We start from the raw sequence: 144,179 nt of genomic DNA on the forward strand, positions 1-144,179 counted from the left end.
GTGTAAATGCACCCAAAGATCATGTTAAAGGGATAGTTCACCCAAAAGTGAAAATTCTGTCAGTTAGTCCACAAAACACTGCTGGAGTCTCACAAGAAAACAGTGTTGCAGAATCTCCCAAACAATGGAAGTGAATGGTGACCCATTTTCACACAAAAAAAATCTCCTAAAGGTCCGACATGCTGCACAGCAAACACACACCAACACTCAGTGTACACGTGAACATGGCTCCAAGTGAACAATCTACAGAGAAGATTCAGGCTAAAAACGTAAATGTAAATCTTTCATGCCAGCTTGGCATGTTGGGGCTTTAGGAGACCTGGATTACACCAGATGAGCATTATGGAGGCATTTTATGTTTTTCAGTTTTTCATGTCTGAAAAATGGTCACTATTTACATCAGACCTGGGCAAAATATGGCCCGGGGACCAGATGCAGCCCACTGTAGGGTTCCATGTGGCCTGCAAGGCCATTATGGAAACACCAAAATTTAACACTCTAGCAAAGATCCTCAATAGCATTTTGCTTATGATTAAACCATTATCAGACCTTTATTTTGAAAGGGGATACTCAGTGCTGTAAATTCATGTTGTTTATGTTGTTCTTCTACTTTTGCTGCTACTATGATTGTAGCCTGTATGCAGCCTGCATGGTCCACTGTAAAACATCAAGTTTTGGACACTGCCAACAAAATATTAGCCCACAATTCATCACATGACAATTCAGAAAGGGTGACCAACAGTAGAAGTGCCCTATAAAGAACACTACTGACCATTCTATTACTAGGACCTTATATCATTTTTGTCTGGTCCATGGCAGCCTGATCAGTTTCTCATGTGGCCCCCCTGTGAAAAATAATTGCCCAACCTTGACTTCCATTGTTCCATTACATTGCTGAGATTCTGTAACTCTGTTTTCCTGTGAAACTCCAGCAGTGTTTTGTGGACTAAAAAACTAAACCTGACCTTCAACTGGCGTGAGGGTGAGTAGATAATGACTGAATTTTCATTTTTAGGGTGAACTATCCCTTTAACATGCTTCAGGTATCATGTTTACCATGTTAATCATCTAAATTTAGCATGGTAGGTGTTGGAAAAATGAAAGGTTACTGTTAGCTGTCTTGCTTTAACTTGCAAATAAATGCCTGTTTTTCACTCTCCTCCATGTTACCCTTCATTGCAACTTATAACAAATGCTAAATGTTATTTCTTCCCCACAAACAAACAGCAACAACTTATTTCTCTATCATTGCATAACAGAGTTAAGACTCACACTGACAGTATCCTAAATATTTAAACAGTTTGATTCAGATAATTCTATACACACCACTGCACTGATCTCTCTGTCCACACTCCACATCCTTCCACTACACTTGTACACAACTATTAAAGGTCAGTGTGCAGCCAGAGGACAACACCTGGGGACAGAGACCAGTTCAGAGGCCCGTTCTGCTGAAGGGCACAGGCAGGAGAGAACCCACGCAACCTGAAAAGCCTCTTTCCACTTGTTCATGTTGTTGACAGGATGATGCACTGCTGTTACGTAAACTAGATGAAGTATATCAAATCAGAGTGAAACCACCTTATCATGTCTCCGCTCTCATGGTTAGTGATGGAGCTTAGTGTAGCATGTCCTGTAAATCCCACCAGAAGGGAATTAACCTGTTTAAATTAATAACCGTCTCTTCCTGCCCGCCCACGTGCTTTTTGATTCATATTTCACACCCTCACAAGCCTTTGTTCCTCTAGCTGGAGAGACGTGCACAGGGGGAAACACTTTAGCCTCAAAATGTCAGTCGCTGCTCCTTTCCTCGCCAGCTGCTGCTTAGAAACACTGTTGTTACCAAGCTGCTGTATTTTTATCCTCCTCCCCTCCTTTTCTTTGTCTTCTCCTGTCTGCTCTTTTTGTTTTAAATGTTTTATTTTGGGCGAGGGAGATGGATTTTCTTTGTCTGTACACTGTGGCGTTGTTCGAGCTGAGACTGGCAGGGTATTTCTGTTCGTTCTCTCTCCGCAACTCACTGCGTCGCGTTGTCTGTTCCTGTTTCATTTCGTGGCACCGACTGTGTCAAGATTTGCCTCCTTTGACTCTTTGTTCCCTCCAACAATGTTTTGGAAAGCAGGGTGTGAAGAGGCATCCAGGTTGTTAGCATATCCGCCATGTTCCTCCTGGCCTGAATAATATCCTCCACCTTTGCAAAACAAATCCGTGTGCTGAAGCACTGGAGTGTTTGTCTTGAAGGTCTTTTCTTTCTTGAAATGCTGAGGGCTTCTGGGGTGAGCTCAAAGCTTAAAGGGACAGCTGGGATTATTTGAAGTGTGGTTGTATGAGATACTTACCCATAGTCAGTGTGTTACCTACAGTAAACATGGTGGACACGACCCTGGTTTGGAACAGCAGGAGTACCGCTGTAGGAGGCTAAACAATAGATGCGTTTGAGATGAGCCAGGCCTGCGCAGAATTGATCACCGGTGATCACCGCACAATGCATGTTGGTTAGATTTGTCCCCAACTTGCTCTGACGTTGTGCACATGTGGGCAACGATAACCTCACAAGATCAAGGTGGCTGCAGTTTTTAGAGCCAGGCACCACAGCTGCTCTCCACCGACTGCAAACGTCTGGCTGTCACCTGATCGATGAGCTGACAGACTCTGATTGGCTCTTAATTTTGACAACAAACATCACCTGTTGCATAAAATACAAATTTTATGTGTAATTGTAATATTTAACACCAGATATCAGTCTATATATTAGTCAAAATGTATTAGCATGTATTTTGTTGCTGATAATAATAATGCTAATAATAATGCTAATAATAATAATAATAATAATAATGTTATATACATGATCTATCAAACAAACAGTTACGAAGTGCTTTACAAGGCAGATAAAAGAGCAGAGGATCATATGACAGTAGGAGGATCTCTTCTACTTCAGCTTTAATCAGTGACCATAAATACACTTCATTTCTTCAGCTGAGAATGTGGTCTGCAGACTATAGGTAGCCTACAGGTGACAGGATATTATTGTCACTTTCTGTATTTTTTCTGGAGTCTGATTTGACTGCAGCTTTTTGTCTCCACCTCCTGTTGCAGCTGCCTGATCTCGTCTAGTTTCCAGGCGAGGTGCAGCTCATCTCAAACAAGCCTATTGTGCAGCTGTGGACAAAGTCTGCAGCAGAACACCTTAAAAAAATATCAGTATCAGTTTAAGTGTACACTATGTTTAGAATATTTTAACCTCTTTACCTTGCTGTCAGACTTTTCTGATGGGAAACTGCTAACATACAAGTCAAATATCACTCTGTCTCACTCAACCACACTCTGTTTGTGAAAACAGTCATTTGACCTCACAAAATATAGGAGCTGCTGAAAGAATGTTCAGTTTTCTGTACAGAGGAGCTGAGGCCTCTGCAGTCTGAGAGAGCTGCAATCCTACAAATCCTTTTTGCAGCAAATAAAGTTTATGAAGATTGGTGGGGTTTGTATTTGCCCAAGCAATACTACCATAAATTAAATAAGGATAAATCGGGGAATGATATCAAGTTAACAAGAAACATTTATGAAATACCACTTAGAATGAAATTGAATGCTATCTCCACACCCACAAAACGATTAATACAATAGAAAATCAGACACAGACATTGTGTACAGGAGGTGGCTGAAGAATGGTGGTTGGCAAAGAGGCAGATGAAGATGATCCTGGAGCACAAAGGATAAACCTAATGAACAACCAGGAACACAAAATAAAATAAAACACCTGAAAAACCTCTATCTAGAAACCTCAAGACTTGATTTCTTACTACTTGGTGGACTGAACAAACTGGCACCAGGAGGTTTAAATACTGCAGGGCTGACCAGTTCATCTGATGCAGGTGAACAGACTGAGAGTGCAGACGAGCTGGTTGTTGCCAGGTGTGTGAGCAGAGCTGGGAGGAGCCAGGAGACCAGCGAGGGAAGACCACACCCACGACACAAGCACACACACAAAGGGTGCTTTTCATTCGGTAAATAGGTCTCCTCGTCTCCTCCCCTCGCTGCCTTTCCTCACGTCTTAGCTCCACCCCAGCGAGGATGTGAGGAAAAGACGCAAGGACGTAGAAGACGAAACTCCGAAATGAAAAATCCTCGTTCTACAGCGTCAGTCTGAAGCGACATCAGTTACTGATGACATGTTGCACAGCTGTATTAACTGTCAAAGGGACTGCAGCTGGATGCCCATAGAAGACCTTACTTATGAACAATCTCTAAAAACTCAAAGTAGTCTTTAATTTTGTCATTTGTTTTAAATATGTGGATCATTCAAACTTTCTTTTAAATCATCTAATATATGCATGGATTTGTGTTGTTTGACAAACACTCCAAAAAAAAGTTAGTCACCTTTATATCCTAAAATGCCAGACACATCACACACAGACTGACGGTGCATGATATTGTGTTTCATCATGTAACTGTGAGAATAAACTGTGTAGGATTTCATTGTGTTCAGGATAACGTGGAGTGCGTCATTAATACGGCATGTCCCTTAATTGATAAAAGACTTCCGTGTAGGATACACTGGTGTATCTTCGCTCCTCTCCTCACTCCTCTTCTCCTCCAGGTGCATTTAAACAATTGGAAAATCCTTCATCATGTGGAGGGGAAACAACTTCCAGGTCGACGAAGGAGAAAAGAGACCAGGAGGTAAAAATCAACGTAATGAAAAGCACCAAAGGAGGGAGACCAAGGAAAACTCTTGGGAGATAACTGGAGGCATAGCCACTGCCATGACGTGATTATTATTATAGTGACATTTATGGTACCTGTGATGAACTCACTTGTAGTTTGGATTCTGCTGCCACTAAAAACAGCACTTTTAGATTCTTATTATCTAATGAAAACGGGAAGAAGTCGAGCGTCGATTCTGATGCCTCCGCCTACAACAGTTTCATACAGCTGTGGCTTTTTGTGTTCCCTACACCTGACTGAAACCATTGATTCATTATAAATCCTATTTGCAAGTGTCCCAGGAGTTTGAGAATTATGGCTCTATTGATACAGTATACAGTTAATGAGAAAAGATTGCAAGAGAAAGGGCTATTACCTTTATTACCTAATAGTATCCAATATAGTTATTCAAAAATATATCAAGTCAAAAAGTCAGCCGTCTTGAAAGCCGGCCATCTTAAAAGCGTTGGTCTCCTAAATTTAATCAGTTCATGTACCTGTTATAGAGTGTTAGCACACAAGATTTGGTGCAAATCCGTCCACCCGTTCAAAAGTTATCGCGCAAACAAAAATCTGTGACAGAAGGACGGACGCACGGACTCACGTACAGCGGGACAACCAGAGAACAGTATGCCTCTGGCCCGGCACCTTCGGCGGGCGGAGGCATAATTAATTTTTAAAAAACAGTTTCAAAAATAATACATTTAGGACAGGATTAACATTTTTCTATATAAGTAAATGTTGTTTCTAGAGCAGCAACAGTAAAGGGACTATATAAACTCAACAATAATATCTCACTGGACACAAATCCAGACTACAGCCTTCACTAGATTTATTTTTTTCAAAAGATGTTTTAGAGTTTTGAATCAAAGTTTTTAAAATAAACAAAAAGTTTTGCCAATCTATAATCTTTTGTTGAGATACTTTAATTAATTTACTTTCCTTCCTCAGATAATCTTGATCTTGGAGAAATCCCCCAAAAAACAAAATTAAATGAAAGCTCAAAGATTCAAGTTAACCTAAGGAAGAACAGAAAATGATCTCAACAAAATATTATAGTTGGTTAAACTTTTTCAAAACTTACATTTAAGTAAGTCGACTTGAAATTTAGAATTTTCTCATTTCTTTCCTTTTTTACAGGTTAGACCCAAAAAAATCATCAACTAAAGTACTCTACTTGAGCTGACAACAGTTTTAGTGTACTTTAGTTGATGAATTTTTTTGGTCCTCCTCTGACAGGAAATTTCAGTTATATTAGCCAAATATTGAAATTTCCTGTCAGAGGAGGCTGTCTGACGGTGCAGATTACATATAATTATATTGAAAAGTTATAAAGCTTTTACGTCAACCCTTGTTTCAGTAGCATTTCTGTGACCATACTGAAGTATGTTTCAGGTTCTACAAAATATCCTCAACAGACGTCTTGGAAAAAGCTGCATAAAATGTGGTTATAATGTAAAACACCATACCCACACTATTCATTGTATTCCTGCAGGTTTGATTTAAATGCCACTCAAGTGATTAAACCTTCTGCCCACATCTCAGAGTGAAGAAAAGTTAAATGGTTAGCATGGATTAAGTTGAGACACCAACCCAAAGCATATTTGACCACACTGGAATAAGATACATTAAATACATTTACACCCCTCATCCACTCAGCTGTAGGCCATTAAGTGGAGCCCCCACACAAACAATACAATATTCACTAATTTATGTTTACTAGTCTTGCATTGTGTCTTCTTTTCCCCCCTTATATCTAACTTCTGCTGCTGACCACTGCACAGTGTCTTGTAACTTTATTTTGAAAACACACACACACTTCGGGTTTAACATGTAACATTTCTGTATTAAAATGTCTAAAAACTATAAACATATGTCATATATTTTGTTGTGTACTTACATTATCCAAAATGTGTCCAACAATGGTCATACCATGAGAAATCAGTAATTTATTCAAGGTAGCAGTGTCTGTCCTACAAACCACTAGCTGCGTTAACTAATAGCAAAACATGGGATACATCGGATACAATATGAGTAGTGGTTCCCAAACTAGGGGGTGGGCCCCCATGAGGGGGCACAGAGCCAGTGCAGGGGGGACACAGATGACCAGGGTAAAATAAAGAATGAAACAAAGTTGAATGAATATGATTTATGATGGGAAAATACACAAACAAGTTTGCTGATTCTATCCTGCTAGCCTTTATTTCACTAAAATTCAACTTTTGATTTTTTTTTATAAATTCCATCCCCATTTATTGTTAACTTTTTTCAGTTTCTCAGAGGGTGGCAGAGGGGGGCATGCCAAAAAAGTTTGTGAACCACTGCATTAAAGAATGAGGAAGGAAGTCGATGAATGTGACTAAACATAACATGAACCAAACATAACCTCACCTCATCCATGAACATGATTTCTGCCTGAGATTCTCACCTGTGATGGTGGTTGTTTAACAATGAAGAGACCAGGTCCAGTGATCCCCACATGTCTTTGTTTTACTGTGAGAGACCCCTAGAGGCAGAATTTACATATTTATGTTTGCTTGCTAGTCATGCTTTCATTATAATTAAGCATTCACATATGAAATGTCACAACCAAAGGGCAACAATGGTAGACATGACCCTCCTACACCACTGCTCCCCAGCTGTTACAGATGAAACACGTTACCGTAGCATTGCTGTTTTGGAGAAGCAAATGCATTATGGATTTGACTGAAATGTCTGATCCCTTCAATTTCTATCTTGGGCTGAAATATGAGCAAACATCAGATCATTAAATAACTCGTTACAGCTTTAACCTGAATCTAAAAGCTTATTTTTGTCTGATTGGTGGTGGTGGTGGGAGGATTTTTTTTTTCTTCAGTTGATTTCAAAGTGTTTTCTGCGACATGCTTTGCACACTTGAGGGTTATATGTGTTGTTAATTTTCTCAGAAACCAGATGCAAAGTGGAGAGAGGTGGTGAGGGTCTTTGAAGACGGGTGGCAATTTCCTAATTGCCTATAGGTGCCATAGATGGAAAACACAAACATTCAGACACCTGTTCAGTCTGGAAGCATCTACCAAAACTACAAATCCAGATTTTTTGTTTTAGTCACAACAATAATTGGCACAAAATCAAGATTTATTTATGCCAACATTAACACGCAGGGAAGAGTGGAGGATAGATGTCTACTGAAGTGCCAGTACCAGAAACCAACGCCTCCTTCCCAGACTGACCCGGTGAAACCAAACCCAGCACACTGGACAAATATTTAATTACCAGCTGTCGAGGGCAAGGTGCAGTTGGTATTTTGGTCAGTCCAAGAAAACTCCCCTCTGTGGCAGCGAACAGGGCACCAAATGTTACAACCACCACCAACAGTCATTGAGACCAGATGAAGAACTTTATTATTTGTTTCCTGGCAGAAAAAGATGACTTTGATTTAGCTATGTACAACTTTAAGTCCCCAAATTGCTCCTTGATGTGTCTTCATTTCTGTCACGACCTGACTCAAAAGTAGGGCAAAATATGGAGACCACACGACTCTTTAAAGTAATTTATTAAAATTTATTTAAATAAACTGAATTAAGTATATATGTAAGTCAGTTCATCAGTAAGGTCTGTGGTGTATGAATGTGGTTGGTATTAGACAACAAAAACTTAATAACCTAAGACCAAACAGACCAAGTGACTCAAAGAGAGAGAAACTGAATGCTCAGGCACCCATAGGTGAGTATTCACACCAACTCGCCCCAGTGAGCCACTCCCAGAGCCAAGGCAACCAAACAGAAAGTAGGTCGGAGACCGAAGGGCCGTCACAAAATGAATCTGTTCCTTCAGGTTAAAATATTAGCTACTCATGGACACAGGTGATTTGAGAATTTCTCAAGGTTCTTTCAGAACATGTATTGGTTAAAATAAGTACATTTCTGGTGTGTGTTTAAAGAGTGGACGAGAAATGTTCAGAAATGTAAACATTTATTGAAACTTAATGTCATGTGATATCCACAGTATTTGGAGTCTAATTGGAATCTCACTTGAACGCTCATGAACAAATAACTCACAACCATAGCTGCCACTGCAATTACTGCACAAGTTTCAGACACTTTGTTTAAAAGTTTAGGACAAGTTTCTCAATTTGAAGTTCATCAGATCCCCTGTCCCTTGGCTTTTGTTTAGCCTTGGGCTGATGTGCTGTTTCAGAATAAATGGCTGTGACCCGTCCATGGTGAGATAATGGTTTCCTGTGTGATCGCTGGTTGTTGATTTTGATGCGGTTGCTGATCAGCAGCTAAGCTGGTGAAGCTCTATAGTATTGAGATTCAAGTCATCCAGCAGCAATAAAAACAAATCATTTGTAATATGAGGCAGGTAAAGGTATAATGGACATCAGCCTATAAAATGATTCACAAGTTGTAAGTGAACAGAATAGAACTGCTGCAGCCTACTTACTGAGACACCCAGAGGACAACAAGACGTTGATTCCTCATTGCCGCTCCCACTGGGTCTTGGACAGAACAGTGTCCCACATTGTGTTCTAAGGGAGGCAAGTTTGGTTTGTACCTCACTGACCAAAGTATTTTTTATTACAGATCATGTAATTACCTCCATGTGAGTGTGTGCATGATGACCGATCAGCCTAATTTTTGGTGCACATTCATGTCTGTATCCTGAAGGACCTCTGTGATTCAGGATTCTTAAAAAAAAGTAATTCTAGTAATTCTATTTTTTGGCTGCTCTGTTTTATACGACCATTGACAGGTGACCTCTCACTTCTCTAACCAACCACTAGGGCCCGCAAGTGAGCCAAAGAGGGTTTACAGAAGGTCCTCACAGAGCTCTGACCCCTGGTCAAATCTAGTCTATGATTGGCTTGTGGTTACTATGGTAGTTAGTTACAAGAGAAATGTTCTATTTGAACAAACTGATGGTTATGAATTCTGCACACACCGCAGTAACCATAAATGAACCTTTACCATTGTTTGTGTAACTTCAAATGTTGAACAGAGTTGGAAGTTGTTGCTTCTCTGTCTATAATCTCTAACTCACGTCTTATATACAGCAAAAATATTTTTTGTCGATATCCGCATAGTTTTTGTGCATAAACATATTGTCTTTGGTATCATTCCTTCAACTGGAGCTCATTTAAATGAATTTTTCTCTTGTTTTTGACTTGCTGAATTTTTATTCCAGCTGTTTGGTCACGACAATTACCTTAACGCTTTCCTGATTTCACCTCAACAACTGCTCACTCTCCTCTCCTGAAAACACACCCTCCGGCTGCCTAAGTGAGGATTCAGCCTGCCCTAGTCACTAAATCAAACACACCTACACCTTACTTTGTCCTTACGACTCACCATTTATGCTACTGCCCTGGTAGCATTTGTTCTCATGAAGCACACATCCACAGCTTGAAGTTCACTGCCACACAATGATACTAAAACACTATTTCTCAGGGTGTCTCAGTTTCACTCCTCTCTGTTACCGAACTGTCGCTCTCTCCTCATCTTTAATTTGCTGCGTGACACATCGTGCTCAGGATAGACGGCACGTCGTAGAACGTGTTCTGTCACACTCTCCTTCTTCCATTTACTGTGACAGTAACTTGTTTCAGATACTGAACCTTTTGTACAACCTGTCATCCTCCAACACTCCTGCTCCTCCTGCTTGGGTTGGATGGCTGCGCCTCTCATTGCCTGCTCCTCACCATTAACTGACCGCTCATCCTGACACTCGGCTATTACTCTGTAGTACAGACTTGCTGAACACGTTAGCGCTCCCTCCCTCACTCATTTTCTACTTCTCCCTTCTCCAGCTCCACTCCAACTCTGACAAGGGTGACGGTTCCGTGAGATACATCCTGTCTGGTGAGGGGGCCGGCTCTATCTTCATAATTGACGAGATGTCGGGCGACATCCACGCCACCAAGAGCCTGGACCGAGAGACCAAGTCCCAGTATGTCCTACACGCGAGGGCCATTGACCGGCGGACGAACCGCTCGCTGGAGGCAGAGTCAGAGTTCATCATCAAGGTCCAGGATGTCAACGACAATGCTCCAACATTCCCTGACGGGCCGTTCGCTGCATCGGTGCCTGAGATGTCTGATGTTGGTGAGCCGGCAGCCTCACAGTACACACCTTTTTCTATTAACACACACTGACTCAGTCAAAACACACAGGTGAAACTAATAACATTAACAATGACTCAGCTAAGGTTTTAGGTAAGCCACGGTAGTGAGTCAGCATGCACAATACCAGAGACCTGGAACTGACTCACCTTTACAGAATACAGTCCTTATTAATGTTATTCATTATATCAGAGCTTTTTATGCTGTGACATGTCAAAATTGCCTTGAAGAAAACAGGCCATGAGGTCTATTCAGCTGAAAAATGTTAGGACTGGTAATTCAGTCCTGCACAAACTCAAACACAGTTTTGCAGTATTAGTTGGAATACTACAATCATCTCTTTTCTGCCGTTGCACAGTATGTTTACAGCCTCAACAAAACTTTAATAAAACTATGCAATATGAGAACCTGGACCGATCCAGTCCAATATCAGTATCAGAACCGACATAGATGTAAAGCATTCATCAGTTATCTGACTCGTGACAGTGATCTATTTCCAGATCCAAATTCTACAACGCTACGTTTTCCACATATTACAAATATATATCATTTACCAATATTGTAACTATTATAACATGAGTCTTGTACATATCAAATTTGATTGCAGATTTATTATACCTTCAGTTTTTAAATGCTGGAGAATGATCTGTGTGGTTAAACTTACATTGTAGTAAGATTTTACACTGAGTACACTAAGAGATACCCATTCAGGATATAATATTGACAGTTGTTTGAGATTATATATCTGCCCATTTAAAAACATAATGCAATGCACTTATTCCAACCTAAACCGTGATCTTTTCCTAAAAACAGCAGAAGTGGAGAAATCCAAATCCAAGCTGAAATGGCCTGTAGTTCTTCCATAACATAAATTACATCACTGTGACATCACTGGATGCAGGAAGAACAACAGATTTTACAGCAGGAGAACTCAGTTTTCTTGGTCAGCATCATACACACAGGAATTCATTGCTTCACTTGACTACATTTCGATACAGAGGCTGTAGGGTACATACGCACATCCATTTTTTTTTTACAGGTGCTGGATGAAAAAAGCAAACTGAAGGCAATAATCAGACAAAAACATCCATCACTGTTCTGCAACATTTTGATTTCCCACATGTTGACCTGTTGGCTCAAGTGTCAGTGCAGTGTGTGGACCATCTGTCTGAGTCTTACCTTCAGTTGATGATACTGACCATCAATGCTGAATGGACATCCACATAAAAACCACTGACTAATTTCCCATTAAGGTCCAGTGCTGCGAATTGTTTTCACTCTCCGATGGTCTAATATACCTTTCTGGGAATTGTTGCCAATCAACCTTTTCTGTTGTTTAGGAGGACTTGTTGAGTGAAAACACAAACATATAAATAAGCTTCAGAAAAACAAAAGAAAACAACTGAACAAAAACATGAATAAACATATGGGAATATATGATGTATGCCAGTCATTCCCAACATCTGGGTCATGACCCACAGATGGGTCACAACTAACTAACTAACTAACTATGGAAGAAATTCTGCAAATTTAAGATTTACATTCGCATTTAACGTTTTGAAAAGCATTTGAAATGTGTATATTATTTGACTGATGAGAGGAAAGAGAGCCTGTCAGTTTCACCTAAATACACTTATTTCGTCTTCGTCTTTCGTTGATAGGCTAAAGATTTCTGAGTTTTGAGCCCAACTCTTAAGTTTTGAGAAAATCTTACCAACTAATAATATTTTGCTGAAAAATACTTTTCTTTTTCAGGTGAATGTGAATCTTTTAGTTTGAAAAACCCTCAAAAATGTATTTTAAAAATTACACAGTAAACTTGAAGTGACAGTGAATAATGCTTAATATTTAAGAATAATAATTAATAATATTAGTTATATTTTAATACTTAATATTTTCAATATAAAACTAAAATAATTAAAATAAAAATAAAAGATTTTTAAAATATAATGTTTTTGAAGAAGAAGGAAAAGTAAATTATCTCAACTAAAGACTACAGGTTAGAGAAACCTTTTTGTTGTTGTTGTTGTTGTTGTTGTTGTTGTTGTTCATATCAAAAAGTTTTTTAAAGTTTTCTAAACTTGAATATTTGAGGTTTAGAAACTCAAAAATATTGTATTTCAAAAACTGTTCACAGTGAGCTGTGAACCTGATTTGTCATTATTTGGGTGCTTGAAAATTAAATTGTTTTAACTGAAAATATTAAAATATTAACAATAATTCACTTTCACTTCAAGTTTATTTAGTCATTTTTGAAATACATTTTTAAGGTTTCCAAAACTCAAAGATTCAAGTTTGTCTGAAGAAGAAAAGCAAATTATTAGTTGGTAAAACTTTTTCAAAACTTTGAATTTTGAGTTTTCTCAGCTCTTTTTTTAAGGTTTCTTTTCTTGATGAGAAGACATAAAAACATTGAGATGGACTCAGACTAAACAAATGTATTTCTCATTTATAAAGTATTTAACATGTGTGTATGCATGCGTCAAGATAATATAAGGTGATGTAGAAATGGAAGTAAAAATGGTCAGGAGCTTTTATTTATGCACAAATTAACCTAAAGCCTGTACTGTAAAAAAAAAAAAAGAAAAAAAGGTTGACATTACTTAAAATTTCAAGGCGACACACAGCAATAGATTTTTGAGTTTTGAGCTTCAAACTCTTAAGTTTTGAAATAAACTTTAAAAAGATCATTTACTTTTCTTCTTTAGATAAACTTGAATCTTTGAGTTTTAGAAACTAAAACAAAAACAATTGCAAAAATTGATCACAGTGAGCTGTGAATCTGATTTATCTTTTTTGTTAATTAAATTAAATAGTTTTAAATGGAAATATTAGAATTTTAACATTTACTTTCACTTCAATGAATTTTCTCAGTATTTTTTAAACATATTATGTTTTGAGATTCTAAAGTTCAAAGCTTTAAGTTTATCTGAAGAAGAAAAGTAAATTTTCTCAACAAAAGATCAGGAGTTGGTAAAACATTTACAAAACTTAAGAATTTGAGTTGGGCTCTTAAAAATCTTGAAAGTTTGAGTTTTCTCAACTTTTTCACTTTTACAACATATTAAGAACTGGGTCGTGATGATATGTAACTTTTAAAAAGTTGGTCTCCAGTAGTTTGAGAACACTGGTGTACATGATATGTTTTCAGTCTTGACATAAAAATGTTTTAATGACTCTATATATCCACATATGGAATTAGATTATAAAAGAGAGGGCTTTTATTGTCCTTGTGGGACACCGTGCTGTGGTGCCAGTCAGCTGGGTTTGTATTTACAAATGATTCCCAGTGTTTTTCCCATCACAGAGATTAGCAGGCCACCCTCCCATTAATTCCCACCATCAGTCAAACACCATGACTTAGTAAAAAGCAGACAGCTAACAGAGCAGAAAGCAGAGCAGCTGGCAGCATTTCACTGTCTGTCTTCACTTCTAACTTCCTGTCTTTGTCTTCTCTCCATATTGATCATTATCTCTCTCGCTGTCTGCCCCTCTCAGTCTCTTTCATCTCTGTCGATGACTCTATTTCTCTGTCTGCTCTCCATCCTTCTCTCTCTGCTCTTCATCACCTGCACCACCCATCTCTCATTCATCTTTGGACCCCTCTGCTTTCTCAGCGGGACGTCTTCTGTCTCTTATTCATTCATTCATTGCTCTCCTGTCTGTCTCTTGTTTCTTTTCTAAACACTTTCACTCCCTTTGATTTGATCTCCTCAGGAACTCTGTTACTCTGACCTGCAGTATTTCATGTGTACATGGTTTTGTAGGTTAAAGCCAGCTGATGGCGGAGAAACACACGATCGGAGTAAACAGATCACTGAAGAGGAGCGATGTTTATCAGACATCATGCCTGTTAATTGACAGGCAGCTATTTCTCAGTCTAGACTGCTAAAATCAGAAGCTCTGCACCACACTGTGTGTCAGACCTAGAAGAATAACTGCCGATGGAAGCAGCAACACTGCATTGTAATAAATACAATACAAGAAACAGTCAGTGCCAGGTTGCATAAAAGCGCTTACTGCCCTTTTCCACACACAGACCTGGTTTGACACAGATGAAAGTGAATATGAAACTGTAAAATGAAGCAGATACCTGAAAGTTCAAACAGCGACACAGGAGAAAAACATTTCAAAAGATAAAGATTCAGTTAGAAGCTACAAAACTGCTGAGAGCTGAACATGAAGAGACTTTAACAAACATCTTTCTCTCTGCTCTCCTGCATGAGCCGAGTGTCACGATGCTCACGTGTTTGAATGGGAGAAAGGAGGGTTGTCCCTGGTTGGCCGCAATCAGCAAGACATCATCGCAGCCCGCTTGGAGGCGGGTCGGGGTCATTTTGGCCTGATTCCAGAGTGGGTCTATCTTGGGCGTGGCTCAAAGTGACAAAAGTAGTAATGGAAATGCAAATCAGTGCGGCACGGCACAAACCCTTTAATCTCTAAGTACTTGCTACACAAGTATTCCCTTATGTGTTGCTAGAAGGTTCTTAGTGACCATTTTCCTCATAAAAGTGAAATATTGAAATATATTGTGGAAAATCAGACAATTGCTGACTTAATGGTGATTGAAAAGGAAGAGGAGACACCAAGATGCATTTCTCTGGAAAAAGACAAACAGCATGTGATCAGTGGAATACATGTAACCATCACGGTGTGAAAAACAGTTTTACTGTTACTGTTACTTTTTTATGAGTAATAATACCAGAAATCTCAATGCAGACAGGTACTGCTGCTTTTTTTTACTCACTGAAGTCACTGAAGCTGTCATATCACCTTGAATGAAATATGATATATATATATGTATATATATATATATATATATATATATATATATATATATATATATATATATATATATATATTATAAATAGGGAATATTATATCTTTTTTTGCTCATCCAAAAAATAATCTGATCCATGACTCAAAACACTGATACAATCCAAACTGTGAATTTTGTGATCCATTGCACCCCTAATGACAAATATAAAGCTTAAAATGTATAGACATGACCCAAGAAATGTCCGTAAAGGTGATGTGCTATTTGTACACTGTCCCATGAGATCATGTTTAATTATAGCACTTGAGTAAATGTGCTTATTGTTAAATACCAATGTGGGTTCTCTGGAGCTACAGAAGATATCATACAACTGTTTTCACAAGCTGAGGAGTGTTCGCCATGTAAAAAGGGTTGTAAACTGATCCTTACGTAAAATCAGGGCTCATGAAATCCATCGAACTGTTCTCTCGTGGTGAATTTGTGTGTGCTCTGAATTCTGAGGACTGGTTGGTTGCTGATAGCCAGGGGCAACAAGAGTTGAGGATTTTCTTTAAAATGTCAACCCCCTTGTTAGCAAAATGACCAAAATGCATCCCCCTTGTTAACCTGCCATCTACCTCTCCATCCCTGTGTAGCAGAGAGAGTGCTGTGGAATATCAGCAGCTTATCTGTGCTGTGTATTGTGTGTATGGAGCTGTTTGTGATGCCGAAGTAGCAGATAGATTTGTAATGGTTTATTTTTCTCTCAGTCCCACCCACAGTCTGCTCATCTTGGATTTATAATATTCTCTAAACTATATACTATGAATACTCATTTCTATGCAAAATTATAGCCTATAGAGTACTGTCACCTTCATGATTAAAGTGACAAACAGCACTGTGTAGTCACAGAGAAGTGAGAAGATCATAGACACACTGCTGTCTGTACTATCAAACAGACAAATAGCCAACTGGCCAGCCGTCTGGTGCTAACGTTAGCTAATAAACTCAGCCAGTGAAGATCAATTCCCACCTCCAACAAACGCCAGTGTGCAACAGCTGCTTAAAAAATAAGCTACCTTCATAATCACATCAATGGGGATCATGTAATTGCTTTTCGGTGCGTATGATGTCTGGAACTACAGCTTGTCCGCAGCTTTTCTCGAATACTACTGGACCAATCAGTCTATCCTGAAGGACCTCTCTGACTTCTTGAAAACACTTCTGTTAATGACTTTTTGTTTTTATGGCAGGATCAATTCTGTTTTCAGATTATTCACTTCTTGTGAACGTGATATTTGAAAAATGCCTTCAGGGAATTTTTTCAAACTTGACACAAATGTTCAGTCAGACTTAAAGATGAGCTACTTGGAGTCTGGTTGTCAAATGCCAAAGGTCACAGTGACCTCATTAAACATGTTTTTGGCCATAACTCATGATTTCATTCACTACAATATGACAAAATTACACACAAATGTCTAATAGGATAAAATGATGAGGTGATGACATTTTATATCCAAAAGGTCAACTTCACTCTGACATCATAATGTTCAGCTCTGTATCAGTCCTCTGTCCTCCTCTGTGAAAATAGTCTCTAAGTGAAGACAGCTGGAAGTAATTAATTGGAATCACACATGTATAGTGAGAACTTCCATTTTGACAAAAAAAAAGAAAAAAAAGAAATTAATACCTTTTATTCAAAGTTACAAGTCAATATGGTGGTCAGTTCCACATTAAATTCCCTCAAAGTCTTCTCTACAGACATTATATGAGTGTGATCAGACATGGATGTAAAATGTAACTTGACTGGTTGGTGGAGACACAACTGCAAGGCAGTAATTCTAATTTTTGATTTTGAGGTCATGTAAATGTTGGCGGAACTTTGCAAATCTCTGCTGGTTGCATCTGGCAGTTGTGGTGGCATTGCAGTAGGTGCTTCACCACCTGTTGCCTGGTGGGGATCTACACTCTACTGAGTGGCCTCTTCTAGTTTCAATAAAGGATCCAAATACTTCTTCCATGGCATTTAGAATTCAAATTTATGTTGGTCAGCAAATAGAAATTAGTTCACCATGTGTAAATCTACAAATTCATGTACATAAATGCATCAACTGCCAACCAAACAAATAAAATACGCAAACTATAGAGGCAAGAACGGTGAAATGTTACATATAGGCATAATTGTGGGTACTTCTTACTTTTGAATACTGTATGACTACTGTAGATCTAGTGTTCACTCAGAAGATCATGTCTGAACCATATGCACTATCTATTAGTTTACTGTCTATGAATGCGTGGAATGAATATGTGAGACATTACAGTAGTAAAGTTAAGTGTTAGAACAGATAGGGGGTTTCTCACAGTTCAGAATTGTCTAATTATGTTCCACTTGGTCTACTAACAACTCTACAATAACAATGTTGTTGCTAATTTACAAAAACAAGCATGTATTCTGTAATTACGCGTGTATTTCAGAGACTTAGGGAACCTTAATTTAACCTGAACTAAACGTTTCACACCGTCTTTGCCAGAAGAACAAATGCACTGCAGGTCTACCGTTGATGAATGAGATGGATAAAAGCTTTGGCTTCCCCTGTCTGCTGCTACATGGTCAGGCTAATGGGCTGTGGCTCTTTACAAGAGCACTGCTGACAACACACACACTGTGTTTTACTGCAGCTCCTAGTATGCATTCAGCGTCACATTTACATAGAAACAAGATATTTTTGTACTGTTAAAAGAAACAGATTGTGGCTTAGTTTTCATTTTAGATTCTAATCACAGGCTGGTGCATCAGCAGTGACAGCAGCATTGTGTTTAGTGTTTGGGCCCGCTGTTGATTTAATGTGTTTGGGAGGACTGTTGCTAGAAATTAGATATTAATGCCAGAGCCATGTTAAAAAAAAACATGCTGGAACTTAATGGAAGCTATAATTTTATGTGAAGAAGTGAAAATACAGATTTATCTCAAGTACAAAGGGAAAAAATGTTTGAGATTCTTAACTCAAGGTCAACTTACAGAGTTTTCCTTTTAATCACATGATCATGATTTTGAGTTACCTCAGTTGTCATGGAGATTGCTCATCAAATTAAGTATGGAGTTTTGGTCATGTGATAAAAAGTGGTGATATGATATTCACTGATGAAGACCACAAGATACCAACACATTCTCACTCCCGTTGTGTCAGATTACAGCAGCTCGGTCAGAGACTGTGACAACCCAAAGGGGCTGACCAGAGAGCAGCTGTTTGGTCCAGACCAGACCAGTCCAGTCCAGTCCAGTCCAGTCCAGTGTTCACACCAACCCAAAACAAACCACAGACTGCCGTATCACCAGACTACAGAGCAGATTCTCCCCTCAGGCTTTGAGACTGCTTAATTCCTCCTCATTTTTATGACTCCTTAATTTTATGACTTTATCTACTGTATATGATTTTTGTATTTTGTATTTCTGTGAGTAGCAAAAAGGGAACTACAACTTAATCTTGGTATATAACCCTGTGTAAAATGATGACTAAATCTACCTTGTTCCTTGTGGAGGCTTGGACAGCATGCTTCAATATGTTGTTCTTCTGGAGTTGCTTTACCCCAATCTTGGCAACAACAATACTGAAGTCAAAGTTAACGTGATCAACAAGTGACCACAATAATGTAAATAAGATCCTTGTTGAAAAATAGTGGAATATCATCTATAAGATTTTTTTTAAAACACTACTAACCAAAAGTAATGTTTTAAATGTAAGTGGAGAAAACAAGAGAAACCAAGCTTTTGTTATCTTGAGATAATGAAATAATGGATCCCTTATCATGAGAAATTAGTTTTGTTATTTCGAGATAACAAAATAATTAACCTCATTATCATGAGATACCGAGTTTTGTTATCAATATAATGAAATAAGTAGACCCATTATCATGAGAAAACAACCCTTTCTTATCTTAAAATAATGAAATAAGTAATCCATTACTATGAGAAAATTAGCTGTATCATATCAAGATAACAAAATAGGTAACTTACTGTCACAAGAAAACAAGCTTTGTTAAGATACAAAAATAATTATCCCACTGTCACAAGAAAAGAAGCTTTGTTATTTTGAGGTAATGGAATAATTAACCAATTATCACAAGAAAACAATCTTTTGTTATCTTGAAATAATGAAATAAGTAACCCATTATTATGAGAAAATTAGTTTTGTTTCTCAAGATAAGAAAGTAAGTAAAACCATTATCACAAGAAATCAATTTTTGATCTTTAATGAAATAAGTGAAGCCACTGCCATGAGAAAATGATGCTTTGTTATCTTGAAATAATGAAATAAGTAACTCATTATTATGAGAAAATTTGTGTTTTTATCCCAAGATGACAAAATAAGTAACTCATTGTCATAATAAAACAAAAAACAAACAAACAAACAAATTAACCCACTGGCACAAGAAAAAGAAGTTTTGTTATCTTGAGATCATGAAAAACCTATTATCAAGAGAAAATGAGTTTTGTTATCTTGAAATAACAAAATAAGTTGCCCACAAGTTTTGTTACTTCATGATAATGATATAAGTAACCTTAACATTATCAAAGGGAAACAACCTTTGCTAAGATAACAAAATCATTATACCATTGTCACAAGAAAACTTGATTTGTTATCTTGTGATAATGAAATAATGAACCCATTAAAACAGGAAAACAAATTTTGTTATCTTGAGATAATGAAATAATTAACCTGTTATCACTAGCAAACAAACCTTGTGATCCCAAGATAATGACAAAATTAACTTGTGATCTTGAGATAACAGCATTAAAAAAAAATATTTCCAAGAACAGCTGTTCTCACTGTACATCTGTACATTTTTGCCCATGAATTTTGTTGATTAAAGAATTAAATATGTAACCACTCAAAACTGATCAGTATTCACGAACACCTCTACTCTTAATTTCTGTAAGGTGATCAATGCTTTTGGCTAATCAGCAACTCATCATTTATTGTTATTTGTTTGTTCCCTTTGCAGGAACGTCAGTTTTCCAGGTGACCGCCTCAGACACAGACGACCCGACCTACGGGAATAGTGCCAAGATTGTTTACAGCATCCTGGAGGGACAGCCCTACTTCTCTGTTGACCCCAAGACAGGTAAAGCTGCTTCTGTGTTCACTCTAAAGAGGTTTTAACTGCTGCCCAGGGAAAGTTCAAACAGAGAGGTAGCGAGGGATCACCTCGCACAAACAGTGCTGTAAACAAGCTAATGATGCCAGAAGCCAAAGGAAGCACTGGGCTTTTTACTTTGTTGTCTGAATCTATTAAATGTTCAGGAAAAGTACAATAAAGGAGCTTTCCAGATCGTGGTTAATGATGCAGGTGGTGTGTGCCTGAAGGGCTTTCAGCAGTGGAGCCAGATCTTTCAGGGAACGAGGGTCACAAATGGGGGAAGCCCTTCAAACGACAGCCTCCACCTGCTCCATTATTTTTGGTGAAAGAGAAGATGCACTGCAGGTTTGTGCAGTTCAGTTATTTTCAGGAACCCACTGCTAGTGTTTGTCTACTTATCACACTTTTCCCCAGGAGGACACACTCTATATATAGACTGGTTATAAGATTGTGTAAAGGAAACACGTTATTCATGTTCAAAAATAGTTGCTGAAAACGTGAGAACACTAAGAACTATGTAGTACTGAATTGTGGAGTTAGACCTGAACTGTTGTTCACCATTTCTGTGTTACAGATTTTTGAAAAATGGCTTGGTGACGTGCCACAACCATGGTTCCCCAACACTATATAATGCTATATACCCCTAACAGTCAGTTACAAACATACCATCAGTGACTCTCTAAGTCCAGAAGTTCACTTCAGCTCACTTCAGTTCCAACAACCCAACACAGAAGAAAAAAAAAAACATCCTGTCATCATCCTCTGGCTCTGGAGGCTCAAGCTGGACATGTCCCATAAAGCTGCTGGACAGAGGGTCCATGTTTCAGGTGCTTTTCAGGTCATAGTGGTGTTGCTGAGACAGTGGAGTGGACATGTCCCCAGTGTTTCAGAGTAGAGAAAACTGATAATTTTTTCATGATTTTGAGACCTACTTTGATATTCTTGGCCGTTTCTTTAATCATTTAAATTTGTCTGGATGGTTAATAACACATGTTTCTCTCCGAGCACAAGTTTCGTTGCTTTATAATATAATCTTTAAAGGCATAGTTCACCCGAAAATGGAAATTCAGTCATTATCTACCCACCTTCATGCCAACTGAAGGTCAGGTTTAGTTTTTTAGTCCAGAAAACACTGCTGGAGTTTCACAGGAAAAACAGTGTTGCAGAATCTCCCAAATAATGGAAGTGAATGGTGACAAAAAAACAACAGAAAAAAACATAGAATGCCTCCATACTACTTGTCTGGTGTAATCCAAGTTTCCTAAAGCCCCAATATGCCAAGTTTAATTGAAAGTTGTAATTTACACCATGTTTTTCGCCTGAATCTCCACTGTAGATCCTTAGTTTGGAGCACATGCACACTGTCTGAACTGGGTGTTCCTCATGTGATGGTGTGCAAATGTCATGTCTGGGCTTTAGGAGACTTGGATTATTCCAAAAAAAAGAAGTATAGAGGCATTTTATGTTTTTTTTTGTTTGTTTGTTTTCTTCTGTTGCTTTCTCCGTTTGAAAACTGGTCATCATTCACTTCCATTGTTTGGGAGATTCTGCAAAGCTGTTTTATGTGTGTGGACTAAAATACTAAATCCGACCTTTAATCAGCATGATGGTGAGTAGATAATGACTGAATTTTCATTTTTGGCTGAACTATTCCTTTAAGACAAAAGAAAAATGTTGAATAAGTTCTAAAATTAATGTATCTGGCAGAATATTCATATGTGCCAAATATTCTTGACTAATGTTTCTCAACTAGTTATTCCAACAACAAGCTGTATTTTCCAGGGTAACTTTGGTATTTCTCAACCTGGACACTATTTTTCCATGTTTTCGTGTCTCAGTGACTAATGGGGACAACAATTTCCGAAATTGGTCCAGTGCTGTGGGTGACCACTGCGGATGGCATAAGTGAAACTGAGATGAAAAGGCCACTAAAAGTGCTTGTTTCAGGCTTAGATTGTTATTCTAAGTGTCTGACAACATCATGAAAGGATCCAGAGACAGAGACAGACCCTTTACTTGTTTGTAACCCTTTAAAACACCAAATTTCACACAATAACAGAAAGACACAAAAACACTAAAGTCCAGCAATAACACACACACACAAAAAAACCCCAACAGATCGATGCAGCAGTAGACCAAGAGGTAAAACTACGCCTGAAAAAGAGCAATGGAACTGTTCTTTCTAGTTAAATAAAAGGGAACTTACTTTACAAAAAACTCTATCTCTGTAGGGATCCTTTTCATAATGTTGTCAGGTGCTTGGAATAACAACCATTTTAATAAAACAGGGTCTATGTTGAAAAGTATTGAATTTACCTTTTAAGGAAATTTCAAATTACTTTCAAACTACAATGGTAATAAAAATACCCATGTTAGCCCATGATTTGATAGTAAATCTATGGCTAAGAATCAGAGAATATAGTTGTGAATACAAGAAAATGGTGAAAAAAATTTACCAGTTTAGTAGTAGATGCTTTTAAATTTATGAATACAGATAGAAAACCACAGTATCGTCCCAGTTTTTCAGAGTGAGAGGTGAAAGAATCCATTGGACCTTATTCATGAAAGCTATATGCTCAGTTTTGATCTGAGTTGATCTTTCTAACTTGCCTGTATGAACAAATTAAGTTTTTTTTTTAGATTCGTGAGTAATCACTATATAAAATTATGTATAATAATATTCAATTTTCTTATTTTCAAAATGTATGATGGCGGTCTGGACCACAACAGTCATATTCCTACAGTTGTTAGGATTTTTTTTTGTGTGTGTGTGTTACATTTTTTGTGCATTTTTCATCACATTTCAAAGTGCATCATTCTTGCATAATACAATAACAGCTGAATAATTTACTCAATATTAGACTGCTGAGCATGGCATCAAATGAGTCACTTTTGGCACGCTTGAAAAACCTGCATCACAGCACAGATGTCATTTAAGTAACTAAATAGCTAACCTGTCTGACAGAATGTCTGATGCATGCAGTGGGATTTTCTCAGCACCAAAGGTGAATGAAACCTTTATTGCCCTGAGGGGAATTTGCTTTGCACAAAGAGCATAAAATAATATCAAAAGAATCAACAACCATATGTGAAAGCACATAATAAAACATACAACATAAAAACATCATAAAAAGTAGTATATTAGGAAACTGATGATCAAGAAAGGATATCAAAGGGTGAGTTCAAGTGCCAAAGTCAGACCATGTGATCAGAGTTTGCTGGACAGCTGAATCATAAAGAACTACATAGCGAATGCAGAGAAGGCATCATTGCAGTCCAATGACAGTTGCTCACCAGGCACATAAAAGAATTTTTCTTGCTTCCAAGTTTACTTCCTGGTTATACAGCTTACTGAACATGTTCAGTAGTGTTTCCCCCCGTGACTTTACATTGTGATGACATCATAGATGCAAGCTCAGCAGGTTCAGTCGGTAAAGCTTGAGACTCCTACTCTCAGGGTTGTGGGCTTGGGTCCCATGTTAGGTGCAAGCGTTTGGGGCGGCAGTGGCTCAGTCTGTATGGACTTGGTTTGAGGACCACAGGGTAGCCGGTTCAAATCTAGTTCAGGTTCACGTGGTGCATATGCCATCGCAACAAAGAAAATCCAGTGGGGACTAAATTATGGTATGTATGGTGATTTGTAAATGTCGATTTATTGGAAGGAAGGATGGATATGTGACGTGTTTTTTGTACTTGATCATATTCTAATAGAGCTGCAGTACCTGGATTCATATGTTGTATTTATCTCTCTGTTGTCTTCATATGTACTCCATAGATATGTGTATATTGCTCTTTACACTGGAGGATTTACTCTATGAATTACACAGCTTAATAGATTTGATTGAATCGATTTGGTCTTTACGTGATGAGGTATTGCAGCTCTATATAGATATTTTTCTATATATTCTACTATATGCTACTTATATTATTTTTTGTACATGACCGCATACCTCACCCTGATTGTAAGCACTTTATATCTACTTTTGAAGTGTTAATTGGCAGAAATTTAGTCCCTGCTGGACTTACTTTGTTTCTATTGAATATATACCATGTGGTGTAATATAATGCATTGTGGGTATTTAATATGGCGACTCTGTATAAATGAGTAGCAGTCTGAGGAGGAGCATCCAGCTTGAAACGTTACGCTAGTATATTTTCATACGGGAACTCTTTTGGTGTGTGGATCCTGCATTTTTTCTCTTTTTATGCATTTGATGTTTTGTGATCCAGCACCCAACCCATTGTACCTCTGGGATGTGCGTGTCCTTTTATAGTGTTTTTTCTGAATGCTGTATGGGACAAGGGATGTGATGCCTCCTTCAATCCACATCCTGTGCATGCTGCACCTTCACACTGATGATAATTCTGCATAATCAGGCCATAGGCAGTGCAATGGATCTGTTAGGACCTTGTGGGCTAAATTTGTGGTGTGCTGGTTATACTGCACATTGGTTCCCTGTTGTCTCACCATCCAGTTTTACAACCCTGTCCAGTTTGTTGTTGTTGCTTCCCTCACAACACTGAGAACAAAAGGTCATCATTCTCTGATGGACTCAGGGCAGTTACATTTGGGAGTACACAAGTCTGTGAATTACGTGTCCACTCTGACACCATGGTGACCTCAGGATCAAGGTCATTGACCTGCAGTGTCCCTGGTCCATGCCCAGTCGAGGACCTTTTTGAATGTCTTCCATTCCCTCTCTCCCCTCATTCTCTGTCATCTCTTGACTGCTATCAACCATATTGGCAATCACAAATAAGGGGAAAAAATACAGAAAGGAATTCTGTATACACCCAGTACACCCTGGAGAGGTGCAGCAGTGTCCACCCACCAGTCTGTGGATGCTCTTTCTTTAGGCCTGTCACCACACTGCTTAATTATCCATCCAAGTTGTTTTTGTGAGTGACAGTAACTGTGCATATTCATTAAGATAGTGAGAATACTGGTACCATATGAAACTAGAAGACATCAGGAATCCATCTCATGCCAGCTTGTTGGGAAGGGGTATGAGTAACACTCAAAGTTCATCTAATTTTGGCCATTTTCCCTTGACCTCTGACTTCAAAATATCTGAATGAAAGTGGGTTCATTTGGTACTCAAGTATCCAAAATTCTATTTGAATATTTCTGCAAAATGGGATCCTTAAACAGTGTTGGAACTGCATAAATTGGGTCTGACTGTAAAGCTGGAACTCTTGTGGATCCAGTGAGTCCAGCTGTATTGATATGTGATTATGTTAATCCCCATAGTAACCATTACATTGTAATGAGACCACTTTAAAACCTACATCACTGTATATAATGACCTATAATCACAGCTTCATGGAACTTCATACCCACAATCTAGATACTTGGAGGATTCAGAGAATGGATGGTTTTCCTACATTCACTGGCAATCACAGAGTCTCAGAGCAATTTCCAGAACAGAAGTGCTCGCCATGCAATTGCTTAAAAATGCATGTCTCACAGAACTTGTGAAAATGTGAAAAGCTTTTTGTCCCAAAGCACAGCATGAATATTTCAAAGTTGTGGTGCATGAATGTAGTATTTTTGAGGGATTTTGACCATCTTTGGTTGAAGCGGTCAAAACTGGTTAAATTTTGCACCAAATAGTTACGACCTAAAATTGCTGCAGCAACTTATGAGACGTGGTAGAGCATCATGGGAAAGACCATCATATACATACATAGAGTTTTGAAAGAAGCCTGGAAACCAAAAGCTAATGGAAGAGAAGCTAACCGACAAATGTGCAGCACTTCCACCCTTCCACAGCTGTGTGATTTGTTTGTCATTCATTGCTAGCTTTTTGTCAAATCAGACAGCTGTCTGTCCACGTACAGTCATATTGAGCTCCAGTATTTAGGTAATCAGCGCTGGTTGATTGGGACGGGAGCCCTGTAATTTGCATTCATTTTTATGGATGAATAAATTGAACCTTTGAAGTCATAGCATTGCCACTAATTCTTTGTGTAACTGTTCGCAGAGGCTTTGTCTATAACAACCCTGCTGCCAGGAAAGAATTTGATTCAAATTTAATACTGCAAACCCCAAATTATGTTAATTACAATGTTTTAAAAAATATTTCTGTCTGCACAATCTGTCCCTCAAAGTCAATACAAATCATGTTCAATTAAAGATGGCGCAGGACTAGTCAGTGCTGCTCAGCAAAAGGGTGTTCAGTGCTGCCAGTGGTGCCTGTCTCAAATAGTGGCTGGGGCCTCTATTTGCTTCAGTGTGTGGGTGATTCTGGACCTGTTTTTCTGGGGGGGGGGCAGTTGTTTCATCAGAGGAGCCATTAAACTTGAGTACACAAAGTTAAAAAAAAAAAAAAAAAAACTCACAATGTGAAAGACTGTGATTGGTATTTGTTTTAGTACATACCCCCTGATATCTCCAAAACTCTAGATGGAAGAACTACAGCCTGGGAGAAAAATATGTATTTTTGATTTTTGACTGTCCCTTTAATGTTGATCAGGAGTATGGCAGAGAAGACACTGAATATAAAGTATAAATTTGAAATGTATAAAAACATTAACAACAAGCAGCAGAGAGGAGAGTGTGAATTGACTCTTGTTGTATGTATGGATAGTGCTGTGGAAAGTACCATGTGAGCAGCTGTAATAAGCTGCACGTAACTCCAGGCTTTCAATGTTGTTTTTTTACCCAACCTTTATTAGCAACCAGCCCATGTGAGCTTGTACTTTTTAGCATGTTTCCCTTGCTTCTTCATGTGAGGATCTGTAACTCAAATGTCCAATTTTCTCACAATATTCTATAACTTGTAATCCTATGGTATATTTTAGAATTTGTATTTATTCCTCAAGAGACAGGATTTCCATGTGTCATACCTAATGCTCTGCTACTTTTACTCACCTCAGATTTAATTATATGCTGTCCAGTCTCACAGGGCATGCTGCAGCTTTTAATTTCAACTCACAATGGGACGTGTAGAGAGAAGAAAGCACTGCACATCTTTTAATTAAAGCCGAAATTTGTATCTTTCCCCACTCTTATCAATAATAGCCTTTAAATTTTTTTCTGTCAAAATGATTTGCAATCCAGCATCAGTGAACTAAGTGCATTGTAAATCAAATAGCTGCTGCTGTTGACATGTCAGCAGACAGAATACAGAAAAGAGGCTCGGTATGAAAAAAAAAAAAAAGCACTATTTTCCTCCTCTCTGGCACTGCTTTTTGTCCCCATATCTCTCTTTTCGCTTTTCTTCCTCCTTCTCGATGTCTCTCCCAAACAAAAGCTTTCCCAGACATGATACTGTGTCCATTAAAGACACGAGAGAAAAGGCCTTGTAGAGACAGTGTACAGAGAATATCAAAGTGTCTTCAGTGAGAGTGCTTTTCAAAGCGTATTCCACTCAATATGAATGGAATTAACAGGAGACAGAAAAGAGGTTTCAGTTGCACTATCTTGGTGCTGTGTGTGTGTGTGTGTCAGTGTTCATGTGTGTTTTCCTGTATACAAAGACAGCTTCACAATTAGACAGCCTTAAAGTGAATATAGTTATTTTCAATTTTGCATCATTTCATATAATGCAGCACGTCATGTGTGTCCCATTGGCGAAAGTACATGATAAGTCTGTTTACTGCTTCTGGTATAAAAGACTATGATAAATGTCATTTAAAGTGTACACACTGAACCCTACACCTTCATTTTCTTTGATTTGACTGTCATACAATATATTACTATACACATCAATAACACAAAGCCAGCATTATGCTCATTTGGCTGGAACTATGTCAGAAAAAGTGCAATATAAAATATTGCAGTATTCTTCCTATATATGTTTGTCAGTAAAAACACAAAGGTGAATGTGAATTTTCATCTTGTGTATTCAAACATATTCTTGCCAATATGACACCCCGATAGCACAAAGTGATTGTGATATATTTTGGCAACTATAGTTGCTGTCAGGCTTAAAAGTGACATCTACCTTTGCAACAATTTCCTGAGTATATCATTAAGGTGAAATCCAAAATATTTGGCGCATCAAGCACGCACCCCCTGTTGACTTTAAAGGCTCTGTAAAAGCTTGCTCCTTCATGGAAGGTGGCAGTTGTAGTCAGGTTAGTCACTGCAGTTTTCAAGGTTTCCAAAATTGGTCTATTTTTTTCTGGGAGAAAGAAGTATCAAAACATCCGGAGAAACTTCTCAAACCACTCCTGCTGGGTAATCCACTTCTCTGCTGTCAGTATTTTCAGAACACTCATATTTTCACAGCTTTCATTTCGATCCACCCACACAAACCTTGTGAGCAAGTGGGTTTCTTAGTTTGTACTTGATAGAAGGCTCTCTTGCTCAATCAGTCCATTTGTTGCTGACCAGGGTGTCGAAAATGAAGATACAGTGGGAACACAGGTTTACTGACCTTAGGTAAAGGTTATGTGACATATACAATTAAACTCAATACAACGTAGAGTTAGATTCAGTCTCTGCATTTAACCCATCTTAAGTCTTAAGACATCGTACAACTCTGTGTATTGTTGGGGGGCCAACTCCAGTTCTAAGCCAGCGCCTTGGTCTGGGACACTGACCCTTTGGTCAGCATACAAAGCAGAGCACCCAGAGGACACCCATGTGGGCACATGCAGCATGTGCAAACTCCACAGAGAAAGGCGCTGCCCCAGCTGGGAATCAAACTTAAGACCATCTTGCTGTAAGGCAACAGTGAGCCACCGTGCAGCTGCAGCATCAGCTTGGTGCACTGCAGGCTTTGAATGGTCCTTGTGTTGGTCTTTGCACTTTTGACCATGCACCCACAAGCTTTGAAGGTTCCATAATTGGATAATGAAAATGGGAAGGAGTCAAAAGTCATTGACCAGATGGCTGGAAAAAGATCAAGGGAACATTCACTTTTTTGAAAATTTACATGGCACCAGAGCATTATTCAGAGTGGTATGTCCAGCCATGGCATGCACACAGGTGTATATACCATGCTGAGACCTTTCCAATTGGCAACTAATCTGCACCAAACGTATGACAAATCAGTGTCTGAACCACATAGTGTGACAACAGGAGTTCCACAAGGCTTTGTTCTGGGCCCTGGACTACTGCAACTCCCTTCCTCCCCACCTGGTGTATAATCACCCAAAGTTCCCACACTCCTCTTGTCACCACACTGGCTCCCTGATCACATCCAGTTCAGCAAGTTGGTTCTGGTCTACAGGGCCATGTCAAACCCTACGCCTTAGCATTGAGAGAAGATGCTATTAATTTGCAGTCACTGTACCCTGACTGAGTGGCAAAAAGACAGCTGAGTGGCAGCGTCAACATTTAGCTTGAATGCCATAAAATCACAAAAAACCCATCTAATGCTAAAGTTAGTCTGTATAGCTAATGTTAGATCTCATTCTGTGTGGGTGACATTAGCTGTTGATCTGTAGGTAACTTAAGCAGTTGGACTGTGTAGCCAAAGTTAGTGTTTGGTCTGTGCAGCTAACATTAGCATCTGGTCTTTGTAGCTATAGTTAGCATTTGGTGTGTGCTGCTAATGTTAGCAGGTGTGTGTAGCTAAGATTAGTGGTTTGTCTTACCTGTAAATCTTCCTTTGAATTACATGATGAGACAATATAATGACAAAATCTCCACCTAGTTAAAGCATTTTTAAAGAGATTATAAGTTGGCAACTGTCAGATCAGCTGGTTTCACTGAGACCAGAGTGGTGTTGTGAGATTTGTGAATTATTGAAACATGTGCACACTGCAGTTGGTAGTATATAGGTATTTATTTAAAGTGTATTTTAGCATTGTAATCCTGTTAATAATCATAATTTTTACTAAATGTAACTAATCGGATTAGATCATATTTTTATGTAACTGGAATACAGTTAAGTTTTTTTTGTATCCTAATTAATTAATCCTGTTACTTGTAATGTGTTACTTTCCAAGCCTGTGGAGGAGTATCACTGTGATAAGCAATACTGGTTTAGCCTACAGAGCCTGTTAGAGGGCATAACCTGTGTTAACAAGAACTGCAAAGATTGAGGCTTTGTATTCTGGTTTGTTGATGTTTGAGCGACCTGAGACATGGTCTGAATTCATCACTGCAGCTGCGCTGGAATGTCTCATCTATATTTCATCAGTCATCCACAAAATACAACACCAGACAACACAATGCACCCAGAAATGCAAGGTTCGTGGAGTTTTTAACATTGTTAAACTATTTCAGGCTGGATATTTCCCCTGGTGGGAGGTTAGATAGAAACCTCAGACTGAATGGGCACAGCACCAGCTGTCCTCCCATCTCTCACCACAGACGTACCTTCATCTCTCTACCCTTATTTCTAATGCAGCATTTCTGTGCTCTGCCCCCACCCCCTTCCCATTATTCTCTTTGCTCTCCTGTCTCCTTGTCAGCAGAGGGATGCTTCCCACCTGGAGGGATTTTGTGATTTGCTCTCTTTTGAAGAACTAGTGCTATTTAGGAAAAAAATTCCGTTAGAGGGAGGATCTATTAGGAGTCCAGAGCAAAGTCAGACACAGTTAATGTCCTCATCTAGGTGGTCTACAGAGACTCCCACTAGGCAAGGTCAGCCGCCTGAGCACATGCCCATAAGCATTCAGGAAGCCAGATAACCTCCCCCACATACGCAGGTACACTAGTGAATCAGGGTTTCATCCACTGGCCTTACCGTGTATTGCCATGTGAGCTTTACTTCCAGTCATTTCTGTCTGTTTGAATACAAGAGTCCGACAGCAGATACTAGTTGCTGTTTCATAATTTGTACTTGTCTTTACACCTTTTCTAAACCATCTTTTCTTTTCTTCGCCATTCAGCCACAGTATGTGTGAGTATGTGTGTGTGTTCCAGCAGCTATAGCAGCTGAATGCTAACAGGCTGTTTAACATGGTGCAGAGCGCACAGACTGGCAGCAGATTAAAGCAGGTGGTTGGATGAATGAAATGTCAACACAGAACTTTAATGTTTGGACAGCTGAATTCAGACGGTTGCTGTATACAGGCAGCTAACACACAAATGGATTACAACCATCTACTGTATACATTACATATACAGCTGAGGTCAAACACCTTAAAGGCATTTTCACAGCACTGTACTGACACTGCCCTGTGCCTTTGCTATCCTGTTTAAAAATGATTTTTGTGCAAGTGTAGCTATTACCCAGTCTCAGTGGTGGGGCAAAAAAATCTAAAAAGGGCACCAGCTGTGTGCAGTAGGGCACCAGCATACCAAAAGTCATGATGGTGGAACAGCTCCTGGTTTAGATAAAAATTGTTTTACTATTTGCCTTAAAATACAACTACTACATATCTGAAATAAAAAAAAACACCCACAGGAAATGATTAAGAGAGGAACATGTAACATTTTCTAGCATTTAGGGCAGCCTTTGTGGCACTGCATTGTGTTTTCTCCACTAGACGGGCACCTTGGAGGGCACATTTTTTCCACTGGAACAGCACGCAAGAGGAAAGTTTGCCAGGTTTTCTCCATTGGAAGGGCACATCATCATGTTTTGTCCACCAAGGGCACTTTACTACGTTTTGTCCACGGGAATGGCACCTCACTTTATTATGTTTTTTGCAAAGGAATAGCAGCTTAACTTCCTTTAACCCTAAAGTGCCTTTCATCAAATACTGTCCACTGTAAGGGTACGTGAGAAGGAATTGCATAATGTGTTCTTAGAAGCCACTTAATCATGTTTTTTTTCCCACTGGAAGAGCACCCTAGAAGGAAGTTTGCCAAGTTTTCACCATTCCAAGGCCACTTCATCATATTCATCATGTCCACCCTAGAAGGCACTTAACAATTTTTGTCCACTGGAAGAACACATTAGAGGGCAGTTTACCAGGTTTTCTACATTTGAAGGGCACTTCATGTTTTCTCCACTGGGGCAGTACCCTAAGGTCACTTAATCATGTTTTTTCCACTAGAAGTTAACCCTAGAGGGAAGTCTGCCTGGTTGTCACTATTGGAAGGGGACTTCATCATGTTTTCTCCACTGGAGGGCCACCCTAGAGAGCACTTCACAATGTTTTGTGCACTGGAACAACACTTAAGAGGGCAGTTTACCAGGTTTTCTCCATGGGAAGGGCACATCATCAACAACCCGAGGGTATAGATGTTTTCTCCATGGGAACGGCTCCTCACTTATCATGTTTTTTTTTTTCCAATGGTACGACATCCTAGAGGGCATTTTACCATGATTTGTTTACTGGAAGGGCACCCAAGAGTGCCTTTCGTCAAATATTGTCCACTGGACAGATACCCTCTCAGGTATCTGGAAGACCTGGAAAACCTGGATGTATACCCTCTCAGGTATCCGTCCAGGTTTTCTTCATTGGAAGGGCACTTCATCATGTTTTCTCCACTGGAACAACACCCTAGAAGCCCCTTTATCACATTTTATCCACTTGAAGGGTACCTGAAAGGGCATTTGATCAGGTTTTCAAATTTCCCTATGGGGACAATAAAGTATATCGTATCGTATCGTATCGTATTGCATCATATCGTATCGTTTTGTCTACTGAAACAGCACCCTGGAGGGCACATTACCACATTTTGTTCACTAGAAGGGTGCCACTTTGTCATGTTTTTTGCCATAGAGGGCACTTCTTAACATTTTTCCACTGAAGACGCACCCTAGAGTGAACTGTGCCATGTTTGTCCACTAAAAGTGCACCTTAGAGGGCCTATCATCACATTGTCTTGGACATTGGGCCTCGCTAGAGGGCAGTTTATCATATTGTAAGGGCAACCGAGAGGACATATAATATTTGGGGGCTGCGAGTGTAACCAGCAGATATCCTAACAATGGAGTTATTAAGGATTTATTAATTATTTAATATTTTTTTGTATAGGGCCAAGTATGAAGCATAAACCTGTGCGACATACCAACACATTTATAGCCTACGCTAATTTGCCAAGTCCATCCCTGCACGAGCCTTTACAACACATAAAACTCAACAACAAATACACAGGAGACAACAACAAATATGTACATACAAACGGAAATTAGACACAGAACAAAACAAGACAAGACACAAATGATATAGTTTGTCTTTGTGACCATATGGACATTAGAGCATTTCATACAAACAGAGGAAATCTGTGGTGCTTCAGTGATTAAAGAAGGGACACTCCTCTCTGTTGCAGAAACATTTTGTGGGAGGACAGGTGGATTTTTTATTAAAATTTTGCCTGTGGCAGCTTTAAAATCCAACACTGGACTCCCACCTGTTCTTCATCTTGATCAATATGATTAGAAGGACAGTCTCCTCTTTGTACGACACAGAGAGAGACAGGAAATGAATTCTAGGCTCCGTCCAGGCACTCAGCATCCAGTGTGTCTCGGAGGCCAGCAGCTGAATGCTAAAGGCTTGTTTAACATGTTGCGGAGCATCTCAGTCGGCTGACAGATGAACTTAGTGGTGCAGGCAGGTGGGAGCCGAGCACAACATGTTTGCTGGAATTTACCTGACATCAGTGGGAGAGGAGGGGAGATGAGGGAGAAAGGAAAATAAGAAGAGAGGGAGAGGTGAAGAAAAAATGAAGTGAAAAATAGGGCAGGAACCTGTGGTAGGAGAAGAGAAAAGGGGAGGAGACTTTTTTGTTTTTTTCTCATATATTTTAGGGACTATATGCAGACTAAACCTTATGTTTCACTTTTTAAGAAAAAAAGATCTTCCCTGAAGTTATTCATATTTTTTGGAACTTCACCTTAACATGAAAAATGCAACACAATCCAACCAATTTGTGAAAATATTATAACACTACTGAAAAGGTGCAATTCATTTCACCATTAATAACTAAGAGTGAATTAAGAATTTTAACTCCAACTCCACTATATTCCTCAGTATGTTAGTGGAGCAATAATGCACACATCCAACTGTAACACTTACAAATCTTACTGTTGAACTTACAAATCTAACTCTGTGTTCAGCGTGGCGGTAGATTGAAGTATGGATCTAAATGTCTGCCTGGGTCCCACAGTGGGCTGACAACAGACACAGAGGCATGACTGAGCAGTGAAAGCCAGGGACAGGGATAGAACTAATTGATAATACTCATTAGCAGCCTACTGTTCATCACAACAATGTTGTTTGTATGTGTGAATGAGAGAGGGGACCTGCACAGGCTTACAACCCTATTATTATAACAAGTTCTATCTTCCAACAGTAGTCTCAGTGTGTGAATTGAAAATGCGCTAACAAATGCAGCTGCAAGGCTAATGCAGCTGTCATGATGTTGTAAGTGTGAAGCAGGGTAGGAAAAAAAGGGGGATGGACCCAAAATGCAAACTCAGGCAGAACAGATGCAGTTTTTAAGTGATTTAAAGGGACAGATCACTCAAAAATTCAAATTTAGTCATTCAGGGCTGCAACTGATTGTTTTCGATTAATTGGTTGATTATTTTCTTGATTAACTGATGAATGGTTGTTTGTTTTAAGATGTCAGGAAATGGTGAAAATGTCAATCAGTGTTTCTCAAAGCTCAAGATGACGTCCTCAAATGTCTTGTTTTACTCACAACCCAAAGACATTCAGACAAATAACAACAAACAAAAAAACAAACAAACAAACCAAAAAAAAAAGAAAACAATACTGCTCGTCTGGTGTAATCTAAGATGCCATTCACATACGAGTGCACACACCATCACATCACACACACACAAAATGGTGTGCACACACATGTGAATGTGGCTCCAAGTGACAGTAAAGATTTAAGCAAAAAACATGGTATAAGTGACGTCTTTCAAGTCAACATGTTGGGGCTTTAGGAGACTTGGATTACAATCTGCAGATTCTGCAACACAATTTTCCTGTGAAACTCCAGCAGTGTGTTGCGGACTAAAAAACTAAACCCGGCCATCAGTCGGCATGAGGGTGAGTAGATAATGACTGAAGTTTACTCAAAATCAAAAAACTGAAAGACAAAACACAGAAGGCTTACAGAGGGTAGGCAGGTACAGGTCCTAACAGTCCAAATGCAAACAAAATCCAAAGGGGCAGACAAGAAATCCAAATTCCAAATAATCCAAGGCATTCTCATCCCAACTCACAACACATTTTGTCATGATCCTCAGTATCTGATACTAAAGCTGAAGGTACCCTTCAGCTGCTGTGTCAGATGTGGCCAAAAGCCTTTTAAAGCATGGTTAATGCTGTGAAATACTCACAGTTTGGGGAGGTTAAGGCACAAACACTTCTATGTTTAGGATAAGATCATGTTTGGGGAAGAAATAAGTACGTTATATCAGAGCAGCAGCAGGTTGATGATGATAATATGGTCGACATCTTACCATAAAAAGTTCAACTTTGACCGTATTTGTGCACCAAGCATCACTGATGTAATCACAGAGTCCTCCTCCCCTTGTCCTGCTGGAGTCTTGCCCTCTGTCAGCTCATAACACAGTCTGCCCTTCACTTTCCATACATTTAGTTTTCTTGTCATTATCCAGGAGCAGCCGTTTGTCCAAGCTGGGTTAGCGTGGCTCACATCCCCACTCTCCTCCTCTCCTGCTGGGTCAGTCACACAAGCACATAGTGGTCGGGTTGGCTGATCTGTCTGGGCGGTCTATCCAGCTGGAGCAATATATGCCTCATTTGATCCACCATGACCAAACTGGGTTCATGAAAACCAGACTAGCATCTGATAATCCGTTACATCCTTTATATTACAGATTCAGCTTCAAGGCCAGACAACCACGGTGCCATTCTTTCATAAGATGGTGAAAGTTCAGAATTTAGAAGCATTCAGTTCAGCCCTAGTTTGAGGGACATAATATTTTGTGATATACAATAATTTGTTCAACCAAAATATACCCTTTGTTTTCAGTAATAATAATAACAATGATAATTATTTTGTAATACCATGATATCATAATATTTTCTAAAATGTGATCACACTGCAAAAACAAAAAAAAAGGCACCCATGGCACAACAGGCATTTTTTATATAATTATGTAACGTTTTAATAAGATTCATCTTTTCCATTTAACAAGGAAAAATACATAACAAGAATAATAAGAATAGAACAAAGCTGTGGATGAGGATAAGTTAAAAGGCCTCACCCTCCCTCTCCTTCTGTCTTGTTTCGCTTAGTTTTCATCCCGTTTTATGTTGTTTTGTTGTCTCTCATTAGATTATTTAATAAGGCGTACAAAAAGACCAGCTTGCAGCAGGTGTTTGGCCTCAGTGTTTCTGTGTCTGTAGGAAACAAAAAAAAAAAAAAACACCCCCTGAATATTGTTGTCATGAGCTGCACCAAACAGCCATTCTTTCTTGCTCTTATCTGTGCCGCGCTGATATTATACAGTCATTTCCTCTCTGTGCAGCTCTCTGGTGGCCTTGGAGAGGAGGCGCCGGCTCTGTGCCTTCATGCTTGTATGAGCACATGAATTATCAGGAGAGAAAAGGATGGCTAACCTTGGACTTTCTGAAGTGGAGAGAATCACAGGATGAAAGCCAAACATTCAGACTGACAAAACGGCTCTGTTGATGTGTGTGTGTGTGTGTGTGTGTGTGTGTGTGTGTGTGTGTGTGTGTGTGTGTGTGTGTGTGCATGTGTAGTCTAAAATCCCTCTCTTTCTTTTCTCTTTCTGTCGCTCATTTTGTGCAGTATATCGGTTGGTCCTCCTGCTCCTCAGTAGTTGCACTGTAGTGTAAAGCTTTGGCTACGTTCACACTGCAGGCAAAAGTGGTCCAAATCTGTTTGTTTGCACATTTGCAATTCAGTGTTTCCTGAGTGTGAACAGCACAAATCTCATGGAATCTGATCTTCTGTGTTCCAATTTTGGACCACGTTCATACGTGCTCCTAAATCAGATGCAGGTAGGATATTTTGCAATGTATGTGTGACCTCAAACAGTCAAACATGGGCTTTCCACACTGCATTTAGCACCAGGTTAAAAGACTAGCTAGTCCCAAGCTAAGGGAGCTGTTAGCCTAGGCTAAAAGAGCTTTCACACTGGCACGATCCTGGAACATGGACTGACTTTAACCTAGGGCTAGTTGGCCCTGCTTCAGAGCGGGGTTATTCCCAAGTTAGTGGGGCTATCACCTGAAAATCAACTAAACTTGGAGCTGAAAGCTGGCAGTGTGAAACAGGGCTAAAAGATTAGAACAGGATAATCAACCAGGTTTAACGTGTACAGAGGCTTTAATGCAGAACTAGAAGAAGGGCAGTGTGAATTATATGTGACTATTACTTTTATTTATCAGCTGGACACAAAAACAACTTCTAACAATTTTTTCTGCGGCTCTGTTTCTGCTGCATGTATAAATTGTGAATTACTTACTAAGATATTAAAGATGTTCAATTAAACACTATTTTTATCATAGTGCAGTGTGTGAAAAAAGACATAAGCTGGTACAAATTAATGTTTGTGAACAGCAACTGTAAAAACTGACATATAGTTGACATAAGTTCAATCACTGTTGTATCAATCAGTGGTTTAGATAACTAAAGCGGATTATGTGAGAAAATTATAACAAATCTGATGACATGTGACTGTGATATAATCAGGACTTTATGAGACTTAATGTGTATTTCCAGCCTGATAGTGTGAATAAACCACATAAATGAAAGCTCATCTTTCCAGCTCAGCACTGAGCTCCTGTCCCCTGAGTGGCATATGGCTCTGTGAGCTCAGGTGCATCATGTACTGTACAGTATGATCAAAGTGTTCAGTCTAATGTAATTGACCACTGCTGTTTCTCTCTTACTCCTACACTTCAGACTGTGCGGGGAGGCTGCAGCCTGTGTGAACCATGGAGATATTAATGATCCCCTCCAGTGTGAGGTGATGGAAATACTGTTGGATGACATCTATTATTTATTATACTGTGTATTAGATCTGTATTATAATGTTAGTTTGAGGGAAACTCTTAACCTGAGCTGGTTCCAGACCTCTGAATCGCTGCCAGAACCTCCAACTTATTCCAATCAGATGGACCCAGTGTTCAATGATGAGCTTTGTAGGTCTGATTAGGAATGATGATGTCATCTTCCTGTAGCACAGCCTGAAAAGTAGGAACAGAAAAAATTGCCAAGACATGTTGATTAGATTATCACAAAGAGAATAAAGCAATATCAGACTAGAGGGAGTGCTATTGTACTGAATATCAGTATGGCTGTGATTCAGTAGTGGGATGAAGATAATCACAGCTGTGCTGATTATCCAGTACAACAGTACAACCTACAAGCGCCATGTATTTGTCAGCAATAAGTGACGACAGATTATGATTTCTTTGTTTATTTACTTGTTTGTTGGGCTTTGCCAACACAAATAGTTCCACTAACAGACTGGACCTTTCCATTTTCCTGCACATAATTTTAGCCTGCTAGCTACTTTGTGTATGTCTACATGTTCCAGTAGTAGAACTCTCCAGCCTAGTTGTCCCAAGAGATCTATAAAACTGCCTCCAGGGTGTTTTCAGCTCAGACATGCCCATGTTTAATTTTTGAGACTCAGCCTGGTGCAAACCAATGAATCTGGCCAATACCTACCACTTGAAAAGGTGGGTCTTGGTCTGCTTCAAATAATGACTATCTATATAACACCTTTAAAAACACAGTTTTCAAAGTGCTTTGACAGACAAAGCAAAAGAGAAGGATACACTCGAGGTTAAATAAACTAAAATTTAAGCTAGACACTAAGAGAGTGATTTTTGATTGATGCCAGAGAGGAGTGAATTATAATAGAGTCTGGAGAACATAAATGTGTGGATGACTGTTTCCAGGTCAGAGTTTGGGAGCAGTGGTTTGATTCTAGAAATGGTTCACAGACTGGACAACTTTTTGATGTGTGTTTGGAAGCTGAGATCTGTGTTGAACATTGCATCGCATCACAGTAAGCCTGATGCTGCTGGTTCTCTACACAAGACGTTTTGGGAGTTAAGTTAATCAAACAATTCTGGTGTTTAGCTCTGAGGATATGTTGCACAGTAATAATTCCTCAATCATTACTCGTTTTCGGTCCTGACCTGACCTGTCATTATAATGTTAATGTAACAGTAATTAGAACACCTGTACAGTGGTAGTCTATATCAGTGGTTCCCAATCTTTTTTTTCTTTTAACCCCCCCTACTTGTACCTAAGGGAAGCTGAACCCCCACAGCCCGTACACGTGCACACACACAGACCAAAAATACCTATTTCATTCCAAAGCTATACTGTCCAAAATAAACATCACTTTCATTGTTTCCATTCTTAGAAACTTTACTTTTGGTAAATGCCTCTTTTATAGTATAAGCTTAACATTTTTTCTTTTAACAATCTAATAGAGCAGTTTTCAGAGTTGTTAATGATTAAGCAGCCAACTATTTTCATTGAGCACATAGAAATGTATCTTTTTAAATAGTTTTGTATACAGACTTTTATATAAATTGCACGGTTCACACAAGTTTTTTTGAAAACACTTAATTTTTAAAATCTGCTTTTTTTAAATGTGGTGTTTTCAAGGTTTGCAAAGTGATTACATTTTGGATAAAGTACTTGAAACAGCTTGAAACTGTAATTACATTACTTTCATAACGAATTGCTGAATTAGTAAGTTAACTATTTAGATAAAGAAATAATTCAGATATTTACTGAGCCAGATTATGTCAGAATACTGGATGATTAATCATTTATATATCAATTGCCAAATTAGAATTTAACAGATTATACATATATTAATTGATAATTAATCAATAGTCTAGAAATAGCATTAATTGCGCCTCATTTGTCTGGTGAAGCCAGAAGGAAACTTAAATAAGAGTTTAGATAAGTTGTTACCATTTTCAGCTGTTAAGGAAAATGTACAAACAGTGCAGCCAAGTGTGCTCACACACATTTTGACATGAAACTATTGTGTTTTCCTTTAATTTGTCACCCATCTGTAGGATTCCATCACAAAACATAATTTTAGTTGATAATAGCACAGTAACTTCTGATTTCATGAAATGAGGAGGTGAAGTAATCACTTGCTGGAAAAGCCTGGAAAGTGCTTTAGTTTGACTCAGGGAGAGTTGTGCAAACCCTGAAATGTTTTTGATTTTAGTTGACCTGTGCAAATCAGATTTTGAGGACCTCAGGACAGACAAAGTCTTTGGGACCCCCTGTGATTTCTGGCCCAGGTTGGGAAGCAGTGGTCAATATCAGCACTCATGGTATACTTCTTGTCCAATCAAATCACTTGGTCAGGACCAACTGTTGTACTACAATAATATATAAATATTTTTTTTACCCTGCCCTCTGTGCTTTGAGTACTTTCTTAACCTGCACACGTGATATGTGAAAATGCATTTTATTTTTCTTACATTAGCTGCAGTAGCTGCAGTGGTAGTCTTTTTAAACAGCAAACAATTTAAATCAGTTAAATAATGCCTAAAGATTAATGTCATCTAGCTCAAATTAAATGCTGGTTATAACTAACCAGACTATTGCTGAGAGCTTGAATGCATAAAAACCTCTGTTGAGCCCTCATGTGTATGCTTAGCTCCCCTCCCCTCGCTTTCTGATCTCTGTCTGTCTCTCCGAGCTAAAGGAGAGAAAAATATCCTCTTCTTATCTGCCCTCTCTTCCTCACTCTCCTGTGTCTGTGTGTGAGGGATTACACTGAAAAATGAGACGAGGGCACGCCGAAGAAAGCTGCATTTATAATGTCAAGCACCCTTTACTGTGGAAAATTCACAATCAAATATATTTTCCCTGACTCCAATCCTCAGATTATTTGGGTCTGCTCTCATTTCAGAACGAAAATGTGCACAGCTCGAGGTCTTTCGCTTTTTCTGCTGGTGGAGGCCAGTTTTGTGTCATTCTGTCAAAAGGACTGAAGCTGGGATTATACTGCGGTCTGGGAGGACACGTCTCAATGTGTCCCTTCCAATCAAATTCAATAGTGGCACAGAAATATTGGCTTTGGCCTTCAAAATAAACCCAGTGAAAGTACTTCCAGTGGTCTGAAATTGTGTCGATTTTGTCCCCAGCTCAGGACAGTTAATCTCAGCCTCCGTCCCTCTGACACAGAATTCCTTCACTCCCTCCAGCTTTTTTTCCCCCCTCCTCTCTCACGCCAGTCCCCTCCACTCATTTTCAAACTCTCTCTGCTTCCTTTTGTCCTCTATCTTGGCCGCCCCTCCTCCCCCCTCTTTCTCTCTCTCTCTCTCTCTGTCAGTCTGTATGTGTCTCTCCTCCGGTCACTCTCTGTGATACAGGTGCATAATGTGTGCTGCCTGTCCTGTCCAGCCTGCGCCGTGTCTCTCTGCTCAGTCTAAAGGGGCTGATAAGGCCAGATGGCTCTCTGCTTTGTTAGCCTCTGAAGCGAGTAATGCAGTGGAGCAGAGCCTCCAGGCTAAACACTGTCTGCATCTCATGTGGGAGAGGTGTGTGTGTGTGTGTGTGTGTGTGTGTGTGTGTGTGTGTGTGTGTGTCTGTGTGTGTGTGTGTGTTGTGGTGATTCTGTCCTTGTTAGAACCAGTTTGGGTTCAGACCTTGTGTGTATGGACATTTTGCAAAGCGAGGTCATTTTTTGACCAGTCTTCTTCACTCCTTCAGGCTCTTTGGCCAAAACTGCACTTATCTGAAGTTTGTGTTTTCATGAGAATGGGGACAAACATTTATTTTGAGGAGGTTTTAATTTTTACTCTTCAATTATGCTTGAAAATATATTGTAAAAAAATCAATCTCTTGGCTATTAAACCTTGTCACGATCCAGCCTTCTAGTGATTTAATTTTTTATGTCAGAGTTGACAAAATGTTACATTTTTTCATTTCACAACATAGTCACAGTGAGCAGCCATTTTATTTTTAAAGTGTCTCAGAGTTCTCTTAATGTTAATCAAAATACACATTTTTAAACCATAATTCTTATTTAGCTTTGATTTAGAAGGCCTACAGAGTTGACATGTTATTGTTGACCTTTTTAATGTCTGATTAGTTTAGATTCTAAAAGCTTCTAACACATTTTTAAATTGTTTGAAGTTGTGAATTTTCATCTGGTACAAGGCTGATTTTTGGCACAGAGCAAGTTAAGGGAAAAGATATCTAACATATATTTTGTATATATAAATCTTTAAAGAACAAATTTGTGGGGGTTTTTTTCAGGTTTTTTTTTTGGGGGGGGGGGGGGGGGGGGGGGGGGGGTAGGACATGATTTGTCCTAATCCTCAAGAATGGGTCAGTAACTGCTGATTGTTCCACATAATAACAAAACCATTACATCACCCACTGCAAAAATTAAATCATCCCAGACATAAACAATACTCTTTGATATTATTGTGCGTATTTGTGTGACTTGTATTTCCAGTAAATTTACATCAGGAGACAAGTGGACTGCGAGTGTGTTATCAGAACACACTCTGGCACACTCCAGTAATGAGATCATCCACTGGCTCGCACAACACAGCGCACAGTCTCTCCAGCTCAGTTGGTCTTTTTATGTTATTTTCGAGTGACCTAAAGAGGAACACTCATAAAGCATTACAGTTACACTCAACTAACAGTAAAACATAACAGAAAATGCACATTTATGAGCTGTATGGTGTTGACAATAAATTTAGTTGTTACACCACTACTGTAGTGCAAGTAGAACTGTACATAAAATGAAATCCAGTGAGACAAAACAGTCTTTTTACTGGTCTCTAGATGATTACATCTTCCTCAAAATAAGGTATAAAAGTAGGTCTAAAAAAGCACATATGCCTGTGATAATGAATCCACAGCTATGCTAGCAGCTCTGTGAGGCTCTGCTTAGAGCTAAATGGTGCATTGAGCTAAATGCTAACATCAGTATGTTAGCATATTGATGTTTACCAGGTATGGTTTAGCATGTTAGCATGCTAATATTCACTCATTAGTACAAGAGACAGAGTACAACTGAGACTGATGGGAATGTCATTATGATGGTATTTGGTCATAAATTAAATTTAATTTAATTTTATTTATTTAATTTAGTAAACAAATTAAATTTGAGCTGATAATGACACATCATGAAAACTAAGAGAAAAGTAGCAGGAAAGTTATTACTGGTCATCCTGAGGGGGGCATGAATGTTTGTACCAGATTTCATTAGCCTGGCATGGAACCTCTCAGTTCATTTTTGATTTCTGAGGAACATTATGCCTCTGGATGCAATTAGATAGACCTACAACATCAGAGTAATGAAATGTGTGATGTAGGGGTGTTCTTTGGTCTTTCTCAGTTGGCACCTAAATGATGCACTAAGATATGATTCTGAAAATGAGAAATAGGCCGTGTAGAATCTTGAATCTTGATCTATATTTGATCAGCATTGTCTAGTTTGACACTTTCATCTGATTTCCCTAAGCCTGAAGTGTTGCACTGAAAGGACATACCGAATAGACCTACAATCAATCACAGCAAGAAAACGTGACATGACTTTTTAAATCTGGACCAGTGATGCTTCTCTGTCAGTCATCGAATAGAACCCACCCGTTATTAAATAAAGCGTTGTGATTGTCCAACTGGTTCCAAGACTGGTGGAATTCTGTAAGAATAAAAGGGAGCAGACATATCTGCCAGAGCAAATGAAAACATGAGCTCAGCAGATTCTGGTTTTCAGACTAAAATTTCATGACAATCGATCCAGTAACTGTTGAGGCATTTCCCTCAAAACCAGAAATATCACCTCATGGTGGCACTAAAAGGCAAAGTAAGCAGATCACCAAACTTGGTAGGCTTTGTTCTCTGGGGATCACTAATGTCTGTACAAAATGTATGGCAGTCAATGTGATAGTTGTTGAGATATTTAAGCCAAAAGTGGTGGAAAGTGACTCTTTGCTGAAATGCCTTATCAACCTATGCATCTGTTTAACGGATAAGGACCTGTATTTGCCTTGAGAATTAAAACTGTTGTCTGTGAGGAACAAAGGCTTATAGAGTGTGATATTATAGTGCCAAAAAAGTCCTATGGCTGTTCATAGTTCATGTTCTTTCCAGCTGTCAGTGTTGGCTTTGTTTGACCATGACCACAACGTTTACCTACCCGTAACAAGTGCTTAAAGTTGTCTAAAGTTAAGACTTAACCTTAGAAGCAGCTCATTCAGTATGCTGTTGTCTTGGAAGGCAATGACAAAGGATGTGTTTTGTTGTTTAGTTTGGAAGATTTGCATCCTGTAAGCCCTGGTCATCCAACAGCATGGTAGCAGGACAGAGATATGATCCTTTCTCACTGTTCTCAGTGTAAAGGCTCAGTGGATAATCAGATTTGAGCCCAGATTCATGACTCAGAGACAAGCAGGTTAGGTAAAAGTTCTCATTCAGTCATGGTCAAAAACAGGAAATTCAAAACCTGGTTGGTAGATGAAAACAGGCAATCTTATCTGAAAAGGTCTGTGAAGATTCTCAGTCATCCAGGTCATGGTATTTGCTAAGGGTTATGATAGGCAACTGGACTTTCTTAGGTTCTTGACACTCAGTGAGTCTAATAACACAGATTCTTGAAGATGTTTCACCTCTCATCTCACCACTCAAGAGGCCTCTGATGCCTCTTGGATAGGAGACACTTGCCTGAACCCAAGCAAGTCCAGGTGCCAACGATAACGCTTTACAAATTATCTGAAAAGGGCTCAGACAGAGAGGCAGTCAGGCAGTAAAAAAAAACAAAAGGTACGAATGCTCTGGCATGAGCACATTCGACAACATGGCAGGGAATGAGTGGGAGCAGGTGAACAGGTGGGTTGGGAGAAGCAGGTGATGGGTAAGGCTGGAAATGGGTTCCTGCAAGGAAGGAAGAGGTCACTGGATCTAAAATGACATGAGAGTTATAGTAGGTGGAAAGAGAAAATGCTGCAGACAAAAGAATGAATGATTAGGAGTTGCCTGGGGTTGTGAGTGAGTCTCAGCCTTCTAAACCAATCAGACAAGCCCAAAATCACTGCTGGATCTCCAAGATGCCAGTCAGGTTCATGGACAGCAGAAACATGTGAATGTAACTTTTTGAAAATGTGTTTTCTCAAAGCTAACAGTGGGCTTGTACCCTTATGTTTTCCCATTAACACTTCATGTGGACTTAGCCCTGTCATTCTGTTTGGTGTACTTCTAATTGTGTCATTCTGGGGATGATGGTGATTATCCAACTCCTGATCTATCTGCACAGTTGCTGGATGATTTTAGAAGTGAAAGGGTCCCCCTATCGCTATTGATTCTCTGTGGAATTATCTCTTTCATCAGACATTCCACCATCATTGCAACGTCTTCTTCTCTAATGGGAAGTTGTAAAGACCTACATTGCAGTAGGTAGTAGAAATGTATCAAAGATGGGTGTTGATATGTTGTTTTACCTTGAAATATGGCCTGATGTCTCTCCGGAATTTCACCCACCATTGTCTCTTCAGTTGCTGATCGATCAGGAGGTGATGGAATAATAACAATTTGTCAGGTTACCTATGTTTATGACTTACAACCTGGCAAACAGCAGTGCGATAACAGAATAACAGATAACAGAATTTGAGCTTCGAAGCAGTAGGTGTTAGTAGAGTTTGTACTGGTACTGGATCACATTGTTCTATGTTAATGCCTGCTTTAGACTCCCAAACAGCCTGAAAAAGATTGATAAATGTTTCAGACACTTTTGGTCTTTGGAGACCCGCTGCAGCAGCACTAAAATTCTCACAGAGTAACATTCAAGTAGCTGAGGCTTGTTTTTCAATCTGGCCTGGGTGATTTGTCTTTATCAACTGTTTTGGAACTTTTGGTCAAGAGGGTACTGACAAGCAACGGAAGGGCTGAAGTACTTATATTTGCACTTATTTTTTCAATTTGTGAGAGTAAGGCTTCGTTTAAGCTTCTTCTTTCATCCTTAATCATGGCCGAGACATCAGGGAGAGCAGAATGAGGCTCACATTTAGATTTTGATGGACAGAGCTCTTTTGTAGTTCCTTCCTATTTTGCAGCACAGTCACAAACACAGGGTTCTCTTTCGCTGGTCTCACATTATTTTTATATTTTTTCAAAACAAACAAACCCCCAACTGTCCATTCCCCATCAGGCCACACATTCATACCAAAGGTGAAAGCAGGTGAAAGTCTCTCTATGTGTTTTTCTTGACCTTCAAATTCTTCTTTTGAGTCTTTGAACTGTTGGACTCCATCATTGAGGCTGTTACTGACTTGCAGATCAACAGTGAAAGATGACAATAAAAACCTGAAACATATGAATACATGCAACTTGAGACTTTTTATGCTTTTAGATTTAAATTGTGAATGCACTGATTGTGGCTAATTTCCCCTTCCTAAGTCCCACCCCTTTCTGCAGAACCTTGGTCAACTTTCTCCCCTCCTGCATCTTTTGCTTATGTGCTAGTCTTGTCAATGTTGAAGATAAAACCAATTTTTTTACCACACAAAGTTTGAAGTTTTGAACTTTGAATTGCAAGCTAACTAGGTAGCTAATCTACAACAGCTGTTAGCTAAGCATTATTTTTGTCTCCAAGGCTGTTCCGCCTAATTTCACCCAACTGTAATGTGATTGGCAACTATTACTGAGCTGTGATTGGCTAGTTCTTGTTCCCTCAATTATGTGTTTGAGTGACTGCCAGAAAACCTTTCTAATGTTGTGAAAGGAGCTATTTGAATAGTAAACTGTAACTTTTTTGTGAACTTACCCAAGAAGTTTTCTTGCCTAAACCTACCTACAGGCCTTGCGCTGAAACCTAACCAAACTGAAAACTACATCTAAAAAACTTTAAAAGTGACATTTAGCGTCACACAAGACACAAAGACCAGTCTCCTGCATGAGTATCCTGTTTTTGGTTTATTCAGCTTCCACAGCCACCTTCCTTAACTTCTCTCAAGTGCCAGTATACACTCGTTCTCACAGCCAAATCAGAGCACAGTAGTAGTAGCCAATCACAGCACAGGGTATCACACATAATCTAACTAGTTAACTTATCTTCAAAATTTCACAATCTCGTCAAGCGTCATGCAGGATAAGACAAAAGTTTTTTGTACTTAACCCTGTGTCTGGTTCTGTTGCGATTCTACACTAACTTGATGAAGAAAAACTTTTGGCCAGTCTTCACTTTGATGAACTATGGAAAATTATTAAATCAGCCTCAGATGTCCTTACTGTAATATCAGTTTATTTTAACAACACAAATCTAATATCAGAAAAGATTTTAGCAGATGTAGTCTGTAGGAATCTTAAATTGTTCTTACACTCAGCTCAGCTTTATATGACACCTAAGCCTTGAAGAAATCACAGCAGACAGGAGGGGTAGCCACAGTGTCCATGACTACCGGCCAGCACTAGATCTCATCCATGCTTATTAAAAAGATGGATCATGCCCATGGTCTTCAGCTGATCTACCAGACAGACTGAGCCTGCTCACACAAAATGTATGTGTGAGTAGGTTCAGGTGAATGTGTGAAGTAGTGCTGGAATCATGTCTGAAAAGTTGAACCCATTGAGACCTGATGCCAAGAAGATTCTGTCCGAAACCGACACGAACCGAACCTCATTAGCACATTTAGCCCGAACCCGATTATAGCCCAGCATTTTTCTTAACAACTTTCCCTCTATGTAAAAAACAGTAGGAATTTTCAGTGACAGGGACAATATGTGCAGGGAATTGGAATTGGCAATGACTAAATTTGGATCCAATTGGGTTCGGGAAAAGACTTTAAGCTGTAGTGTGACAGTCCCTCACATTCCTTTCTAATTTTTTTACCACAAGGTCCATCTTATAATAAAGCAGTTTGATCCTTTAAGCACTTAACCTTGTAAGGAAGAAGAGTAACATCAGCCACAAGACTCTGGTGGATGTCAACAAGGGCATCAGTGACAAATGGTGCATCTGCTTCAGAGCTCACCAGCTGCACACCAGACTCTGAGGATCAGGCCGGGGTCCACAGGACAACACCTGAGGCTGCACACACAGGTGACTGGAACACATTCTGTGCAGGCCTCTGACTGGAGAGAATACAAGAGAAGGAGCGAGAAGCCTGAAATAGTTTTAGTTTTCTCACCCAACTGCTTTACAATATCCAAAGTAGATAAACTAGCTCCACCTCCACCAGCTCCACTGACAGTAAAATGCTGCTTCTTACACATCAGTGTGTCAGTATACTCTAATAATGTCATCTAATAATATGTCAATGACATGGACATTCTACTGCACAACTACAACTTTTACTGCTGAAACTTATAAGCTGATGCAACCCAGCTGCAATGGACCCAGAGTCCACCATGACAGTGTCACATTTTGCCTCGCCAGGGCATGAAAAGTACATGCATTCTCATTTTGCAGTCAAGTTAGCAATAATGGTGGTTAGACTTATAATAAAGCTCAGTGAGAAACATTACGGGTGACACAGTTTGGTTAGGTTTAGGCATCAAAACTACCTACATTTAGGTTTGAGTTAAAATACCTCATAAATGGTCCAGTGTGTAAGATTTAAAGGGGTTTATTGGGAGAATATGGCAGAAATATGGTATTCATGACTCCTGAAAATAAGAATTGTTGTTTCACAGCCACCGTAGGTTCTCCTACATTCTTTAAAGGGGAGTGAGATGAGGTGCCACTGGTGGACTGAGGGGTAGGGGTGAAAAAAACAAACACCTGTACAAGGTGAGGCATCAGTGCAGTGAAAAACCTTTTACATTTAAAGTGAAAACGTTTCAGTTCCTGGTTTAGATTAAAATTGTTTTACTGTATTGATCAACTACTGCAACTCTACTACCTCAAGTAAAGAAAAAAACACACAGGGAACTATTTAACTATTTAAAGGCACATAGAGGCCAAATAATTTCCTAGAATGAAAGGCAGCCTATATGGTACAATGTTGTGTTTTCTCCAAGGAAACCTTGGAGGGCATCTTATCATGTTCTATCCTCTGGAAGGGCACTTTAGATGGCACTTCATCACATTTTTTATGCTAAAAGGGCAACCTAGAAGGCACATCAGCACATTTTTTCCTCTGTAAGGCCACTTTATACGGCACTTTACCATGTTTTCTCCGGTAGAAGTATGCCCTAGGGTGCTTTACCACATCTTGTCCTCTGAAATGACACTTTAGATAGTACATTATCATGTTTTGTCCACTGCAAGAACACTTTAGGTGGCACTTCACAACATTTTGTCCACTAGAAGGGCACTTTAGAGGGCACTTTACCACATTTTGTCTGCCAGAAGGACACTTTAGAGGTCTCTTACTTACTACATTTCTTCTAGGCAAGGCAAAATGAGACACTGACACAGTATCCTCCAGTGGATCACTGCATTTGTTCTTCTTTTAAAGGACTTTAATACATAAAGCAGTATTTTTACATTGTTGAAAAGGTACTTTTAAGTTAAGTGAAGTTCTCACTTCACCACAGCCTTGTGATCCAGAGGCCTGCAGTCAGATCAAGTCACACATGTTCGTGTTACAAGCCCTGAAAATTAGAAAATTACACTGCAGCTTTGTAACAATTTGACATCAGAGAAAGAACAAAATTTAAAAATTTGATGTCATTGTGAGTTAGAAACAGTAAGTTTTATGTGTTGTGATGTGAGAGCAGCAGATATCCTATGTGTACCAGTCTAAATGATAGCTAGAGGTTAATTTATGAATTATTAATGTCATGCTCTAGCGTGCTCCTCAGTTGATGAAGAATATTTTTGTTGGAGTAAACACATTATTTTTGCAAGTTTTCAGATATAGGATACTCCAAACTTGCACAAGTCCATCCCAAAACTGTGAACAATAAAAAAAATTGAGCTAATAGGGGACCTGCATTCTATACATTCTCATCAAACCTGTTCTCATCCAAGGTATTCAAATACCATTTCTGCTTTGTCACTGCCCCTCAACATCTCACACTGACACACAGTGACGACTGCAGTTTGGTTAGGGTTAGACACAGAAAGTACTTGGTTGGGTTTTGTGCATACCTTACTTGACATAAGTGAAGGTAACCTTGACATTTCAGCTGATGTGGATGGGTTTGTATTGAAATAATTTGAAAGCCTGATGGATGTCTTTCAGAGACTAAAGGTTACCTTGTGTGACTGTATGAGACACAGAGGGGTGTGACGAGCAGCAGCTGGTTAATCCAGACTAGGGAGGAAAAATTAAAATTGGCATTCCATTTTCTTTGTTTATTTGTTAACAAAATTGGCTGTCACTTTTTGTGATCAACTCTAAAATTACATTAAATTTCTTTTTTATTCATGTTTTAGTCACCCAGTTTCATGACTTGAGCTTTTTTCTAGCTAATGCCATACTGCACATTAAATAGTATTTATACAAACCAATAAGCACTATTACTTTGCACTAAGAATTAAGCTACACTATTAGAGTTAATTAATTAATTCTTTTAATATTACCCATGTCAATGTACTGTATATGATGATAAATGAACTAAAACCATTGTTATTAATTACCCACTCCTGAGAAGACCTTAAAAGAATATTATTACCAACACTCTAATTCCATTTTTTTTGTGAAAACATATCCCTATATATATATATATATATATATATATATATATATATATATATATATATACAGAAGCCTTGTCCCAGACAAGAAGTCACAACTTTTTAAAAAATTTAAAAATGTGTTACAAGTTTTCATGATCTAAACCTAACAATATCTACTGTTAACATACAACAGGTATAAAACTCTTAGAACTGCATCATTTTTTTTTTTTTTTTTTTTACAAAAAACATGATTTAATCAGGCATGGAAAGGGTCAGCTATACCCTTGGGACCTCTGTTTCACTTCTTGGTTTAAAAAAGGCAGGAATACTGCTCAAGTAATGGTAAACTTTCTATTTTCAGACAAATTCATTCAATAATATTTCTATCAGATCTGTCTCAACCATAACATGTAAACTCTGTAGTCCTTCTAAATCAAAGATAAATAAGAATGATGGTTTAAAATGTGTATTTTGATTAACATTAAGAGACTCTGAGACATTTTAAAAAATATAATAGCTGCTCACTACGACAACACTGAAATGGAAAAATTGAACATTTTGTCAACTCTGTAAGACTCTACATTTAATAAAAAATGTAATCACCAGGAGGCTGGCCTGTTCCAAAGTTTAATAGCCAAGAGTTTGATCTTTTAAAATATAATTTCCAGCATGATTGAAAAGTTAAAATCAATACCCCCTCAAAATACAGTCTGGTCCCAGTTCTCAAGAATGAGTGAAATATAAAAGTGCATATCAAGTAAGATGGAGACTGGAATGAGCAAACAGGAATGCATGTTGTGTCAGAAATGTATATCTAGTTTTTTCAGTGTAATAGAGAGCTGATGATGTCCTCCAGACAGGAAAACATATTTCAAGAAGCAGACAGCTCCTACAGCGATGAATAATGTATGAAAAAAGTAGAATGTGGGAAATATATGGGTATCAAATCAATTTGATTTTCAGCTAGTGAGAATATAGAAATCCTCAGTTTCAGTAGGAGGCTGGCAAACATGCAATCTATACCATGTGATTGATTATTTCACATCAGTGTGCAAGTGAACAGGTTGGTGTAATCGTATGTCTGTGTGTGCGATATGAAAAAGAAATAATGTGTACAGTATATATGTGTGTGTGAGCGTTTTGCCATCAGATGAGGAATATAAGCTATAAACATGAGCTACTATTCCCTGTGGCCAAATCATATTATCATATTTTTTCTATACAGCCAATCACTCTCACTTGCGCAGATGTGATTCATGCCGTCACCCTTCATGCTCGGACTCAATTCATTTTTCCTTTGAGATTTTCCTGAAATGCTGCAGCAGTGAATGCAGGATTATTCCCTCCAGGATAACGCTCCAGTGTCTATTGGATCACTGCTTCTGTCACCAATTTATCAGTCAGATTTTATATTTTTATGCAAACTATGACATATTACCATTTTCTACACCATTTTACTGGTGTATTAATTTAGCTGTGCATACATCAACATGTTTTAAATTGATAAGAAGAATATATGGGCCATTCTACTGTACCAAACTGATGCAAACTACTGTCCTTCAACCAAAAACTAATTTAATTTAGCAAATATGGATATTTACTGAGATCCTCCCATCAATTATTATGAGTCAAAATAATCTTAGATATAACAGTTAGCTTAGTATTTCTAAAATCATCATTTGTAGGGTACTTTGATTTGAGAGGTCTGGGAGATTTTTGCCAATTTTTCCATTGTTGTCTTTAAAACATTTTTTTTTTATGTTTTAAAAATGGGTTTTCTTTGTTGATCATGAATCTTTACACTTAAAAAAATGTCCCTCATTTCATGTCACTAGCAACACAGTTTAAATTTGAGCCCATGTCCGGAGACTGATTTCAACCACACCATTATACTTTACATCAGGAAGTATTTCTGTCCCTCTGTCTCATGGCTGCATGGTGAGGTAATAGGTGTTATCATTTTGAAGTAAATTAAAAAGTCTGAAAATCAGTGTGTAATTTTAAGCAACACCCATTTTCTGCAATTAAGGAAACTGTTTTGGTTGTTGTTCCAGAAAAAATAGTTTTTATGTGTTTACAACTTTTCATAAATATGCAGCTAACCATTTGCATGATGTTTCAGTTGTGATAAGACCATTTTGTTTGTGACAAAAGAGAACACCTAATCCTTTATTTGGGGGGAATAAAAACAATTTATGAGCCAAGTGGTGCAAATTAGAGGTGTTTTAGTAAACTCTGTTTATTGACATTTCAGTTACAGCATCATTGTTTCGGTACTGACAAAGTAACCATCCTTTATTTGAGAGAGATAAGCTGAATTTTGGCCCCGGTTTTGTCAATTTAAGCATTTGTGTCAGTTAAAATTCTGTGATATGATGTGACAAAATTAACACATATTTAATTATCAGATTATATAAGATGTTGTTATAGTGTTTTGGTTCACTCTACAGAGAATCATGACACCATTATAATTTTGCAATGAATATTTTCTTTGATTTCAACTAGAGTCGTACATTTCACTGTATGGCAGCTTCCCGTCACAAGTATAAACACCACGATTCATTTGTGACTAGTAATACGCCGGGGCCTCATTCATGTTTGTGGACATGCAAATGAAGAAATGTTTGTGCACCAAAAATTCCTCTGATTTATAAAACCCTTTGTACACCTGACAGTGCACAATTTCCTTCCATGAATCCCAGATCAACTTGGAATTGTTGGCAGGTGAACAAGCAAAAATGTCATAAACAATTCCCATGACCTCAAAAAATGGAGTTGTCATAAAGAAATCATTAAATGTTAGTAGGATAGTTTGATGACTGAGTACAGTACAGGACCAAGGTGAATCATACAATTACCTGATAGACAGATAGCTTGTGTTAATTTACTTGTTGCTAAAGCAGGCTAACCTCTATCTGCTGTTAAAAGTAGCTGGCATTAGCTTAGCCGCAACTGAGTCAGTCCTAGGGTTCCAGGAGCCAAACCCAGCAAGAAAACCACCTTAGTACTGTATTCCCTGTCAAACTGGCCACCGTTGGTCTTGGAGGCTGTGTTTGATCCAGTCTGGCTGTGGTCACTGGTATCTCCCAGTTTAGCCAGAGTCAGTTTGCTAGCTGCATGGCAGCTCCCAGACTGGAATGCAGGTCAGTGCTGTGCATAAGCAGCTCTTAACAGAGATAAAAAAAAATGTTACCCTTTAGGTTTGGGAAGCTTTGTTTGAACAACCACGGTCAGGGCTTTGTTACTTGAACATGTTTTCGGGCACCTGCTGAACCAATTGACTATGTATTTTCATAATGTGATGCAGTAAACCTCTCGCCATGGTTTAATCATGACCAAAGGTCAGTTTAATTATCATTCCAAATGAGTCATAATAATGTATGTCACCCTGAACACATACTGCAGTTACAGACTGAATAAACTGATGCTCTGTCCACAGACAAGTAATCATTCACAACTCCTTTGACTGTAATCGAAAAGTGTTTTCCACATATAGCTTCATTACATTTGGTCCATTGCTGATACATTTTTCTCTCCTCATCTGCTCCTCAGGTGTCATCCGTACAGCGATGTCCAACATGGACCGTGAGACCAGGGACCACTATGCTGTGGTGATCCAGGCCAAAGATATGGCGGGCTCGGTCGGAGGACTGTCTGGATCCACCACCGTCAACATCACCCTCACTGACGTCAATGACAACCCTCCAAAGTTTTCACAGAGTGAGTGATCCCTCTCACGCACAGCACAGTCTATTTCTGACAGCAGCAGGTCAACAAGTGTTGCCTCATATTTATGCTTCAGCTCCTTCTTCACTTGTATCCTGCAGATCCTGTCACACATTATTTTTTGTTGTTTTGATTTAGTGCCTCAGAGGAATATAGATTTCATTATTATAAAGATAAATTTGCTATAATCTCAGACAAAGTCTTCCTCCATTAATGTAGCCTATTCTGCCTTTGCTTGAGGCATTGTGTCTTTGGGTTGTCCATCCATGCCATTCTCATGAATGCAATATATCAGGAATGCCTGGAAGTAACATATTCAAATTAGAGCTGCGCGATATATCGTTTGAGCATCGTCATCCAATGTACATGTGCGCAATAGTCACATCGCAGGTCCTGCGATGTAGGAGGCAAACAAACTAAACGTGTTCTCATCTAATTTCAAGGGTACCTGACACACACTGCACGCTTAAGTTTGAAGTTTTTAATATATTATCATTATCATTACTATTATCATTATTATTACATTACATAACTATGGTGATAATTAAAGACAGACAAAGATTAAAGACAAATGCATTTTTAAAATAATTTAACTCTAAGCCCACCACTTTTTTCTTTTTTGCTGATCCGAAAAATGATCAGATCCGTGACTCAAAACCATGATACGATCTGAAAAAAAAAATCCTGTATTTTTTCATATCGCAATATATATCGCAGGGTTAAAAAAAATCACAATGTCATTTTTTTTCCAATGTCGTGCAGCCCTAATTCAAATGTGGCACTATTATTCACTGGAAGTCAATGAACTGATCAGATTTTGGTGCTTAGGTAACTGTTTTCGTCAGAACTCAAGAATTCATTCCCAAGTAAAAATCTGTTATTTTTGATCCCAGCTGGGAACGAACTTTTCAGTTTCCAGACAATTCATTTTTGCTGGAAATGCTCAGAATTAAGCCTTGAACCAGAATGGTTCAAAGGCCATCAGTGGGTTCTACAAGGAAGCTTTGCATATTCAAAGGGTTTAGTCTAGAACCCAACTAGGGAGTTCTACGCACTGTCCTTTTTAATGCATAGAACCACTGACAAAAGGAATCTTCAAGTATTTAGGGTTCTTAGGGTTCTTAATTCAGCTCTGAGTCTTATAAAGAACTCTTGACAAATCCTTTTATGGTGAGGTGGTGTCAATAAGGGAACACCACAGGCAGTACTTAAAGAACCTTGTATACTGTTTGGAAAATGGATAGTAGGGCACACAGAGTCATTACTGAGGAGACAGAGACATGTTTTCACAATTAAATTAAATGTTTTATTTGTAAAAATAAAAGTAATCAAAGCAATTAAACAGGCAGAGGCCGGAAAGTAGACAAAAAAATGACAGTATATAAAACTCAGTCTAACATAAATGAACCCAAAATTAGACAACTAAGCTGAGACCAATAGCGGAGAAGCAGACTGCACTGAGGAGTGTTCAGTGGTGCTGGCAGTGCTCACCACAGGTGCAACACAGCAAATATCACAGCTGTGCTATGCTTTCATGTTAGAATAAACTGCAGCATTAAGACCGCATTTAGTCCATCAGTAATTTCCTGACGGCATTCTTCTTCTCCTGCTTTATTTGCAGCAACAATGTTGTTTTTTGCCGTAATGTATTTTGTATATTTTCCACAGCTCATAATTATAAAAACTTGATCATTTTGACTTAAGTAAGCGTCCCTTTTATATGAACGCGCACAGACTCTGAAGACGAAAGCCTGGATTAACAAAGCGAGTTCATAACCACCGTCGTGATACCTGTTATCTCTGATTGCAGTTTTAGGCTTTGTCGATCCAGATCATGCAAAGAAAGCCTGGCTGTGTTGAGCTTGAGAACAAAGGTCAACAGGTGCCACGTATTGCCTGGATCCTGATTAGGGAATTGGCTGGGGGGAGGAGTCAGGCCAAGGCCGCATTCACCCACTATACAGCACAACACATTCACCATCACTAAGGGAGTACTGTCTTCAAAAATGGTTCTGCAGAGGCAAACAGTTTTGGGTATAGGATCCCAGTCCTCCAGGAGGAGCCCTTTCGGGGCCCTTATTTCTAAAGTTATGTGTTGTTAAAGTGAGTCTAAGTGGTGAGAGTACCTGACAAATATCAAGAAAGCACAGTCATCTCTACATAACCTATCTTCTTTATCTTGTCTTTTTTAATTCCATTCCTTCTTTCCTGCTTCAGATCGATGGTTCTTCTATCTTTCTCCCTGCTGCAGGACATTGTGTCAAAGCCTGCTGTTCTCATCTGAACCAGCTACTGCAAAATTATATAAATTTATGAACTGCTCATGTTGTGCTGTTGATTGAAACGTGTTAAAATCACAAAAATGGCACAAAATGCATCATCTCCCATGTGACGGCTCTTATTGGCCTCATCCATGTTAAAGAAGGACAGCTGTGACCACTTCCTGTACAGATCCTCACCACCGCTGGGCCACATATCAAAGACAGCTCTGAGTGTTCCTGCTGCCCACACTATATGATTAATAACCTCAACACACACACACACACACACACACACACACACACACACACACACACACACACACACCGTGTTTTGCAATTACAGCTCCAGGCCAGCATGAATGTAGTATTATGCTAATGAGAGTAGTAAACATGTCAAGAAATGTTATGTCATTAATGCCATAGCAACTCAACCTATTTAGTTAAAATGCACACATTTACTTTTTATTTTTTTGATCTCTGATTCAAGGACATGGAAACTCACTGATATACAGAAGGACACAGGGAATCTTTTCTGTTTCCAACACACAAAAATAATTGAATCTGAACATCATGTGCTCCAGTCAGGATTTTATTCACTGCAGCCTGATGGAAACCAGATTTAAAGACAGAATTGGAGACGTATTAAGAGCAATCAATTCAATTAAATACAGAGCCAGGTGAAGAAGATATGCTGAAAAAAACACTTTCAGACATTAACCCTTAAAGGACCTGTGTGTAATAATTACAGGAATTTATGTACATAAATGAGATATATTATATATAAGTATGTTATTTATTATTATCAAACAACGTGAACTCATAATCTATATGTTCCCGTTACTTTAGAAATAGCCATTTATAGTTACATACTGTTGGGTCGACTTACGGAGATCATCATCCTGCGCCGTCTACGGCAGCAAAGAGCGGACAAACTGCACTAACAGTGAGTCTTGGGAAGCCCATGGCGACCTTATGTAGACGCCGCAGCGTAAACACGGAAGTAGACGGGGAGGATAGACGCCGGTGATTGCTGGCAGACCATTTAGCATTGTGAACCTTGACTGGCACAGTTTTGACAAATGGAGAATCATACATACACTGTACCAGAACAAAAAGCAGCGGACAGTGAATCCCCGTCATCCAAGAAGCAGAGACGCGAAGAAAATAAACACAAGCATGACAGGAAACAGCAAAAACATGAATCAACATCGGCATAGTGTTTACACAATGGAAATTACTGATGGAAGACAAACGTTTTCACAGTGACGCCGAGGTTGCCTGTTTTCTGCTGGACAGGTAATTCATCCTACACACATAATTGTAGTTTGTTGTGAGATAGCTTTCGCTCGCCATTTTGTCTGCTGACGGCCACCGTACTCTTGGTAAGAGAGGGGCGCTGTCGGGGTAAATCCTCTTAGTTGCAATCTAAGGCTTGAACGCTAGATGTCACTGGAAATCACACACTTCTCCTTTAAATGGGCAAGCACATACAAATATGTTGGAAAATTAATTCATTGTTGTTTTTTTTTCTAATTTAACAGGGCTAAATTTCTTTTCAAAAAAATGACCTGTATTTTCCAATTTACACTCCATATATCCAGAGACACATTGCACATTTAGGGTATAAATTACCCTTAATACCCTAAAATATAATGTTCACTTTTTGTAAATGGTTCATGTATCAACTTTTATGAAAATATTTTCTAAACCACTAATTTTATCTCATGTTTTTATTTAAAAGGTTTTAAGAAATGAAAACTTTACAGTAATCAGTAAGCTATATTTTGAATACTGAAAACCAATCTTATCTTTGAATAAATAACAAGTTATTCACATTTATTGGTAATCTTATCAAATAAATTAATATTCCTGTTATCCTAACAGCTGACACATTTATGAGACTAAAACTATATATATATACAATACAATTTTCTCATATTATATATTTCTCATGCTGAGATTTGAACAGACTGTTCTAGCTGTTCAGGAGACCTGTCAGAGATCACCTGTGCATGGTGAGTGCAGCACACAGAGCAGCCAAAAACATGTTAAACCTGGTTTTATACACACTCACATGCTGTGCACACAGCTGATAATTAGGAAATGAGTTTAGCATGTGAGCTGTTTATAGCAATGGAGCTCAAATATGTGTCTGTGGACGTCCAGGACTCAGATTCATTCATTTAAATTGTCAGGGTGAAATAAAAAAAGTTTATTATTTTACAAAAGGCTTTATTATAGCCTGTACTTATTGTATAACTTGACTTTTGGCAGATATTACTGAGGTGCCAAATTGTAAGCATTTCCTTAATCAGTCATTGCTAACATTAACAATCAAGTAGTCAACTGGTTCCCCACCTGGGTTCAGGGGGGCACCAGAAATCACAGGGGGGTCCCCAAGACCTTTTCTGCTCTGAGAAAATCAGACTTACACATGTTGTCTAAAATCACAATTTCTGTGTTCGTACTCCTTTTCTAAAGTTGAATTGAAGCACTTTTCAAGCATTTTCAAGGTTCATTTTCAAACATTTCAGGCATCTTACAGCTGGTAATGGACATATTTATAGACAAAATGATCAATTTACCTCTTCATTACGTTAAATCAAATTTTACTGTGCCATTATCAACCAAAATTATGTTTTTTGAAAGAAAGTTTATTTCAAAATGTGTCACTTGTCTATAAGCAGACTTAGCTCCCTATAAGGATTATGAATTTTGTGCATTTTCCTTAACCGAAAATGCAAACAAGTGATTAATTATTAACATTTTTTTCTCTCATTTTAATGTTTTGTTGTTCCCCCCCCCCCCCCCCCCCTCCTTATGTTAACTTTAATTTTAAGTTTCATTGAATGGCCAATGAATGGCTCCACCAGACAAAACAATGTCACACAAATGAGGCACAGTTAATGCCATTAATTATCAATGAATACATGTTTAATCAGTTAAATTTTTTATTTAGCAATAAATGATTGATCATTAACTTCCTGTACTACCTCGGTCAGTTTATTATGAGAGTAATGTGATTACAATTTCAAGCAGTTTATCCAAAACCACTTTTCAAACCTTGAAAACATTACATCTTAATTTTAGTGTTATCAAAGTTTTCCAGCTCCTGTGCAAATATTTATATGAATGTCTTTGCTCAGGCTGGGGGGCTCAGCTTTAGATACAAGCAGGATCCAAGGAAAAAAGGCTGGGAACCACTGAAAAATTTGAAAAATCACTATTAAAAAAAAAAAAAACATAAAAATTGGCTTATACCAAACAATACCACATGCATTTCCTCCCTCAGTCAAAGCTTTATTTCCATGCCAACCAGCTTTACAGCCCATGAAACAGAAAGATGTAAAAGCCACCATATGCTTGAATTTCAGACAACATACGGAGCATGCTCATAAAAAATAATCTGTTATAATTCAGATCTTTATTCGATAGTAGACTGATTAAATATTACTTGGTCAAATCAAATCCGTAGTGACCAGTTAATCAATCATTGATTATTCATTATGATCCCTGATTATTATTTATTTATTCAAACAATTTCCTTTCCACAATCAAGACTTATTATGGATTGTTTAAAATAAATGATAAATAATCAGAATCCTCATTTTATTTTATTATTTTACGTATGCACACTACGTATGTGTTGTTGGTAGGTTATTCTGTGTTGACATGGTGAAAACATACATATTCTAATATATTTCCTTTCTCCTCTATTTCTTTGTGTTGTCCTGTCACATATTAAATACAAGTGTAAAAAATGATTATATCAAATGATTTTATTCTAAAAGGGGCCCTCAGTATGTTTTCTATTTTAGAAGGGCTCTTTGGCTAAGAAAAAAAAAACAGAACCTCTGAGTTAAACCCCTCGGTGTTTTCTGTCGGCCTTCATTAGCAACAGAACTTTATTTGTCTGAGAACTGATGTGAGTTGTTTCGTAGTTCATGTGCGTTCATGTCAGTGATCAGAACTTTGTACACAAAGTTCACTCAGGGCGTCACACCCACCCTGTGACAGCTCTGAGGACAGACTCACAGTGTAATCAGGGCTCTGAGCCTCCACAGGACACATGTGTGTGTAGCAGCCATTCCTTTGCTCGTTGTCTTCAGAGCCTCCCGCTGTCAGTTTGGCCAGTTTACAGCCCTCGTATGCAAACTCCAGCTGAGAAGAGAAGCAGCTCCTCTGGATGTCACCTACAAGTGAGGTGTCATCTTGGTCCACCCTGCTGAGTAACATCAGGCAACTGTCCACTGATGATTCATCTGTTCACTTGTAGTCAGAGCAAACATCTGGAGCAAAACTGTGAGAGAAGATTTCATACTGCATGTTAAAGGGATAATTCACTGAAAAATTTAAATTCCTGAAAAGTCATTATCAACTCACCCTCATGCTGAGTTTAGTCCTTTAGTCCACAAAACACTGCTGGAGTTTCACAGGAAACCAGTGTTGCAGAATCTCAACAATGGAAGTGAATGGTGACCGGTTTTCAAACATAAGAAAAACAACAGAATAAAAATATAAAATGTCTCCGTACTGCTTGTCTGGTGTAATCCAAGTCTCCTAAAGACCCAACATGTTAAGTTGACTAAAAATGTTATTTACGGCATGTTTTTAGCCTGAATCTTCACTGTAGATCCTTCGCTTGGAGCCAGCTTCATGAACACATGCTCACTGTCTGAACTGTGCGTGTGGTGCGACAGTGTGCAAACGGCATGTCGGGGTATTTTTGGGACAAACCATCCCTTTAAGATTTGATTTCATTATTACAAGATTATGGTGCAAAGGTTCCTTTGCAGTTTACAGTTCAAACACAGTGTAAAACCAAATGCTCAAACGAATTATGTGTAACAAGTAGGGAAAAAATAAAATTTGTTTAGAAATTCTACTAACTTAAAATATTGAGTGCCAGTAGAGAGTTATTTTGTGTTTATTAAACATAATTCTCAATTAATGAGGGGGAAAAAAATCTCTAAAACACAAATATTTTTGGAAAAACTATTTATTACTCTACTGAGTTTACTAAAAGTGAAATAATGTCCTTTTATACTTCAAAGTTATTCAATTCTCTTGCAAAAGAGGTGTGAATGAAAATTCTTAGTTGCAATTACTACAAATATTTGAGTTGTCTTGATCAATAATATTAATTTAACTGTAATCAAAGAGTACATTTAACTCTAACTCCAGACTTGAATTTATGAGGTCTTAAATTGTGACAACTGATTGCCTCAATGTTTTTTTGAGTACGCTAACTTATTTGTTTTTTACAGTGCAGTGTTTTAGTCAACTTGGCTGACAAGGTGACATTAAAGAGTCTTAAAGCTATGTTGACACTTTACACAAGACATTAAAGTAAAAACGATTTGGTTCACTGCTACTTTAAAGTCATACTGTACACATTAACAACTTTTTACTGTGGGCAGAACAAGTCCAGTGGCATCATTAGCTGACCAACCAAAGTAATATCACCTGGAGAGAACATTCACTCTGCTGCTGAAGTTTGTCGTCAGAGTTTAAAGGTGCTGCTAACAGAACGCCTCCACAGCCTCCAGAGGGTTGAAGATGTGCCCCATGTTGTTGTCGGTGACTTGAAGTCACGCCGGGTACAGCGTGCCAAATTTCACTCCCTGCCCATAGAGGAGTCCCTTGACTGTGTGAAATGATGCTTGCCTCTTTCACCACTGCACTGACATCCTCGTAAATTTGGATTTCTAATAATCCATTGTAAGAGGAGTCCTTATGCAAAGACAATGTTTTTGTCAACTTAACAATGACCATAACTGCTTGTTGAGCCTCATGTAGTCATGGTTTTGGTTACAGGCTGTAGTGAGAATGATTCAACTCAGGTGACAGGGTAGAAAACAGCTTAGCCTCAAAGTCTCTGACATCTTTCCCCTCCGGTGGTCCCAACAATCTGACATTTTGCTGTTTTGAACGAGATTCCAAATCTTTAGCTGTGTTCTCCTCCATCATCAGATCTAAGTTAGATTGGAGCCAACTTGTGTTATTCTGTCGCTATGATCAGGTGAGCTGGTCTCCATCTCTCTGATAGTGGAAGTCTGAGTCGCCAAAGTCAGCTGAGGACCTGATGGGTTCTGAGGAACTATTCAGTCGAGCTGTAACTTCGCTGGTTATACTTTTTCACAGCTTTTCAAGCTCTTGCACAAGTGTTTCCACCAGAGGTTGCGCTAGACTTTTTCGTTGTCTGTCATTTTGACTGACAGGGTCATAAAAATCCCGTCATAATCTATTTTTACCTGTCACTTTAATTTTTAAAATGATAATAATTACATATTCAATAGCATTTACTTTTCATTCATTTTTAATTAATATTCAGTCCGAACAAGCTGAACAGAGAATCCACACCATACCTCTTTTATCAACACCATCATCGTTATTGGGCTTTTTGAAGAAACTTCAGCTGCTGACACTCAGCTGCCGTGACACTAGGTGCGTTTGAGATGATCCAGGCCTGCGCAGAATTGATCAGCGGTGATCGCCGCATAGTGCATGCTGGTTAGATTTGTGTCCGACTTGATCCTGACTTGCACTGACGTCATGCACACGTAGGCAACGATAACCTCACGAGATCGAGGCGGCCGCAGTTTGTAGAGCCAGATGCTGCAGCTGCTCTCCACCGACTGCAAACGCCTGGCTGTCACCTGATTGACAAGCTGACAGGCTCTGATTGGCTCCTAATTTTGACAACAAACACCACGTGTTGTATAAAATACTAATTTTCTGTATAATTGTAATATTTAATGCTGGACATATCAGTCTTCTGTTGTGCAATGAAGTTTTAATCTGTCAGCAAGCAGATATTTAGTGTCTGATAATAATAAAGGTTATATATATATGACTTATCAAAAGAACAGTTTAGTTCTTTACAAGGCAGATAAAAGAACAGATGTTACATGTGTCAAAAGGAGGATCTCTTCTATTTTAACTTCAATCAACGATCAAGAACACACTTTATTTCTTCAGCTATGATCATGATCTGCAGACTACAGGTAACCTACAGGTGATCTAACAGGATGTTCGTGTCTCTTCCTCTACTCTCTCGTAAGTCTGTTGAAAACTGTCCGACTTGACTGCAGCTTTTATTCTCCACCTCCTGCTGTGGACGCCTGATCTCGTCTGCTCTCCAGGCGAGGCGCAGTTCATCTCGAACATACCTAATAGCTAATTAATATGCTCACTCGCCACCAAGTGGTCAGGGGTGTGAATTGCAACCTGTCAAAATGACAGATGACCTTCAGATTTTTCCGTCACCGTTTTAAGAAACCAGTCAACGACGGAAAATATTCGGTTAACGCGTCAAGTCATTATTTTGATAAACATGTCGATAATTTGAGAGTTTTTCTTGCCACCTACTTTACTTGTTCTGCCTCTCAAATTTCGATGAAAAGCAAAGTATTTGCCTTAAAACGAGGTGTGTGAGGATAGATGGTATTTAACAGAAATATTTTGCTGAAATGCTGCGAAGCTCAGACATGCAGCTTAACACTACATTTAACTGGAAACAAGGCCTGCGATTAAAGGTTTGATGAAAAATCTGACTCTAATGTTGTGTGTCTGTTGCAGAGAGCTACCAGCTGTACGTGCCTGAGTTGGCTCCGATAGGGAAGGCGGTGGGTCGGATCAGAGCCAACGACGAAGATGAAGGGCAGAATGCTGAGATGACCTACAGCATCACTAACGCAGATGCAGCTGCCATCTTCGCCATCACCACTGATACTGACCGCAGGGAGGGGATCATCTCCCTCAAGCAGGTATGAATCACAGATCACGACACGCAGGCCGGCGCTAATGCTTATGTAAGGACGTAATGTGTTTCAAGTGTGAGCTGCGGCTTTGAGTGTGGCTGTGGGGGACGCTGCATCCGGCGAGAACAGGAGGAAGCTTTCTTCTTGAGCTTCTGCTTTCATTTAGTCTTTAAACAACTGTCGTGGCAGTCCACATCTCTGATGTATCATCCTCTGAAGACTCAGGGGTGTTTTTTTCTCATCAGGGTTGCCAGAAGGCAGCGGTTGTGGTTGCTGTAAGTCACATGGTGCACTGAACTGTCACTGCTTTTCAATCGGTTTTACATCAACATGCTGCTTTGTTTCATAGGGAAGAACTTCCCACAGTGTTATGAAAAACAAAAGATCCTGTAGGTCATTATAACTGAGTTAGTATCTCAAAATACTGACTTTGTAACTAATATGTCATTATTTTGACATATTTGTTAATATTTTTACATTCTATGTCATTATTTTTAGAGTCATACTACGTCATTATTTTGAGACATAGGTCAATATTTTTTGATGCAATGTATGATGCTATTATTTTTGTGCCCATACATCATAAGTAGAAAGTCCACAGGAGTCCAGTATGTCTTACACTGAAACTGCTTTAAAGTGATAGTTCACCCAAAAATGAAAATTTACTCAGTATCTTGTCACCCCTGTGCTGATGTGAGGATGGATGAAGATCTCCAGTTCACAAAACACTTTCAACAAAGAAGAAAACATCTGAGGACTTCGACATAGAAGACGAACATCATTTCTTTGCTGCAGCCGCGCCACTTGGGCGAGAGCCTGTGTACCCGAAAATTCTCTGACAATTTTCAGATTCAGAGTCATTAGATACAAAGACATTATTGTAAGATTCTACATCATTATTTTGATATGAGTAAATATTTTTTGATGCAGTGTCTTTTTTTCCCCACAAGATATTATTTTGAGACTTTTAGTCATTATTTTGAGATTTTGGGATTGAGTTGTCATCTTGCTACACACTTTCCCCATTTTCCCAAGTCATTATTTTGATAAATATGTCAATATTTGAGATAGTAAGTAATTTTTTTTAGATATGTCAATATTTCCAGATTCAAATCATTATTTTGAGACTCAAGTCATTATTTTTAGATACAAAGGCATTATTTTGGGATTCTAGATTATTATTTTGAGGTGTAAGTCAATATTTTGATACTATGTCATTGTTTTTAGATTTTAAGTCATTAGTCATCATTAGTATTTAGAGATTATTAGTCATTATTTTCAGATATAAGTCATTATCTTTAGATCCTAAGATATTATTTTGGGGTTCAAAGTCATTGTTTTGAAAAATTCATTATTTTGACAGATAAGTTATAACTTTTAGATACTAAGACATTTGGAATTCTGAGTCATTATTTTGATATATAAGTTATTATTTTCAGATATGAATTTGAGATACTAATGCATTATTTTAAGGTTTCTCATTATAATGACTTACAGGATGTTTTTTGCCAGGAGGCAGCCCTGCGTCATGCTGTAAGTCACATCACTAACAAACTAACCTGGGTTTTGTTAACCAACTTTTTGGCTAGCTAGGAAACACTGTCACATTTTGTAAAGGAATGGTCCTATAAAGCAGTTAAAGGATAATGTTTTTTTACCCTCCCTTTTATACTTACAGTTCCAGAGGACACTCAAATTTTAAAAAGAGTGTTGTGTCAGTTGGATTGGACAACTATTGAGCCGCTCATATTAGAGGCACCAGTGACAGTTTAATCAGGTGCAAGGGGCTGCAACATTACATTGTGCCTTCACAGTTTGAACACTTTTCATCTTCCTTTCAAACGCGCAGAAGTGAACTGTACAGGTAATGGAATTGGATGCGATCCAGCATGCATGGCTGATCCTCCCTGCTTCAGCCGGGCGGAGACGGTCGACTGTGTCTGATTTGCCTCTGCAGCCTTTGAACTGTGACAACAGGGAAGGCCGCGCTCAGCGGGAGCGAGCATTACTGTGTTTTTTTCTTTTCTTTTTTTTTTTTTTTGTCAGAGCCACAAGTTAAAAGTGGTTTTGATTTTCTTTGTACCTCTGGTCCAGACACTGAGAAACTTGTGAACAGAGGAAGGCTCCCAGCACAAGGGGAGGCCATAATTGTTTTTCCTTTTCTTTTTTCCCCCACTGTTTGAAGTATACTTTTGTCAGCATATTGTAACACCTTGTATTCTGGGGATTTCTAACTGTTTTTGTGAAGAATAATCAGCGGGTGTTCTTACACATTCATTACTGTGATTTTTTTTTTTTTAATGTGGGGGCCATTGACAACTGGTGAATCCCATGGCTAAAGACTATTGTATTTGTATTTAAGGTTATTGTGCATACAGACAGAACAATGGGCCTCATGCGAGAACAACCCATACAAACAGATTTGTTCTTACGGCTTCTTACTTAGGAGAACCTGACACATTCACTAATTTTCTCCTACTTTGAATTTGCTTTTAGGTACAAACACAGTTTAGACCTGTCATAAGAGTCATGTGCAATGAGGTTGCATATCTTTTTTACTTTTACTTTGAAGCAATTTTGAGATTGAAAGTATTTATTATTATTTGCATTTCAAAATGAAATCCATTTCTAAGTTTGTGATGACACTTTCCCACCAGGACACGCCTCCTCAGTCAGAGTGAGTGGCAAAATATCCTGCAACATGGCTGCCTTTAGTAGGAAACAGCAAAACTGGGAGTAAAGCAGTGGATTATCTGCTTAAATTGAAATGAGACTCCACAGTGATCCTGACAACTTACCAAACACACAGTGTTGTGTGTACATTGGCTACCTGTATGTTTACATGCACGCAATATTCCATGTTTTCCCCAATTATGAAAAGACAATGGACCTCATGCAAGAACATGAGACTTGTAAGTTAGCATAATTAACGCCCCAATTATACCGTATAAGGCTTTGCTTCCTGCCCCATACGTCAGGAAGTGTTCATTCATGAAAATGGGATTAAAAAGTAAGAAGAAGTTTATGAGTTCTGAGTGTGACTTCCTGTTTTCAGAGATCCATAAAGGGAAATCTGTCATTTTAACAGCGTCAGCAGTGGAATTAAGAGACCTGATAAAACAAAGAAATGGGAAAAACGAGGGCTGTTAATGCCGTGTTACCTGATGGTCGCACTGCCAATGAAATAAAGAGGACATGTCTCCATATAAAAATGACTTCAAAGAAAAAAAAGGGGGGACAAAAGATGACTGCAAGTACATCACAGAGACAGGAGAGAATATGTGAGCATTTTAGCCTGGACAGAGACTTCATAAATCTGACAGCAGGTAATAATATATCATTGAATGAATGACAGTCTAATAGGATAATGTCGACATAATTATGAAGTGTGATTTATTTTTCAAACTCAAAATGAAATATACAGTCATTAGTGAGAAACTTCAGTTTGGATTCCAGCAGACTGACTGTACACGACTCTATGAGGTCTGAAGCTTGTAAATTGTGTTTGTATCTGAAAGGAAATTCGAAATATGAGAAAACTGATGAATGTGATGAATTCTCTTAAATCAGTCGTACACACCATTAAAAAACAAATCTGTTTGTACAAGTGTACCTCATGCAGGGGGCCCAATATTCCTGCTAAGCTGTTTATAATGAAAATGAATATTCCTTTAATATTTCGTGTGTGTCACAAACTGCTGTAAAAATCCAAACTGAGGCCCATATTCTGAATTTGCTGTTTACATGTCCAAAGAATGCTCCTAAAACCAGAATAATACCAGTGCATACCACATACCTTAACCAGAATATACTCCGTCCAGAATATTCAACCAGAATATGCTGTTTACATGACCTTTATCAAATGTAGAATATTGTTATATTAGTACTAATTACTAAATTTTAGTGGAAAACTAGAGTGCATGTAAACATAGTCATTGACATGTGGCCAGGAATCCAATCCCATCCAATCCAAAGTATAACTGGATGCTATATATATATATAACATTAAAACACAATTGTAGAATAACACAATAAAAACAATAAAAGCAAAATACAAAAGCAACTCAATAAGAGCAGTGCAACCAAAATGTGTTTAAAGCTGGGATTTCAGAACAGGCAGTATACATTCATCTCATCTCATCTCATCTCGTTCCAGAATTTGGAGGATGCAACTGCAGCAGAATTAACATGATGAGGACACCAAAGGTGGTTGTATGTGGACACATCAGTGTACATATTTTAAGACATTAATGTAGAGACGTTCGCACGCAGCAGCATTGATGTTTGCTGTTACGTCCGGGTTCAGGACGCACGATGCGATGCACATTTGTAGAGCAAAAGGCTCAGTTACATGGACTTTAAATGAAAGATGCAAAAATAATTCAAGGTATAATTTTACTCATAATCCAGCACACCCATGTTTCAGTGCCTGGAGAAATCCATTTGCTTCTATTTTCTTTAGTATTTAGCAGTCTGTAAAAAAATCACTCTGATTTCTTGTTGAATCTAATTGTTCAGTCAATCACACAACAGCTCTTTACATTTTGAATTTCTTTTGTGTGTGTGTGTGTGTGTGTGTGTGTGTGTGTGTGTGTGTGTGTGTGTGTGTGTGTTTTCGTGGCATTCAAACTGGTCTTTTTGCCACTCAGTGGATGTGACCACAGTGACTCTGCATACTGCGATGTCCCTTGCAAACCTTCTATTACCATCACTGTCAGGTGTATTGGCTGTATCTTCAATATAGGTTTAAGAAGTCTGTGTGCAAGGGAACATTCTCTGTTGCAATTCCTGACAGTGCAACATTACCTATTATGACATTTGCATGATGTATTCTGTCACCTATTTCCTCTTGTTGAAGACATCGATCAGCTGCCAATGCAAGATGTTTTGCATGAATTGCTGAACACTTCCAGAAATTGCATCTGACATTATCATATTTGAAAAAAAGAGGACGAAAAATCAAAATAGATGTGATTTAGGGTGACAAGCTAAATCGCACCCTTCATTTAACACAACAAGGATGTGTGCATTTGCATGTGAAACAGCAAAAACTCTCAACTTTACAATTACATAGAGTGTGGCTGTGCTCTAATTATTTCACTCATGTGTTAGGGAGGTGTGGGTGGAGGCCAGCAGTCCTCTACAGCTCCATATCCACACACATAATGGCTGTTGTGGACAGGAGGTCGTGCCCTAATATTTGAAATGACCAGGCACGTCATCAGATCCCTGCAGAAGCTGAAGGAAAGTTAATTAGTTGCCAGCAATATTCAGTGTTAAACCAACTCCAAAACACGTGATATTTAGCTTCAGTGGTGGACTCAAGGATTTTAGGTGAAATAGGTGAAAGGTGAAATAGTTTTCAATAGTTCAAATAGTTTTAGACTAAAACAGTTTTATTATACAACAACAGCTAAATTGCTGTAATAAAAACACACAGGAACTATTGAACTATTTTATGGAAAGTAGAAGCCAAACCATTTTCTGGAATGTAGGGCAGCATATAAGCTACTGCATTGTGTATTTTTCCACTGGTAGGGCACCCTAAAGGGCACTTTACCACATTTTGTCCACTAGAAGGGCACTTTAGAGGACACTTTCCCGGACGGAGTGTCCATGTTTCAGGTGGTTTTCAGGTCGTAATGGTGTTTGACACTAAGACACTTTAAACACATTTTAAGGTGATTATTAGACTATTATTTAGACTTCAGGTCTATTTTTCAACAATATGCAAGTAAATGCAAGGTTGGTCCCAGTAAAAAGGCATTGGAAACATATTTTATCCACCCAAGTGGAGCAGCGTGTACTCCACAGCCCGAGATCAGCTCACTCTGCCTGGGTTTAATCCCACACTCCCTCCCTTCACTTTACCCAACAGCTGAGAAACAAGACATGGGAAGTTCAAGGTCTCTCAAGTTCTCTGCACATATGAGTGTCACAAGCTACAGTCCTACAGCTCCCCACAATGGTTGAACAATGCCATTTCACCAGTTACATTACACAAACTAAAAAAGCTTTCCAGATGATGAAAAATGACTGGACGAGCATCAACACTGAACTTCTCACCACTAAAGTTTCAGCCTCATTTAATCTTACTACTACTACCTCTACTGCTACTACTAATTAACTAACTTTTTCTGCAGGGTTTTATGGACAAACTACAAATTTATTGCCACTAGACAACTTTATTCCTAATACATTGCTTATTGCTAAGTCTTCTCTGATCACCAATGCCTGACTATACAGACTCTCTTCTGCTCATCCACACCCTCTGTGCACACACACTGCAGTGCTCCATTATATCAGGAATATTCACACATACGTAAAGGGAAAAGTCTACATTCCACAGTTTGGCTGCTCATTTGCAGTTGGAAATGTGTGAACGATATGGAGCCTACAGACAGATGCCTCAGTGTGGTGGAAACTGTTGTCATGTGAGTGTGATACTGAAGTGACATTTGCTGTCTCGACATGGGGTTAACACTTTTAAACCCCCCCCCCTGTTTTTTCTGGAGGTTCATATCAGAAGTGTCAGATTTCAATATTTTCCTTCTGCTCTATGATCCCTGGCTTGAACGTAATGAATGTTCTGAGAATCTTTCAGCCATCTTTCAAGTAAAAGGAAACATTAAACTGTCATCTGATCTGATCCATCATCATTACCTGAGTATAGGTGTGTGTTAATCATTAGTCTATGATGACTATAATCAAAATGTAATTTTCCATTTTATATGGTCATGAGTCATGTGTCCATGGTTGGATAACTGTGCTTTCTGTCTCGTCCCCAGCCTCTGAACTACGAGAAGAGAAAAGTTCACACATTGAACATCGAAGGGTCCAACACTTACCCAGACTCCCACTTCTCCCACCTGGGGCCATTTAAGGATTCCACATCACTGCGAGTCATAGTGGGCGATGTGGATGAGCCTCCCGTCTTCTCCATGGACTACTACATCATGGACGTGTATGAAAACTCGCCTGCTGGCACCCAGGTTGGCACGGTAACTGCCGTGGACCCTGATAGTACCAACAGCGCCGTCAGGTAAAAGAAACAGTCAATGATGTGATGTGTGTGTAGGTGTGTTTGTGTGTGTGTTGTGTGTGTAGTATTTGAGGTTCAGGTGTTCCAACAAGAAAATGCTGAGTAAAATGCTGTGTGAATGTAAATGCTGGAAAGTTAGTGCTAAACTCAGTGAAACCTGACACTCAAGAAGTAAAACTTCAGTCCAGATCTGCACAACTACAAAAACATTTTCAGCCTCACATATTTTACAGATCATATCCTATCTACATTAGATACTCACCAATCAGCATGGTAAAAAAAAAGTTCAGACATTTCAACAAAAGCACAGATGAAAAACAACTTTCACGTGTATTTTGATTGCTCTACATGTGAATGAAGTCCTGTGGCCAGGTCCAGCTAGTTCTTGTAATCCATGCTTTCTTTTTTTTTTCTCCACAAATGTTTTTGCTATGTTTACGTTGCCTCGTGTCTGAATGGTGCTATATAAATAAGGATGCCTTTGCCTTTTGCCTTGACTAAATTCTATTTAGAATATAGTCTCACACAACCAAACATCTCTCTACGGCATTCAGCGCTGGGGAAACGCCCTGCCTTGTTTGCATTTCTTTAAGCCAACCACAAACATCTTGGGTGGAGTGAAGCCCAGGATGAAGTGATGGTGCTGCTCCAAAATAGTGTAGAGGAGGAACTTGCTTTGGTGGAACATTTGCACATCAGGATGTAACTTCACGCGTTAAAATGACTACATACCTGCAAAAGAAGAGCTAACAGCTGTTAGCTTGTTTACATTCATACCATTAGCCTCCCAGGTGCTAATTTGATGTTTTCAGCATGTAGGTTAGAGCTTGGAGGCTGTTCTTCTTTCCTTGGGACTTTGAAAATGTAGATAGCGGACAATGCAATGCCGCTTGAAGCAAACAACCAATAGCAGGACTTATACCTGCAGTGTGCATCTGGTCAGTCAGACTATTTAGAATATATTCCCTTCTGATTTTGAGTGCAAATCAAAACATGTGGAAATGTATGGATTGTATTGCATGAATTTACAATGTGAAGAAAAGCAGCTTTCATCAGTGTGCAAACCTGGTCTTGTCTGTTGTGTTTGGTCAATATATTTATGTACTTTACTCCAACAATACCTCTGAAAACCTCCAACCCAGACTATATCATTAGAAAAATTTAAATGCTAAAAGTGTTTTAGATTGAGTTCAGCAGTGTGTAGCCAGTTCATACAGAATCAGATCATATGAACAATGTGTGTGCCGTATGATGACAGGTTGGGTTTCTACAAATGATTGTATAGTTTTGAATAAAGTGTTTCATTTTGCAAAAAAAACCCTTAGGTATTCTGCTACTTGTGTGTGACTGTATGAAATGAATAGTGTATAGTGTTTTGACAAAATGAGCCCTGTTTTCAAAATCATGCTTATAGTTTTTTTATGATTGCTTGAGCACAATTTTGAAGACAGGGCTCATTTTGTCAAAACGCTACACACAATTCATTCAAGCACACACCCAAGGAGCAGAACACCTCTGATTTTGTGCTCAATCTAAAACACAAACATGTCTGTTTTTGTAATGACCTAGTCTGGTTTTCATGTTTTAAGAGATGGTTTTGGTGTAAAATAGATGAACATATTGATAAAATACACATTACCAATACAACACACTGATGAAAAAATGTATTTCTGTTTCAGTCAATACACCCATGGATTTCCAAAGATTGCATTTTGCACTGAAAATCAAAGAACATATTCTAAATTGATTTTAAGGCTAAAACAGAGATGGCTAGAAAATCTGGATCTGGCCATAAGACTTCAGCTGAGGCTGTAGAGCAATCAAAATATGTAAAATGTCACAGAATGAGGCATTGTTTCAAACATCTAATGCTGGTACTAAAAGTAGTGATATAACACATATAGTAGCTACATTTTAAAGATTTTAGAGAAAAGTTGTTTTTCACTTATGCTCTTGTCAAAAAGTTTTTGTTGTTTGTACTGACACGTGATTGGTGAGTTAACAGTTAAGCTCTTAAGTGTCTGCACACCCGATGGCCAGGTTTGATCCAGTGGTTGTAGGTGAGGTATTTTGAAAGGTGGTGTTTTGAAAGGGCAAAAATCTGACATTGTGTTAGATTTCTGTGTCTAACATAGAGAAGTGTGTTTAGTGATGTGCAGTATTTTGCAAAAAGTGTGCTGCTGAGAATGCGCTTCATGTGCTGCGTCATACAGATCTGGAGGTTTTTCTCTTTCAGTGTCAGGTTTACTAACTGTCATTTTTAATTTTAGTGTGCAAGAGTAGAACACAGACATCCAATTCAGCACAGTCAGAGTGGAAAAGTCCACACAATAATTCATCTACTCTGCTAGCTAGCATTAGCTACCCAGCAGAAAAGACTGGACAAAGTAAAATGGAGTCTGTCCTCCAGCTCAGGGGCCAGAGTGTTACTGAGGATGGTTTACTGAATGGTGCTCTCTTCACTGTCAGCTTCATGCTTTAGTGGAGAACAGTTGTGTCTGGGGACAGCTCACTGAGGGGTGTGATGGAGCCAAAACTGAAACAAACGCAAAAAGCCCTTTTGATTCTGGCCCCACATTGGTCTTCTGGAACAGATCAGTGGCAAGGGCCAAAGAGGCATACAAAGGCTTTCTATCCGGAGCCCAGCAGCTGGCTGCACGGCCCCTGATAGACTCCTGACAACAGTGGCAGCGCTGCTGTGTTCTGATGGATTGGATGGACCGAACACTGTGACTGCTCTGAAGCCTACAGGGCCTCTTAATAGGTTGAAATCTGAGAGAAATGGGACTGTTACATGCTTTTATCTGTATTTCTTTCAACAGGGATACTGTATATAACAGTACCATGACTACTGGACATTCTATCTACAGAAAGCCAGTGGAAATGTGCAATGCTTTTCTTTAGCCATTTACTTTTGTATCTGCACCATATTGGAGCATTCAAGGTCTGATAGTAAACAACCATGAATAGACTTTAACGGTGAATACTGGATTTAGATTATTAGTCATAGATTTTCTTGCTTTTTTTTTTTTTCTTGTTCTTGCTACTGTACACATTGTATTCTTAGATAAATAGTTCAAGTGAATCAGTTTCTGCTGTAAAAAACAGAAATTGCAGAATCTAGCCAAATAATTGTATTCATTAATCCTACCCACCATCAACATTTACAATCACAGTCATTTTCTGTCTATTAGGCAGTAACAACATTGCCTATTGTGGAAATACTTACAAAAAGTTACAAAAGCTACAAAATGACAGAACAGAACATAACAGGAGGGGCATAACTTTCTGCTGATGCTTGTGCATTCATCAGTTCCTCCAGGACCTTGTGACATTGCGATCAATCTCATGCAAATTCAATCAATCACTGTCTGTTCTGCACAACCTTGCAATTTTGTCTAAACTCCACAACTTTCGCACAAATTTGACCAATCATTGTTGCATCCTACAAGTTCGACTAATCATAGCAGTCCACAGCAGCAATTTATATTGTTTTACTTGGTCAATACTGAAAAGAACACAAGATTTGTCATTGTCATTAGCATTTAGCACTGCACTGTGCAGTTTCTTTAAATATAACTTTGTGCTGAGTTGGAGCTCCAAAAAATTACTGAGAACTCTCAGAACAGAGTACAATTTTATTCTCCTTCCTTTGATTTTATAATGAATTATACAAAAAAATGCAACTTTTTTGTTCAATTTTCTCTTTGTTCCACAATTTCATAAAAAATGGATTTGAAACAAACACTGGATCACAGCAGGAAAAGGCATCTAAACATTGGAACATTCATTCGTTAATTTTCTGTAACCGCTTATTCCGTAAGGGTTGCAGGCTGCTGGAGCCTATCTGGGCGAGAAGCGGGGTTCACCCTGGACAAGTTGCCAGTTCATCGCAGGGCTGACACATAGACAGACAACCACTCACATTCACACCTACAGGCAATTTAGAGTCACCAATTAACCTAGCATGCATGTCTTTGGACTGTGGGAGGAAGTCGGAGAACCCGGAGAGAACCCATGCAGACATGGGGAGAACATGCAAACTCCGCACAGAAAAGCCCTGCACCAGCCAAGGAGCTGGGGGATCAAACTCAGAACCTTCTTGTTGTGAGGCAGCAGTGCTAACTGCTGCACCACCGTGCCGCCCATTCCAGAGTATAATGACATTGGAACATGTATCACATTATTTTGAGAAAAGCTGCTGTGGAATCAGGCGTTTTAGGCCACAACAATCCTTAAAAAAAAAGCTCACAAAATCCTGTTGGGACTGATTTACTGAGAGCAAACAGCAGAACTACAAGGCGACTGAGTCATCACAGCTGAGTTGTTAAAAGTGTGTGTAGGTTGCTGAAGAATCTTCGAAAATAAATGAATCCTGAACATACATGATCATTAGAAACTCCAAAAGTTTTTGAACATTACATTTCTTACATTGTTTAACTTTTAAGGTTTGGGGACACCAGAAAAGAATTAAGACTAATTCTGCTTTGTGAACTGGCCCTGGTCCCATTCCATAATGTTCATTATTCATTACAACAAAAGTATTTGTTTACACTCAGTTTTGTTTTTTGGTTTTGTTTGTCAGACTGTAATTGAATTTGTTCTGAAACTGATCAGTGACAGAACAGAAACAGTGGATCACTTTTGGGTGCAGGTGTGATCTCCTTCCAGGTTGGCACCACGCTCTTATCTGAGTTAACCAAGAACTTGTTTTTCCATTTGATGTGGAATGCTTAGATTATAGAGAGGTCACTTCTTTAGTGATTTCAGGATGACACTGGAGAAAACTTGATTTCGTAAAAGATTTATAATTGGCCAGTATGAGGGTTGAACACATGACCTCAGCACTATTAGCACCATGCTCTGACCAGCCTGCTTTTATTGCCAGATTTAATCAACCTTCTGTGGAAACATACAGCCATTTTTTTTTTTGCATTGTGTAGAAGGAATAGCCTTGTATTGGCCTGTACTAATCACTGTGGCCCTTCCTGTTCGGCCGGAGTTTTCAACCACGAAGGCACTCGAACCCTCAATCTTCTGATCCGAAGTCAGACGCCTTGTCCATTAGGCCACGTGGTCACACAAGCCACCATTTTTTACTTTTTTTATGACTTAATATTTCTTACAATATTTGCTTTAGAATTAATCAGGAACAGAAAAATATCCATGTTGGATGCTGCTTGCAGGTTGACATTACACTCCACCTGTCTAAATTAATCAGAAAGTTGTTCCAGAATTAAACCAGGACAGAAAAAAAGGATCTGTTTTGGACCATTGGTCCAGGGTGATCACCTCTGAGTTTGGTATCACTCCATGACCCCATTTTGCCATGATGACACACACAGACAGACAGGAAATAGCTTATAGTGCACTGCAAGTCATGTTTCTGTTGCATACAGCAGGAGGACATCAGAGACACATTCATCTGTTTGATGACTTTTAGTGGCCAGTATGGGGGTTGAACCCATGACCTCAACATTATTAGCACCATGCTCTGACCAGCTGAGCTAACTGGCCTGTTCTAGAGTATTCTTTTCATAAAATTTGGTTCAGAATGAATGAGTGCTGTAACCAAAAACAATAGCTCCGACTTTGAGTCAGGTGTGATCACCTTGCAGGTGAACAGCATGCTGACTTGCTTTGCTTGTGAGAGTTGGTAGATTCAGTGCTCACATTCTCCATAATTTTTGTGTCTGCAAAACTCTGTCTTTACTCAGTGGTGCTATTGCAATACCTTAAAATGTAGTGCAGTAACCTCTCATATGAGCAACAGCTGCAAGACACATTACTTTGTTAAATTTCTGTCTCTGGCCAGTATGGGGATTGAACCCATGACCTTGGCGTTATTAGCACCACGCTCTGACCAGCTGAGCTAACCGGCCTGCTTTTTCACAGTTTTCATGATGTTTGTTGCCAGAATTAGTCAGACATGCTTGCAGGTTAGCTTCTGTGAAGGGGAATTAGTGTAAATGCTAGACCGCTGGCTTTGCATGTGAGAGTTAGTGGAACCAAAAGCCTGCATTTTCCCCAATATTTAGCTCTGCAAATAATTACTCACAGAATCTTTTTTTACATTGTGCACAAGGAACAATTGTATATTGTGTTCACTCAAGTCTGGCTGTAGCTTTTAACCACAAAGGGACTTGAACTCTCAACTTTCTCATCCAAAAGCCAACACTTTGTCCATTAGACCATGTGGTCACACAGGTGTTGTTTTTTGTTGCATTCAGCTTTTGGCATCACATTTGTGATGATTACACAGAGATAGGAAACAGCTTGGTAATAACTAGGTTGAGACCATTAACTTGGTATTAGCTTCTGTGGAGGGGAATTAGCTTCAGTGGTAGACAACTCACTCTGCATGTGAGAGCCGGTAGAATCAATGCCCACTTTCTCTATAATATTTGTCCCTGCAGAGCAAAATTTTTATTTAAGTACCCCGAAACATAAGTGTATTGCACTACAACAGCCCTTTTCTTTTTGCTTTGTGCACAATGTATAGTCATATATCAACACAAATCAGTCACCTTGTTCACTCAAGTCAGGCTGGAGCTTTCAACCACAAAGGGACTTAAGGTACTGATCCCAAAACAAACTCCGTGTCAATTAGGCCATATCGTTCCACAGTTGTGATGTAGTAGCTTTTGTTGCAAGGCATCTGGCATTTTTTCACAAAATCAGTTCCAGAATGAATGAGGGACAGAACCAAAGACCATGGATCCTTTTTGGATCCAGAACCCAGTTGCATAAAACCACTTTTAAGGTTGTTTAAGGTGTCCTATAAATTTCCATCTAAGGATGCCTTAGGAAAAAAATGAGGTGCATAAAGTGACCATAAGGATTTCCTCAGGATGTTGCAAGGGACATCTCTTAAACGTCTAAGTGTTTTACCCTAACTACTTAAGAACTCTCTCATGCATTAGTAGAAGGACTTTAACAACCATTTTCCTCAGAAAACTTTAAAAGACCCATAACAGTCCTTTAAACTTGAAACGATTTGTGGAATTTATGGTGACTGAGGATGGAGGCAAAGGAACCAAGAAACATTTTTCAGGACATGGACAATCCACTGGACACTATGAGCGATGCTAGCAACTAGACAGAGGGTATAGATTTGATGTTTGCACTAGCAGCTTTGTAGCTAGATAAGCAAATGTTACCATAACATTAACTTTACCTTAGCTATATTGTTGTGCTGCCCTGCCTCTTGCCCAGTGTCAGCTGGGATAGGCTCCAGCCCCCCGCGACCCTTCCAGAATAAGCGGTTACAGAAAATAAATGAATGAATATTGTTGTGTTGAAACTCACTTGCCCCATGACTATGATAACTACTCCACTACTTCCGGTGCTCAGATGACACCCATACTTGAACACAGTCTACATTTTGATGTCAGCTATACACCTGGGAAGCTTTGTGACTGCAGCTTTCACGGTTGTGATGTTATCGTACCAACAAAACAGATAATAGTTTAAATTGTCAAGCATTTGCTTGTTGCACTTACTATTCATTAGAGCAGGAAGACATTAATGAAGACACTGGATTTGTTAAATGCCTAAAGCTGGCCAGCAAAAACTCAATAAATCCATACTGGATGTTTTGTCAGGTGTGATCTCTTTCTCTTTTTGATCTCAAAAAACCAAGATGTTCACTTACAGTTAATCCAGGATGGAAGAAAGAACAATGGCTCTATTTTGGATCATCAGTCAGGGTCAAGCACATCCCAGCATTAGTGTCTATTGAGGGACATTTGCTTGAATTGTAGACTGCTGGCTTTTAATGCGACAGTGGGTACAATCAACACCCAGATTCTTCATAATATTTGGCCCTGCAGAGCAAAATTCCTTTGTTAAGTCAGGACCAATCCATGACAGGCGAAGTCACATCATTATTTGTATTGTAAACAAGTTAAAGGCAATCATGGATCCACCAAGTCAGGCTGGAGTTTTCAACCACGAAGGGACTCGAACCCTCAATCTTCTGATCCGAAGTCAGACGCCTTGTCCATTAGGCCACGTGGTCACAAAAAACTATCTTATGTTTACATTTTTTGTTATGTGTACAACAAAAATTGTTCAAGGACGACTCAGTGACAGAACAAAAACAATGGATCCTTTTTGGAAGATTAGCCGGGTGTGATATCTTTTCAGGCTGGCACCATGCTCTATCTCATGTCACCAAAAAGTTGTTCAAGAATTAAACCAAGAAAGAACAAAGGCTGTATTTTAGATTTTAAGTCTGAGCTTGGTGTTATTTGGAATGGAATTTTCCCAAATTGTTGCTCATGCAAGCAAGAGCAAGACACTTTCTTAACTTCCTTCACTTTCTTAATTTCCTCTTACTGGCCAGAGTTGCTCCAGAATTAATCAGAAACAGAACAAAAAACAAGACTGGGTCCATACTGGACGTTTAGTCAGATCTCTTTTCCATCCAGATTCACCCCCCACTCATCTAAGTTACCCAAAAAGTCGTTCCTGAATTATCCCAGAGCAGAAGAAAGACCAATGTTGAACATTGAGTTTGGATGCTGAATCAGGTGAGATCACCTTCAAGTTCTGTGCCATTGGATAGGTAATAGCTTTAATTGTAGAACACTCGCTTTTCATAGTAGCAGCAAGACAGGAGACAACTTTGATTTTCTAAATTACTATGACTGGCCAGTATGGGGATTGAACCCATGACCTTGGCGTGATTAGCACCACGCTCTGACCAGCTGAGCTAACCGGCCTGTTACATCTTTTTTCCTCACCAAATGTGTTCCAGAGTTAATCTTAGATAGAGGAAAAACTCAGTAGATTCACATTGGATGTTTCATCATGTGTGATCTCTTTCCAGGTTTGCAATATTCTCTACCCATCTCAGTAAACCAAAGCATTCACCCACAATTAAGGCAGGATGGATGAAAGAACAATGACTCTATTTTGGATCATCAGTCAGGGGTGATCACAATCCCAGCTTGGGATCACTGGATTTTTCTTGGACGTTTAGTCAGGTGTTACCCCCTTGTCCACTAGCTTCTGTGTTGGAACATTTGCTTAAGTGGTAGACTGCTGGCTTTGAATGGGATAGTTAGTGGGACTAATGCAAAAGAATCTTTATTAACTTAGAGCTAATCTCAAAAATACATTTCAAAGATGGACCATTCCCACAATATTGTTTGCATTGTGCACAATCATGGATGCATTATGTTCCTTCAAGTCAGGCTGGAACTTTTAACCACAAAGGGACTCAAACCCTCAAACCCATACACAAAAGTTTTAACTTTTTTCCCAACTTAATGTTCTTGATTACCCTTTTGGATGTTTAATCAAAACAAAAAGTTGTTCCAGAATTAAAACTGGACAATAGAAAGAACAATGGGCCTCATACAAGAACCACTTGTACAGACACTTTTGTTTTTAAGTATTTTGTACAAGTGATTGAGGAGAGCTTGATGCTTTCACCAGTTTTCTGGTATTTTTAATTTTCTCATAGTATGAAAACAGTTCATCACACAAGTTACGTAAGTGGTAGGGTATAAAAAGTTGTGACGTTTCAATGTCTGCATTGACATATTAAATTTGAATCAGAATGATTTGTCAGTTGTTGAAAGATAGTTGATTGTTGAGGAAAACCATGAGAAAATACGAAGGTACAGGCAAGGACCTTGGTCTCTGCAGAGTCAATGCATTATTTTTTGGAGAAAATGCATAGTTTGCCTTTAAACTCCATGTCCTTCTGTATCACAGGTACTTCATAGAAAATGAAGAGGAAAGACCTTTGTCTTTCACCATCGGGGTCAACAGCGGCATCATCAGGACGACTCAGGTTCTGGACCGGGAGGAGACGGCGTGGCATAACATCACTGTGATGGCTGCAGAGGTTGGTAAGTTCACAGCAACAGCAGACCAGATCAGACTGTCTGCTATCTGTTCTCCTACATAGCCATCCATCAGCATGACATCCATTTATTTGTCCCTCCAGGCACCGATCCAAAAGCAATCTATATATCCAACCATCCATCCATCCATCCTCCACTGCATGTGTACATAAGGCAACCATGAGCACTTACACAGTACCACTGAATGTACTCTTTCCTGGGAGGGTTGCACTTCCAACTTGTCATGACATCTATAGATCTCTGGAGGTTAAATGTACTTATTTTAAGTTCTTGTGGACTTGAAAGCCTGCCCATCATACTGAAGCGTGTACTTCAAGATTAACGAAGAACTAGAAACACAGTCAGTGTCTCAGTCTTCTTTACTGATGTATAACTGACTGTGAAACTTTGCCTGGGGAAGTGTAAACACAGGCTCTTCTTGGTCTGAATGCTGTGAATCATTTCATCAGATTTCAAGGAAAATCTGCCCTGGTGTCAGACACTTAGAGTAACTACACTGAAACAATCAGTCTTCTCTCTCATGGTCTTGTTTGCTTATGTAGGTCATAGAGAGGCATCAGTATTAAATTGAGACTGTTTCATAACCATAAACACTCTTTATAGTATATTTAACACTGGTGCATCAAGCATATTGGCATATGTTGTTTGTTGATTAGAAAAATGGGTAAAATATGCTTTTATTCTCCAACACTTTAGAAGATTTCTTTATATATTTACAATGAGTTACTGGTAGCACCATTGCCAGCAAGTTGATGTATTTTGTTTTACAGTAAAATACTGTAACTGTACTGTAATGTAATCTACAGTATATAAAGCAATACTGTATTACTATCATACATTCTTTTCCTGTATTTTGTATTTTATTATTAATTAATTAATTATTAATCTATTCCAACTATTAAAAACATTTTCAGGATTTTTTCAATAATGTTTTCACAACCTTAAAATTTATGAATACTGATGGACAGACAGTATAAGAGAGAAGCAGTGAAAAGAGAATTCTGTAGCAAAACAAAAATTCCAAAAATTTAAAGTTGCAAAACCTGTATTATTATTGCAAATACTTAGTGCAAAGTCTATCAATCACAGGGATGTCCTCCTCAGGGTACAGAGACAAATCGATCCCACTAGTAGTACAGAGCTGTAAGAAATCATGTTAAAATTGATTTCCTGATGATGTATTGGCCAATATACCACTGTGTATTTCATATAGTCCAGCCAGAGGGGAACCCTGAGGGCCTTCTAGGCCTTCAGTGAAGGTCTAACATATCAGTATTTCAAATGTATTTAAATATATTATATTTGATTTCTTTCAATTCATTATAAGGCTATTGTTTTCTAATTCTAATTTATACCTCATTGTCTATCAACTTTGCTTCAGAAATGAAAGGGCTAATGTCCTGAAAACAGCAAAATAAAGTTACTGAATCAGATTTTTTGTTTTTGTCTCTAGGCAGAGAAAGGTTAGAGCTGGCTCACTCATTGGTTAAGACTTCATCACTGGGACAGAAGGTCACAGCCTGCGTGTTTGTTTAGAGAGTGACAGCTGAATTAATTAACCAATCACATTTTGATTTACAGTGGGTGGGACCAAAAATAATCCTCTTAGACCTTCCTGAAGGACAGAGATTTTTTGCTCTAGACAAAGTAGAAAAGACCAACACTGTTGCTAGGTGGCTAACCTGATAGCGCTGCCTTTTCCAAGGCAAACTTTCACAGTGTAGCAGAGGATCTGTAAAGGACTGTGTTATTCAGGAGACTGAAATTGCGCTCATCCCCGAGTCTGTTAGAAAACAATTTTCAGACACTTGAATCTTCTTTTTTAAAGCTTCTTCCAACAGTGCAGCACAGCAGACAGAGCTGTGTTGGTAGATGAAAATAATAGAATTGGAGATCTCTGTTACATGTAACTCTGTGTGTGGTACTGAAACAGAGAAATAAGAATGATTTAAAGAATATCAAACACAAACTGAATTATCCAAACAATAATAACTAAGTACATGGCAATTATCTACTGTTTAATATGAAAACTGTTCAAAAAGCAGGACTTATTCTGCTATCATTGTGTGGTGTTTGCTGCCCTCTACTGGGTTTTTTGTATGTGGCAACTACAATCTACAAACACATTTCACAAGCTACCTGCTGTCTGCAGTTTATTCCAGCAAAATTCTTTTCCATTTAGCTGCAGTTTTAGTGTGTCTTGCTAAGTTTTGGCCAAACTGAAGTCCCAGCTCTAATCATCACGGTTTGTCACAGACTCCAACATTACATCTAGTTTAGTAAAAATCATGAGCCAAGTTCACACAAATCATCACACACAAAGTAAAACAAAACTCATCCAAAACACAAGCTTTGATTTGGTTGAAATAAAATTTTAGCTAACTCACAGTTAGTTGTGAAAATGTTAGGAGAGGAGTGAGAGGAAGGTCAGCCATCAGAAAGGCAGCAGGGTGAAACATCAGACAGAGACAAAATATTTTCACATCTCTGTGAAATAATGGTTTATTTTGACCAAACCAGGATTTTCACAGTAAAATCAAGATTTGTTAATGTCACTGTACTTTTTTTGAGAGGTTAGCCACTTGCTATGCACACTTAACTTACTAGGTTAGCTAGAAAATGACTCAGCGTGGGAGGAGAGTGCTAAAATCGAAGTCTCATCCCACACAAAAAAATATGCTGAGGTACATTAGACCATAAAACCTCAAAACTTCAGGATAAAAGTTTGTATGAAAAAATATATAACAAGCTGTACTCACCAAACTTCACCTTGTTGCAAAACAGTCACGTTATCTGCCGCCAGTATTCCAACACTTTTAATCTAGATCCAGATTTAGATCTCGATTTAATCAGAATTATACAGTTAGGATTAAATCTTAAATTGGGGCATTACAAAACCATCAGATGTGATCCTGATCCCACAAAACTGGGATATGGATTTGTTAATCTAATCCTATCCAATTACTTTCTTTTTTTCCTTTTCTTTTCTAATCTCAGTCTGTATTAATATTTCTGTTGTTGTTGCCTTTTTTTCTGTGAAACTCCAAGTAGATGACTGTGACTACCACTGGCAGCACTACACACACTTTCAATGAGAGATGCTCTAGTGAGCCATTTTTTTGATAAGGGTCTTTTGATCAACAAAGACAGTACTATACTGACAAAACAGTGTTTAATATTTTTATCCAACAACAACAATACTAATAATAATGCCTCTCCAAACATATTCACATGTCTGTGTTAATGAAATGTTACTTTGAATAACAGATGGAGGCCGATTCAAAGACTGCAAGTCTACATTCTGTAATTCTGAACTTGTGGTATCTGGATCAAAATGATCTGATCTGATCTGAGAATTATTTGAAAAAACAGAACAAAATCTATAAGATCAGTTTTATCTGGGATTGCAAGAAAAGTGATTCAAAATCTCTATAATTCTGATCTAAATTAAATAATTTGAAAAACTGGCCCTAGGAGTGGGTTGCACCAACTAATCTTTACTGCACCTGACCCTAACTGCTAGGTTAGTAAGACAGGTCTTTAGAATGAACTTTACCCGGGATTTACACCAGGCACGCCTGCGCTGTGGTTTTGCTCCGTCATGCATGCGACTTCAATTTCCACCAGCAGCGTTTTAGAAGCGTTTCAGCAGCGGAGCGTTTTGCCCGTGTTTACTTGCTCTGATTTTGTTGATTAAGTCCTCTTTCCTTGCTCTTTGTGCTTCTACCATGGATAAGCAGGCTACGTAGTTAAATTGTTTATTTTCTGTCTGTCTTTATGATCGCGAGTCTGCACGGGGTCTTTTATTTTGAAAATCAACCAGATTCTTCCATTTTCCATGCCTGACTTCCTGCCCGTTCGACCAGCTCTGTGCCAATTGACGCGCCATCCATCGAAAATAGACTCGCTGCGTATTCTCCACAGAGCGGAGCGCCGAGCTGCTTCTGGGACACTGCTTCTGGTGTAAATGCCGGGTTAGGTCATTTGGACCAAGCAGACTTAAGCCTAGTCTTAACTATGCCCAGTCTTAGCGATTTGTTTTCATGTGAATGTGTGTTGCTATGATACAGTTTAACAATTTTCCACTGACTTGCTACTATGTAATCATTAGTGGCAGCTTTAAATATGGAGGATCAGAGAAAGAGAAAGGGAAGCTTCACGGACATAGAGATCTGAAAAAGAATTGAGCTGTACAGTTGACACAGAGTCACGCTGAATGCCAAACAATTATTACCAACAAGAAGACACAGTTTGTCTGGAGAGAAATAACAAGGGCAGTTAATGATTGCATTTAATAATTGTTTGGACTTGGGCTGAGTGCGAACTCCAAAAGAAATGGAAAAACTCTTGAGCAAAGCCAAGGACATTTCTCTGAAAACTCACCAGACCTTCAGGGGCTCCTCAGCTCCTCATCGTTGTATATGTCCAATGGATTGCTTCTGTCCCTAATCACTGTCCCACGTCTAAAAGCCCGCTTGTTCTACAGCCAATAAATGAGGCACACCATTGTGTTAAAAGTTGCAGTTACTATGAGCCGTTACCATAGAGGCGGCCTAGAGGAAGGCTTAAGCCTGGTTGGTGCAACAGGCGTAACTGTGAGGTTGGATGAAGAATGCAAAGTTACAACCGTCTTAGCTTAAGACCAAGAATAAGTCCTGTTGGTTCAACCCACCCCTGGTGTTGAATTTGGCTTTTTACAGTAATTTATTTTATTATTACCATGACATATTACAGCACGGCTGCAGCAAAGTTACAACAACCCTAAAACATACTATAAACTATTCCTGCCTAATCAAAATTACCCAGAATGCAATACAAACTAAGGTATTTTACTGTAATAAAAAAAATGTGACATTGTACTATAGGTTTTTACAGTACTGTTCTGCTTAATCAACAGAGACATCTAATATTACATGTTATTCTTGGTACTGATACTCAAGTTATACTGCAAATGAAATTTTTAGATTCTACTCAGCTACACTGTTGTAGCTTTAAAACCTGACTGTTAACTGTGTTGAGCTCTGCTTTCTGTTCCACAGAAAAAGACAGTTGTTTTCACATAGAATTCTGTATTTGTCAGTCTGAAGAAAAATGCAGACAGGTTTGACAGAAAATCATCCACATATCCAGTCTGCAACTGCTTAAAAAGTCTATAAATGTGCTTCAACCGTTTCAGCCAGTGCAGATAAATTTCTTCATGGATTACATTTCCATTTGTCTTTGAAGCTTTGCATGACCTCAAAAACAAATTGCATGGAAGATTAAGGACATTTTTAGAAGGCTACTTAACTCTGTGAATTTCTGTGGAATACCCTTTAAGACATATTTAGTGATCTGACAGGACCTCTGCCTAGATGAGATTGTGTGTGTGCTGAAGGCATCTGAGGAATAGTCCATCAGTCCTCTCTTCTTGATCCTCCTCTCTCATTTCTCTCCAGCCGATGCTTATCTTGCCAATTACCCTTTCTCCTAGCCTTTACTGCACAATAGTGTGAGTAATGGACTGAGCGGGGGCATTCATAAATGCCAGGCGCCTCAGTCACCCTGATGCTCAGTCTCTGGGGATTAATCTTAGAGCCAAACCTCCAGTGCAGGAGGGACACCTACCACATCATTTAAGAATTAAAGATGATACTCCTGCATGTCTCTGCTCACGTGAACCAGAGGGAAATTAATCTCAATACTGTGATTTGTCTTAAGGAGAGCAGTGTATAATCAGTGGGAAATTAAAAGCCATCATCCTTTATTTACAGTCAGTTTTTTGTCTGATGTGACATGCTGATGTCAGAGACAGAGAGTCTTCACTTTTCTAGAGTGGTGCCGGCTTACAGGCAGAGACAGAAAGGACAGAAAAGACACGTTCATAACTCAGGTGGTATCTTTTTATTGTAAATTCTGTAGAGATGTTTCAGCACATCCTGCCTTCTTCGGGATAAAAAGCATCTGACCAACAGTTATTGGTTTGATTCAGGGCATGCCATTGAAACTGTGATCTCTTACAAAAAAGACCCCTCTCACAATTGTGTGGATTTGTCTCCCATAAAGGGGCAGAATTAAGCATTAGTTAAGTAAAGTCCCCGTTAAATGGCTAGTGGAGTTCTTATTATCCACCAGGCATAAACTGGGAGGGGATCATGTAATGATGTAATCACTTCTGTGTGTGTGATGACTGGACCTGCATCTTATTCGAGCTAATCTCAAATACTACTAGACCAGTACACCTTTTTTTGCGTGTGTACATTCATGATCATAGGTGCTACCTATGGGGGAAGCATTGGGGTTTATGCCCTCCAAAGTTGAAGCTGGGGATTCAGCGACCTCCCAGTCTTGGAGCAAAGCAAGAAAAAATAGTTATGAAATTGCCTTAGAGTAAAAAAAATTTAATTTGCATTTGAAAGGACCACGAATGAAGTCATAGCAATGTGCTATATTTAATTTACATGATGAGGCTGAGTGTGTGTTTTTTTGTTCTTATGTGTTCTTATCAGCCAAGCACACCAAGTACTATTATTAACTCTTTAACAAGCACAAAGCGCCATGAATTCAAAACACCTCTGATCATTAATGCACTTAATACAGTAACGTGTGGCTCTTCCATCTAAATTAGACACAGAGCACGATGTCTGCCACCAGCTTTGTGTAGAAATACTGAAAATTATTAAAGAATGAAGACACAAATTGTTTGCTGCACTGGAGGGAATTAAATATGCTGGACTGAGGTTTGCTGCATTTGGAATCTCAGATAAAATTCCAAGTGAAGCTTCAAGAGCACTGGATTTTATATTTTATCCATAATCTGTTTGGGTGAAATACTGCAGCATCTGATAGATTTACCTTCAGCTGTTGGCTGTGGTACATGATGCGAGTCCTCCGCTGCACTCAGCAGCAGCCTCTGAACGCAAACAGAATATGGAATCTGTCTCAGCTCAATAGAACGACTTTGAAAACACCATATTACTTGTTTCAACAAGTTTTGTTCGTTTAACATATTATGAATTGTAAAATATCACTTCCTGGTTCCTTCCACTTTCACTTCCTTGGCTGTTCAGTCAGACAGTGACAGATCACAGGCAATAAACCACATTTCTGTGGTAAAGGTCAAGCTGCATGCACCATATGCAGTCGTTCATTATAATGTTGATTAATGTTGAAATGATGTTCTTCTCCCTCAATAATAATGATTAATACTACCAGATAAAACACTGAAGTGGTCATGTTTGGAACCCACATACATGTGTATAGAGAGCTCCTGTTCCCAGGATAGAAAATGTGTCATTTTCAGGAAGAATAGGCCTTCTCATCTCTACATCTCACCATCTAACATTACGTAGGCTGGAATGTTTTTCCCCGTCCAATATTTATCTCAAGTTGGTGCCCATGTACATGACTGTATGCTGAAGGACCTCTGTGATTCAGAAGACTTGAAAAACCTTTTTTGTGTGTGACTTTTATGCCTTTATGTTTTTAATGCACTATGTTTTCAGGTCATCAAACTCTTGTGAATGCAATATCTAAAGAAAGCCTTGAGGGAGTTTCTTCAAACTTGACCCAAATGTTCACTTGGACTCAAAGATGAACTGATTCAATTTTTGTAGTCAAAGGTCACTGTCAGCTCACTGAACGCATTTGTGGCCATAACTCAAGATTTCATGCGCTAATGATGACAAAATTACACACATTCTAACAGAATAAAATGAAAAGGTCAAAGGTCAAATTCACTGTGATATCATAATGTTCAACTCTCTAACAGTCCTCTGTCCTCCTCTAAAAATAGTCTCTAAATGAAGACAGCATATATCTGATTGGAAAGTATTCTGCAGAATCACACGTGTATAGTGAGAACTTCCATTTTGTAAAAAAAAAAAAATGCGTACCCCAGATCGGGGTACAAAAAGGGTTGAATGCAGGTATTGTTTGACTGGAGAAGATTTAATATTACATGCTACTGGATCATTTCTGTCACTACATTAAAGGCAGTGTGTTGCCACACTTGGGGGTCCCCCCCCCCGAGGGCACATAGAGCCACTGCAGGGAAGGGAGAAACTCTGATTTACCATTTACACCACCCTTTTTTTTATTGTAAGGTCAGATACTGGTGTATAGGTGACATATAGCATAATACAAATGTAAATAAAACATCAATGTTGACTTCATGGGACCTTTAAAGTCTACACAAAAAATCACAATGACACAAGTTGAAGCTTGCAACGTCTTGCCACCAATGTGACTGGACGAGATGGTGTATCATCTGTCCGTACTCCAGCTCTAACTGCAGACTGTTCAGGCTTTTTTTGTACCTGGATATAATTTGTAGCGTCTTAAAATATGAATGAGTACAGTGAGTTACTTCTACAGTTGCATTTACAGTATTGATTAAACAGCAAAAAACATAAAAGCGGTGTGTGTGTGTGTGTGTGTGTGTGTGTGTGTGTGTGTGTAGAAAGAGTGTAGCTGAGTGGAGTGAGCAATGAAGTTGTCAGTTGTGCAGTAAAGCTTTGTGTTATACGTGACTTCTCCTCAGACATATCGATGAGGTGATCCTCATCCCTTTTTCCACCTTCATGCTTGTAACAAAATTTGTTCTAGAACTAGTCGGGACAGAACAAAACTAAGGGATCTGTTTTGGATGTTTAGTCAGGTGTGATCTCCTTCTAAGCTGACAACACTCTCCAACTATCTCAGGTACACAAAATGTTATTTAAGGATTCGATCGAGACAGAAAAAAGAACAATGGATCTATTTTGGATGCTCAGTCAGGTGTGATCAGCTTGGCAGCACTTAACAGGAAATCGTTTTAAATAGTGAAGCACTCACTTTTCATGTAAGCAGCAGCAAGTCACTGGAGACACCTTGATTTGTTAAATTACTTAAGCCATTTCCCCTTCAGTGACACCAAGCTGGGAGGTGATCACACCTGACTGAGCATCCGACAGAGATTTTTCTTCTTTGTTCTGTCCTGGTTTAACTGTGGAACAACCTTTTGGTTTACTCTAGGGCTGCCCCCTGATAGTCGAGGATTCGAATCATTAATCAGAGCCCCTCTAGTCGACTGATACTATTTTCTTTATCAGTCAGTGTGCATTACAGGATAAAACAGATAGAAGCTTATCAATCCTATATATATCTTTATATTAGCTGGTGCACTTAAAAAAAATTAACAAATAACCTCAGGACAACATGTGCTGTGGTTGACTGATGAAAGAAGGAGTGAAGTTTCAGTTTTGTACACAGAGCACTGCAACAGCATGACGGGCTACAAACTTTACAAATGAGTCTCTAAACTACTGCAAACCACAAGACTGACTGTGATGGAAGCAGAGGAGGGTGATAGAAATGCAGAGCGGCGTGATGTGCTGACAGATACCTCATCCAGATGCACCCGTTGAGCTCGCAGAGCAGGTGACGTTTTCTTGTTTGCTCGTTGTTTGTGTTCGTTTTTGTCACTGACAGGCTCAGATTGAGCGTCGATACAGGAGACATTTATAGTCTGTGGCTGTTTTGCAAGTCCTGTCTTCCAACTCAAGTACACCATGGATTTAACACTGCACTCCTGTAAAACTGGTGGACTCACTCATCATCTTTTTTTTACCATACATTTTTATTTCTTGGTAAAAACCTACATTAACCACAATGCAATTCAGCTGGAGACTGAGGTGTGTTATACTGGTAAACCAAACCAAGTAGTTTTGTTGCTTAAAGTAAACAACCTTAACAAGTAGTTTTGGGACCTAACCAAGTACTTTTTGGTGCCAAAATGAAACTAAGTAGCTTCTGGTGTCTAAACCTTACTAAGAACTTTTGGCATCTAAACATAGTCAAGTAGTTTTGGCTCTAAAACCAAACCACATAGATTTGTTGCCTAAACTAATATATTTCCTTGCTTAAACCTTACTGAGTATTTTTGTTGCCTGAACTTTACCAAGTAATTTTGTTGCCTCAACCTATCCAAGTAGTAAACTAAACTAAACTTAACCTAGCAGTATTTTAAGCTAAACTAAACCAAGTCATTTTGTTGCTGAAACTTAGTCAGGTAATTTTGTTGTCTAAACTTACCTAAGCAGTTTTGGTGCCTAAACTTAACCAAACTGTGACTGAAAACTGAAAAATAACATATTCTATTCTCAGCCGTTTGCCTGTTTAATTGATTGTAATGCTGTTATAGGTTCTTGTTGTAGCTACTCTACTCTGAGATTTTATTTTCCTCACAGCCAGTTGTCTGCCACAGGTGCTACTGAACAGGTCAAAGCTGAACAGTGTAGGCAGAATATTTAACACACTAACATTAGAATCAATACACCCAGTGCAGCAGTGTAGAACACACACACACACACACACACACACACACACACAGAGAGAGAGAGAAAGAGAGTATCCCACTGTGAATCTAGAGGGCTCACTGTAATATTGAAAAGAAGATGTAGGTGTCTGTGTCTATTTTTCAGTCAGGTCTCTGCTCTCTCATTATTAAAGCAGCACACAGTTACAGATCTCCTTGGCAGTGGTTTATAGCAGAGAGGTCAGGAGCAAAGGTCATCTTCACTCTGTCCTGCAGTTGAGACTGGGTGACAAAGTTCAGATCTCTGCTGAATTAAGCAGAGAGAAGAGAGAGATTCTTTTTTTTTCCAGATGTGATATCTGAGCTCAGGTAAGTCAGGTCTGATCAGAAAATGCCTCTCTTGCTGTGGCGAGCTGCTCCCCAGACACACTCTATAAGCCTTCTCTAATGGGATGAGCTGAGAGGAGCCCAGCAGAGCAAAGCAAAGCACAGAGGTGCAGAGAGGATTTAGACCAGGAGAGACGACAGGGAGCGAAGAGATGAGAGAGTTAAGGACAGGACAGTATGAAACAAAACGTCAGCTCTGCAGTTTGGACTTCAAACCAAGTTTACTACTGTAACTTCCCGAAATAACTTTTAGAGCATGAAATGTGACTTTTCCTGAGCTGCCCTTAAAGAAAAGTGAGCCTGCCCTTTCTTGACCTAGCATTTACAAAATCATTTACATGTGAATCGAAGTTTTAATGAGCCATTTATACACAAACACACACGTTCCTTAACAACATGTAATGTAGATCCAAATAAAGCTGATAAATGAGCAGAAAGACACAGGGGAAATTAACCATGCGTGTGCACTCAGCATTCAGACCAAACATATTTACAGTGTGTAAATATAGAAGGGTGGTGCAGCTCAGGGGAGGTCTGCCTCTAATTGGTGTGTGGTGAGAATAAAAGACTAATCAGTTCATGCTCCATCAGGACTCAATCACACAGAGAACAGTTAAGGAAGTGCAAGGCGTCTTTTTCCTGTTGTTTTCAGTAGGCAGTAAACATGTTGCACGCTGCGAATGCGCCCCAGGCACCGCACACTTGAAGCGCCTCACGTTTTTGGTGGTGTACCCTGAACGCCCTGAATTGAAAAAACTTGAACTCAAATCAAAAGTGCCCAACATCATCCACATTTTTCTCCCATAGTTAGTTCAAGTTATTAATCGAGAGACGAGCCTTCTGTGTGGTGAAGACAAGTTTACAGATGCTTGTAAATCACCCATTCTTGGGAATTCTAGGGAAACCATGACCTACCAAAAAAGACCTTTTAAAATTATTAATACCAGCACTCTAATTCAATTTTTTTTGGTGAAAATATTCTTGTAATGTATTCAGTGTTTTGGGTGTGTGTTAATAAAAAAACGTTCTTTGCCAGAAAACACCCTTCTCCCAGACAATTTAAAAATGTGTTAAAAGCCTAATACTAATACTAATACTAACAATGCCTGCTGATAACATAGATATAGTCTGACTCACTGGACGCACACTGCAGTTATAAGTCCTGCCATTGGTCATTTGCTTTGAGTCGCATCACAGTGTCCTCCTAGTTGCAATCTGCACACTGAAAACAGCAAATTAGCGCCTGGGACACTAATGGTACGAATGTAAACAAACTAACAGCTGTTACCTTTTCTTATGCAGTGACATCAACTTGTTGACATCTACATTTAATAAAAAAATGTAATTACTAGGAGGTTGGCCCAATACAAGGTTAAAGAGCCATGTTTTTATTTTCCAGAATAATTGAGTACAAAAAAAACAAACACAAAAACTCAAAATTCAGTTTTATCCCAGTTCTCGAGTATGAGTGAATGCTGCACTTTAGATTTGAGAGTTGTTTTCATTTATTTTAACTGTGCTAATAACTGTTACCATACAGAATATGGTTTGTGCTAAGCTAACGCTAATTCACTTCAATCTCCCTGGGCAATCTGCCTGTAATTTGGTGTTTGGAAACAGCCTCTCACCCTCATCTGAAGCAGAGCGACTGCTCCGTCTGTCCTGTTTTTATGCAATTATCAACTAACCAAACTATAAAGGCACGAATCTGAGTTTACTTCACAGTATAATCTCCATTAGGTTAACAACTGCTGATTCGGTGCTTGTCTGGCAACAACAACAACAACAACACAAATTAAAAACAGCTTCAACTAACAAGGCAGTGCAGTGTGTCTCTGTCTGATCAGGGCCTAAGCATCATCATCTCTGTAATCCCACACCTGATTTTAGATCTGCAGCAAAGTGTAAAAGCAAAATACTGCACTGGCTTCTGCACTTCATCAATTGGAATCAACTGGATTTGTGTCAGAATAACTAAACATATGTGACTATGTGAAAGAGGCATTTCAGAGTGACAGTTTTTCAAGGACCATCTGTTTCACTGCTGAAACGATGCCATGCACTGATGTGCATTTGTGTATTCCATTAAATTAATGTGCTGCTAGATGTATTTTAACAGTCTGTATGTCAGTTTTGGCCTCGTTCTTTCAGCTGGTGGTGTCAAACAGTCTGGAGAAAAATGAATATAAAACTATAATTCAAAGCAGTCAGTAGGCTTACTTGGTAACACTTTATAATTACCATCATTAATAAATGGTACACTGAAAGTTAATTACATTTTAGTTAAATTCTGTGTAGAGGAAATTCACACATGTTAGAGAACAGTTCCTGAAAACATGATTTCTGTGCTCAGGATTTTTTGGGCTCACGTGAAACATGGCTCTGTGATGTGCTGGAGCCATGGTCCCCCAACACTATGTAAGCCCCGCGAACCCTAATGGTCAGTTTCAAATGTAGCCCAGCAGCTCACTTCAGTTCCAACAACCCAACACAGAAGTAAAACAAAATACCATCCCGTCACTGTCCTCTGGCTCTGGTGGCTCAAACATGTCTGGACATGTCCAATAAAGCTGCTAGATGGAGCGTTCATGTTTCAGGTTGTGCTCAGGTCATAGTGGTGTTTGACACTAATACAGCGCCCCCAGTGTTTCAGAGCAGAGAAAACTGATCTCTTTTTTTTACATCTCATTTTGAGATGGAATGTTATATACTTAGTGTTTTTTCATTCATTCAGATTTTTCTGGGTGGTTAATAACACGTTTCTGTGGTGTGACAAACTGACACTCACACGAACACATATTTATTATTGCTTTAGAAGAGCTAGAAAGAGTTAGAACTAGAAAACTAGTAGTTATTTTATTGTTAACAGTAGCGTGTATTTAGCACATAGACTTTCAAATGCAGCCACAAAAACTGCTTCTAAAAAACTATTTCCTTAGGTTGAGGAAACAAAACTACTTGTTAAGATTTAAGGAAAGATCAGGGTTTGAGTTAAAATATGTACATTGCATACGCAAGTTCAGTTACATAATGTACCCAAGCAACATATGTAAGTAGATTTTAAGTTTATTTATTTCACACACACATAACATACAAAAAGACAAGCACCCGGAGGAAATATACAGTACATGCAAGGTGTGGCTAGAAACCTAAGGATGTACGTAAGGTACGTAAAATCAGTCCTATGCTGTTCCAGTTTTGCAAACCACCCCTGCTCTTACCTGCAAAGCTGAGAACAAGAGCCGACACATTACCCGAAATTATTGCCACATAAAATTTCGCACCCGCCCATAACTGTGAATACAAGCCCTGCAACCTGACCCACACCCGTGATTAAACACACATACACAGTCACTTACTTGTGTTTTGGTGCAGCACCTGTGCTCTAGCTGCTGTCAATGTGTATCTGTTGTGACAACTCGCTTGTGGCTATCAAAGGCTAATACTTTTCAAAACTTTTTATAAGCAGATAAAACCACTGACACTCTTATTCTTACAGTCTTTTAGCACAGCAAAATCATTCCAAGCATGTACTGTCCACAGTTTGGTATTCTCCACTGGCTATTTTTGTCCTTATGTCATCAGTTTTAGCCATCAGCTAGTCTTCATCACTGTCAGATCAAACAGTGACGTCCCATTGTTTGGCAGGGTTATGTGGGGTCAAAGCTTGTGTCTTAGGCTTTCACAATAAAATCCTGATGGCTAATTAGGCTTGATAGTATTGCATTAGCGAATATAAATGTTAATCCTTTTTGTTTCTGATTTCTAGGGAAAGCAAACATATTATTGTATTGTATGTGTTATATTATTGTTCTCACCTGCTGCCTGCCTAAAATTAGTTCATATATATACGTGCCTGCACCTGTGAATTTATATAAATGTAGTCTTTATCTGTTACAGTTTTTTTGTGGGTCACCTGCTGGGTGCCCAACCTGGAGCAGGAACTTACAACTTTATAAGAGCCATCCAAATCATGTTTATAGACAGTTTACAAACTAATTATTAACCATTAACAAAGTGTTAGAAATATCATGTCCATCTCTCTATATAATGGTGTCTTAAAGGTTTACAAATCATTTGGTAATTATTTATTATGTGATTGTGTCTTTATTGGCTATTACACAAACCACTTACTTTATATTACACAAACTAATAATAAAAATAACAAATTATTACATTACTAATGACTAGAAAACATAATTATAATTTCGCTGTTAAATAACGTGAAATAACTATTCACTAACTTAATTAACTATCAATTGATAAGAGAGGTAAAAAAGGTGAGTGTTGTGGCTTTGAACAGATCAATAAAGCAGCTGTTTCTGGTTAAATAAAACATATTCTACTGTGTCACAAAAAGGTTTCTCTCTGTGAGGATCCTTAGAATCACTTAGAATAACACTTGAGCCTGTCAGTGGCCAAACAAGCTCTCTAAGTGGACATACGCACGGTGCTGTTGTGCAGAGGGATTACACTGCAGCTCAGTTTCTTTTGTACAGCCTGCAGCCGCCTCCCTTGGTACTGGAACAATTTCAAAAACTGTTGTCCTCATTAGTCACTTAGGCACAAAAACATGTACATTTTTACTGTTCACAAATTATGAATGGGGCCGACCTGTCTCCCACTTGGCAGCTGCGTGCCTTCCACCCCCTCACGGTCCACCAGTGCCATGATTGATTGCTAACTTATATGTGAAAACGGAGGTTCGCTTCTGCATCAAACACTGATATAAATTCCAGTAACAGGGAGGAGGATTGCTCCGCCACTGTGTAAGTGTAGTACTTTATCCAGCCTTTACCACTCAGGGTTCAGAGATAAATACTCCTAATGGTCCATCTTTTTACATATTGACATTTCATATTCAGTGTTATGGACTCGTTGACCTCATTCCATCAGGAGACCGTGTGTTCTTCAATACGCTCTTTAAATATTCCATCCTCTCTTTCATTTCAGTGAATTTCAGTCCGCTTTTATGAATTCGTGCTATTTCTCTGTTCAACAGACCAACACATCAGTCAGGGCTGCGCTTCAAACTTTTAACTCAGTGCAGCAGTAGTGACTGGTCTGTGCCACGCTGCTCTGGAACAGCTGCTCACTGGTGTCAATCAAGAATCCTCTGGTGTGTTATCAACCGCCATCAGTTTGTTGCCATCTTGTGGTCAGAAATCAGCCACAGATTGTGCTGCTAAAACTCCAGCAGACTTCATCCTTCTCAGTACAGTTTTATCATAACTTCAGTGCACTGAAACGTGTGCATCTTTAGAGCTACATATGAGAGATCTTTTACAGAGCGCTGTCGTCAGCCTGTGATGTTTGAATAACGTTGCTAAATTCTATTTTGACCCAGGGATGACTCATATTTGCAGATGAGTCTTCTGAGGACAGAAGGAGTGTATTTTTCTTAGAAAGCTTGCATTAAAGAGATTTTCTTCTTTTCCCCTGACTCATGAGGTCATGACATAATTACATTACCAGTAGAGCACCACTGACATGTCGTGGCATTAAATACTGTTTACTGCTTTAGATGGCTTTTGTAATTCTTCTCAATGAATTAATTGGACCCTCCAGTGTTTTTATCAGCTGCAGTAGTGTTAAGAGAGGAGGTTGTTACACCCTCAGAGAAGACCTTTGCATGAGAATATAGAGATATCAACACGTATAATGAACTTGATGTAGAAAGTATTAGGGTTTTTATGCAATACAGATAATAGAAAGACAATTCTAATTATTGTAGATTTTATATTTTCATCAGCTATTTCAGGAAGCATTTTCAAGCCATCATCAACTGCTAGGCTAAAAGCAAGGCTTAACTAATAGGCTTGGATGGTATTAGGGTATAGCAGGATATTTAGAAATTTTGAAGGTATCATTTTTAATATTGTCATTGTGCTTAAAGTTATCCAAAATACACTATAGGAGTTGCAACTGTTTTTTATTGATGGGGAATAAAAATATAGAATGAAATGAATTAATTAAAAACAGGGAACTTATCCAACAGAAGAATTAGGAGGTAGAAATACTTGGCTGCTCTAAAGATCTCCTAGCTAATCAATTTACTCGTCTCATCAGCTGCTGCTTTCACTGCGAGACAGAAGGGGGCCCTGTGTCGCATCATCTGCCAAAAAAATTGTCACTTGAAAAAGAAGGGGATTGCTGGAATTGAGGAGCAGAAGAAGATGATGTTATCTAGCATGAAAACATCGGTGCTCAGCTGCAGATCCGTAGGTCCGAGATCACCATGACCCGGACACAGAGCAGGGCAGCTCACACTCCAGCCCCCGGGCCTCTCGGACAGTGTTTTGGACGGGGTGGTGGGACACACACACACCTAACGTTAACCACACTGGTGACAGTGATGTCACACACAAAATATGAAGTGATAAAAAACAAATATAAAAACATGAAGTCAATATTCTACTTACAAATGTCTGTTTTCACAAAAGTGGATTTGAAAAGTGGATTTTTTGATGCAACCAATTAACATTCAAGTGCTTATAAAAAAAAAAAAAGAATGAATGAAGCTAGAACAAAACATGTTTTGTGTCTGAAACTAGAAGATCTGTTCTTTCTTTTGATATATTCCATTTCAACATACTCATAGACCTGGATATTCTGTAGTGCTGGAAAATCTGTGAATTCTGTCAATTTAATTGCCAGTCAGCAACAATCAATTGCACATTTTTTTCTGTTTACCCCACTTGATGTGACAATAGATGCCTGTATATGCCATTATTTCCTGCTTATTAATTACTCTATGGGCCATAAGTATTTAAACCCCCACTAAACAATGTTGTACATATGTCAGGAAGGTATGACAAAATAGATACCACCCAGGCTTATTACCTGAGGCCACATATTGGCCTTTCTTGTGGCTCAAAAAGTGACATCCATAGAAAAGTTTATCTCATCTTAAATCTCATCTGTGGGATGCCCTATCTGACAGACTAAAAAGCAGCCACTTCTTGCAATCTTCTTTTATATGCTGTTTTAATGATAGCACATCAGGTTGAGAATACTCACAGTGAGGAACTTCATATGTAAGTAGCAAATAACAGACTAGACCCTCCCTTCACATAGGAAAAACAAAGGTCATTCTTTTTGGTTCAAACACAAAGTCAGCAGGGTTTTAAAGTTAGAGTTGGAGAGTTTCATATAACTGCTAACAGTAGTTTAAATGATTTGTTTTGCATTTTGGACAGGTATTTATCAGGTGAAAGCCCAGCTTCAAAAGCTCTCACCAAGGTAAATCAAAAAATTTAGTTCTCAGCTAGAAAGGCAACTTCTCTGGACAGCTCAATTCTTCACACACTAGCAGGAGCTTTAATGCAAGGTTATATTGATTATGCTGCCACCTCCTAGTACACTGGATTATCACAGCACCTACAAGGATCAAAATAGATTGACAGGGCTTATATTAAAAGTTCATCCACGTATACATCTTGATAATGCCCATTTTGAAAAGCACAGCTGGCTGACAGTAGAAAAAAATACATATAAAAGATAAGATGCTGCTCACATTCAAATCATCATCAATGTGGTATCAAAGTGCTTCATTAATTACTTCTCATTTAAAAGAAACAATCATAGCTGTTTCATGAGAAGCAGCCTGACAGACTTCATACCTCAACTTCATCTCCTCAGAAGTCTAATGGGCAAAAACACATTTCTATACAGTAGAACACTCTGCCCACACCATTACAACAGCTATGAGCATCATTTTGGCCTTTGACCTCCAAACTCCGTTATCTCTCATGATAAATATACTAACACATTAATGTATTTACTCTCTTAGTTTTTCTTTGTAATCATGAAATAACATATATGTATACATATATATATATATATATATAATATATATTTTTATATTTATCAGTATGTAGCCATCACATGTAGTAAACTATAACAATTGCAGATATTCACAGCAGTATTTTTCTGTAGGATAATAACCATCAGTGATCTGACTCAATGTTTAAATAAATCTAGAATTAGGATTATACACTTTTCTATTTTTAATTTCAAGACAAGGGACAGAACAATACAGGTACAAGACAAAACATAATAATCATACATATAAAAAGAGAACAAATTGCATTGGTGCAGTGGTTAGCACTGCTGCCTCACAGGTCCTGAGTTTCGATCCCCCAGCTCCCCGGCTGGGGCAGGGCCTTTCTGTGTGGAGTTTGCATGTTCTCCCCGTGTCTGCATGGGTTCTCTCCTGGTTCTCCAGCTTCCTCCCACAGTCCAAAGACATGCATGCTAGGTTAATTGGTGACTGTGAGTGTGAGTGGTTGTCTGTCTCTATGTGTCAGCCCTGCAATGAACTGGCGACTTGTCCAGGGTGAACCCCGCCTCTCACCCAATGTCAGCTGGGATACACTCCAGCAGCCCACGACCCTTACGGAATAAGCGGTTACAGAAAATGAATGAATGAATTGGCATTTGTAATAAGTAAGGGTACTTTGTTTCAACATTTGAGAACTTTAGTACAAACATTCAGTGAGTTATACTGTAGGTGCTGACAAACAAAGTGTTACAACTGTCCCTGGTCTCCCCTACTTTATTTTTAATTCTAGTCTAATCAATAATTTATATTTGAATGTTTTATTGACAGAGACAATGATTGTCTATTACCATGTGGTCACTATTACCGTCTATTTCTATTAATAGATTTAAAATTGAATAGATGGAAATAGATTTTGTGTAATTTGTGTAAAAGACATTTCAAATGAAACTGCAGACTTTTTTAGGAAAAATCAGGTACCAGCAGCATTGTATTTTTTAATTCAACAGTTATTGCACATATACATTTTAAAACCTTCTTTCTTTATTGTGTTTTTTTTTTTCCTCCAGTCGGGTTATTTGACAATCTAGGAATGAGACTCAACTATTTTTCTCCAGAGTTGCTTGCAGCAGTTTTAGAGACCTTTCGGGTTCTGTTCTTTAGTACATTATCTGCTGCTATGCTGGCTGGAAAGATTTCAGCGCCTCACCATTTTAACAAAGAGAGAACTATAGCTACTTCTTTAGTGTTCCACAACTTCAGCTCCCCTGAGGTACATGCCGAGGAAATATTTGTCAAGGACGTGTGGAAGCTGGTTTCTAAAAAAAGATCCCCAATGCTGTTAATAAGTTGTGTTTTCTAATATTTCTGTCCCAGAAAAATAGGACGTGGCACCACTGTACTCACACAAGAGCTCAGTAGGAAAGTGGATGTTGAGCAGTATCCCAGTAGATCACTGAGAACAATGTAGCTTATGAATGATTTACATTCCTCATGCGAGCAGTGTGCCGTCCAGTGGCAGATCCGAGATCAGCCTTGAGCAGCTTTTCATGGCTTGCAGACTTCATGAACATCAACACATCAGCTGAGTTTCCAGGGCTGGTCAGCTGTACAGGAAGCTCTACAGAGGTAGTCTCACATAGCCAAACGTCTCTCAGCGCTGGAGAAAGGTCGGGCTCCACCCATACACATTCTGCTATAACGGAAAAAACACCCTGCCTTTGGTGCTAAGCCCAGGATGCAACAATGCTGCTGCTGCAAAATATTGTTGAGGGGGAACTTGTTTTGGAGAAATATTTGCATGCTGGGAGGTGAGGTTTGGCATTAAAATGGCTACATCGCTGCAAAACAAAAGCTAACAGCTGTCAGCTTATTTATGATTGTACCATTAGCATTCCAGGTGCTAATTTGATGGTTTCAGTGTGTATGTTGCAACACGGAGGTTGTTCTTGTTTCCTGGGGACTTTGAAAACTCAGATAGCAGACACTGTGATACTGCAGCCAATGGTAGGACTTATAAGTGCAGTGTGCATCTGGGACTACTACAGATGTATACCACTTGGTGCACCTTCAAAAAAAATCCCCTTAAGCTCCCTCATACACATTTTTGTGTATATCCAAATGATTATAAAAATAAACATATTAAGAATTTTTTTTTTTTTTTTTTTTTTTTTTTTTCTTTTTTCCAGCTCAAGTTTTAATCATAAAAATCATTTCCATCATCATTTTTAGGATTTTAACCCTTTAAATACCATTTTTTTTACAAGATGCCACTGTTTTTTAAAATGAAAAAAACAATAAATGAATTAAAATTAATATACTAAATACAAAGTGGATTTTTTGAGGGGGGTTTATTACAGTCTAGTATATGTCAATAATTAACAACAACATTGACTTAGATGCATTTGTATTTTTTTGTGCAGGGTCAGATTTATAAATTTTTCCCTTAAGCTCCCTCATACACATTTTTGTGTATATCCAAATAAATACAAAAAGAAACATATTAAGCATGTATTTTTCCCAATTTTTTTTTTGCTATTTCTTTTTTCTGACTCAAGTTTTAAGCATAAAAATCATTTCCATCATCATTTTTAGGATTTTAACCCTTTAAATGCCGGTTTGTGTACAAGATGCCACTGTTTTTTAAAATGAAAAAAAAAAAACACAATAAATGAAGTAAAATTAATATACTAAATACAAAGTGGATTTTTTGAGGGGGGTTTATTACAGTCTAGTATATGTCAATAATTAACACAACATTGACTTAGATGCATTTGTATTTTTTTGTGCAGGGTCAGATTGTATACAAGCAGGGACACTTTAAAGTCAATTCTGGCAGACACAGGAAGCCAGTGCAATGTGGCTAGAACTGGAGTGATATGTTCTCTCTTCTTTGTTTTGGTCAGTAATCTAGCAGCCGAATTTTGAATTAGTTGTAGCCTGTCAATAAAATTGGCATTTGAATCACTTTTTAAGATGCAATAAAATAAATAAATATAGGGGTGTCTATTTTTAACCACACTTAACTTGTAATATTGTTGCAGTGACTTTTAAACATCTTTTTATGATATTTTTAAATTCCTGTCCATATACTGCATTTTTAGCTACTTACATTCTATGAATATTTGTCTTTGCAAACACTTTTTTTTAAAACGCTTATCATTATGTTTATTTATGCATAGTCATGTATACACATTTTTTAACCCTTTACAAATGAAGCTCAGCGTAAGTTCAATCAGGAAGACCTTCTATTACACTGCCTTCATTCATAACTTTCCTTTACTCCGCCTCTCTCCTCCTATTCCCTCTAATCAGCTGTTTGTGGGCGTTCACCTTCGTATTTACTATCCAATCAGATTTTGCCACAATCACGGTAGCCAGTCAATTTGCTGCCAAACTTTAAATCGCCTCTGTCTTTGCTCCATCAGTTGTCATTCAGTCAGTTGCGCGACCCTCCTCCACCCCTCTCTCCTCCAGTCATTGGACCCAGGTAGCAGAAGATGTTCACCTCGGTTCTCTTCTCTACAGCTTCATCACCCCCATTTATATATGTGCATATTGTTTCACCTCAATGGGGTCTAACCGCCAGAGAATCATGTTTCATATCTCATGCACGTGTCAGTAAACCATTTTCTTTTACTCTTAGTCTCTCCTGATTGAATTACCAACCTGTCAAATACGGCAGTTTGATCAGTACCCCTACGCCTCAAACTATGACCTTTTAAGCACCCCTCTAATGTTTTAATAGGCTGTCAAAGTCAGATGACGCAGTGGAAAGAGAGAGAAAATCTGCATATAGAGGAAGTGGGTGGGTGGATGAATGGGTCAAACAAATGTCTTTTACCCAGGAGCCTGGGGTTCATGTCCAGTGTCAAGAGGCACTGTTGACTTCTTTTTAAAACATATAAAACTATGTAATATTATGTCTTGACTTGTAAAGATTAACAGATCATTGGTTTTACGCCCTGTCATTTACTGTCATATACAGCTTCAAATTTGTCTATATACAGTATGTCAGAGCTTAGACAATAATGGCTGTGTTGAGTTACTTTCAGAGGACAGTAAATCTATACTGCTATACAAGCTGTACACTGACTACTTTAAGTTATATCCAAGTTTCATTTCTATTGTATTGTCCCTTGAGAAGATATAATGAAATGGTTTCTGGTCGGTAGTCACACGCTTTTGTCACATATTGTATAGTCTATAGTCTGTACTTTATCAAATGTGATATAACAGCCAGTAAACTATGTGTGTCATCTAACACTCTGCTCTGTCATCTTTGTTGTGTTGTTTTATTCTTTGGATACACATCGGACACCACAAGTATGTTTCGCTGGAGAGAAAAAGAACAGAGAGAATCACAGATTCTGCCTTTGATTTTGATTATTGAAACTGAAAGCTAATTTTGACTGATTTTTGATGAACCGTAAGGCTGTAGGTTCCTAACATCATCAGTTTTGCACATGCAGTGTTTCACAGTAAAGTTAGTGATAATAAAAATGCAAAATCCCTGTAGACCTTCAAAATAAAGGCACAAAACTGGTTATACTAACTTGGTTAGTTTTTGGAAACAATGGTTTGGGTTAAAATAAGTTCATTAGTTATGTAAGTTAATGTACATAAGGGAACTTGGGGAACTAAAGGAACATTACGTACGCATATCATGTAACATAATTTACATCCATAATTTTGTTACCCAATGTGACTGATGTACATGACATACGCAAGCTATGTAATGAAATTCATATCACTCAGCCTTGACAATTGGAAAAAAAAACATATTTTGAGGGGGTTTTGATTTTTGCTCTTCAATTATGCTGGAACATATATCTTAAAAGATCAAACTCTTAGCTATTGAACCTTGTAACATGTCAACCTTCTGTTGATTTAATTTTTTATTAAATGTAGATGTCAACTCTGTCAGATCAAAAATCTCACAGAGTTGACGTCTTACAGAGTTGACAATATGTTATATTTTTCCATTTCACAGCATAGTCGTAGTGAGCAGCCATTTTATTTTGTGTGTCTCAGAGTTCTCTTAATGTAAATCAAAATACACATTTTTAAAACAATTCTTATTTAGCTGTGGTTTAGAAGGACTACAGAGTTGACATGTTATCAGTAGTTTTGTGAGTTTTAGATTTTGAAGGGTTTTAACTCATTTTTTAAGTGTTTGAAGTCATGAATTCTTGTTTGGTACAAGGCTGTTTTCTGGCACAGAGCAAGTTTAGAAATAAAAATAAATAATAATAAAGCAAACCAAAACATTTCATAAATTACATATATTTCCTGTATATATATCCTTAAATAATACATAACATATGTAACATAACCTATGTACTTTAACTAAAATTAAAACAGTAATAACCATCGTCCAGTTGCTGCCCAACATGTTCCAGCACACAGCTGGAAAAGGCAGCCTGTATTATGCCTGACAGGTGAAACAAATTAATAACTGATTGTCTGTTTTTGATTGGTGTGAGAACTGAGTCATATGATGAGCTGAGATGTTTTGGTGTGAGAAATTCTTAATAAAGATGGAACTGATCATCAAGACACTCTGTTGCGCAAGATTGTATGGTTCTTTTTTTCTTTTTGTTCTCACTTTAAAATGTTCTAATTGTGGTCATTGGACTGAGAAATCAAGTAGGACTGCTGCTGATTTTTGGCTTTTTGTCTGATTAATGAATTGATGGCTGCTTCTGCCAGGTGCCACACATTTACACTCATACTCACACACACCCACACACAACCATTTACACTGATTAACAGATTCCAGAGACTATTGACAATCTCAGCACTGTGTCTTCGCCGTATTGTTTCAATGTGATTGGTGCGTCTCTTCCTGTTGTACACCACAACATGGTTTTTAGTTTCCTCTACAAGGTTTTAGTCATGGTTCCTTTGTGTCTTTGACTTGGACAGACACAATCTCTTACATTTCAGCAGAAAGACCTGGCATTAGCAAGGACTTGCAACATACTGCACTGTAAGAGGATTACAATGCTACATGTGAGCACAATAACAGAATACAAGTGGGATTTTGATCCATATAGTCACATGATTCCAGGCCCCACCAGCCTTCTGTCTCTGGTGATAAGAAAATGTAACACAAACCCACAACAGCTTTCTAACTATGTAATTTAGGGCCAGTAAGCATCTAAAAGTGTTAGAAATTAGTTTGAATCTAGTTTCAAAATAGTTCTTCTAAACACATTCTACCTGTTAAAACATAGTTGCTAAAAACATGAAAACAGTGAGAACTATGTAGTTCTGAATTGTGAACTTAGACTGTTAAACTGTTGTCAAAGATTTCTGTGTTCAGGATTTTTTGAGCGGATCTGAAAATGGCTCCTTGACGTGCCGGAGCCATGGTACCCCAACACTATATAAGGCCCATGAACCGAGACACAAACCACACCACCTCTCTCTCCCTAATGATCAGGATAATTTCCTGAGGAATACGGTGAACACCCACAGAATATAACCTAATGTGTACTTGCTGAATAAGTACTGACTACTTTAAAATGAGTGACACATTAACCTGGTAAAACATGTTCTTTTTTATGGACAGTGCAAATATATCAACCATGCCATTATGATAGGAGAAACGATGAATGTGTTGTTAGTTGAATACAGATGTGCTGCAGTACCTTTAACCAGTTTCTTGTGTTGGTTTTTAGATAACCCTCGTATGGTGAGTCACGTCCCGATCACCATCCAGGTCCTGGATGTCAATGACAACATTCCAGCCATCTCTGGAGGCAACAACGCCGTCATAGTGTGTGAGGGCACCAAAAATGGACAGGTGGGTTTCTGATGCTTCAGCCTATAGAACAAAAGAAACAGACGCCTGGCACATGAAATAATATATGTATATATACATATATTCACACATATTTACATATATCATATTTTTTGTATCATATTTGATTGGTCAGGAATTTATGAAAATTCATTGATCTCAACAATTTTGATTTCGTTCATTGCTTTTGGAAAATTTTCATTTTTTCATCATTTCATCTTGTGGTTGACAAAAACAGGTTGGTCAATATAATCTGAATCTGTCAATATAACATACAATTATGACAGCCCAGGAACTGTTTTAGTGAAAATCAATTAAAAAGAAAATTTTTAGCAAGTGTGAAGTGCTTCAGTCCTCAATTCATTTGTTTTAGAGTGTATTTGTGATTGTTGTGGAATAATGCAGATTTCATCGTGAAATTTAGTGGAACAATAATTGAGAGATTCACAGATAAATGATCTTATGTACCTGCTGTATCATATTAGATGAACACATTTTCAACACACTTTTACTACAAAACAAGGTTCAAAATATTCTAGTGATTATACCATGCTTCACTAAAGTAAATATTCATATTGAAATAAAAACAGTATGGTGTTATTGTTACTGTAACTTGTTCAAAATTAGCAAAGATGTCACCAAAATTGTGTTGGATTTTGCACTCAGAGGCTGGTTGCCGCCTGCAGTGCACTGATGATCCACCAGAGGGCAGAAGACAAGTCTCAGATTCATACAACAGGTTTTTCAGGAGTGTATTGATGATGCTGATGTTCTAGATGAAAGCAAAAATGAAGAAAGTACATTTGTGTGTGGATTCCATCATCTTTTGTGAAGTGGGTTTGAAAAGCTGACCTGAAAATTCATAGAGTGGATGCTCAGCACATCACTGACGCCTGGAGCACCAGTGTCTCAAATCAATATGACCTGTAGGATTAGATTTTAGTCAAGATTTCATGCATATGTTTAACTTTTAAACAAATTTACAGAACACGCTAATATCTTCAGCAAATATTAGGACTTGAGTGCACCATGATAAACAGCTGGTGCTAATTCTCCAGTTGGGTGCCATTAAGAAGAAGAAGAGGGTGCAGATGGTGTAATTAAAAGAGCTCTAGTCAAACCTCAGATGGTGGAAAACAATGTCAGACCTTGCAAATGTGGCATTTCTGTTTGTTAAAGGCTCACCTCTGTATTTTTCAACCTGTTTTCCCATGGTTTTGTTTCTAAGTGACAACATTATGGAAAGGATCCCTACAGAGATAAAGCTTATTCTAAGAGAAAGATACTTTTGTTTAATCAGAAACAACTTTTATTGTTCTTTCCAAACGAAAAAGAAAAGAAAGTAGTTGCGGTAGATTCTACTGCAAAAACAAAGTAGTTTCTACATGAAACTACTTGCAACAAGGTCTGTGGATCATCTTCAGTAACCGGGTTATGATTTCTGGAAAGAGACACTGGTTTTGAATTTTTCAAATGTATTGTTTGGTGCTTTGAGCAGCACAAGCTGAGTGGAGAGAAGGCAGACGTCTCTTCAGCTGATATCTCCTAAACTCTGCAACTCACTAAAAAATAAAAACAAAAATGGATAAACTGCACCACAGGCCAGGAGAAAAATATGTATTTTTGATTTGGGGGGTTCCTGCTCCTTTAACTCCTCCTCCTTAATGAATCAGTAAAGACTATATTTGTATGGCGTAGAGGTTTTAAAAATGGCAGGTGGGCCTCCATAGGGGGGCTCCAAACAGTCTCAGGGGTGAAGTTCAGTGAATGAAAGTGAAAGACTACTTCATTATTTATCAAAAGGAGATCAAATGCGTGTGATTGAGTGAAAGAGAGAGTTCAAAGACACTTTGGGGGAATTTTCCCACAGTGAGAAATACCTTTGGACAGACCTTTATGTCTTTGGTGTAGTCTGACATTACAAAAACATTGGCGGAAAAAAAACAGCAGTGACAGGCTTGGACCTTAACTATGTTAAGTAAACAAGCACAGAACATTCGGCCAGGAGACTGGGGTTCAAGTTCTGTATGAATAGAGTTATTTAATGTTTTGAGTAATGTAAAATTTCATCATGTGACATACATAACATAGTTATTTTAACCCAAACCATGATCTTTTACTCACCCTCACCATGTAGTTTTGTATCTAAATGTAACCAAACCAAATCGATACCTAAACCACATGTGTAAAGTCACATGAGTTATTTGACACTAGATGTACCAGAATTCCAGAACTACTAGAATGACCTTTGACTTCCAAACTGTATTATCTCTCATGATAAATACCAGACTGTTAGTTTATCTTTTTAAACATGAAATAACACCAAAATGTAACTTTTGTAAAAACATTTATATATTTATCAATATGGATTGCATTGCATGCAGTAAACTGTAATGACTGAATATATTCTCAGCAGTATTTTTCTGTAGGATAATAACCATCAGTGATCTGATTCAAATTTTAAATTCATCTAGAATTACTCAGAGCGAGAAACAGTTAAATGTATTTTATAAGATTAGAAACATGTTATTTGAACATGAATGACAAATTTCCGCCTAGACCAAAAAATAACCACAGTCTATGGGAAAAGGCTGGAAATGAGTACAGAAATAAAACCAAAAAAGTTGAAACATTGCTGTTTGTAATAAGTAAGAATACCTTGTTTCCTGTGGCTGAAACAGGTAAAGATGATCCCATTTTCTTTCCCTTTTGTGTAATTGTTATAAAAATACATTTTAAATGAAAATACAGACACTTTTAGGAAAAGTCAGGTACCAGCAGCATTTGATTTTTTTAACGAAAAGTTACTGCACATATACATTTTTAAAAAATGACTTGGCTTGGTTGTTCTAGTGTTAAGGTGCAGGAATCCTGTCACTGTTGATACTCTCCACCAGTAATATGTGTCGTTTTTGGATTAATTAACAACTGACTTCTTCTGGCATTTAGGTATGAGGATGTGTTAGAAAAATCTGCAACAAATACTAAAAGCCCTGTTGACTCTGCACCACACAAAAGAAAACATTTCCACTGAACTCTCTGGCCAAAGCTTGTGCAAATTGAATTTTAAAATGTGAACATAAACACGTGCAACAAACACAAATATATACACTACTGAACACTCATCCTTTCTCTCTCTCTCTCTTACACACACACACACACACACACTCACTCACGTGCTGGCACGCACATACATCCATGTTGATCTGTAGCCTTTTTGTTGTGTGTCTGACACCATCAGTGGGGGATTTATCAGCTGAGCTGCAGACTCTGCAGCTTCTTGAACCCATAAATTATTCAGACTGCGGAGCACGCCGATGCTTCCGCTGCTGGGCCAGATAGCAGCAGAGACGATCATATTAAACCCAAACACGGGCCTGCCTCACTGCCTCGCCTATCTCCCCCCTCACCCCCACCTCCCCACCCTCCATCCTCCACCCGCCACACTGCCAGCCTCTCTGCTCCACAGCGGGGCCAATTCTCAACCCGGGATGATAAAACACGAAGGCACAGATCTGCATCACAGCATCCTCGCATGTACATCCACTCACAAATCCCACATCACACACACCACCTCTGTCTTATTGTATACGTTGCTCCCTCTTATTGTCTGTCCACTACTTTCTTTCTTTAAGCTCAAGTGTGTGTGTTTTGTTGATTTGATGTGTGTTTCGTGTATGAGTGTGTAATCATTAAGCTTGGCTTCAGGCAGCAGACAACACATGCTAGCACAGTCATCGTCAAGGGAGGACTTTTTTTTTTTTCAAGCATGCTGGCGTTGTAATAAATCGACGCTAAGAAGTTTTCATGCATGGCACGTCACTCTGGCGTGACAAATTTTCTTCTGCAGCATTTGGGGACCAAGTTGTGGACTACATTTGCATAATTGATTGCAAAGCGATGAGACTGGCTGTTTAGGTTGGGGGGCATACAGTACATTTAATACTCATTTCTTGTTTGCTGTGTTAAGCGCACGGAGACGAGTGGCAGGTCCCAGCCTCAGGGCTCAGAATACACTGCAACACTCTGAGTTTTCACTTGTTTTCTGCATGTCGGCTCTTGAGAAATAGCCAGTGATGCCTGTAGGGAAATGTGATAGCATAATTTAAATTGCAGCCTGTGAACTGGAGGAGGTTGCAATTCACGTTACAATTATTGTTCAAAAATTGCAGATTTTTATAGTAATCTGAAAAGAAAATGAAATGAAAATTTCCTTTGGTTTTAGGGATTATGTTAGCACTAACAATGGTACAAAGGTAATCTGTAACTAACTACATGTGCTGAGCAACCCTCCCACTTCTGCTGATATCATGTGGAAACAGAAGACAGGGGCTTGTGTTGCTTTGTGGATTTATTACACTATAACCTGCAGCCAGTCCACACCTACCTGAGGCTGACAGGTTTCGCATATGTCGAGCTTTCTGGTACCAACCCCTTAAAAAAAACACTAAGACTTTTGACCTAAAAGCATCCAGGAAGTAGAAGAATCAGATGGCAATAAATGTAAAGTAATGTGTTCTGCAATATAAAGCAGACTTAAGGCAGGGGACATGTTACAGTAGAATGAAAGATAATACTTGGATAAGAGACGAGATATGAGCATGATGAAAATAAGCACTTATTATTTGCTGTTTTTCAGCACAGTGTCTCAGTGGTTAGCACTCTCCCTTCACAGCAAGAACATCCTGGGGATGGAATCTTAGTTGGGGCACGTTCTCCTCTGGGTGCTCTGATTTCCAAAAACATCGAAAACATGTATGTTATGAACTCTGCTGTCAGTGGCCTTTATTACGCACTGGATTAAGAGCTGGAGTTTGTCCCTGGGCGCTGCACAGTGCCCGCCCACTGCTTCTAATGCCTGAACAACATGGGGCAATGATGCTTCACAGAATGGCCTGTGGTTTTTTTTTTACCTGCTGCATGGAACCCTGTCTTTATAGCATGTGGTTATAGCCATGTTTTCTGAGGAGATTTTTTCACATAGATGACCAGCTTCATTGTGTGCATACTGCCAAGTTATGATGCAGTTGGTTACTCCATGTGTGGAAGTACAGGCAATATTAACTGGTGCTGAATCAATTAAATCGATTGTTTTAACTGCAGGATAATGGATACACATTGATTTGATTGATCTTCATGTGGAATGTGAAAAACACCCACAAGACTTCTCTGCCTCCATTACATTGCCTCTGGTACAATTTATAATTTATATTTTTAAACAGATTGAACAAATTTTTAGACAGAAATATAAATTTTTTTAATCTTTTGAGAAAAAGAAAAAAAATAGACCAGCCATGTAAAAAAATAGGGCTTGTCAGCAGCAGTGTATATAGCCGTGTACATTTCCCATGTATGTCAGCCATGATAGTTGGGATGGGTCAAATGCAGAGAATTAATTTCAATATGTACATAGTACTGTGTATGAATTGTGCATGTGATAAATAAAGTCAATTTACCTTACCTTTACTTTTTACCTTTCTGCCAGCTCTGCCACTTTTTGACTTTGTCTTCTATTTTATAGTCTCCTTACAAATAAAATAGCAGCTGTTCCCACAGTAAGCTCTGGTCACACCCCAAAAAAGGTGGTGATGGAAGCGCTGTGATGTAATGACTCTCCACACAGGAACTGTACTTGGTGAGCCAGCCAGGAACATGCTAGACTGTCACAAGTAGATCTCTGAGTTAGCTAGCCGTCATCACCATCTGTCTCATAACCATGACTCTTTTGTGAAGCATTTTATTCAACATAAATGATATTCCCTCAAAGTTAAACACTCTGCAGATGGTTTGCTACTGGCCAACAGTGAAATTGTGTGTCAGACTTTGCAAAGGATGTGTGTGGGTGCCATAAAATTGTGGGATCCGATGAGGGATCTATCTTAATTTGGCTATCAGTTATGAAAAGGGCATTGTAATTTACCAGGACAGGCAAAAAGGTGGAAATAGTCCAAAATGTATAATTTCATCTTGACATTTCATTGTCTTGTCTTTGAAAAGAGCAGTTAACCAATCAAGCTCAGCTCAGGGTCAATTTACTGGCTTATTCTAAACCTTTGGACCTTGAGTTGACATTGTGAAGATGTGGTTGAACTTTTTGTTCCATCCACTGGAGCACCATGAGGTCACCATAAGATGCACTGTTCAGGATGTTCAACTACCTATTTCATCTTTAAGCTCATGTCTCCAATAGCATCCTCTTTATAGATAACAAGAAATATATGAAAACATCACACAGAACAACTTATAAAGAATGGCATATGTTGCCTAAATGAGAAAGGTAAACTACAATACTTGTTTTTCTTTTTTTGTATTGCTGACACTTGAAAGTTGCATGACTAAAGTGGTCTTTTCATACAATATTCAAAGGTCCAGTGTGTCAGATTTAGGAGGATTTTTTGGCAGAATATTGCAGAAATTTAACAGAATATTCATAAGTATGTTTTAATTATTTTGGAATTCCCTGTAAGTAAGAATCATGTTTTGATTATTGTAAAATGAGATGTTTCTACAGTAGTCCAGAAAGGACAAACTGGCAGAGAGCAGTGGCCACCTTAGGTTCTCCTTCATGCTTAGAAGAGGAGTATGATGGAATGTGTCCACAGGGCTGTTTAGGATTCAAGGGGTCGCACTCTGTCTCATAATTAGATGCCTAACCACCAACACCACACTCTCTTACAACTGCGAAAATATTTCTGGCCGCACCTGATTGGATGAACGCTGGATTTCCAACTGCACTAACATGGTAACTTCTTTGCAAACTCTGTATTATATCACAAAAATAGTTCACTGAAATGTATTTCTGAATTTAGGTGAGTAACAAGCCATGCAGCTGCCAAATCTGTCTTCATTTTAGATCAACAACAGTTGGTTTTAAAGTTTTTTGGGAGCTCTTACAGAGGTGGTGAGTCCGGCTGGACACTTGGATTGGTCTGATGGACGATGGTACCATCAGTCCCTTGTGATGTCTGACAGTCATCAACCACTGAGCCTTCTACCATTATATCATTGTGATTTAAAAGCCTTCTATCCCCTCTGAGTTTCCACAGAGTTGTTGCCTAAGTTCCATTTTTGACATAAGAGAAAATTAAAAGAAGCTCCTGCTGCTGTTCACTGCACCATGTCCCCATATCCTCTTCATTATTTTCTTTTTAAGCACAACTAAGCTCCGGACATGTGGTGCACAGACAAAGACCTTTCTAGACCCAGTAACGATAAGATTGTCCATTGTGATGTTTCACTGTTGACATCATTATATGTCAAAACATAGCTTAGACATCAAGGTGTTTGCAATCTACAAACTCACTATCAGATGCCACTAAATCCTTCATACTGGTCCTTTAATTGGCTTTGTATTCAAATGTTCATCATGCTGTTGCCATGTGAGTAACGTTCGACCTGAACATTGATGTGTAACACTGGGTGTGCCCATAACTTCAGAGGAAAACTCACAGTATGTTTAACTAGAAGAGTTTGTGCTCAATAAAAGGAAAAAAAATCAGTTCTTAATTCAGTGTATTTATTTAACAAATTATCTAATCAAAACATAAAAAGATGCTATAGACACAAACTGATTTTTAGCATAAAAGTATGGATCTGGCCATGTTTGGGGTCATCATGGCTGCTGCTGGAGGTGGTCCTCTAAATGTTTGTGAATGTGGCTGCTTGTTAGTGGAGGTCTGGCTACAGTTAGCAGTTAGCAGTTATGCTGGAACAGCAAGTGTTGGAAATGGGCTCTCTTGCTTTGTTCCGAGGCGCTGATGGATTTTTAACGAGTATCTCCCGGATCTGGCACTGTTCCCAACTGGGTCTGGTAACAGGACAGAATGTATTGTTGCAGACGAGGGAGACATTCACAAACATCTGGCATTTCACTGTGTGTTTACGTCTCTGTCTTTTAAATCGAAGAAACTGTTACAGCTGCGATTTGAAACTTCTAACCGCCCATTTATGCATTTGTAAATTAAAACTGTAAGATTGAGAATGGAATTAATTGTGCCTTTGCCTGTCAGACTATATCATTATAGTGTAGACTTTCTGTTAAGTGTGAAAAGGAAAATATTACAGAATAATACTGCATAATTCTATTTGCTGAATTCTCAAGTCAGTACCTCTGACCAAGATGCTGGCTTAGATCTGGAATTGGTTTCCTGTGTGCTGCACAGCAGCTGGTCACTGCTTCTGATAGGAGGATGACTTTAATGCAGAGACAGTGTAATGCTTTATATGATTCTATGATCACAATACAGTTGATCTTTATCTATATAGTACCAGATAAAATGCCAATGTCAAATATTTCTATATTAACATTAAAGGTCCAGTATGTAAGATTTAGGGAAGGATTCATAAATATGTTTTCATTAGTATATAATCACCTGAAAATAAGAATTATTGTGTTTCTGTTATAGAATGAGTTTTTCTGAGTGACATTTTCTCGTCCATGCAAAACAAGTGGGGGCTGAGAGCTTGGTGACATATAATGACTACTTTCCCATGGCAATTTGTTCGTCAATAAAAAGTGAGGCGGGAAAATAAAGCTGAACAAGCCAATAAATTTGCTTGCTAGTTAAAGTTAATTTGCTCATTAGCTTAGCTTGACCAGTAACAGGACAATAAGTTCACAAAGTTTATTCAAAAGGTGGATTTGAGTGTTGTCTTACAACTTGTCTGCAAACCATCGCTCTCTTGTGGAACACTCCAACAGAGGAGGTTAAATCGACTTAAATATTGCAACACAGTTACGCTGCAACAGCTTCACTGAATTATAGAATTATAGGAAAACCTCTCTGCAGGTGATTATGGGTAACCGTAGGTGAGAGAGACCATGTGCCAGCTCAGTATAACAGCAGTTCAATCAATAGATTCATGGACACAAATTGTTCGTTTTTTCACACAGGATACTTCCCATGTAAGACCAAAAGTCAATATTTATTGTTTAAAGAAAGAAATTCCACAACTAGTCCTTTTTTTGTCTAAACCTAACCAAACTTCAACCCTCACCCGCAAATTTATTACTGCAAAGTTTACTGTGGAATGAGCGCTGAGTGTCACAAAACATGGAAAATGCAAGTCCATGTTAACAAAACTAATTTATTTAGTTGTTTCCATTTCACAAACTGCTGCAAGACGTCCTTAGTCTTAAGAATTGACCCTTTGCTGACACCCCTGCAAACGGCAACTATCCAATGACAGATTTTGAACTGTAACTAGGGCAACGCAGGCCTGCCAAACTTTGCATTTCTCTGCTTGTTGAAGTTGTGTGCATGGGGCTCCATGACGAGTGATACTCTGTGTCTGCTGAGTTTGGATGTTGGCAGAATCCACGGTCGTTAGCAGGAAATGAGAAGCTGCTTTTCTTTACTTTGCTGTGGAATCAATGACCTCATGTTTCACCAAGCGCTCCTAATTTCGATGTTGAATCTGTCACCGTTATCACTGGTAGTGGCGTATGTGTGGTGCGAAAATGGAAAGTTTGCCAGGTGTAGCAACAGTAACGAAAGATGGTGGGGCTTAGTGAAGGGTCAGTTGTGGGGGTGCTGCGGGGCCCTGCGCATCAAATAAGCTGCTTGATTAACCCAGTTCCTCGGAAGTGTGTTCAAAATGTCAAAGGGAAAACACATTGTCGTCATGCCAAAATTCATGCAAGCATAAAACAAACAAATGTGTCTGGAGTATTCCTGTGTTCATTTCTTTATTTTGCAGTGAAGCATGTTCTAGCATTTAGTGGTTAGCATTATAAATCTGCCCAAACCACAATATCTGTGTCTGCCAAATCACTGCTCAATTAAAATGACTTGGAATAAACTCACCAACAACTCCACATTGTGCTAAAAATTGAGATATTTCATCTTGGACAGAGTCTGTCACGGTTTGCTTTGTATTTTTTGGCCACTGTAAACAAATGTCATTTTGTTCTCAGCTGGAAAATGTTGTATTGACTGTTTATGATAATAATGCTTATTCACTCATGTAGTGTGTAAACAGGACATCATGGCTAATTAACTTGATAATCTGTGTAATGAATTGTGAGAGATTAGACTGGGTCACTGACTTGATGTGAGCTCAGACTGTGAACAGTGAAGAAATACTAATACAAATACTTCATTCTCAGCTTTTGTCTTTCTTTGTTATCTTGCCGACTTTGTTTCCCACACTTGTCTCCATTTCTGTGCACTTTCTCTTCCCTTCATTTCTTGTCCTCTCAGTTGCCGTTGTTTAATACCTTGACCTGTTTTTTGGTTTAGGTGATTCAGACCATCCGAGCAGCAGATCTGGACAACTTTGCAAATGGAAAGTTTTCCTTCTATGTGCCACCCGAGCACCCAGCCAATCCCAACTTTACCTTAAAGGACAACGGAGGTAAGATTGTAATGAAAGGACGAGTTATGAAATATGAGTACTTTGTTGCTGCCTGGATTATGATTATGATCAGAGACAACAGGGTTTTTTGAGTGAATGAACCTTTACGTGTCCTGCTGGAGTCATAGGATGGATGGTGGGCATACAAGCTGCAGAACTTTGCCAGCTTGAGTTCACATGTCCTGTGTGAGAATGCACGTTGGTTAAGATGAGAGAGAGATTGTGATTTCATTTCTTCATTTCTGTTCTTGTGTTGCTACATCTTAGTGCTGCATTATAACCCTTGACCATGTCATCCTATTACAGAGACTCAAACATTTAATTGATATGAAAGAAACCCCACTAAACTGATTCAAGTCCTGTTTATCAGATCAATATCAGTTATGTTAACTGATCGTCTACACACACCAAAGTTGGTCACGGAGTTCCAGAAGGGTCTGTGCTTGGACCAGTTCTATTCACCGTCTTCCTTTAGGAAATGCTTTTAGGAAACAGTCCAACCTTATCTAATTGGATATAATGATGAGGTGATGGACATTTTATATCCAAAAGGACAAAAGTCAACTTCACTGTGACATCATCATGTCCAGTTCTCTCTCAGTCCTCTGTCCTCCTCTGTAAAAATAGTCTCTAAGTGAAGACATGCGTGTTTCTACCTGGAAATCATCTACTGAAAGCACACTTGTAGAGTGACAACTTCCATTTATTATACCCGGATTACTTTTTATTTAATAATATTTAAATATTTAATCCTCACTACATATATTTGTCTGTACAGATTCATAACAGGGATGTTATCAGGCCCAGCTTTACTGATATTCACTTTCAGCAGGGTTCTTCTTGTATCCTCTTTGGACACTGACAGAGACGGGTCCTGTGGGGACGGAGTAGACTTTACAGCTCTTTATTGAGGAGATCAAAGTGAGTGTAAAATGTGTGTAGATCATGTGCTAATGATGGGGGTGCTGCTGCTTTTGTAGCCTGCCACATATCTTTGGTCTCTCTCCAGTATCTGTTGATATCTCTGCTTTGCTTTCTTGATGCCAGCTTTAAGTGCTTCATGCTTCCTTGTCACTTAACTGAAAGCCACGGCTCTCACTTCCCCATTGATTCAGGCTTTCTGGTTGGGGAACGATTTTAGTGTCTCATGACATAATCACAGCCTGGCTCTGCTCAAGGTTTCTGCCTGTTAAAAAGGAGTTTTTCCTTGTCACTGTTGCCAAGTGCTTGATCATTGTGGGGACTGCTGGGTATCTGTAAATAATACAATAAAAAGTATAGTTTAGACTTGACAATATTATAATCTCATTATTTTATGTAGGCCTAAATAAAATTCACTTTACTTATCTTGACTTCATTACAAAAGTAATGGCTGAAAGATGATGGACAAAGTTTCGAGTTACGATTAGACCTAGATTAGACCCAGAATGCACTGGGCTTGTTGACTACCTAGGCCACTCCCTGCCTGCTCCTATTGGATAGGCTTGACCTGAGCCTCAGGTGTGTCTGCCCCATCCTGCACTGCCATCCAACAAGATAGACTTTTGGGTGTGAGGGTGGACTGTGCAGCAATGTGCAATAATAACTGATTTATTCCAATTAAAATATTTTTATATTTTAAAAATATTTTTTTAACATCCTTTTTAAACTATCAGTTTCTTTCAATTTTATCCCAATAGTTCAGTGAGTCTCAAAAATTTTCATGTCTCATTTCAGAGGCTGAAAAAAGTTCAAGTCCCTCAATTTTTTGTCAGTCATTAACAATTAGAGGAAAGCAACCAATAAAACAACATATAGGCTGAATTTTAATTTAACAAATGTCAGTACACAGAAGTCATATTCATTCAGGTTTATTTTACTCTGTTTTTTCATCCATGCCTCACCTGCAGTGGTTCTGTGACCCACAGTTTGAAAGCAACAATGATGGATGATGGTGAGAATAGATGAGCAAAGATAAGTTAGTCTTGGGATGATAACTCCTGCATTCGGATTGCTATTACCAATTTATTGTTTTGCTGCAGTAATTATACTGGCATTTTGGTTGGTGGTAAAAGGAAATATAGTATTTCTTAGTTTGATGAATGTGAAAGAGTGGATTTATGCCAGCAAGATCTGTGTGCAAAGAGAATCTATTTCAAGAAAAAGAAATATAATATTTGCTGCTGCTTCGATAACTCAAAGGCATGTCCTCACTAATGAATGTAATATAACAGAACAAACTGCAGTCAACAGATATTTCAGTTTGATTTTAGAAACGATATTTCTGAGCAACTTTCTATTGCACACTGCAATAATTCTCTGACCTGAATAATGTTATGATTTTGTTCCTGGAAAAATATGAAGAAGTATATAAAATCAGTTCAAAGTCACAGTTCATTTTGTTCATCTGCTGTTTCTTTGATTCTGTTGTTCTGTCCCTCAGATGATAGAAACTTTGCTCTAATGGCTGAACTTCACAGGCCTGCACAACTAGATGATTGTCTCTCTGAAGTCTGTCACCCTGCAGAATCCACAAGAAATGATGAAACACTGTCAGGCAATATTGTCTGCAGAAAATTAATAATATATTGGCAAGACAAGCTTGTTTCCAGTACACAGAACAATAATATATAATAGGGCTGCATGATGTGGTTATGGTATGGCTTGTGGTATGATTTACTTCTAGTGGGAATGCACTTTTTGCATCGAAGTTTTTGTTTTAATGAAAAAAAAAATCATGCTGATGTGACAATTGTTGGGCTCTGAACCAAACAAACATGTTTTCTTACATCTGGAGAACAGGGTATCTATGCAGCACTACAGTACTTCATTATCATGCTGTTTATCACATTTTTCCTTGATCATAAAAACTGCAGCTTCTGTGATTTAGCCATTGTATTTGGCTATATGTCAATAATATTTAGATTAATTGTGCAACCCTAATGTATATGAATGCTATCATTAGATGAATATGTAGCAGTCAGTGGAGAATGTAAAGAACCCCTGATGAATTATTAAAGAAAGAAAATAATAGGGAATATCATGCCATGTTTCCTTTGGCATCATAACAATAACATATAGATATGCTAATCGGAAAGTCAGCAGTGTTACCAGCTGCTCATCTGTGTTGAAGACATAGAGCTGCACGATTTGGTAAAAAAAAAAAAAGTCATATTGCAATTATTTTGACTGAAATTGTGATTGCAATATGTGATACAGTTAGAGGGAATGATCAGTTTTGCTTTACAATTTTCATGTTCACTAAAAAAAAAACTGTTGAAATCATGATAATGTGATATTTATTGAGGTCTGTACCAAAAATGTGTTTTCTTTCATCTAGAGAACAAGGCAAGGCATCTCTTAAGCATTACAGTATTTCATTTTAATGCTGTTCCCTCACACATTTTTCCTTTTTCGAAAAATTATGATTTGATTCTGTGATTTTGGATATTGCACTTGGCTTTATTGTGATTTTTAATTGTCCATCTCTACTTATGAGGCAGGGCTTTGATATCACAGTGTTGCCGTGTTTAGTTATTAATTATGAGAATAATATACTTCTAGATGTTGCATCACACCGACATAAACCAGTTTGGCGTCTTATCTTTTCAGGATGAAGGCTGAATAATATGTTTTACAAGCATATGAGACGACTTTCTCAGATAATGAGTTGGACTGAGGTTACTGAGGTGTAAACTACTCTCATTCTGACATACAGCTGGTCAGAGCTGCTGACATCAGGCTAAACTCTGATAACACTGCCTGGTTTACACACTGGAGCAGTGAATGAGCTAATGTTGTCCTGGGCCTCATAAAAAACATGTAATATATGATTTCATACTATAACGTTGCCGTGTTAGTCACAAACGTCTCCTGCAGCATTTTTCCAGCATGTGGCCCACAGCATGATTAACATTATGCGTGTTTATGACAATTCCTCTGTAGACTTCATCCAGAGGAAACTGTCCTCTGGAAACAGAGGCAGAGCTGCTGTGTTGCAGTTATTTTACAGAGGTGCATTTACCACAGCAGCACCACCAGTTGTACCCCAGTTTGGGGCAGCTCCATGCCGCTATCCTCCCTGCTGAGGTACTTCACTTGCAGCTATGGCATCCTCTCCTTTCTCCATACTGTGTTCTGGCTCTTATATTGCTCTGATAGTCTGACTCCAACATTACACTGTAAAAAATAATTGGCTTACACATCTACAGTAGACATTTCCCTCTGCCATGGTCTTTCTGTGATTGGTACCGTGAGTGAGTGGCAGTATGGCAGACATGATGTTGTGATGAGCCATGAGGAGCTGCCCCTCTCTGGATCAGACTGCCTGTGTGGTTGGATTGCGGCAGACATGACATGAGTGCTGTCTGAGCCTGAGAACTGGCAAAACTCTGCTGGATGACATGTTTTACGTCATTTGACGGACTTCCGGGGGGATGTGAGACATACTATTTGCATTATAATGATGAAAAGCTGGTTGAAAAAGGCGAAGTATCCCTTTAAAGACAGTTGAAATTACCCTGTGGCTTTTAAGTCTCTTTTCATCTCTTATATTTCAAAGATATAAAAAAAAGCCCTCCTCACTTAGTGAGAAAAATGGGCCTGTTTCCAGATAACTATTTTGTCACTGCATGGAGAAGCATTATGGAGGGTGTTTCCTGCATCCATTCTATTCTGAAATTGTCTTGTATGGCTGACATAAAAGAGAAATGTGCTTCACAAAGGTGTGTGATCAGGAAAGGCAGTCTTCACTGCATACTGATGGACAAAGGGAATACTCATTTATTGCACAGCAGAAATGATGAGAGAGGCAGAAGTGAATCGAGTGAACTGGCAGGAGGTCGAGTACCAAACACGGCACAGACTGTTCGTCGAGAATTGCCAATCTGACACCAGTACACAAAATCACCACACATAGGCATACAAAACAACACAGAGAAGCAGCAAACGAGACATGGGGCATATAAACTACCCGATCGATGGTATGTCACACTTCACTGACAGAAGATCAAGTCCGATGTACTGACCAGGGGAGAGTTACGTTAAAAATGACTCATGACAAGACATAAGGCTATATTTTTTTGGTTTAATGTAATTCTTATGTCCTTCATTGCAACGTCATAAATGCTAATGGTTGTCAGTTTTTTGAGACACCTTCATACTCAAAATTTTAGAAGCCCAAGAAGGCTTAAACTTTTTTTCAGCATAGTGTATGGCAGCATCTTAAAGTACATTATCTTGTTGACCTTAAAGGGATATTTTCAAATAATCTGAACTATCCCTTTAATCCTGTTCCAATGTGTTCTTAATGATTTCATATCATTCTTTTGTTTTTGTTTTAATTGTGCTTTATTAAAAAAACTAAAAAAAAAAACAAAACAATATATTGAGGTCCAAAGGGCACACTTACTAACCTTGAGATTTCAAAAATAGAGAGGATTTTGAAACCAAAGTGGGACAACTGAGGGTCCTTCCCTGAAAAAAGTGAGTTTCATAGACTTTGTTTCCTGCATTTTGGTGATTTTTAAAGAAACATACAAACAGATGCCTGCAGATGATTTAAAGCTCACAATTGTCAGCTAGAAAATACAACAGGAACACAACATTTTATCCTATCTAGTAGTCTAATTTTAAATTTGATTTCAATAACAGAAAATGGTTATTTTACACATTACACATCATTTTTATAAACATATATTAATTAGGTTGCTCTTGTGTACCTTTCATTTAAAACTTTATGAAAAAAATGAAAATTGGGAGAAATACTGGATGACCCTGGGAACAAAACAGGAGAGTATCAGATTGGAGCCATCAAACAAAGGACTCACAAAAACAAGGTCCTTCACTGACAGCAGAGTTTGGTGCACAGATAATCAGTCCAAAAAACACAAACAAAGGTATCCAAAAGACAGTAGGCTTAAGCTGGGACAGGTATGCAAAAATCTGGTCAAATCCAAAGGGAACAGTGAGGAATATGGCTAGAACAACATAGTCAAGGAACTGAGAACAAACTGGTAACAGACAAAGGGCAGCACAAAGATCAAATACACAAGGGAGGAGGGTAATGAGGGACAGGTGGAACCAATCAGGGCGGGGCAGTTAATCACACAGGAGGGAAACACACAGGGGCACGAAGTAAAGTACCTGAAACGAGAGACAAGAGTGAGTGTCAAAATAAAACAGGAAATACTGACAAAAACTGGAAACAAGGAAAACATGAACTTAATGGGGCATCAGGGTGTAACAGAGAGAACAATGAAAAATGGGTGTCAAGTCTCTTACTTAAGCCAAAGTACTAATACCCCATGTTGAAAATACTTAACTACAACTAAAGGTTCTGCATTCCAAACTTTACTGGGGTAAAATTATGTGAGTATTAAATACTATACTGATAGTGTCAAAAGTAAATTTGTCTTTTACTATTATATCTGATATTTTTGGATTCATGTCACTGCTGCATTAATATGTACACTGCATTTTACTGCTGTAGATGTTTAAGGTTGTGTAAGGAAGTTAATTTACAGCAATGCAACATATTCTATAAGATCATTATATATTTGCACTATTTGAGAATTTATAGTATGTTATTTAGGAGAAAATGTGTAAATCCAGATATTTATTGTATATTGCAAAGTGCACAGAAAAGATTTTAATAATATTTTTTTCTTGATTTAAAAAAAAAAAAAAAAAAAAAAATATATATATATATATATATATATATATATATAAATTACACAAAAAGCAAAGACATTGTGATTATTTTTACTGATTTCAGGCATACACAGTCATACTGACCACACACAAATTTCTGCTGTTATATTATCACAGCTGGAGATGCATCTTGGTTGCTTAGCAACTATCATTGTCTCTGTCAATAAAACGTCACAAATGGTCTCAATTTCCAGTTTCCCAACATTAAAATACAAATAATTAATTAATTAGACTCAAATAATAACAAAGTAGGGGAGACCAGGGACGGTTGTAACACTTTTTGTCACAGCACATATAACTCACTGAATTTTTGTGTTAATGCTCTCAACTTTTGAAACAAAGTGCCCCTACTAAATACTATGTTTTTTTATGGTTCTAGGTGGAAATTTTCTATTATTAATGTTAAAATAACATATTTATGATCTTATAAAATACATTTAACTGTTTAACTGGCTCTGACAAATTCTAGAAGAATCTAAAATTTGAATCAGATCACTGATGGTTATTATCTTACAGAAAAATACTCCTGTCAATATATCCAATAATTGTGGTTTGTTACATGTGAAGGCTGCATATTGGTAAATATATGAATAAATTTGACAAAAATTATATTTTTGGTGTTATTTCATGTTTAAAAGGACAAACTAACAGAATAAATGCATTAATCTCTTAGTCTGGTATTTATCATGAGAGATTGGACGTAGAATTCTGCCTCTTCTATTGTGAATACATCCATGATCTTGTAGTGGTAAAATATATGCTGAACTATATTTTATTCCTCATAGTCAGTTCTCATGATTTGTCAGACACTAACTGGTTACTCGTCCTTGAACACACAGTTGTTCTCCCTTTGGAACAACAACAACTTCTGATAACACAATCACATCCTGACTCTCCCAATAAACACTTCAGGTCCCTCCTGACCCAACCTCCTTCGTCTCCTAACCCTATAAGACAGATTTACATTCTTGACTCATTATCAGTTCCTTTTACACTTTCTGTGTGACTGTGTACTGATCCTTTGCAAACTCTATTAAAACACCACAAAGACAATCTTGGTCTTTGTGCCTGTTTTCATTTTCAGATTTTCCACCACAACCTCTACACTGTTCCTAGTCTTGTGCTCACAGTACCTTTAATGGGAATGAATATCTGGCTCCACAGTGCATCATGTGTGTCACAGCAGCTCCAGTTAATTCAAAGACTGCAGCATAATGAATCATGGCTGAGAGCTGCCTGCCTGCAGAAATGAAAACACACAGCGCTGTGCGTGCGTGTGTGTGGTTTCTACCTGTCTAACACACTCTGCTGGCATCATTACCACAGTCTTGTCTCTTTGCTTTTGGTGGAACAGGTACCACCCCCCCCCGCCCCCCCACACCTTCTGAGATCTGCTTTTATGTCCAACAGAAAACCTGTGGTGCTGTTGCCGTGGTTACGCAGCCGCTGGAGTTTTCTGTTTATTTCCTCTTCTCATTTAGCTTTTGATTTGATCTCTCCTGAATAAAGCAGAGGGGGCAGGTCGTCCTTTAGTTTTCAGGTATGTGTCAGCTTATGTGATGTCCTCTCCTGTCTTTTGATGTGGTCTCACCCACCTCCTCTGTGCTCGCTGTGACTCCCTCTGCCCCTGTATGGCCGTAAATCTGTCTCACTTTCTTCCTGTCAAATTCTATTTTCTTTTCCGTCTCCTAATGTCTCCTGCACTTCTCCTGGTGTTATTATTGCACTGCATTCTCCAGTTGACCCGAGACGTTACAGGGCTGAGGAGAGTTGACAGCACTCTCAGTAATGAGACACAGTGACAACATTCAGACGGGAGGTTGGACAGCGGTCTGTGAGCCAAACGCTGCAGGCGCTCAGCATTGTTGTTGTTTACTTGTGCTTCCACACAACTCGGAGTCTGGCTGCAGAGCTGCAATGCAGGTGTTTGTGTGTGTTCCTGAGCAACACCTGGAGAGACTACAGCTGATTTAGAACTGTTGTCACTGGATGAGCATGTTTCTTCATTCTGATGACCCTTAAACAAGTTCATTGGCATTAATGCTAAAATTTAGGATTCTAAGATCATTTTTCATGTCTTCAGCTTCCTGCTATCTCAGTGTTGTGCAGGAGTCTATTGCTTACTTCTTGTGTAGTTTTCAGTTTTGGGGTGTTGTCAACTACATGTAGTTCAGTTACTAGTTTAACATTTAACCATACTTTGTCATTCTAATTTAAAGCTCATTTTCTATCAACTTGGCTTCAGAAGTGGAAGGGTTATCAGAGTTATCCTTATCCTTTTTTTGTATCTAGGCAGAGAAAGCTTAGAGCTGGCTCACTCATTGAAAGTGACAGGTGAATTAACCAATTACATTTTGATTTACAGCGGATGCAACCAAATATAATCCCCTTAGGACTGTGTCATTCAGGAGACTGAAAGTGTGCTGGCCCCCGAGTCTTTTAGAAAACAGTTTCCAGACATGACATTTTAAAGGGTTTTAAGACATTTTAAAATTGTTTGAAATTGTGATTTTTTTTTTTTGTCTGGGGCAAAGACGTTTTCTGACACAGAGTTTAAAAATTCGAAAGAAATTTCAGAAGTTGCATTCATATTCATATATGAAAGTTCAAAGAATGAATTAAATAATAGTAAAATAAATTAAAGTGTTGATATTAGTTATTTGAATTTTTTTCTATAATGTATGTAGTGATGACTATACAGTACGTGTGTGATTCCAGTGAATAAGCTGTCTTCACTTAGAGACTGTTACAGAGGAGGAGGTGAACATTATGATGTCACAGTAAGGTTGACCTTTGACCTTTTGGATATAAAATGCCATCATTGTTAGCTATCTGTGTACAATTTGTCACAATTAGCATATGAATTGTTGAGTTATGGACTAAATGCATTTTGTGAGGTAACAGTGACCTGTGACCACCAAATCTAATCAGATCATCTTCAAGACCAAGTGAATATTTGTGTCAAGTTTGAGTAAAAGTCATTTTAACAAGGTTTTTCAAAACTCTGAATGACAGAGGTCCTCCAGCATATGGTTATGAATGAGCACAAAGGAAAAAAGGCTGATCAGTCCTTTAGTATTAAACATAAGCTCTGGACAAGATGCAGTTGCACTGATCATGCACACACACACACTCACTCACACACACGGAAGTGATTGCATGATCCCCTGGTGGTGATAATAAGATCTAAAATGTAAACTTTGCAGATATGTTTTATCTGTTCAAATAAAAGTGTGGTCACTGAGATGGCATCTTTTCAGGTGATGGAAAAGATTTGTTGTGTGGTCGGCACCTGACGGCACATTTTAAACGGTCTTAAACTGAGCTCTATTGCCCTTGAGACAGCCAAACCGCTTCCATATACTTCACATCATGTTACTGTGTTTGTCAACAATTTTCTCAGCTTTAGTCAGCAAGTTCACCTTCAGCACTCCATCATAACGAGCTCTGTATGGTTGTGTGGGCGTGGAGAGCGAGCAGCAAGTTACTGAAGGCAAGGTGGCCGAGTTTATGTTCTCCTCAGCAGCAGCAGCAGCTCAGCAGCCCCACCGTCATGCAAACAGACAGAGGAAGAGAGATTGTTCTATACTGAGTAAAACAATCCCAAATTGAGAACATTTTGATTGCCTAGTCCTAAGACACTCACCAAAGTGCCTAATAAGAGTGACTGTTACCAACCACTGCTGAATTTTACCTACATTTGGCAGGAGCTAATGTCAAGACCTGCATACAATATAGCAGAATACCATGGAATACCATTGACCACTGGTTGTCAATTAAATTTGGTTTGCAACCAAGATGACTACAATCAAGTAGAAAGTATTTTGCTGGAAGTGTGGCATTATTTTTCAGATTCTACCTCAACAATGGTTTCCTATCCTCTCCATAATCAAAAATAGAGTTTTGGTGATAGCAACCGTAGTGATGTCTGCCTTCTCCTTAATATAAAGGAACTGAATGGCGGTCGACTTGTGGTGCGAAAAGCACCAAAAGAATCCCTTTGAAATAATAATCACACACCTTGTTGTTAGCAGTTTCATGTAGGAACTACTGTCTTTCTAGTGGTTACAGTAGATTCTACAGTCATTCTGGTAGATTATTTAGAGAGACATTTCAGGAATTATTACTTTACCAAAAGTACAGTAAAACTGTATTTCACACTTTGTGCCTGATTTAGTAGAGGTTTGTGTGTGTAGAAATGTGTGCAAACTTAATATCACCTGCAAACACGTGCAAACTGATCTACTAATATTGCGCACTGAGGATTGCGTCTTTCAAATGTGTAAGACTGCATGCGCTGTCCATTTAGTATGTTTGTCTAAATGAATATACAGCATGAAGCGTTTCAACCCTGATGTGCAAAATACTGTAGGAGAACATGCAAATAAATTAATTTAGAACATGCACTGTGATTTATCAAGACTGAAAATAAGCCAAGCCTGTGACTGCGTCTGTATTTAATATGTTTGAAAGGAAGGTGATAATGGGTAAAGCGGTGCACAGATTGCTGCTGTTATTGTGGTGAGGAGGAGACACTCTGATTTAAAGTTTCTTCTCATGAGCTGTTTGGAGGATGCATGCATTTTTATTTTCATTCAGTAATCCTTAACACAGATAAAACACCATGTTTAAACATAAGTTAACTGCAGCCTTTTGCAGCCAAATGAAACGGAACATTCACAGCCACTGTAATCTAAAGAAAATGAACACTGACCTTTATTATGTCTGCTTATTTTCTTATTTTTTGCCAACATCACATTTTGAACGTTTTTTTTTTTTTTTGGCAGATTACACATCTCTGCCCCCAAAGTGCTTCTCTCTTCCATTGCGTTCCTTCACAACAGTGCACACCTCCAGTCCATCTGGGAGCGTGAGAGTCCTCACCACTGCTTGCACCCCGTCTTTGATCCCTCTTGTCAGGACATTTATGTCAGAGCAGATACAGGGCCGACCGTGACAATGTCCTGAGTGTCCCCCCAGAGCACTCAGGCCACAGAGGACACAGCTCACACCTTATTTATTTATTGGAGATAGTTGAAGAAATTTTGTTATGAGACAATTTTCTTTGGTTTTTCACTTTATATCTTGCCATCTTCTCTTAATTTCATCTGTTGTTCTTGACTTTTTTGCTGTAGCTCATTAATATGTTTATTTGCCTCTTCCACTAACAACTCCATGGAATTCAATTTCATTTTGCACTTGCAGTCATTCTGTTTTCCGTCCAAACTCCCCATGGGGGAAACCTGTAAAACATACAAAACCCTCATTTAAATCCTGCTGTCTCCACAGTGGTTGCAACTGTTATCATTTACAATTTTTCTTAGTTGATCACCTGTAAAACACACACCAAGCAAACGTGCAATATGTTAGAATGCAAAAGCAACTGAGCACTCATCATTTGTGAATCAGGCCCTTTGATGGTTGAATTTAGTTTAGTCCATGTCGCATGCAGGCCGAACCATGGGGGGGTGATCTGTACGGATCATGGACCAACGATGATCCGTTACTCAACTAGAATTTAGGTACTCTTAAAAACATAAATTAACCATCACTTCTGTGGCTGTTCGGTATCATAGCAACCACAGCATCTCAGCCGATATAATGTTGCACCACCAAAGTGCTCTCATTCGCTCCCAGCTCATGTTTCAGAGGAGTGCCTGGTGTCTCCAGCTGGAAAAACATGCTTTGGTGGAGACAGGGCCCTGCACTTTACTCAGTGTCAGCTCAATTGTACCTCAGTGAAACAACATGAGTTTACAAACTCAAAATGTACTTTAAGTTTGCTTTGTAAGAGATCACGTACAGTGAGCAGGTCATTATTGTGAAATAAACAGTGATGGGGTGATATCTTCAATCACCCTGAAAAGGTTTATTTCACAACAGTGAACTGCTCACTGTACATTATCTCGCTTATTACATGGTTACTTACCAAAATAAATCAATGAAGATTCAGCAACACTTTTTCTGTGAAACTCCAGCAGTGTTTTGTGGACTAAAAAACTAAACCCAACCTTCAATTAGCATGAGGATAGATAATGACTATGATAATGAATTTTCATTTTTGGGTGAACTATCCCTTTCAGACGTACTTTGACATGACCTACTTTTTATTGTGAAGTAGCTAGTATTCAGTAAATTACAATTTTAAAGTAGTTTCTCCAACATTGATTGGTTTCAGGTTTGTGTCATGTTGTGACAGGAAGCCTTATTATACACGCTGTGCTTAGTTATAATTTTTCCATGCTTACAGTCTACTCCCTGTTTTTAATGCACAGGCACAGTCATAAATCAAATTAAATCCCTTCTAATAAGGAATATGGATCACATTCATGCTCATGGGGCCCTCTCTGCTTCTAGTCAGTCCCTCCATGTCCTTAATTTCCCTCCTTTAACTCAAACACCCTCCCTCATTTCATGCCATCTTTTATTTTCCTCTGACTCACACACTATTCTTTACATAATCTCCTTCTTTCCTTTGTCATTTCTTACTCTCTTTTGCCTCCATCCAGCTCTCATTCGCACATATTCCCTCCTCCCTCCCTCTGCCAGGTTGCCAGACACACCTCCTGTCTCACCCCTCTTTAACTTCCCACTCCCGTCTCCTCTTTTCTTCGCAGTTGTTTCCTCTCATTACATTCACGCTCGGTGTATTGCCTCTTTCTCTTCCTCACCTCCTCCCTCCTCTGTCTCAGTCAGAGGAGAATCAATAACGCTGTTGACAGCAGACCTCTCCTCTAGTGCTTCACAATTATTTGTTGTTCACTAATTCAGTTTGTGTCCTTTAACCTCCCCAGCATCAAAACTGTCTCCTCAACTATGCCCCACATTGCTTGTTGCAGTGCACACAACAGTGCAGCCATACAGAGTGGACAGCAGCTTCCACATTCAAACTAAAGTTTATATCTCAAAGGTCTGGTCATATATGAGGAAAAAATCTGAAATATGAAAGTGCAATTAGACAGTATGGAACTTTAGTAATATATGTCCTAAAAGCAAAGAGAGATAAAATACTAATTAGATATTTTGTTGGCCTTACCCCGTCATAACCTCTTTAGTTGCTTTCAAAACTTTCTTTACTTGTTGCATGAGAAATTAAAGTGATAATTCACCCAAAAATGACATTTCACTCAGTATCTCCTCCCCCCTGTGCTGATGTGAGGATGGGTGAAGATCTCCAGTTCACAAAACACTCCTGGAGCTTCAGTGGAAAACAGCGCTGCAGCCAAATCCAGTACAAATGTGTGATATTTTTTTCAAAATCATTTAGCCCTACTCATGCAGCAACTTTCTCTTAAACTGTCTCATATTTTCTTTTAATTTTCTGTTAAGAGAAAAAAATAAGAGATGTCAGTTCCAGATGCACCATACCATCCAAATCTGCTCTTACCCAGGTGAGCTCCGGATGAATCCCACTTGATCATAAACTGGAGGTGTGTGACCAAGTATTAGTTATTAACATATGTAATTACCCTTAATGGGCAGGTGTGGTGCTGTGTGCAAGAAGGTTAGCAGAAGTGAAAATGTAAAGTGTTAGGCTGAGTAAGCAGAGAATGTGTAAAAAAATACAATTTTGCATTGAATAAATGTAGTTTTATTATCATCATTATTATTCAAAGAAATTAAAGCTTTTTGTTATGTTTTACCAACTGTGAATGTGAGTTCATCAGCTCATCATTTTATCCTAGGTGTAATTTTGTCATAATTAGCATATGAAATCTTCAGTTATGATCAAAAATGTGTTTAATGAGTTCATCCTGACCTTGGCCTGTGACCACCAAAATCTGTGCAGCTCATCTTTGAGTCCAAGTGAACATTTGTGTCAAGTTTGACAAGGCACTCTCAAGAAATCTCTGTCACAAAACTGGGTTGACCTGAAACCATGATACCTGTGGTAAAAACAGAAACGCATATAAGTCCATTTTAAAGGTTCTTCAAGAATTCTGACAAGCTGTATGTTCAGTGATCATGCTCTTACACATGATCCCTGTCAGGTATAATAATATCATTTGATTGACAGTGTCAGCTTAGTCCAATATCACTAAGTTGTGAATTGTCTCATTGACAATTGAAGTTCTTAATTGATTGAACCGTTGGGTGTTTTCTCTCTCTGCTTATTTACAGGCTCATAGATAGACAGTCACTACATGACTCAGACACACAATCTGTGGGCATGTTGGTATGATACTATACTGTACATGTTCTGGGACAGTTTTCAGTAAAGCAAAAGTTGTTTTGCAATTTTAAATAATTTTGATTTTTTTTTTCCTGTTAGTATAACTCTATATGTATATATACGGACAGATAAGAGTTGTCAGTGTTGCAGGAATATGAGTATCGTATTAAAATCTTGATACTGAATGTATCAGCATAACGTGGAAAAAGTATTTCATTTATTTTTCACTAAAATATCTAATCTTGCAATACAATATACGGTATGCATGTAATGTCAGCAATATCCCCTCATAACAGCTGCAGCATTATGAAACTTGTTTATGGTCATGTTTAAGCAATGGCAGCACTTTGGTTATGTTACAGAAAGTTCATTAGGATGTAGACCTCAGTCTCTGGTGTCCTGCAGCTTATATGCTCACTATGAACTCTGACCACCTCCTTATCACTCCAGCAGGGTACAGAAATAAAGTGCGTCAACCATTGAAATGCCTCTGAACATAATCTAAGCAGCAATTATGTTTACCATTGTAATGTCTTTGGGAAAACAATTTGGTCATGTGGTAATTTTGAGAAAACGGGGTCAGTAGAACCAGTGAACATACAGGGGCCAACATGTGTCCATCCTGGAAATAACCGTGACAAAATCACTGCTTCTCTGGAGAGTTGTTGCTGTGATATAAACTCACTCATTGTGATATTTTATTTGAGCCAGTACTCTCAAGTGTGGGTGATTTGTATGTGAATGTAGCATACATGTACCTCCTCACTCCTCACAATGAGGCATTAATCTCAGCACAGCAGGGAGTAGGGAGTGCCGATATTGACTTTCCTCCTTTGGGGAGAGTAGACTCAGAGCCTGCAGGTGGATTCAGCAACAGTAGCCGCAAATCTGCATACCTTTCAGACAGTGTGGCAGCACACTTGCAGCAAAAGACTAAGCAAATCACTGACAGCGTAGGTGCACTGGATATTCACTGACCAGTGACAACATTAAAACCACTGACAAAGGAAGATGAATAACTGTTATAACAGTACCTGTGAATGTGAGGATGACAACTTTGACAGGGGCTAAATTATGATGGCTGGACAACTTGGTCAGAGCATCTTCAAAACAGCGTATCTTGCTGGGTGTGCCTGGTGTGCACTAGTTTGTACCTACCAAAAGTGGCCTAAGGAGGGACAGCTGGTGAACCAGCGACAGGGTCATGTATGAAATTTTTTTTGGACAAAATTGTAAAGCTGTGCCGAATGTGGTTGGTTGAACTTGCATGAATTGTTTGCGATTGCAACATCACAACTTCATTGGAGGGGCTGGTTTGTTTGTATGGGGCTGCATAGCTTCACACCAGTCAGAATGCCCATGCTGACCCCTGTCTACCACTGAAAGCACCTACAGTGGGCATGTGAGCATCAGAACTGGACCAAGGAGCAGTGGGTGGCCTGGTGTTAACAACATGTTGACATGGCCTCCAGATTCCCCAGATGGCAATCCATGGAGGGCCCACCTCACAACTTGCAGGACTTAAAGGATCTGCTGGTGCCAGACACCACAGGACAAATTCAGAGGTCTTGTGGAGTCCATGCCATGATGGATAAGATCTGTTTTGGCAGCACAAAGAGGATGTACACAGGGCGGTTTTAATGTTGTGGCTGATCGGTGTCTGAGGCAGTGAGAAGAGTATATGAGGTGAGAACAGCAGCAGACTCAAGTCGAGCTTTCCTTAATTAATTTTCCTGCTTTCCTTTTCTTGTAATCTCTCTTCATGGTGTCATAAAGCCTGGGGAATGTGCTCAGATGTTTTTGATCAAGTTGAAACATTTCAGCTGACACAGACACATCTTCACCTCAATAGGGGCTGGTGATAATTTGTTTGCACCTGTTGCAGGTCTGCGTGGATTTATAAGCAACTAAACCACATCTAAAGTTTGCTTCACTTTCAGTCTCAACAGACTTTGTCACTTCCCTTCTCTGTTTCTGCTTCTTTGTCATGTCTTAGCTCCTATTTTACAGTTAGACCCTTCAAAACCTCTTGCCTTTTTCTACTTGAAAGCTCTTTTCCTGTACCTCCTGTTCACTTTCTTCCTCTTAATATCAGGATTTCAACTGCATGTACTGGAGTAGAGATTGCTGCTCCCCACCTCTCATTCCTCCTCTGCCTCTGCTTCATGTGACACCTCTTTCTTCTTTGTTCAGAATCCTTACAGGTGGTTACAGAAAGTCAGATCCTTCTCTCTGGTGCAATTACAAAGTTACCTGCTCTCCTCAGACCTGTAGACTGATACACGAAGCACAGGTTACCAACCAGTTTAAGATCAAGATTGGGGTCAGGCAGGGTTGCCTATTATCCTGATTCCTATTTCTACAAGCCGGCAACTTTGTAGAGACCAACCACTGAAAAAAGAAAGAACAGAATCCAGTGGACACAGCTGACACAGATCAAGTCTTTGCAGATGACTTGGCACTACCAGTGATTGCAAGTGCCTCCTCTCAAGCAGGATTTCTATAAGGACAACTATAATGGAAAGACAAGGCTCATGAAGATGAATGCAGCCACTGTTGAACCAGACACACATGAAAGCCCCAGACTGAAAGAAGTAGAGGTCTTTATCTACTTGAGGAGAATCACTGACAAACAGTGAGGCACAGACTATGAGATCAAAACAAGAATAGGCAAGGCAAGGACAGCCTTTTCACGGCACTAGAGTGTACAGTACTCTCCAGAGACAGAGCAACAGACAAAAATGAGAATATTTACCACAACTGTAAAACCAGGGCTGCTTTATGGAGCAGAAAGCTGGAGGGTGACAAAGACCACAGTTAATAAAATGTAAATCATTATAAGCAACTGCCTAGACTGTAGAAGAGGACACAACCAGCAAAATCAGTCAAGCACCTCCTGACGAGTTTTGACGTGGAACTCGAGGGAAGAGGAAAGGAAGCTGGCCAAAAGAACACCCGACAGGACCTCGAGGCAGACTGGAGTTGAGGACTTGCAAGTTTTTCATCAGTTATTTTCCTCCAGCCTGCTCTCTTTTTCTTGTAATCTCTGTTCATGGTGTCATTGTGGGCTTTTTTGATCAAGATGAAATATCTCCAACTGGCACAGATACATCTTCACCTCAGTAGGGGCTGGCGATAATTAGTTTGCACCAGTTGCAGGTTTACATTGATTTGTAAGCAATTAAGCCATGTCTAAATTTTGCTTCGCTTTCAGTCTCAGCAGACCTTTTTTCTTCCCGCCTCTTCTTTTTCTGCTTCTTTGTCCCGTCTTAGCTTCCTTTTTTCATATCTCGATTCCTCAAAATCTCTTACCCTTTCCCATTTGAAATGTCTTATCCTGTACCTCCCTGTCACTTTCTTCCTCTTCTCTCCTCTTCTTCCTCTTAATGTCAGGATTTCAAATGTGTCTATTGTAGTAGACTATGCACCTCTCTCCTGCCTCTGCTTCAAGTGACACCGCTTTCCTCTTTGTGTGGAATCTTTACCGCTGGTCACAGAAAACTTTTTTTTTTCTGCCTGATCCTTCTCTCTGGTGCAATTTGCAAAGCTGCCTGCTCCTCTCAGAGTCAACACTTGTTCAATTTCTCAAAGCAGCACAAAGGCTGGACCAACTTTACTCATAAAAAATTGAAGGTGAAACTTAAAAAAAAAAATCACATTTGTTAAAATTGAACTAAAACCTATATGTATTTCTCCAATCAGTAAAGTCATGTAAATGATGTGAATTACCTGCCTTTAATGCTTTACTGGAAATATGAAATTAAGATTCATCCTAAAACTTTCTTCAACAAGTTAAGCTAATATCAAACTGAAATTGGAGTCCCGTTAACACTAAAATAAGTTGAAAGCTCAGAAAACTAAAGTAAAAACTAAAATTAACTGAAACTGGGCTAGATATCTATCATGACAACATCTGTCCTCTTTGTCTAGGACACCATTTTGGCCCTTGAAACTGCATCTTCAGGAAAGACCTCTTCCTGATTACTTTCTTAGTACCTTTTCCAGAGAAAACCAGTGCAACCATGTAACATTTATAAAGCTGAATACATTCAAATCAACACATTCTCACTCCCAATGCATCAGTCACATAGTGTGGTCACTGGCCCTGCACTTAGATGAGTAACACTGTAGGTACCTCTCTAGCATCAGTTTTGCATGTGCATGGCTCTGTGGTTGCATTGGCAAAAATAAGACTTTCAACCTACACTTTCAAAATAAAAAGCACAACAACTACTTGGCTAGGTTTAGGTATAAAACTTCTTGGCTAGGTTTAGGAAAAGATCATGATTTGCTGCGGACCCCTATTGTTTTTGCTCTGATTATTCTTCTTTCTTCTTATTATTTTTCTCCACTAAAAGTGTTTGTCCAGCAAAAACTGTAAAATGAAAATTCACCAAAATGTGCAAGTTGGTTGCAAATTCCACCCATAACTTAGGCAAAACAATTTAGCCTAGATTCAAAATTATTTCACCATTTTAATCTTTCAGTTCATCTGCATCTTTTCTTAATTGGTCTTCTGCTTTAAAAATGTCAACATTTTTGACATGTTCTCAATTTTATCAAAATCCCATTTTTGCGAATGCCTCCCAGATTGTTGGGCTAATTGTCCTGAAAATGAGTCAGCATCATCTACAGACTCAATTGATCTAAAGTTATCAAAGGAATTTTGATTGATCTATTTGTCTGGATGTTATAAGCCAATCATTATTAGGGCAATGAGATACCAGTGTGAAAATTAAGACACATTTTCAGGAGTGTTCACTCAGATTTACTTAATAATCTGATTGCTTTCAAATCAGCAGTTTGCATTAACATAACTTAAATTTGAGGCAAGTCAACTGAAAAGTTACCAGTTTTTCAATTCAATTATTTGCATTACTCAAAAGTAAAATATTGTTAATTTACAACTGAATACTAGCATGGTTTCAGGAAAAAGTTTTTTTGTTTGTTTGTTTTAATTTAGTTAATTATAAATAAAATATAATCCCAGACAGCACACATACGTCTTGCCGACGTCAGCACAATGAATAAAGTTGCATTGCTGCGACATCAAATGGAGAGCATTTGCTCATTGAGAAGATGTCGCCAGGACGTTGGCATTTGGTCGAAAATGCTCTCCAAGACGATGTTTGGATGATGTATCAAAGCTGCACAGCGTAGCCTCTCTACAGCTTCTATGACCTTTATTTATTCAGGTCAAATCATTCTATTAGCAAATATCTCACTATCTTACTTATAATGTGATAAGAATATGGCAATATGCCAATAAAAAAAACAATGTGCTTGATCATCAAGATAGCTTCCTAATTTAGTATGTGAATAAAATAAAGAGACACAAACAAAGTTAATGATCATACATTTATTTCAGTCTGCATAGTCAAAACAACTCCAGCACAGAAAAGATAAACAAGACAGAACATATAAAAACATACAGGTGGCCGTTCGGGAGACGCACACGGACAGCACGGTCTGGACTGCTGGCAGACTTATGAGCCTGCAAAGGAGAGAAAAAGACAAAACACATGAGCCCATGTTGTTCAATTAACTTATACTACACAATATTATACCCATACTTAACAAATAAACACATACAAATAGACACACCAAGGAAGGAAAACATAGCTGTGCCTTTTTTCCCGGCCGCTGTCTGACCTTAGAGAGCCACCGTAGTTGATAAGAGACCTGTAGCTAATAGTATTAGCCCTATACTCTTTAGCTATTAAACGTGTTAAAAAGGACCACAACAAGACCTCCAAATAACCCATGATTCATACAGTGTCACAGGCAACACTGTATGAAGCACCAGCAGAAAGCATGACTTGAAAATATAAACCACAAAAAGTAAACGTGTATTATTTTGCGGTGTGGTCTGACAGCCCTGGCTTGACCGCAGATAGTTGCTGAACTCCGGCCAGCTCTACAGGAGAGGCGGAGGGGGGGGGGGTGACTGGAGGGACATGACAGAAACAACTGGAGTCTGTTGTGTTTTCCAGAGACGCTGCACTAAACTCAGACACACCTTCATGAAGTGGATATTAACTTCACTTACAGTATAAACACACCAACAATAGTCCATAACCAGTACTGAACTATGAGAAAATGTTACACTGAGCCATGTTTATGGAGCAGAGCAGAGCTTCCCTTCATTAGCTGCCAGTTAACTGCTAAAGTTAACTCTGCAGCTGTAAAAACACCGAAGCCCACCAGCTACTAACAGCTAACACAAACTAACGTTAGCTGACCCTTTCCCAAATTCAACACTGATTTGTTGTCCAGATGGAGATTGTTCACGTGCTGGGAAGACTTATGGCTACCTAGCAATGTTGTAACCATTCAATACTGGACCCAAAATACGAGCACAGCCTGCAGACAGAGAGAGGTTTAGACAGTTTATTGTGGGTTCTTTTGAAGGTTGAGGCTGGTCTGAATGGCTGAGCAGGGCAGACAATGGAGCTGGTGGCTGAAGACAGAGGCGAGGCTGGTTTGAGCAGAGCTGGCATGGAGGATCTGAGGCACAGGGAGAAAGGGTGTTACAGAGATCCAGAAATATCATCCAAAAAACACACTACAAAACTTTTAGCAGACAAGAGCCTAGATATCTGTACCACTGAGGTGACTGAACGATCTGGCAGAGTCTGGAGGTCTGAGCCGGGGTATATACTGCAGTGGCTTGATGGTGGATTGGGTGCAGGTGAGCAGGAGAGCAGCTGCAGAGGATTAGGTGGATGAGCAGGAGGAGGGAACCAAGAGTCACGCCCAGCAACAGAGGCAGGAGGAGGGAGCCGAGAGTCCACGCCCAGCAACACAGACAGAGACAAACATGACACACTGGGGGAAGGGAAAATATGAAACACAAGGAAAGGGAGATACAAGGCCCAAACTCTAACAAGCAATGGCTAAATTAACTTAGTTGATACATTTGCTGGTCAGGTCTGTGACTTATAAGCAAGTAACGTTTGCTAAGCTAGCTAGCTAGCTAGCCTGTTAGGAGTCGGCATCTGGGCTCTTCACCTGTGCTAACATACCCAGTCAGGGCTTAACAATTTATGTTGCTAAATCCCGACTTAGCTTGCTAACCCTGTATGTCATATTTATAAAACAGCTATTTTATATATATTTACTTTAAGTGAGCTTATCTGAAGACCAGTCCTGGCTGACATGAAGTAGCCTCTCCGTCTCCAAAGCCTGCTCTCAGTTCTGTTGGCACCAACTGGATAACGTGCAATGTATCGATCCACAGCCGACCTATTGCCGACTTTGAAATGACGCGCATAAACCCACCCTCTGTCAAACCATGTCCCTGCTATGGGCCGATGCTTCTCAGATGCATTTACAGACGTCAGGAGTAGAATGACGACGCACGATCTGAGGCCGACGTTGGCGATACGTATGCGTGCTATCTGGGATAAATATAATTGGTAACATTATCCTGAAGTCCATCACTCTCTATTTTTATAAGTATGAAAAATCAGTTAATTTCTATATTTCCAGAAGTCTTCATTTAAATGTGACCAAAAGCACAGACATTCTGTAGATGGTCGATATCAAGAGTTTCAGTTTGTGTTCAGATTGGTCAAACAGTGAGTCTGCAGCGATATTTAATATTCTGCTGTAATTTGTACTTTATCCACAACAGTTGTTTGAACATCGTGAAAATATTTGACAAAATACCTGAAAGCAGCAGAATGATGTCTGATTGTTTTTTTTTCAGAATTTTGTCACTAAGATTTTGAATTTTGTAAGCATTTTAAGTTTAAACAGATGAACACGTTCCAGTTTTGTTTTTGATGTGATTGCTTCAACTTGTGAAAAGGTGTGTGGAAACCACATCTCTCCAGTGGTGCAGTCTGTAAGTCACCTTCTCTGGGAATACAAAGGTCAATTCCCGTGTGATTAAGTCCCACTTGCTGACAACATGACAACATCTCCATTACTCTTTCAAGTGTGTGTGTCTTATCAATGCTTGTTTCTTACAGGCATCCAAATACTCGCAATCTGCTTGGAGCTCCTTTATTGCCATTTGCGGCTGTATTTGCAAATTGTTCCACATGGTAACAAAACAAAACAGTATGTGGAACTAATACACACAAACAAGGTTTACAAGTTGCTTTTAAAGTAATTTTGCTCTTTGAGAAGATGGCTGAATTAAAGTTAATGATCTACACTCTATTTTTCCAGCCTCAGTTCCACTGTAGAATATCTAACAGTCTCTGATGATCCCCTGTAGTTTAAATAAAATTGAGACAAAACAAAGAAAATAAAGGACCTGGTGATAAGATTAAAAAGCAAAGAGAAGTTTCATGTTCCATATGTTTACCTCCCTCCACAGGTGAGGACAGCGACCTTGCCTGCATATGTGTTTAACTTTGTGTGTGTGCACACCCGGAGGCTCCATTCATGTCAACAGGAAACACGCTATGTAAATGAAGATTTCCTTCTGTGCAGAGTCCTGAGGGCATACCCTGAATACATTATGAAAACTGCAAACATTAATACACACATATAGAAAGACATGCGCATATATACACATATCATTGTCTGCTAGCTGACATGCTTTTTCGTGGCTCAGAGTTCCCCAGGGCAGATAGACGTATGGTGCTTTGTAAAGATACACTCTTCATACATATTCAACAGCTGTATCACTGTCACTTTAGCTTCTATTTCTCCCAGTCCCTGTCTCCATTTATTTGCCAACTATCATTGTCACGATAACCACAATCAATGGCTGGAATATCTCAGTGGAGCAGGACCATGGATACAATCGAGGACAAGCCCTGAGGTCATTAGGGGGGGATTTATAATGACATGAAGAAGAGTTTATATTATACTATTACTCACTCAAGTCATAGCCATGCCACAGTTTAATTTCTAATGTCCTTTTAATTGCTTTTAGCTTTGGCTGGCCTTTTTAAACTCATTGTCCTTGCTATGACTAACCCTGCAGTCACATTTATGCATCAGTGCCTCCACACACTTGTGTACCAGACTGCATTGGGTATTTGATAACTCAAAAAATAGCCAAAACTGAACCTCGGGTCTCTAGGCTTTATCAAATCCCAGAAGATAACCTGCCAGTAGGTGCAGTGAGCTCCACACCTGCTACGTCCTTACCTAACCAAGTTTCTCTCTCTGTTGTTGTAGAAAATGCCTGTTCCTTTATTATTCATTTTAACCGTGGGGTTCCTCAAGGATCTATTCTTTGCCCACTGTTATTTTCAATCCCATGCTTTCTCTCAGCCTGGTAATTCAAAACCTGAGCATTGTTATCTGGATGACACACAGTTATATGACCCTAATCAGATCCATAATTACCGTAGTTTTAATAATCTCCTTGCCTTCATTATTGCTGGATGTTCACCATAACAATTTTATTTATTTTTTTTTTTTTGGGGGGGGGATACATATATCCAATGTGTAGGTCCATTATCTGTTTCTTCCTCTTTAATATACATCTTGTTTATCCTATAGTGCTCTACATATTTATGTGGATTGATTCACGATTATGAGGAGTGATGCCTATTGAGACTGAACTGGCTCATTCAACTAGCAGTTTTTACTGTACTTGCTAAGTGCTGTTTTGTTGTCTCCCTCGCCTCTCTCGTGCCATTCAACCTTTCCTTTTCAACTCATTTACCCTTCCCTGTTCATCCATCTCTACAACCTTCTCCCCTCACACTCCAACACCCCGTCCTCACTGTTCTCAGACAACACTGCCAGTATAGTGTCTCGTCGGCGTGAGGGCTTCAGCCAGGACAGAGACCAGGAGTTCTTCAGCCTGGTGCTGGTGGTGGCTGACGGCGGGGAGCCTCCTCTGAGCAGCACTGCTACACTATCCCTCAGGGTCTGTGTGTGTCAGAGGAACACCAGGGGGCGTAACAGCAACAACGTCTGTCAGGCCCAGGCTTTCCTGTCTTCAGCTGGCCTCAGCACTGGGGCTTTTGTAGCCATACTGCTGTGCATTGTCATATTATTAGGTAAGTATGCCTTTAATGTCCCCATACTGATATCACGTGCTTACATAGGCAGTCGAAGTACCACTCATGTAAATCATTTGGCTGTAATAACAGCTTTTTTCTATGGTGGCCCAGAGTGGTCATAGAGAGAAAAAATATACTATATATTTAAGCCATGTGTTACTACATAATTTTCTGTCTCTATGGCCACTCCAGCCTTAAATCATTCCAATTGCATAAAAATTGGACAATCCACATAAAATTTGGTGCAGTCTGTGTGTTGGTTTCAGATGAGTCACTGCAGCATGCACTCAATGACTTAACAGAGACTTGAAGTCAGTCATTCCAATGAAGGGTGAATGACAGAAGGAGTAGTGCACCCTTGTGGCTGTTCAATTTACTGGGCATTTGATCCTGGACAAGTTGGATTTTTGGACCACTGGTACAACAAGAAGTAGGCAGTGGATGACAGGAATTCCTTTATAGGAATAAAACAATGTAAAACTTTTTATTCCCATTGTAAAGTATATTTTGTACTTGTGATGTCAATGTCAACCCATTTGCTCCAAAACTGGTCAACCCATTCTCACTCCCAACTGGTCAAATACAGCAGCTTGGTTAGTGGTCCTACACTTTAAATTGTGACACTCTATGTACCCCTCTCGCATCACTTTTGCATGTACAGGTCTCCGTGGTCAAGTTAACATTACACATAATGGCATAAAGACTACTTGGTTAGGTTTAGGAACCAAAATTAAATGGTTAAGTTTGGAAAATATCATGGTTTGCATTAAAATTCAACACTGACTATAGGTATCATACAGGACACGAACTCTGCTATCTGCTGGGTGTAGGTCCAGCAGACAGACGACTTTTTACTACATTACGTGACTTTGATGGCATATTCAGAGATAACACTAGAGGGGTACCTCCTGAAATGATGTTGGAGGGGTACCTACAGTGTCATGGTTTGAAGAACAGGGGCTCTGACCAAGCTGCCATATTTGATGAGTTGAATTGTGGGGCTTTATTACTCATGATTGGAAGTACTTGAATACGGTCTTTGGACCATTTCACTATTATGAGAACTGAGTTATGGAAACTAACCTTCACATTTTAGTCACAATAATTGTCTTAGGCTTTCTTACTTTCCTGATTTGGGCTATTAATGGTCATGGAGTTGGTATGACACTGCAGACATGGTAACAGATCGATGTATGCTGGAATGAAGATGGTAAGCCCTTGCTTTGTGGTCTATCATGTAGGATGTAAATGACCTTAAAATTGCTCCGATTATTCAGTGACATATAGGTGATGACCTTTGACACCTACTATTGATCCTGTGAGTGGTTGTACACCGAGCTGATGCTCTCTATTTCTGGTCTTTGTTCAGTTGCTGTTTCATCAATTTAGTGTTTCCCACAGTTGTCACGTGTGAAGCCATGATGATATTATGTCTCTCAGGGAGGTTCCTGTCTTTAGGGTATTTCAGCAAAGATCTCAAAGTCTGTGTAAAGGAACAAGGGAGTTTTTCTGCCAAACACATCATGCATGTTAGAAAATAGCTGCTGAAAACATGTGAAAAGACTGAAAACTGTGTAGTAATGGAATACGAATGACATCGCCTCACCCTCCCTGATGTTAAGTTACGAACGTACCTTCAGCAACTCTCTCAGTCCAAATCAGGCCAGGAATTCACTTCACTTCAGCTCACTTCAGTTCCAACAACCTGACACAGAAGAAAAAAAACATACTGTCACCGTCCTCTGGCTCTGGTGGCTCAAACATGTATTTCTCATACCAAAATTAAAAAATCTCAAATTCTAAAAAGTGGCTTTTAAATCTTAAAATGTACTCACTGAACCTCTATGTGATGTGTATAGTACATTATAGATGATTTGTTATATATCTGATTTATTGTTTGTTTTAAAGTGTGACTTTTGGTATTTTTCATCCAATGTGAAATTGTTCCAGTATTGAAGGAGACTGCTGCAGCCAGCA

General features: G+C 38.8%; 2 protein-coding genes and 5 non-coding genes across 7 annotated transcripts in view; 2 read left to right on the forward strand and 5 right to left on the reverse strand.

Moving 5' to 3' along the window:
- The first annotated feature begins 10,512 nt into the window (after positions 1-10,512).
- Positions 10,513-83,291, forward strand: LOC146318425 (cadherin-18-like). The gene is made up of 7 exons (XM_084732544.1): positions 10,513-10,793; positions 20,571-20,690; positions 54,638-54,805; positions 64,654-64,841; positions 71,624-71,877; positions 81,604-81,740; positions 83,209-83,291. Exons 1-7 carry the CDS (start codon positions 10,586-10,588, stop codon positions 83,289-83,291), a joined length of 1,158 nt encoding a protein of 385 aa, XP_084588670.1. The 5' UTR covers positions 10,513-10,585.
- On the reverse strand, positions 76,884-76,956 carry trnar-ucg (transfer RNA arginine (anticodon UCG)). The gene has a single exon. It is a non-coding gene; the product is annotated as a tRNA-Arg (tRNA).
- Positions 77,321-77,394, reverse strand: trnai-aau (transfer RNA isoleucine (anticodon AAU)). The gene has a single exon. It is a non-coding gene; the product is annotated as a tRNA-Ile (tRNA).
- trnai-aau (transfer RNA isoleucine (anticodon AAU)) lies at positions 77,686-77,759 on the reverse strand. The gene has a single exon. It is a non-coding gene; the product is annotated as a tRNA-Ile (tRNA).
- trnar-ucg (transfer RNA arginine (anticodon UCG)) lies at positions 79,825-79,897 on the reverse strand. Its single transcript has one exon. It is a non-coding gene; the product is annotated as a tRNA-Arg (tRNA).
- trnai-aau (transfer RNA isoleucine (anticodon AAU)) lies at positions 80,530-80,603 on the reverse strand. The gene has a single exon. It is a non-coding gene; the product is annotated as a tRNA-Ile (tRNA).
- Positions 83,292-142,071: 58,780 nt separating the features above from the next.
- Positions 142,072-144,179, forward strand: part of LOC146318431 (cadherin-10-like) — a 3,871-nt gene continuing 1,763 nt past the window's right edge. Inside the window, exon 1 of the mRNA XM_084732542.1 lies at positions 142,072-142,199. The gene's annotated coding sequence lies outside the window, so the exon portion shown is untranslated. The remainder of the gene's footprint in view (positions 142,200-144,179) is intronic.

Source organism: Lutjanus erythropterus, chromosome 12, assembly GCF_056507025.1.
Source record: "Lutjanus erythropterus isolate fLutEry1 chromosome 12, fLutEry1.hap2, whole genome shotgun sequence".
NCBI lineage: Eukaryota > Metazoa > Chordata > Actinopteri > Lutjaniformes > Lutjanidae > Lutjanus > Lutjanus erythropterus.

What these genes read in the sequence shown, in the direction of transcription:
- LOC146318425 (XM_084732544.1), top strand. Translation starts at nt 10,586, where the DNA reads ATGTCGGGCGACATCCACGCCACCAAGAGCCTGGACCGAGAGACCAAG. An exon ending in GCCTGAGATGTCTGATGTTG is followed by an intron (nt 10,794 to 20,570) that starts GTGAGCCGGCAG and finishes TTCCCTTTGCAG; the next exon opens with GAACGTCAGTTTTCCAGGTG. An exon ending in CTCTGTTGACCCCAAGACAG is followed by an intron (nt 20,691 to 54,637) that starts GTAAAGCTGCTT and finishes TCTGCTCCTCAG; the next exon opens with GTGTCATCCGTACAGCGATG.